The sequence below is a fragment of the Bemisia tabaci genome, chromosome 2, assembly GCF_918797505.1.
Source record: "Bemisia tabaci chromosome 2, PGI_BMITA_v3".
NCBI lineage: Eukaryota > Metazoa > Arthropoda > Insecta > Hemiptera > Aleyrodidae > Bemisia > Bemisia tabaci.
The window spans coordinates 18,795,064-18,920,537 of record NC_092794.1 but is presented as its reverse complement, the minus strand read 5'-3'; the positions used below and the strand labels follow the sequence as shown (position 1 = coordinate 18,920,537).

The 125,474-nt window shown below is 39.9% G+C and overlaps 4 protein-coding genes across 4 annotated transcripts; all 4 read right to left on the bottom strand.

Annotated features, from left to right (window-relative positions):
* Positions 1-50,618: 50,618 nt before the first annotated feature.
* Positions 50,619-53,079, bottom strand: LOC109036172 (uncharacterized). The gene has a single exon (XM_019050148.2). The coding sequence runs from the start codon at positions 52,740-52,742 to the stop codon at positions 51,837-51,839; it is 906 nt and encodes a 301-aa protein (XP_018905693.2). The 5' UTR covers positions 52,743-53,079; the 3' UTR covers positions 50,619-51,836.
* A 23,346-nt stretch (positions 53,080-76,425) lies between these two features.
* Positions 76,426-87,665, bottom strand: LOC109036170 (uncharacterized). Its single transcript, XM_072296049.1, is given in 3 exon segments — positions 76,426-78,818; positions 79,652-79,734; positions 85,781-87,665. Coding segments are annotated over 3 exon segments (2,034 nt in total). The 5' UTR covers positions 86,665-87,665; the 3' UTR covers positions 76,426-77,751.
* A 4,007-nt stretch (positions 87,666-91,672) lies between these two features.
* LOC109036171 (uncharacterized) lies at positions 91,673-93,956 on the bottom strand. Its single transcript, XM_019050147.2, is given in 2 exon segments — positions 91,673-93,423; positions 93,426-93,956. Coding segments are annotated over 2 exon segments (885 nt in total). The 5' UTR covers positions 93,787-93,956; the 3' UTR covers positions 91,673-92,899.
* Positions 93,957-98,720: 4,764 nt separating this feature from the next.
* LOC109036154 (uncharacterized) lies at positions 98,721-108,007 on the bottom strand. Its single transcript, XM_072296041.1, is given in 3 exon segments — positions 98,721-99,711; positions 99,713-100,040; positions 105,824-108,007. Coding segments are annotated over 3 exon segments (1,896 nt in total). The 5' UTR covers positions 106,699-108,007; the 3' UTR covers positions 98,721-99,018.
* Positions 108,008-125,474: the final 17,467 nt, after the last annotated feature.

Here is a 125,474-nt window from a genome sequence, read left to right as displayed (position 1 = left end):
TTAATGTAACTAGTATTTTATCAAATCTGTTTCGAAACCTCCGTGATTGTTTACTTTACCTTAAGATGTAAATTCACAATAAACCCCTAGAAAGTTTTGATCTCGTGGATTTTTGCTGGTGGTCAGTCTAAATGTAACAGTCCACGCATTTGTTTCTCCTTCAAACTGTCAGCATACGTCCTGTGCAGTGGCATGACATGCGGTAAGTCGCCGCGGTAAATGAAGGCGAAAATTCAAACACGCATATTCAACTATCTCAAACGTGAATAGAAAGACATTTTTGCTAGTGGATTTTATTTTTGTGTGATGTTAAAGACTCACTAATCTTTGACGCACCATTATCACTTGAGGGGAATATTTTTGCGTTTTTGTTTTTTCTCACAACCAAGCAATAAAATAGTCACATGAAAACAAAAGTTAAAGTAAAGTTACAAAAGAAATGGACTACGCAAAATTTAATTCACCCAAGTAGCAGTGATTGCGATAAATTGCGATTTGATTTGAAAATGTAACGCGATGTTGTGGACGTCGGTTTATTGCAATATTATATCGAACAAAAAATAGTGATAAATTGAGATAAAATTCCGATATTACAAAATAATATTGCAACAGGATCGAGGATAATCGCTCAGATGTTGATGATCCTAGCAATTTAATCGCCAAAAATCGTAAAAAAATCGCAACTAAATCTCAAAATATCGCGATTTTTCCGTTGAAAAATGCTTCTCGGGACAGCCGGTATTTTAGAGGTCAGTAGATTCTTTTTATTTAATATTGTGAATGGCATCTACGCAACGTCCATCTAAAATTTTCCGCGCTTCGATCCCAAATCTTTTCCGATCCCTCTCGGAAATATGATTGGCGCTCAGCGAGATCCCCTAAGCCGAGAATAAGGAGCTTTTGATGAAGTCCGCTACCCCCCTTGACCGCTAAAGTAGTCCCGGAGAAATTGTCCGGAAAATAATGAGTTCTAGCCGGGACGGTGATTGGAAAAAATGAGATAAAGCTGCATGAAAGGCGCCCCGATTTCCCGACGATTCGCACCGACTCCGTCAAAGAGGGAGTCTTCGTGGGAGCTCTTTCGAGGGAGAAGGCGGTTTTGTGTTCCCTCCAAAGTGGACCTCTCATTGCGTTTTGCTGATTAGCTCATAGATGGCAAGGGATGGGGATGGGGTACGTTGACAGATTGATTTTATTCTCTTCGGTTCTTGAAAGAGGTCATATGGGGAAAAATTATCGTGGCATATTCTGCCGTGCTAAGGAAGAACGCCATCAAATTGCCTTCGATAAAATGTTTATTTTTGCGGAAAGTTATGAATATTTTCCCTTGAGATTTTCAGGAACTTCTGGTAAAATTGCGAACAATATAATATCAGAACATTTCAGTACGTTATAAGAGAGCTCTGGAAAAAAAAATTGGATCTAGAGTCCAGACTCTTAAAAACATCGACAAGAAAAAATATTCTTGATTCAATCGGATTTTTGCTTAAATCAAGAACCAAGCCTCTTAATTTGAGCGGATTTCCTTTTGATTTAAGCTTAAATCTGATTCAGTCAAGAGTATTTTTTCTTGTCGATGTTTTCAATGGTCTGGACTCTAGATCCAATGTGTTTTTTTTCTAGTGATTCTCTCCGTTTGTTGCGAGAGGTCATATGGGGAAAAATTATCGTGGCATATTCTGCCGTGCTAAGGCAAAACGCCTTATGAACATCCGAGAGGTGCCAAATTGCCTTCGATAAAATGTTTATTTTTGCGGAAAGTTATGCATATTTTCCCTTGAAATTTTCAGGAACTTCTGGTAAAATTGCGAACAATATAATATCAGAACATTCCAGTACGTCATAAGAGAGCTTTATTAGCATACGGTATTCGGACTAATGGTGACTGCTTAATCACTGGGGGAAAAAAAACACATTGGATCTAGAGTCCAGACTCTTAAAAACATCCACAAGGAAAAGTACTCTTGATTCAATCAGAATTTAGCTTAAATTAAGAACCAAGCCTCTTAATTTAAGCGGATTCCGTTTTGATTTAAGCAAAAATCCGATTCAATCGAGAGTATTTTTCTTGTCCATGTTTTCAAGAGTCTGGACTCTAGATCCAATGTGTTTTTTTCCAGTGCATACTATGGGGAAAAATTATCGTGGCATATTCTGTCGTGTTAAGGAAGAACGCCGTATGAACATGCGAGAATTTCCAAATTGCCTTAGATAAAATGTTTATTTTTGCGGAAAGTTATGAATATTTTCCCTCGAGATTTTCAGGAACCTCTGGTAAAATTGCGAACAATATAATATCAGAACATTCCAGTACGTTATAAGAGAGCTTTATTAGCTTACGGTATTCGGTCTAATGGTGACTGCTCAATCATTCGACAAATGAACGTATTTATGCTGAAAGGACCTATGTGCATAGGGATTGCGTGCGACATAGTTCCTTTTGGTATAAAATACGTCCAAATGCACACTAACTCTATGTGCCATCTGATTCAACTTAAGTAGTGTCATCTATTAAGATGCAAACCCTAAACTTTACTAAACTGTAGTGACTTAAAACCCAATTGAACTCAAATTAAATGGAAAAGAAATAAATAGAAATATTTATCGTTTAATAAGCTATTAAATTCAGTACTTATCAATATATTCATATTGTGTTTTCTCCCAGCAATGCAAATCTAATTCTGACAATGATATACTTTAACTTACTCTTTTTGAATTTTTTATCGAAGTTAGACAACATGCATAAGTGTGACAAAGGGACGAGCCGTGGTCAAGACCGCATCCTCCCTTTCCGTCTGTTTAATGTTGACAAATCAACAACCCCTATTTTCCATCCCTTGTGCAAACCCTCGTTCCTATAATTGCCCAATTTCCTACGGGCGCGTGCCGCAATTGATACTGAGTGAGTATCAGTTCAAGTGACGTAGGGGCGAGGAACTTTCAATATTTGGGTATGGATTAAGGGTGATGCAGCCCCTCATTCAAGTAAGAAAATCGCGCATTTAATTTATCATAAATGTAAAATATTTTCTGCACAAGCGTCATCCACCTATATCAATATATGCGTTAGTTTTTTTGTTTGACGAAAAAGTGTCTAAACCGAAAAATCAGTAAAAACTTAATAGCATAAACTTTCTGATTTAAGCTGGTTTTCCCATACCTTCCTCCTTTTCTCCTATTGAATTCTTTCTAGATTTTCTCTCTCGAAATTTTGTGCCACCATATAATTCCTCCTCTTCTCATCCTCAGTTTGCCTCTTCTTCTTTTTTAATACGTGTCCAAAATTTTTAATATTTATTACTTTTTTTTCTAATGTAAACCTTGTAATCCGGAATACTTATTTAAAAGATGTTCTTATCAGAGATGTAAGTAGGAATAACAATAAGATAGGCACCTCTCGAAATAAAACGTACTGGAGAGAAAAAATTTCTCTCCTTAGCATTAACTAATTGCTCAGGAGAGAAAACATTTCTCTTCAAGCAATACTATGTTCCGGAGAAAATCTTCCGCATTATTGTTCCGGAGAGAAAACTTTTCTTCCCCTATCAGTAACTTTACGTTAAAATGAACTATTTTGCCATACCTACTTTTTAATAACAATAGTTTAATATCGGAAAATGCCGTTTTCAAGAACTGATTCGCCTGTTTCCTATGAATGGCTGAAATATTGTATTATTTTATCCTCCCGAACGTCTTGATGTCAACGCCCTTTTCCGTTCGGTGCAAAATGGTGTATGTGAGTGACACAGTTACATAGTTCCGAGTTCGCGAGGTGCGTAATCCAGCAGATGTAAGCGTTTATGCAACTAAGCTAAGGGTTTTAAGCGTGGCAAGACGTGTATGATCGAATATCGATATTTCCCCATTTGAAGCTGTGGTAAAGAATCGATTATTAAGGTGCTCCTCGCGAACATCTTGTTTATCGATCCTTCTTCATAGGTTTAAATGGTAGATAAATCGATGTATCGTGAAGCACGCCGCACCGCGCCACTGGTCTTGGGAGGAAGCCTTTCGTATCCTCCTGTATCATTTTTCATCTGGAGCGACAAGCTCAGGTCTCCAAACGTGGCGTGTTTTCTATGTCACAACGTAAATTTGCTTCTGAAGAGAGAAGAATATGTTCCTCGTATAAAAAGAAATGTTGCGTATGGAACATTTTTTTTAAATATGAAGCTCAACGGATTCTGTTTTATCAATGTACAAAGATCGCACAGACGACCTTCAAGTCTGTGTTTGACATTTTTAAAATATGGGTTTTGAACATAAGGCAATCATTTACATGCTTCATAAATACAGTTCATCGAACGTGTCATGTACAAGCGTAATGTAGAGCTTTACACACTGATAAAACATAATTGAAGCAGAAAAAAACTTTAACCAATCTCAAGGTAGCAGTAATTTTTTCCCAAAAGTATTTTCTGCACGTACTTGAAACATGAATGGTTTTATTTATATAATTTTGCACATGTGTAATACGGAACGAATATATTTTATGGTCTAGTTGACTGACTTTATCTTAAGAATAAGCTTCAGGAAAGATTTTGAATCTTAAATCGTGTTCAACCCGAATTGTTTATCAGCAGTTGGGTGGTTAAATCTCAATGGGAGAAAATATAAGAAGGAACAAAGTGGAATCATTATTTAATTTATGAAAAATTGCGCATATTTTTACGTTAGTTTTAGGCTTCCATGATGCTATCCAACTATGCCAACATATTTTCAACCTATTTCTTTTATTAATACGCAAAATTTTGAGCTTAGCATACGCTTGGTAAATTCTCCATGACCAGGACCACGGGTGAGGTCACAAAGTTTAAATTATATGTGTCTGAACAGCCGAATAAGAGAATCACCATCATAGATATAAATAGCATGTGAAATTATCGTTTGCAATATCTCATACGGCTCCTCGTTCAATTCGTCCCGCACATACCCAGGGCTGACGTGTATTGACCCTTTAAACAAAAAAAAAAAAAAAAAACAAAAAAAAACTATCCGTCGCGATGGTCGAGAAACAAATGAATTCAAATTGGACAGCGGCTATCTCGAAGAAAAAAATTACATGGTTCGAGTGTTTAATCCAAAGGTTCCTCGAGAGCAAGGAGGCCAATTTTGAAACAAATGTTTGTTTCGAAAGAGTTGGTCAACCTACAGCCTCATTTGGCGAATTTTGGTTCAGACCGCAAATCCCTATGAGAGCCAGTGGTCAAGACTAATTATTTCAGGTATATTCTTTGCCATATTTGCTAGAATTTCATAAATTTGTCTAAATATTGTTATTCGTGAAATATCGTTATTGCGTGTTACCTTGCATCAACATGACAGACGACGTTAAATACTTGAGCGATGATGTAATAGAACTTAGGAGTATAATACTTGTCCAGTGATAAGAAGAGCTAGAAGATTGTGAATATTGGTACTATACATGAGAGGAATCGTGTCACTCATAATAATGAACTCATTTTGATTCTTGATTTTTAAAGAATTGTCTATTGAAATCCTCACGAGATTTGGCAGCTGTGAGATGGATTGATGAAACGATTGGGATTTCAGAAGATTTAATACGTCTGTCATCGGATTAAACTGGCAGATGCCGAAAAAAGCTTAGGTCTGTTAGTTTCGCATTGTCAGATCAAGCACTAAAACATCAGATTTACCGTGATTTTTCTTTTTTTTCTTTCTCCCTCTTTTTTGATGTCTTTTAAGCGGCATTTTGGTCAATCTTATTTAAGCGTGTATCATTTGAAGTTTCTTAGCTTTAAATAAGTAAAGACACATTTGGAGCCGATAATCACTTGTCCTCAGAAAGGTAGGTGATTTAAACGGTTGAGCTCGATAGATAAAGATTCAAAATGGAGTTTTAGAAAAACGATTGACGTATTTTTGAAATACAGAATTGAAAATTAAGTGCAGGCTGAAAGTATGGTCTATCAAACAATTCATGGAAGTTACTAGTGGTATTTTATTGAATCCCTTTCCATTTTTTTAAAACAATTTTTTTATACAAGCGGATGAATTTTCTGCTTTTTTATTTGTACTCTAATTATATTTTTTTATTTATCAGAGAAAAAAAAAATGATTTGCAATTTCTATCAATGAAAAACACAAGTTAGTCATACTCATAACGATATGACTGCTGTTAGCGATGAATGATAATTTTCAGAGGTTGCTATTTTGAGAGGTGCTCTATAATGTTTGCCGAATCCACGAAGGGATTATAAATGATGTAGGAATAATTATGTGTCGTGAGTCGCTGTTTATTTCATAAGCCTCAACCGTGTTCCAGAAGATCTTTACAGGATTTCCTACCACTTAATCTGGTGGTGATACCGATTTTGCGTATCTGAAAAATGAAGGGGACTTGGCTCAGAGAGGTAAGAGGACGCCACGCGCACAAAGCGCTGCGCAGCAAGATAAGCAGTGGGCTGATTGTTGAAATTGATCGACAAAGCGATAGACAAAGGAGACATGGGGAGTATTGAGCGATCCTATTGGTTGTCTTGGTTGGTTCCTATTGACTAAGGGAGAAAATGATGGACTAACTTATAGGGTCTCTCGTGGGTTGCAGTTCTAACATATACCTCTTTTGTCCATTGCAACCTCCCGCTTCTGGCAATAGGATCCCTCCGTATCCCTTATGTCTTTTTGTCTATGGCTTTGTCTATCAATTTCAACAACCACCTCGCTGAGCGGAATGTTCAGGTATTAAGCAATTAGCCGATAATGAGCGTTTTTTATTTTAAACCTGCCTCTCAAATTCTAGTATACTATTGCCAGTGAGTTAAAAATGGCGCACCAGCTTTATACGAAGATGACGAAGAGGAGCCCAACATATTTCGAATAGATTAATCCGTGATACTTTTATTTAATGCTTCTGATGTCAAAGCATGGAGGACGATATTAATTTTTCTACAATTTATTTTTTTAGCGAGGCTAGTGGTATTGTAGTTTTCTCAAAATTGACAGTTGAAATTTTAATGAGAGAGTTCTTTCATAACAACGGTGCTCATCCTCTTCGAAGAACTTAAAAACGCATCTACATAGAAAGCAGCTCTAATACGTTTTAGAGCTTTCTCGCTTGTTTTCCCTCTAATTTCTCTTAGCTTTTGAAGGAGAGAGCTAGCTGGGCTTTTTCAAGGGTTAAAGGAAGGGACGATAGTCTCCTTTTCCTGTCCCCAAGGATGCAGTTGGAGGCCCCTTTACTGGAAGTCAACCATGCTGGAGAGGTGTATTTCAGGGAGCCCGCACCGCAGATTGCCCAAAACTCCCAAATTCAACTCTGAGAAACATCATTATGATGAAGAAGGTATATTTTTTAAATATCGTACAATTTGTGCCGAAGTTTGTTTTCAGAACCATTAAAAATGCCAATTTTGGAAGTGACCGATCCGCCTGCGACAGCGGTTGACTCCTGATTTCACAGTTTGCTGATAAACATTCACCTTACGTCACTTGTGCATGGCAGCACGTACGCACGGCAGTAAAACCACCAAACTTTCTAATCCGGCCAGCGTCATTTTGACCGGAAGTGGTCACACCAAACTTGCTCCATATATCTAAATGTCAAGTAACAATGTCTCTGTCCAATGCTAAGGTCGACGACAGGAAGTACAAGCGGTTCCATTTTTGGCCTCTTCTGCTCTGAGCGGATTCATGAATCTGCATCAAGACAGTGGCGTGGCGTGCTTTGCGATATATCGATTGTTCTGTCACTTAAACCTATAGAAAAGGATCGATAAACAGGGTGTTTGCAGCGAACACCTTAATAATCGATTCTTTACCATAGGTTTAAATGGCAGAACAAACGATACATCGCAATTCACGCCACGCCACTGATCAAGAAAGTATTTTTTGTCGCTTGGAAGGTACGGAGATGATTTACCAAGCGCAGATCTGCTGTGCTGAGGAGAAACGCCGTATGAGCATTCGAGAGTTGAAAAATTTCCCCGGAAAAAAACACCTGGTTTTGAGCAAAGTTATTAATATTTTCCCTTGCAATAATCAGATATTTTAGATACAATTTTGAAGAGACATATCTAAAAAATCTGAGGAAAAATATTTAAATTTTTTCAAGAAAATTCGTTTTTTATTGAAAGAAATATGGCAACGTCTGAAGTCTTATACCGAATCCTTAGCACGCCAGAGATGCCTCGTATCCATTTCCCTGCTTTCATTTTGCAAGTGACCTCATGATTCATGTCCTATGTATTGAAACAGAGAAGGAGTGAATTTTGTTCTAATTCAAATTAATTTTTTAAATTGCAAATTAAAATCATTTTAAATCGAAGATCAAGTTTTTTTTCAATTAAAACAAAAACTGTACCTACTCGGAAAAAAATTCTTTCACTGCGGATAAGGTTACATTTATTTGAATTAAATAAAAAATTATTTCATGTGGCAAACATGTCTTTTACATATGGATTAAGTCACATTTCTTTAAATAAAAATGAAATCATTTTACTTAGAGAAAATTCTTCTCAGTAACATAAATGTCTCTTTAAATACAGGAAAAGTATTTGTAGTATCCTGGTATATTAGTACCCCAGAGCCGCAAATGGTACCTAACTCACATTTTTGAAAAATTGAGTTAGTGTCGTTTTTGAAATCTCCAGACGTTCGTGTGTGAAAAATTTGACAGCCCGATCATACGCCGGTTAAGAGATACAGAATTTCAAAAATTGCAATTTACATTGGAATCAGTGGTGCCAATGCACGGATTTCGGTTTTCCCTGGGTTTCCCTTCAAGTACCTTTTGACCCGAGGGTACTGGCACCCCCGACCACCCGGGAGGCACGGGCACTGGGTGACTGGGGGGGGGGGGTATCTATTGGGCTCCGAAGCATCATTAAAACAATTTTGAGCCAAAAAACTAGTTTTTAAATTAGAAATAATATTTTAAGAAATTAAAAAATGTGTATTTAGTCAGGGTTCAGTATAAACTAAACATACTTATAAACAACAACTTGAACAACAATGGCAACGCGGACAGTTGACAACATAATGCGAATTGATTCCAGGCCAGCCGAGCAGAGGGGTGAACACAAGGGATCAAATTCCGTGACGGGACCTCGCGGGGGTGAAATTGGGTGTCAAGCAGGTTGCCAAATCTCCAACATAATCAACGAATCCTCTACACATAATCTGAAAATTCAGTGATATTTCGCAGCGAGGAGCGTCGCGCCATTACACAGCAGGGTGGAGCGGGGTGTAGAGCTAATTAACAGGGTAATGAGCTTCTGGAAACGAGGTTTTAAAACCTGCCTCGTGGAGCGATTCGATGTATCGAAAAGGGTTTACACATAGCTTCAGAATAGAATGGACTTCTCTGCTCAATTTCATTTATTCCAGCGACCCTCCAGCTCTGAGATGTTCTGCACTCTTCAGTGTCTGTCCTTTGGCTAGCTTTGATCCTTCGAATTCTTTTATTTGACAAAATGCAACGGTCTTTGCGTTCAAATCAAAAATGACATTAAAGTAAAGCTCATTGTGAATGTTTTTCCAGACTACTGTTTTCTTTTTAATTTTATTGGGTTTTTTAAATGAAATTTATATAATTTTAATGACACATTTGCCACTTAAGGGACAAAACACTATCCCAATTCATCAACCTCCTCTATATAATTGGATCACTTTCCAAATTTTTAAAATAAAAGTCATTAGGCAATATTATAATTTTTTGTATATTCAACGTTGTAGAATAAGGTTTTTTCTGCTAAAAGAAAATTGTCTAGGGTGAAATGGCACTAAAATTACGATTATTACATTAAAAAGTTTGAGATTGGCTTTATAGGGCGCAATCTGAGTAGTTGGGAACATGCTATTTATAATTCCCTTATCTGAGGGTTAGTTTCCAGTCACCGTATCTGGAAACTAGCAACAGCAAGTTGCGCTTAAAACGACAACTGGCAATTCTAAATATAATATTAATCAACAAAACCTGCAGATCGATGGAATACACTCTACAAACTCAAAGCATGGACCACTATCAAAGATCACGTTTCGATTGTAAACAAAACACATGTGCAATGCAAGCGAATCGGCAACTACCGGCATTTACAGGCAACCACCGAGAGGCCGCCTGAAGTTGCCGTTCGCCAGTTTTCGGTGACTAGAAAACTGCCTCCAGACGCGAGAAATTTGAAAAAACGTGTTCAAAACTACACGAATTGCGCATTAAGGAGTGGATTCCAGATTTTTTTGAAAAGTGATTATCGTGATTTTAGGGCCATTTTACCCTGATAATTTGATTCACACCGCTGAATCCCTTGCGTGCAACGAGACTCACTTCAAGGGATGAGAAGCAAGTTTCCGGTGACTAGGAAACCACCTCCAGATGCGGGAAATTTGAAAACCGTGTTCAAAACTACGCAAATTGCGCATTAAGGAATGGATTCCAGACTTTTTTTAAAGGTGATAATCGTGATTTTTGGACCATTTTACCCCTGAAAGTTGTATTCACACCGCTGAATCCCTTGCGTGCAACGGACCTATTTCGAGGGATGAGAGGCAAGTTTCCGGTGACCAGAAAACTGCCTTTAGACGCGGGACATTTGAAAAACCGTGTTCAAGACTACGCAAATTGCGCATTGAGGAGTGGATTCCAGATTTTTTTAAAAAGTGATCATCCTGATTTTCGGACCATTTCACCCTGAAAGTTGTATTCACACTGCTGAATCCCTTGCGTGGATCGGACCCACCTCGAGGGATGAGAATAAGACGATATCTAAATGTAAGCCGCGCGATCGAATTTCGATACATTGGGAGCAGACGTCTCCCGGCGAGGAGCCTGATTGACATTTTCCTCATTATTAAGTTTGTCATCATTAATCAGACGCGAACAATAAATTAAAACACAATGGCTCCGCGGAGAACCTTTCAATTATCCCAGTTTTGTTTGGCTCCGGGGAATCAATTTAAGCAGGAGCAGGAGCGTCGTCGCTCGTCGCGTCGCGTCGCGCCGCCCTGGCTAAATATGTCCCTCGGATGAAATTTTAAATGTTAAACGCTCCAGAACGATGAAGCAACCCCCGCTCCCCCTCACCCCCTCACCCCTTTTTTGTCGCTTTGTTAACGGAGCGCAAGTCGGGAGCGAGCGCCCGTCTCCAGAATCACGACTATTCTGCCGTCCCAAGGAAAAACGCCGTATAAACATTCGAAAGTTGCCAAATTTCCCTTGATAAAACATGTATTTTTGATGACATTCATACACGTTTTTCCTCTGAAATTTTCAGATATTTTAGATTAAATTGCATACAAAATTGTCTGAAAATTTGGAGGGAAAATATTCACAAATTCCCAGGAATTTTGGTTTATATCGAAGGAAACTTGGCAACGTTTGAAGGCTCATACGGCATTTTTCCCAGGCACGGCAGTATACCCTCAATTTCAGCTGAACAGCGAGACGCCGTAATGCCATCCTAAGGAAGAACGTCGCATGAGCCTTCAGACGTTGCCAAATTTCCTTCGACAAAATAAGAATTTCCAAGGAAACGTGTGTATATTTTGCTCTCATTTTTGCGGAGAATTTCATCCGCAATTTAATCCACAGTATCTGAAAATTTCAAGGAAAAAAGTTCATAAATTTCCTCATAAATAAATGTCTTTTAGGGGGAAATTTGGTAACCGTCGGATGTTCATACGGTGTTTTTCTTGTGCACTGCAGCAAAGCCCGGTAGGTTGAGATTTTACCAGTGTCAACCTATTTTAAAATGTGGTTCGTCCGAATAATTTACGAAGTTTACCGGTTTTACCTCATGAAACGCAAGGCGGGGAACGCCGTGAATAGACTAATTAAGTGGATACGTCATTCTTGCTATAATCGACGTATTGATAGCCAAGGTGTGGAACCACGTATTTCCCTAGCGTTGTTTCAAAATTTCCGCTCCTATTTCATTTTTTCCAATAGAAACAAGTCGACTCGCTCAGAAGTTGTATATAATATTCTGCTGATAACGAGGAAAAATCAAAGAAGTTTTCGAGAAATTATTTATCGATTTTGACTTGAATTAATCGACTTTTTGAAATGTATGATCCTTAAACTTTTACTTTTATGTAATGTAATTACTTCAAATGTACTTTTTGCAATAAAGGAAAGCCAATTTAACCACGGGGAGACGGGGGCATTGGCGTGGCGTGGCGTGGCGTGCTTTGCGATACATCGATTGTTATGCCATTTAAACCCATGGAAAAGGATCGATAAACAGGGTGATCGCAGCGAACACCTTAATAATCGTTTCTTTACCATAGGTTTAAATGGCAGAACAATCGATATATCGTAAAGCACGCCACGTCACTGGACGGGGGTGGTTAAATAAGCTTACCAGTCAGTCTTTGTAAAATTACCAATAATTGGTAAAAAAAGAGAGGTGGTAAAGGTACCAACGGACCTCGGTAAAAACGCCGAGAATTTTTTTTCAATGCACCCTTCGATACACTGATTTTAGTCGGAGCGTTTCAGCAGAGGCGTTCCACCGTCGAGTCGGCTAAACTGAAATCCCGGCAACGACAGGAACACGAACTGTGGAAAAAATCCCTGAAACAGGCGGAGCGGGAGAGCTTAAAAAATAACAGCGCTCATTTGGGAAGTTGGTTGGGCAGCGAAGCGTGTTGAAGACGCGCCGGGGGCGGGGGGAATGGGGAGGACGAAAAAAATTGCACCGATGCGAAAGACGCCGGGAACCTAGGCACGGCGGGGGCGGGGGGGGGGGAGCAAATCAAAATAGTCCTGGGAATAACCTAAGGTTTGAGAAATTGGGTTGTCACTTCTGCTTTGTTGCGATTGTTGCCTAATACTCGCGGCGCGCGGCGTTGTCAGAAGGAGACGGGATACAAATGGATGCGTCCGTACCCGCCCCTCCTCCCCCTGTCCTTGTTGCCCATCCCCGATTTTTTTTCCGGTCGGCAGTCCCGTTGCAACAATGTGAACGCACTTAACCTCCCTTCATTTATCTCCCGACTTCCTTCAACATCATTTTTCCCGCCGGCACACTTGCCATGTCCCCGCGATTTACTCCGGGAGTCACTTGCACATGTCTTAGAATCGTACTTTGATGGTTAAATTCCAAGAGCAAATGAAGCGAAAGTAATAATGTCTTTTAAAAGGGTAATCTTTGAGTCAGATCGTGCATCCGGAAACTTGAAATGAGGGGCTTGGAGGACAAGGCGCATAAGTGCAGTTTTTGAAAAAATTGAAATAAAAATGATTTCAAGTAAATATTGTCTTAATACATATTCTGTGAAAAATCCGCTCCCAAATTCCAATTTTTAAGCATCAAAAACTTTCTCTCCGCCACAAGGATCCATGAACTAGATCAATCAGTGATTCAAGAAATTTTCTCTGGACACTCTGACACTTTATTGAAGTTCATCATTATTCAAGGTATTGATCATTATTGAAATTGAAGTATTTATAGGGCCGTTCCACAAACAGAAAATTACCTCGTGCGTGGAACTCGAAGTTTAGGTCACATGGATCTCTGCAGTTTTCGGATTGCACATCCAAAAACTCGAGATCTATCTAGGGTGGTTTGGGTCCCATGCAAGAAGTTTTTCTCTCCGTTGAACGACTCCTATAATTAGTTCTATTTTCTTCAATGATGCATGAGAGTGACCAGCGGGCTTGATTATTGAAATTGTTAAACAATAGCTATAGACAAAAAAGATCAAAGGGTTGCAATGGACAAAGGAGGTAAATAATAGACTGACTGACGCCCCCCTCCCCTCCCTAGACCTTATTAGTCACACTGAAAAAACATATGCTTAACCAAGGATGTCCACAATGTGTCTCTTGTCCAAGCTTTGCCATTTACTAGCCCGCAGAGAACTTTTCATCATGTGATCAAATTCAAATGGAGGCAATCAGTAGCATGTCACCATACAAAGTCTTTCACAGCGCTAGCTCTAGACGCGATATTGCTATTCAGGACTCAATGCATTTGTCTCACCTTGTCGATTATAGGAACCACTCCGTTCAACCAATCGAATTGCTGCAACCGATGTTGTCTTCACTATTGCATGTGGCTACCAATTTCCATAATCAGCCCGCAGAGAATATTTCATCGAATCACTGATTGATCAAATTCAGTGAAAGTGGAAGAAACATGCACTACCATGTTAATTTCATTAAATTAATGTTGGCTTTCTGTGGAACGATAGATCATCGCGAATTCGGTCCATCAGCTACACCCGAGGGAGAAGGCGTCTGAATGGAGAATTTGCAGGTGTCTGAAATTTGATGAATTTTGTGTTTAAGTGAAAACTACTGAGCGAACTGAGCACGAGGATACCCTTGGTTCATGAATCGAACAATTATTGGAGAAGATATGACAAAATGATCTAATCTGCTAAAATACATGAGTTTAAATGGAAAATGCCGCCAGATGACGTCACTAGGCGGTGCATTTTCACACTTTTCAATCTATTTTTATACTATTTCCTATATCAGAAAAAAAATTATAAAAAATACTGTGAAATCAGCTCTTTGAGCACTTTTAGATGAAGTAATAGAAAAATTTCATGCAAATTCTCTATTGCGGCAGCAGAAAATTCTTCAATTTCTGTTGCATGAATTCATGCTTTCCTAACCTCGGAGGTAAAATAACAATTTCGCGGGAAATTTCGCAAGGGTGTGGCTGTCCGGAAACGGCTCGGCTCGGTGCGGCGGGTCCCGGGTCCCTTCTTTTTCTGCGTCTGCCGAGGCGCCCCTGCGCCCGGTTCCGGATTTCATTAATTATTTCGTCAACGTTTCGAGCCATCTGATTCCCGATTTATCAAACCGGGATTCGCCGCTGGACCGGAGCGGGTGGGAACTTGCCGTTGCACAGGGCTGCGCGCCCCCGCCCCCGCAATCGTCGTGGGGGGGGGGGTGAAAAGAGCGAATTAGATTATCTTATCACCTGCTAACCTGTGTGCAGATGCAAATCGCAAGGCAGCGTCATTCTCTCCTTCATTCCATCTCTTTTTTTTTCCACTTTTCCTCTTTAGAAGACCATATCGATGGCTCTGAAACAATACTGCCTATCTGTTATGTGATAATTTTGCAGGACGAAGAGAAAACTTCGGCATTTTTGTAATTTTAAGGGTAGATCTGCATTTTTTTCATGAATTACAGGTCATTGCAGCGCTCCCCTTCAGAATTGGAAAAAGACCAAAACTATCAGCTTGCGTATTTTATACTGTAGAATGAGACAGAGTCGCTACCTAATTCATTTTTGTCAAAATTGAATCGGTCAGTGACAAAAGGGCTCAAACGACCGATTTAAAAATACGAAAAAAAGAAAGAAAAAAAACAGAAGAAACTAAGTAGAATAGAACAAGTAGAAACTAACAGTAGAACCCAACCCGTTTTAAATTGCAGATTAAGTAATATAATGAAATTAATTAATTCATTGCTTTAATATTTTACAGCTCTGAGATTTATAAGGAGTCAATTAAAACAGTTATTACCATTTTTCTCGAATTCTCATTTTTGGCGCTTGAGCCATTTTGTAACTGACCGATTCAATTGTTAGTAAGGTGGTACTGTCTCTTGGCTCTCGATATCAATTCCGACGCTAATAGAGTGACAGTGAAATCTCAGTATCGAAAACGCATTATCATTTGAATGTTCGAATGGAAACACATTAACTCAGTTAAATTGAAAAACCCGATATACATTAAAAGATACCCAACTTGCATAAAGATCATCAAAGATGACACATCTATTTCAACTTGGGCCGTTCGAGTCTCTGTAAGATTATTCCTCGGCACCAAAATGGTTTGTCTTTGACTCACTGCTTCACCTATTGTGCTGTTTTTCGTGCCTCTTGAACATTTAAATTTTTCTGAGTTGGTGTGTTTCCATTCTCACTGATTCATCTCTTATTATCATCTCACTTATTTTACAGTATTAAACATGTTATGGACATCGACAGCGTGTGGAGGGGCATATTTAAATATTGAGGGGGAGGGGTATTTCTGTCTTGGAAAACATTTTCGGCCCAGAGGCGTCTTTTAGATTATTGCAGGGCTGGGTATAGTACAGTCCCTCAATTTAAACACGAAGGCAACAGAATTAGACGAGAGCGCATGTAAACCAAATAAAATGTATATTTGAGAAACCTCCGCTTCAGAGGCGTTGATAGGGCCTACAAATAAACGCGCGCAGATATGAACCTGTAGGTAGATATTGTCAATTTCAAGTTCGCCTTCAATTTTCCGCATAGGCAACATACCTACCGAGGAGCTCGAATATTTGCCTATTCGAAAAACACACAATTATTTCGTTCCGTGAGCTTTGATTGAACTGATAAAGGGTTAACGGCACGATCCCATGTTTTGTTTAAATCTCATATTTCAAGGCATTTTTTATGCTAAATTAGAATTTGCAAATTTTTATGTCACATTTTATGAGCGTACTCGCAGACTCCGGCACATGATTCCACAAAAATGTTTTTAACAGTGTATCACTTCTTGCCTGCTTTTACGAGGAATTAACACAAAGTGTTCCTTGGCTCTACTCTCGCCCATTTGCAGTCCGTTGCCTCATTGAAGTGCAAGTGATAAATGGCAGGTTATGACAAAAAGGGCTCAATATTTTCTGAAGCAATAGAACCTGGACACGATCCCTTATCGGCTCGTAATTCCTCAACAAAAAGAGCGAACCCCGGGAGGATATCTAAGGCAACGCTCGTAGATTTGAGCGGACCTGCGATCTGTGTGGTTATCATAGCGTGAAAACAATCCATTCATGATCAGTTTATGATCCATTCATAACTTCGCTGACCTGACGGAGTCCCAGTGGCCCCGTAGCGCCGTAGCCGGCGTGACGCCCCCCCCCCCCCCCCTTACCTCGCGCCGCACGATCCTCTATTTTCTCAGCTATTACGACGCATTGTTGTCCGCGTCAGCCAGAACATCAGCAAAGCTCGTGGATTCTGCATTGTCTGGGGTAAAACTACCCCTAGATTCCAGAAACAACCACCGAATTATGAATCTGTGGTCTGACCAGCGATAATTTGATTGGTTTTTAAAGCGGCAGATACACCTGCGACCTGCGATTTACAAGATATTGTTGAAAGTGAAACACCGATGGGCAAGGAGGATTTCGATAGCTCGGCGTCGAGCAATCGGAATCCTCCTTGCCTATTGGTGTTTCACTTTTACTTGTAACTGACAGAGTTATCTGGGCCTTAAAGGATGTTCGATGACCATGCTAGCAAAGATGGCTAAGCATAAGCAAAGGCTGACAATTTTTCTCAGCTTTTCTGCCGAGATATTTGGTCGTGAAAGAGGCTGCGCCCTCTGATCGCTTTGGTCCAACCCCCCCCCCCCCCTCCCCAAGCACTGCGTGCCTCTGGCGTATGCGTTATGAGTTACGCTTATGATTTCATATTATAGAGTAAGACATGAATTAATTTTTTTTCAGATTTTTTGTTTTTTTTTACTCGAAATTTTCAAAAAAGAGAATGAAGTCCAAAGTTTCAAAAAAGTTCGCGATTCGGTGAAAGAATCTCCACTCTGACAGACTGTGCGGTGGCTATGACGATGGCTATCACAGTCGCTATCGGTGATAATTGTTTTGTGACGTAAACTAATTACCGTATACAGGACTGGCGCTAGAGTTTGAACATCATGATTTACCGTACAACGGGCGCCGTCCGGCTAATCCCAGATGATTGGGGCCCACCTCACACCACCCCCCGCAGCCCCGCCTCTCGTCCTACGGGCCCGGTAATGAAAGGTCTGGGCTCTCAGCCGCCAACTAGCGAGGGCAGTGAAGAAGAAAGGGATAGTAATGCGAAATCTCAACGGCCGCGCTGCCTTGCTAAGGAAGAACGCCGTATGAACCTTCAGGCGTTGCCAAATTTCCTTTGATAAAACTCGAATTTCCTGGCAAACATATGAATATTTTTCTTCCAATTTTTCATATAATTTTATTCGCAATTTCACCTAAAGTTCCTGAAAATTTCAAGGAAAAATATTCTCAACATTCCTCAAAAATAAACATTTTATCGAGGGAAATTTGGCAACTATTGAATGTTCATACGGCGTTCTTCCTTAGCACGGCAGCACGGCACCGCCAGCCTTGCCGTGTTTAACAGACTTTTTGGGTATGCCAGCGATCAGTGCCCCAAAATCTTGTGTTATTTCAATCCAAATCCGCAATGGAAATGGGAAAGGCAAATCAATTTTCTTGCCAGTGGCATTACGCGTAGGAGTGCAGCCAACGAAATATTCTCCGTAATGTAGAAATCCGACATTGTGTTACGGGGGGTGTCCAACACCCCTCATCGCTAGCGCAATACGTACTTCATGATCTACCCCAAACCTGACCTGATAGCCAGTGACTAGGAAAAACTGCCTGCGGACGAGGTGAATTTGAAAAAGCGCGATTCAAACTACACATATTGTGCGTTAAGGAGTGGATTTTAGATACCTCGGATGGGCTCAACGTAATTTGTGTCGGATTTCTACATTACGGAGAATATTTCGTTGGCTGCACTCCTACGTGTAATGCCACTGGCACGAAAATTTTTTTGCCTTTCCCATTTCCATTGCGGATTTGGATGGAAAAAATTCGATCGATTAAAGGGTTCGCCGATGGACTCATAGTTTTCGATCGAATCACAGGGTTTTCGATTGATTCACAAGTTTGTCGGTCGATTATCGATTTTGTCGATCGATTCACTTGTTTATCGATCGATTCGCGGTTTTGTCGATCGATTGACGGCTGTCGATAGCACCGTTGTAGATCGAATCATATCTATGCACTGGAAAAAAAAAAAATTGGATCTGCAGTCTAGACTCTTAAAAACATCGACAAGAAAAAGGACTCTTGATTCAATCAGATTTAAGCTTAAATTAAGAACCAAGCCTCTTAATTTGAGCGGATTTCCTTTTGATTTAAGCTTAAATCTGATTGAATCAAGAGTCCTTCTTCTTGTCAATGTTTTCAAGAGTATAGACTAGATCCAATGTGTTTTTTTTCCAGTGTGGGTTCACGTTTTTATATTTTGATCGATCCATGTCGATGCCGCACAATTCTACCACTTCGAATTTAAACCGCGGCGAACAGTGACAGAGATTCGGCTGCACGGGAACCGGGAGCAGCGGCTCCGGAATGGTCGATCCTCGTCGGTCGGCGCGACGCACAAGGGGACGAGCGTATCAGAGAGTCGGACACGAAATTTTTGACCAAAACTACAAATTTTAATGCTAATTTTTTCATAATTTATATTATGAGGGGTGCTTTTTACAGGGAATTTTGCGTAAAAACCAACAAAACTACTTTTAAAACCTCTCCGTTCCGTATTAACATCGATACGAGCTTTCGAAGTTTCCACATTTTGTCCAACTTCTCCCGTCGAATCGTCCCACCGTGCGACGTCTCGGTTCGCCGTCCGTAGCGCGGTCTTCACTCTTGGTTCTTTGCGGCGGCGGTGGCGGTGCGGTTACAACATATCATGATAGCTGGGAATCGTGTGTGGTGAGTAGGTCATGGTGAAACTCCGTGACACGAGAAAATGACCAATTTTAAATGAGGGCCCCTTGCTCCCCCTCCCCCTCCCCCTGGCGCCCCTCCCCTCACCCCCGTGATCGGGAGGCGTCCCGTTTACCCGCCGTTGTCTCCCGTTTACCACCGCCGCTCTGCTCCAGTCGTGACGTCAGACGTCACTGTGCTGCCGTCCTGAGGAAAAACGCCGTAAGAACATTCGAATGTTGCCAAATTTGCACTGATAAAATATGTATTTTGGAGGAAACTTATGCACGTTTTTTCTTGAAATCTTCAGATACTTTAGTCTGAATTGCGAACACAATTATCTACAAAATTGGAAGACAAATATTTACAACTTTCTCAATAAATTCGTATTATCGAAGGATATTTGGCAACGCCTTAAGGTTCATACGGTGTTTTTACTCAGCACGGTGGTGTAGAGATCCTCCATTAAGCAGCTACATATCGCCTTCATTTTTGCATCCGTGCAAATAAGGGCATAAAGCTTGCGACGCTATTGTTAGTGAGCGAGTCTCCTTTATTTTTAGTCTCTCGCAATGCAAGGAGTCCTCTGAAAACTTGAAAAAATAACTTCTGCCGAAAATGTGTATAATTTTACTTTTATAAGAATGATACACACACATAATGTAACGGAACGTAGCGCAAGAAAATGGAATACCTAGGCTAAGAACAAACAGAATGCCTAGGATGTTTCGGGGTGGTTTCAACGCCTTCCTCGCCCAGAAAACAAAAATATAAAATGTAAAAATTAAAAAACCACCCCTGTTCATCGAGTGGGGGTTGAAACCATCACGGGACAGGCATTCTGTTTGTTTTCAACCTTAGTTTCCCATTTTCTTGTATACTGTTTCGTTGCTCTTTTGTACTTTTATCGCCACCGGAGCATCTGAACCAGAGGATTTATCTCGGTAAGGGCTCAGAATTTGGTCCCAACAAGATGAACCACGGATGAGTGATTGAGCTTGAACCGGACAGTGAAGAGAAATTACGCTCAAATGTTCGTAGGTATTTGTCGTGTTTTTTCCAATTTTTAAGACACGACACTTGGAAACGCGCTATCCGCTCCATAGACTGCGACTGAACAACTTCAAGCTCCCTTGCAATATTCCCCGAATATGACCTGGAGTCTGACATTTCGAGTTTTTTTTTTTTTTTTTTTCAAAGATACTCAGCGGGCTGATTGTTGAATTTGGTAGACAAAGTTATAGACAAAAAGGACAAAAGAGATATGGAGAGATCCTATTGGTGGAAGCGGCTGGTTGCAATGGACAAAGGAGGTAGATAATAGACTAACTAATGGCAGCCCACGAGAAACTGTATAGTTTTTCCATCATTTTCTCCCTTGGTCTTTAGGATGGGTAAAGTGCGAAACCACGTATCTCCGTTTGCGACGTGGTAGACCTCCATTCATACTTTATTTTTTCCTTGAAAAACTAGTCAATTTTATTTCTTGAAAACTCCCTGATTTTCCTCCTCTGCAAGCTGAATATTTCGTGGAAATTTCAAGCTATATGTATACTAGACATGTTTTGGAAAAAATAGAATAGGAGCAGAGATTCTAAAACGCCGCCATGGAGATACGTGGTTTCGCACTTTCGTCATCGATAATAGAAGGGGGAAAATCCATATTTTCCATCAAACTTCCTCCTCTTCGTCTGATCCTAAGATTTCTTCCACCCCACTCCCGAGGACAATGCGAACAATAACTTCTAGATTGCGCAAAATCGTTAAGCTGCAACTTTTACGGAAAGACTCAACCCTTCATTCGGTTTTGATGGACTCGGATCGGAGTAATGAGCATTGTATTCGAACACTTCAATATCACTGCTCCTTCGGTTGCGGGACAACTCAAATGGATGTGACTCACCCTCTCCACCCCCTCGAGGGGGTAGCTTTCTTGCGCACCCATCGCATCGCGTCGCTTCGCCACCGCATGACGTCACTTCCGTTGAGGGGCGCTTTGAAGCTCTCAACTTTGCTGACAGCACCCCACTGAATGATGAGGCAAACAATGATTCTCGAAACGGTAAAACACCGAATTGTCCCCATTGTTTTTCTCGGATATTGCCGAACATAATCAGAAAATACTGAAAATCTTGGTGAGTTCGTGACTATTGGAACGTATGAGTTTCTTAAGTAATTTGATAGAGAGAGTATGGTCATGACGCCATGACGCCCCTCCACTTTCTATTGAGCGTTGGGACACAAAAATGCTATATTTTGGCTTTGATTTGGTTTTTCAGGTGGAAAGGGAGTTATTGCCAACTTTTGACGGTTAGCACCAGCCACACTGCTATAATGATAAATGCCATTCATCCGACATCTTCCCTTTCCAACATCTCAAGTTAAGTTTCAGAATCAGAAGTAATTTTGCTGTCCGTTTTCATTTGCGGAGGTGTGTCACATGATAACGATTATTTTCAGTTCCACGGGGTGACTCATCGAATTATACATCTTCGCCGTAGTATATTTTTGAAGTGGAAAACCATAAAGTGCGCACATTTTTCACGCAGATTGTGAAGTCAAAGGTAAATTCCAGACCTTCCCGATGCGAATATCATGATTTATGAGTCATTTTCTGTAGGATTTCACCTCTCTTTTCATTTTAGCAAAAGTTCACAACATTCCCATTGAGGGGCTTGGAGGACAAGGCGCATAAAGGCAGTTTTTGAAAAAATTGAGATATTAATGACTCCAAGTGAAAGTAGTCTTAATGCATATTCTATAAAAAATTCGTCCGCAAATTCCAATTTTTAAGCATCAAAAAGTCACTTTAAACTTTCTTACCGCCATAGGGATCCATGTAATCTCGAAACTTCAAACACGTATTTCTCGAAATATCAAAAACTGCACTTATGCGCCTTGTCCTCCAAGCCCCCCCCCCCCCCCCCCCCATTCAAGAGAGTCATAGGATAGATCGATTGATTTCATAAATCATTTTTGATCGCAAAAAGTGAAAGAAAACCGAAAGGAAGAAAAAGAAAGAAAAGGAACAAGCAAAAACCGCGTATCGCTGATTCTGAAAAGTTCCTTAAAATTGGCATTTACGCATGTACGCACACTCCCCCTCCATACCGGAAAAGTCGAGCCCGAGACAAAAGCTCTATGAAAGGCGTTGCAACTTCCTATTCAGAGGCCTCATTGGTTGGATTTTGATTCCTCGACTTCTTGCGCCATCGAGACGCATTTAACTGTCAATTAGGATTTGGTTAATTGGCGGTGCGGGCGACCGTTCAAAAGGAAACCGCTTTGTCAATCCCCTTGTCCGAAGCTGAGATGTCTCGCGAGAGGGGAGGCTCATGGCTTACACATCAGTGGCGAGCACAAATGATCGATTATCGATATTTCCCCCATTTGAAGCTATGGTAAAGAATCGATTATTAAGGTGTTCGTTGTGAACACCCTATGTATCGATCCTTTTCCATAGGTTTAAATGACAGATCAGTCGATAAATCGCAAAGCACGCCACGCCACTGTTACACACCAGAGCTTTGTCTCTTGTTCAGCAGACTGGGGGAGGGGGTGGCAGGGAGCGAGGGTGGCATTGAGACTTATCGGTGATTTTCTATTGTTTTGCCGGAAAAATCCGGGCTTTGTGGGCTGTTGTGTCTCTGATTGGAGGGATCGGAATGAATTGAAAGCTGCCTGGTGTGAAGGCTATACAGGCGTAAAGAGTGGCATCTACCATTGGGGTTCGTGTTGGGGGGGGGGGGGGTTAAATCTGGTTGACGGGGGGGGGGGGCGCTGGGGGCGGAAAGGAAGCTAAAAGTTAAACTAGTGAAGTCGTTCTACTGCGGCGCCGATTCAATCCTGCGTGAGATTTTTCAAATACTTTGTTTCACTATTTGGCACCGCAAAAGTTGTCATTACATTCAGGGCCGGATTAAGGGGGTGGCCACATGGGCCGCGGCCCATGGCTGCAAATCTAAGGGGCGGCAAAAATTTGCAACTTTTTAAAGTGTAGGTATAAAAAAAAATCGGATTTATAAAAACAAAATTACAAACGAGAAAAGGCGACAAAATCTCTCATTTCCTGAGAGTATAGTAATTTCTAAATTTGTCGTCTCTTAGTGATACAAGAGACAGCACCTTCAATAAGTCGAGTTAAGAGAGAGACGAAACACGCAATTTGGCCTGGAACGGCGCGACTTAAAGAGAAATGATAACGAGGACTTGAGATGGAAAGGAGAAGCCCTCGACGCGGCGATCGGCATGTAACACATATTAGCGCCTACAAGACTGCACGAATACTTCACGCATTGCATCAAACACAGTGCGGTCATTGCGGTCAGCGTGAAACGGATAGCGCCTACAAGAATGCATGAATACTTTCACGCATTGCATCAAACACAGTGCGGTAATTGCGGTCAGCGTGAAACGGATAGCGCCTACAAGACTCCGTGAATACTTCACGCGTTGCGCCAAACACGGTGCGGTCTGCGCGGCGCGGTGGCGGAAGTTAAAATCATCGATCCACATTTATGTTTGTTCTTTCATAATTTTTTCGTTCATTTCTTACGAATGGAAGGCCTTGTCCACACAGAGATAGGTTTACGGAACGTAACTTTCGCACAAAGTTCCGTGAACTTTTGCTAGGAGTGTTGACAGGGCTTTCCCAAAAAATGTGTTCAACACGAGTAAATGCGTCTTATGCGCCCCTCCCCCGCTGACACGTTCATTTGATGGTTTTTATCGAGTTTCAAAACGAATGAGAAGGGGGCGGCAAAATACATGCGGCCCATGGGCGGCAAGTAGGTGAATCCGGCCATGATTACATTATTTCTTACACATTATTTTCATTTCTTCTACATTATTTAAATGCGGAGTTTCTCTCACAATCAATATACGCACGGTCAAAAATGATGTATTTTCCCACCAAAGCCGCTTTCGAACCATAATATACATATATAATAATAATAATGAAAAATGCACAAGTTTTACATTTTTTATTATCGTTAACTAATGTACAGGAATCGATTTCGTTTTTGAGACGAACCTGTAATTTTAATCGGGGCTCTTTATCCAACGTGAAATTGCTATTTCTGGCTTATTTTAGAAACAATGTACCTGCCATCACTTTCCCGTTGTACATAAGTTCTTTAATGAATGAGTCAGAAATACCCGTTTCTTATTGAAAAATGTAGTCCAGTTGTACCGTAATGAAAATCACCAAAATACGGAAATTTCACCGCAAATACTATTTGAGTGAAATCTATCAGAAAAGAGTAACCGTATGTTTTGGCAAAAATTTGCCTCGTCAAGTCATAAAATATCACTTTTATTCCTCTTAGAGGAACATTTGCTTTTCAAAATTTTAATTTTGATAAACTGCAAGCGCATTGTTTCTTTACTTCTGACCAAGAAACTGAAAAAGGATCAATTTTCTTTCGAGTTTTCAACAACTTGTTCCCCGTCTACTGAATGTAAGGAGCGACAAATCAATTCAGAGAAAGGAACCATCAAACCATTAATGTTTATGGAGTTCTTCCGAGCAGTTAAATTACAGACACCTTGGTTTCCGAAAAACTTCGTTCCTGTGTTGAATTCGATCCACTCACAAGGAGAATGCACAAGTTTTTCCACTTTCGGTGACGTCATCAGGTTCAAGGAAGAAATGGATTGCTGATTTAAGAATTAAATTGTCGAAAAATTTAAAGATGTCCGACATGTTTCAAATATACATTTTACAATTGTGGAAAGCTAATTTAACCATCGGGGTGGTTAAATTAGCATTTTTTATCGTAAAATCTACATTGAAACATATTGGACACTTTTTTCAGCTACAAGATTATTAAATCAGCAATTTCATTTTTTTCCGTGTTCGATGATTCACTCGTGTCAAGTTGAAAATTTGCCGGGATTTTCGAGGCGTCGTGTCGCGTCGGTGCTGGCGTTGCGCAACGGTGTTTAATTAGATAATTACGGATAATTAGGTGTGTGATATGGTCGAAGACGCGCAGAGGTGTTTCGCAGGCTCTCTATCTGATTTCATTCGAGTATATTCGGGGATGTTGCAACAGCCAGCGCCTCGTGCCCATGCCCCTGGGCAGCCGACCAGATCCATTTGGGTAACCGAAGCGTCGCGGTCAAGGCGTCTTCGAATTATTCCAAGACGTCCGCAGCGAGCCACACATCTTAATCTCTTCCAAACAAAATCCATCCTTTAAGTTCAAAAATACTAGCTCGGAATCGAATGGGCTGTCATCTGCAGTGGCGGATTCAGAGGGGGAGGGGGGCATGGTGGCATCCCCCCCCCCCCCTCGGGCCAGAAAAAAAGTGGAAATAGTGTAGACAGGACTTCAGATCCATCAAACCAAATTTACGAAATCTAAGGTTACTTAATGCCGCAGAAATAAATAGGCCATATACCAAAACACAATTACTCTAGAAGAGGTATTATTATTCAATTTTCAATTTTCAAATAATGCACAAATTGTACTCTATAACAGCTTAAAGTTCAATTTGGGAGAGACTATTTTTTTTTAAATTTTCCGGGAGAGACGCCCCACTCGCGACATCAGCATATGCCCTCCCCCCCCCCCTTCAACTAATTCACGGAAAGTTATGGTTTTTTTTTAAAAAAAATATAGACCCCCAGATCCCCCTGCCTCGGTTACACCACTGGTATGGTTCTACCTCTTTGTTCGATGGAAACGCTCCATCATCACTCCACCTCTCTGGGGACATCTGAGGACATTTTGAGAGAATAAACACGTTTATTTTGATAGGGACGAAGTGCCCAATGTTATCATAAGCCTTTTGTTTTCCATATCTTTTATGACGCGCGGAGATCATTAGCTCATGGTACTGGGCTCCATTCTAAAACTGTACAATCTCGTCCATTGAGGGGCTTCTGAGCCCCAGCTGAAAAAGTCGTCTTCATTTTCAGATATTCTGCTAATTTACGAGAAATTTGAAGTATGAATTGAGTCACCTCAAAATTCGTTTATTGCTTGTCCAACACGCAATCACGCACAAGAGAACTTGCTTACAGTCTTGCTTTACACAAGAGAAAAATGAGATGAGAAAAATGAGATATTTTAGATGGATTTAAGGCTACTGGCATAAGGCAAGCATGTCGATTATCATTCATTTGAACAATTTCTGAGTCCTTCGGATGACCATTGAAAATTTTGTGGAAAATCTGGGTAGGTCCCTCCCTGTTTGACTCCCTGAAGAGGGTCCATTTTTTCAAGAGCTTTATTTTTGCACCTAAAGCTCTCTAGTAGCGATTTTGCAAGTTTGCAATTCTGTTTTTCCTACATTCAAATGAATGTAAAATAATCGATTCTTGCTGCCTAACCTAAAATCGATATTTTTAGTGGATTTAAATGGAGAAAAATCGGTGTTGCCAACTTGCAAAATCGCCACTGAGCCTCCCCCCCCCCCGCGGTAAAACATCAGAACGTCGATAGCAATGTTTAGCACGTTGGATTCGACGTTTGCACGGACCTTGAGGAGAGTGTCGGGCCGTGCGGTTGAGAAGTACCGATGATTGTTGTCAGTAGCAGTGACTGCGGTTCGGTCCTGGCTGCTCCTTGAACCTAGGATGCAGCTAGTGATTATCTGTCCTCAAGTTGTCACGCATGGCAAAAAGCTTGGTTCTCATCGTGGACTAGGCAGGCGAAGAGGTGAATTTCCTCCGCGAAACCGACAACAGCGCAGTGCCCGTTCCCACTCTTGGTGCGCATGCGCCTGTTGCAACGGCCAAACAACAACAGCAACAATAACAAAGCTGTGGCCTAATATTTCGCCAGAGAGATCACGCGAACCCGAATGGGCCTGGGTTTCTCTCTGTTTTTGGTGTCGCCCTCCTTGGATTTATTATTTTTTAATCGCAGTTTTTCCCCGCCGCACGGTGCGTCCTCGTGGAGGAATCGTTGCGGCTGCTCGATTGTTGGATCTATATTGAACGACCATGATCGCTAGAAAACATTGCTAAGATAGGGATTTATCGGTCAGGATCATTCGATAAACGATTTATCAATCGACCCGTAGATGTTGGTCAGTTTTGTTTACCTAACCCTCAATTTTATCAATACACTGTCGTACTCGGGCGAATGAAAAAAAAAAAAAACAAATGAACAAACAAACAAATCGAAAATATTAATTTGACTGAATATGGATTGAATGTGTTCAAACTACTTGAGAACGTACTTCTGTGAAAACATCTGGACATAGCTTTTTTGATGATTGACTTAAATTTTAGAGTCACCTCGTAGGGTTCGGATTTTCAACTGCTTAGCGCCTCCTTTTTTTCTTGCTGTTTGTGGTAAATATTTAAAGAAGCTTTTAAATTCAGGAAAATAAGACATTTGGTTTTTACCACTCTCTCTTTCGGTATTAAAACTTAAGAGCAAATTTTGTGAGTTAGGAAAGAAAGTGTTCGCAACTGCAAGCTTTGTAAGTGCCATTGATTTTGCGGGAACCTGGCTACTCCTAGAACATTTCGTGTCTTTTTGAGAGCATTCCGTAGACGATTTTGTCAGTTTTGTTAATATTACTGTAACGTCTGCCATTTCTCACTAAAACTATGTAAAACCCAATGATATATGCAAAAGATCAGTTTATTTAAAACACTCAAGCATAATTTGAAATAAATTTGTAACATTTTAATAATTAGTTGCTACATGGTCAGTATTTGATGACTACATAAAATTCCCATCAAAGACCTAGCAAACCAGGAATTTTATGGTGAACGAGGAGTCCTTTTCTCAGGATTACGTTCAATTTAACCAAAGAACTTTCTCCCATGTTTAATAAAAATTAGTGTGCATCGCTCCAAAATTTTCGAAGTTGTAACTTTCCACAATCCATCACGACTCATTCTTCGTCCGAGCGGTTCCAAACTGAGCGAACTGTGCGGAGGTTGCTCACATTGCGTAGGAATTAAACTGCAGTTGGTAGGAGAATGCTGATGACTTTATTAGTCTTTAATAATTGATGTTTTCATCTATGTTCTTTCATGCCTCGTCTTGCAGGCACTGTTTTCATGGTATGAGGAGCAGTGATTAAAAACCCGCGACTTCGAACGCTTGTTTGCCTGGTCTCTCAATTAATGATTATAATTGAAGCGTTTTTCGGTAAAAGGGCGTATGAGACTTACAATGCTGCTAAGATTGTGCAACGCAGTTCTCTGCTTGTAAGTGACTTATTCAACAGTTCTGATATGAATGTTTCTCTGAATCTGCTCCGAAATTTTTCCCACTATTGCAGGGAAGTAAGTCGACTGTGAATGAATTTTATCTGCCGCAACCGCCATAAAAATTGCACAATCTTAGCAGCAATGCACATAAGCCTTTTTACCGAAGTAGTCCTCAATTAGATGTTCATTATGGAGTAATCTGAAATAAATCTCGAATTCTCTTACTAAGTCTTCTCCTACGGCAGCGTCAACATAAGCGGATCATTACTTATTTGGGGCATTTTGTCACGAATCATTGCGGGAGATAAACTTCTATTCTATTAGTTTCCAACCTGGTCTTCAGATTTTAACTGTTAATGCTGATCAAATTAGTCTTATGCAAAAACGACCGAATCCGACGTAGCTCTGGTTGCGTTGTGGTCCCAGTAGACACCTGCATCATATAATTTTCCTTCCTTTTCAGATGCAAAACAAATGAACCAGTTGAAAATGGGGATGAATTGGAGGATTATGCCATCCTGCTCCCGGCAAAACCTCAATTTCAGACCCAGCAAAGAGAACATGTTCAGGCACGCGGTGCATTTTGGCCCGTATTTTCGGCGGTTTCCCCACAAAAGAACGTACCTACATTTCATTGTTGCCAAATTTCCACTTGAAAATTGCAATTTTGGTTGTGTATTCTACGGCATTTCTGACTGAAAATGTCACTGATTTTTCATTCGATCTCATGCAAAAATCATTTTGGATAGGAAAAGTACAGGTACATTCTTATAAAAAATCGGATCGATTTAGTCAATTTTGCAACCTTGGAATGGAGTTACATTATGTGTCCAGGAAACTACGTACAGGGACGAGGCGTGAATGATCGATTATCGATATTTCCCCCTTTGAAGCTATGGTAAAAGATCGATTATTAAGGTGTTCGCTGCGAACACCCTGTCCATCGATCCTTTTCCATAGATTTAAATGGCAGATCAATCGATATATTGCAAAGCACGCCACGCCGCTGACTACGTATTTTGAGTACCTGAGCTCGAAAGTGTCCTGCAATTCGTCGCTTGGCTGACACAAAGGCGTAACTGCTCGGGGATGAGCCAGGGAAATCATAGAGTAGTGCGGATAACAGGGGTCATCGCCGAATGTAATTACGTCCTTATGCCGGAAAGGCGACGAATTATCTCTCCCATAAACCAGTCTCCCAGATAATCGATTTTTTTCTGGGAAACTCCCGTTTCTCAAGAGAATTTTGATTTTTCGGAAACCGGTTCGATTGACCCAAAATTCAGTAAGTTTTCATTTAAGAAATTCGGTGGACCATGCTGCACCCAGCACGTTCCGCCATGTTTCTTTAGTGCGGACCTACGGAACATAGGGTCAGTCGCGAAAACGGAAACGCAGAACCGCATATCGGCGGTTTTGCGCCAATAAACGAAAGTGCAGTCCTCTGGTTGACATGGAAATCCGAAAGAGTAACGTAGGACCGCTGTGTGGTACCTTTGCTGCACGCTTTACAAAGTTTCTTATAGTGCGGGACACAGAACATGGGGTCAACCGAAAACAGAAACGATGGGATAGGTCTCTAGATCCGAAAGTGTAACGTAGGACCGTTTCACAGCGGCACTGTCGATTTAAGTTAAAAATTTCCGTACGTTCTGACTCCGATGAAATAATTTCAAAATTTTGACATAAACCCTTACTTTTGAAGTACGGTCCCTCCTTTTACCCCCCAAGGAGCGCCAGGGGGGCTATGGGACCATGAAATTCGGATTCCTTGGGGTCGATTCCCTAATCATCCCCGCGATCCTGGACTTCATACGACCCAAATTCACCGAAAAAAAGGCCTGGTACGGTAGGTCTGGGCCACCCTGTATAGACATACCGTCCGCGTTCCGGGCTCAGAGGCCGAAGATACCGGGCGTAACACTCGGAGCAATCAAAGCTACAGTTCCAGCACCCAGAACTTCTGGCCTACGAGCCCGGAACGGACGGTATGTCTATATAGCCCGTGACTGTTTTTACATAGAGTACCTATATTGAGAGAGTATGGCCACTGGGCGCCACGGAGAGGCTTAGGACCCAAAAATGGCGGTGCTTTGTTTTGGTTTTTGTGGATGGGAGGGGGTCATTGCCAACTTTTGACCGTTATCACCAACCGTACTTGCTGCCAACCTTACCACATCTAAGATAATTTTTCTCAAAAATTGCACACGATTAGCCTTAAAAATATATGTAAAGAAGTCGCAATTGTGCATTTGGTGAATTTCTCGTTACGATAAGTAAAGAAAACTAAATTTTGAGTCATTTTGCATTACATTAATTTATGGCGTCCGCCATTTTTGGGTCCTAAGGGCTCCATTCAGCCTAAGATGGCTGAGCCAATCAGAGGTGGTAACCAGGCCCGCCACAAGGGGGGGGATACTGGGTCCCTGGTACCGGGGCCCGGGCCCTGGAGGGGCCCGTGACGCAGGTGGCAAACCACTACGAATTCATGTGTAACCCTTGTCTCGTAGGGAAAAGTGAAAAAATTACCCTACAAATTCCGCAAAAGGTGAATAAAGTTTCAAAAACACGCTAGGGCACTATAAAATTTTTCTTACTTTTTTAGAGATTTTCAAGATTTTGAGTATATGTAGAATGATATTTTTAGTAACTGTGTTTCATTTTCTTCCGTTGTCGGATGCTAAGAGGCTCCTTTCTGGGCATCCTCGACTTCAATGGCTTAACTCCCTTGCCATAGACGTACGAAAGGGGAGTCCAGGGGGGCCCGGCTCCCCATAGAATTGAAAATTATCATCTGCCCCCTCAAAAAAAAATTTATAGATGTTTTGAATGCAACAATTCGAAAGTTTTTGGTGCTGAAAGTAAACAAAAAGGCGTAATTATTCTGCAGAAATTGATGGAAAATCTCCATCATAAGAGCTTCATAATGCGTCCAAATAGATTTAAAATTTCAAAAATTTCCCGGGGGAGGCCCCCCAGACCCCCCCCCCCCTGTGCTAGGGGCCCGGGCCAGAAAATTGGTACCAGGGCCCGAGATGGGATATGGCGGGCCTGAATATAGGTACTCTATTTTTACAGTGCTACAAGGATTCCATGTCCAACTTCTCCAATCGTTTCACTGTGCGACGGTGCGAGCGAGGACCGGACATCAGTGTGGACGACGCGGAAACGGGAGTCGGCGCGCGCGGCGCGTCAAGTGAACTCGTCGGACGGTCCGATGACCGGTCTATTTAACTCGCAAAACAAACCCGCTCCCCCCGCGGGGCAACGCACTCCCCGCGACTCCCTCACCCCCCCCTCCCCCGTTCATTAATCATGTGAACCGCATTGCTCCGACAACTGCTCCAACTGCCCCAGCTCGGGAGCATTTCGCCGAGGCCGCCGCGATGATCGACCCGGGCGCCGGCTATGACCAACATCCACTACTTTCTTTCTCGTGCGTTCGAGTCTCTTCTGGAAGAATTCGTGGAAGACTAGAACGGGCCAGGGTGACCGGTTGGAACTCTGGATCATAGGCGTAGCCAGGTCATTTTGTTAGGGAGGCCTGGCCCTTCCACCACGGGGGGATCTGGGGAGGTATGGAGTACCCCCCAGTCCAGAGGGGGTCCGGGCGTTTTGAAATATCAAATCTATTTGGACGCATCTTGAGGCTTCCATGACGCAGAAAAATTACGGTTTTTTTTACTCTCAGTAAAAATTTTTTTCAAATTATTGCATTCAATTCATCTACATTTTTTCTGAAATTTTCACTCTATTTGGACGCATTTTGAGACTTCCGTGATGAAAATTTTAGAAAATACTGACTGAATGAATACGGTGTTTTCATTTAGGACTCTACATTGAGAGAAATTTGGTTTTTCGATTAAGGTTTTTTCCCACCTTCCAGACTTTCTGAGGGTGGAGGGCAGATGATACTATTTCAGATTCTAGGGGAGCCAAGACTCTGGACTCCCCTTCGTAAGCCCATGTCCTAGATGGATCTGAGAGGATAGTGTGGATTCTATTCTGCAGGAATTGGGACCGTTTATGAAGTAGCCAACATCCACTACTTACTTTCTCGTACGTTCGAGTCTCTTTCGGAAGTATTCGTGGAAGACTAGGACAGGGGAACCTATCAAAACTCCTAGATGGATCTTAAATAAAACAATGTAAAGAAGCAGAATAAAATGAAATAAATAAAATAACATAAAGCAAACCTCAACAAAATAAAATACGGCAACCGCGTCATAAAGGCATCTGCAATGAAGTGCCATGGCCTTTGGCGACAAAACATCACTCAATTCAACTTCCATGAGTGTGTGTCAATCGGCAGACCCGTTGACGGTTAAATTTCACCTGTGAGCTTCCGTCAATACAGCCTGTCACCAGGCGCCTATAAATTGTGCCTCGGAATCGTCGCTGTTTTTTCGCATCCCGCATAAGTTGCCCTAGTTTGATGGCTCACCATTACACCTCTGTGCTAAGGGAAAACGCTATATGAGCCTTCAGACGTTGCCAAGCTTCCTTCGATAAAAACTGAATTTACTGGAAAAATATCGAATATTATTTTCCAAAATTTTTAGACAATTTTGTACGCAATTTAATCGAAAATATCTGAAAATTTGAAGGAAAAATATGCATGAATGTCGTCAAAAATACATGCTTTATCAAGTGAAATTTTGGCAACTCTCGCATGTTCATACGACGTTCTTTCTTCGCACGACAGGATACCTGGCATAGTGCCGGCATCACAAGGAACATCCTCTTTGGCGTCCCGTGTACCTAATTTTTGTGGAAGGACCTAAACATTTCAGGATCAATGATACCCTGCAAAAGCCAAAGAAATCGTATTTTTGGAGGTATACATTCACACGGCAAATTGACACATCGATGGCTAAAGTGCGAAACCACCAATCTCCGTTTGCAACGTTGCATACTTCTTATCATGCTCCATTGCAATGGAGAAGAAAGAATCAAGAATCCATTGCAAGAATCATGCTTCTTTGAAAAGCTGTTCAAAGCAATTCCCTGAAAACTGCCTTGATTTTTCTCCCTTGCCAGCAGAATAATTCTTTATCAATTTTAATCATAAAATTGGTTCGTTCCTCTTCAAAATAATAAAATAGGAGCGGAAATTTTGAAACTTCGCAATGGAGATACGTTGTTTCGCACCTTGGCCATCGAAATTGTCAAGAATTTGGGACAGATAGGTAATCTGGGGAAAATCTAGTTATATGCACCGTCAATATGCCGAATACTTTATTTTTGTGTAAAAAGAAAGTATTGGTGGTCAGGTCTAAGTCTAAGGACGGTGAAGAATCAACAGATGCTCGGACTTTTTCATACGATAACTTTTTCTTTTTTTCGGACTTTTGTTTTGGACATTTCCTAAGCATTTCCCTAGCGGTAGCTTCAATTTTTACTTTGTATTTTTGATTTCTTGATTATTTCAAAATGTATACGTGTCTCCTGAAAAAGTCTATGTTTACCGCAATCCTCATTTTTACAAAAATGAGTCAAGCTAGGCGTCTCATGAATTTTGAACTTTGACATTTTTTAAAGCAACTGTAGATTATGAATTAATGTATCGTGCTTGCTTTTTTTTTTAGAAATGTAGCGTGACATTCTGACGAAAATTTGAAGCAACAGTTCCAATAATTTAGGTTAAGTTAGAAAATCCAGTCGATTCAAGGTGATTGTAAGATGAGAGGACCAAAACCTTTCGATGAAAAGGAGTGAAGAATTTGTGTAACTTTGACAATAAAACGATCTAAAGCTGTCAAACGCTTTAGTTAATGGATACATGTTTGCATTTGTTGCATAAGTTAAGTGCACAAAACCACACGTCTTCCTAGAATGATCGCGATACTCGTTGGAAACTGATGGACAGTCTCCTATCAACAAGCTCTTTTTGCGGCTTGAACAGGTCGTGTCGGTCATTCACCAAATCGATCCGCTCTCTTATTTGTGTCGAATGGTCATCCAAAAAAATCACCTTAAGTTCACTCTTAATGTCCTGTTAAAGTTACATAACGTCCTCTCTACATCTTCGAACCACGTAACTAAAAATAAACGCTCGCTACTTGAAATCCATTCCTTAGCCCGCGATCTGCGTAGTTTGTAACACTTTTTCAAGTTCCTCGCGTCTTTTGGCAGTTTTTCTCAGTCACCGCCGACCAAGTTTGCACTGGAAAAAAAAAGACATTGGATCTAGAGTCCATACTCTTAAAAACATCGACAAGAAAAAATACTCTTGATTCAATCAGATTTAAGCTTAAATCAAGAATCAAGCCTCTTAATTTGAGCGGATTTCCTTTTGATTTAAGCTTAAACCTGATTGAATCAAGAGTATTTTTTCTTGTCAATGTTTTCAAGAGTCTGGACTCTAGATCCAATGCGTTTTTTTCCAGTCTCCACATGCATAGGCAGAGGAATATGAAAAGCTAAACTCAGTCAAACTCTCACTAAAAACGGGAATGGTGGTGGTATCCCTGTTCGTGATTTTCAAAATTCTGATGAGAGCCCACATTTTGAAGGTAATTTCCCCTCCTCCCCTTCATTCGTTGAATACTTCAGGGAAACCGGAGGGGTGTATTGGGATTATGAAATCAGGATTTTTTCCGGGCCAAGTATCTAATAAGGTAAATCCTTTTCTGAGGATTTCACACACTGAAAAAAAATCCGGCCATGGAGGCCGTTCTTACGGGCTGTTCAGACATACCGTCCGCGTCCCGGGATCTGAAAGAGAGGCTGAAAGTTCCGGACGTAGCACCCGGAGCAACCGAAGATACGGCTCCAGCACCCGGAACTCTTTAGGGGTTTCAACCCTTTACTTCCAACTTCGCGCGACCAAAAATAACCAAAAGCAAAGCATGACTCGGGTGGTTTGGATCGTCCTGTATGTGAGCGTCTGCGAAAAAAAATTCTGGCGAATCGTTACAAAATATCTTGAGGCAATTTAAATCCATGTATTCCAGTTGCCAGATTAAGCTAAAATTGTCAGACTTCCGAGAGGCTCGACAATATTCATATAATATGTGTAAAACAAACATTTATTGGCATCGCGATGTGGCGACGCTGGGCAGTAAAGCGAGCCTTGGCGGGTTAAATAACCTCTCACGGCATGCAAAACCAGGGAATCGAAAGTGAATCCGTCTCATTTTCCCCGAGTGATGAGTCGATTGATCCGAACTGGATCAATTCCCACGTAGGTTCCCACAAAGTGACCTAATTGCGGAATGAAATAGTGAAGTTGCCATAGTCCCCCGGAATATTGTTCAAGCCTGCACTTTTCCTACCTAGGCAGTCGTGTTAAAACTAAGGAGATGAAATCGCCTTGAGATAAATTTTGATTTTATTAAATGAAGCACGCAAAAAAGTATACAGCCGCTCGCCCATCGCGATTGTCAACATACGGATTTTGGACATTTCGGACTCGCTCCGGAAAGGTTTAGGTTGCAATGTCACTTTTCTAGGACGACAGGCCTGAGGGCCGATTATTGAAATTGATAGACAAAACTACGTAGACATAGAATACGAAAGGGGTATGGAGAGATCCTATTGGAGGAAGCGGCTGGTTGCAATGGACAAATGGGGTAGGTAATAGACTAAGTAACGACAACCCACGCGATATCCTACTGTTAATCCATCATTTCTTCCCTCAGGATACAAGAACTACCCATCTCAACCATTAAGATCACTCCATACTACCTATGTCCCCTTTGACTATACGTTTGTCTATCAATCTCAATAATCAGCCGCAGGTAATCAACTTCGCTTTTCTAGAGATTGGGGCAGTTGGGGCACATTAGATATATGATCTTGAGAGCTCATCGTGGACCAAAGATCGTAAAAAGAACATTCAAGTAATAACACAGAATCACCTGGTTTTCCGCGCAAAGATCTTTCAAGTGTAAAGATGAATATGAGTATCCTAACTACGTAGAATTCATAATGAGAATTATTTATGGAAATTAAATGAGATAAAAAAAAGATTTTTGACAAATTTGGCAGCAGCTCCGGAGCAGTCGTGCATGACGGACCATCCCGCGCCACGCGCAGGAAGAAAACTGTAACAAGATTATTTAAACCATAATTCGCACCGACTCATTAGACTGTCGTGCTAAGGAAAAACGTCGTATGAACCTTTAGGCGTTGCCAAATTTCCTTTGGTTAATCACAAATTTCAGGGAAAATTTGTAAATGTTTTTCCTACAATTTTTTCGATAATTTCATTCGCAATTTCCCCTAAAGTTCCAAAAGTTTTCAAGCAGGGAAAACGTTCATAGCTTTCCTCAAAAATAAGCATTTTATCGAAGAAAATTTGGCAACTCTTGAATGTATATACGGTGTTCTTCCATAGCACAGCAATACAGGTCTCTGGCGGAGGTGGCTTGGGATTTTTCGACTCACCTTTGAAAATAAAATTGACAGCGTCACAATGTCACATGCATGCTGAGTCCATTTTTGGCCACGCAGTTCGGAGGAAATTAAAAAAAAACATGACCACGCTCTGACCGCCCCTTACAGTAAAAAACACCAGCGGCCAGGCGTGAACGATCGATTATCGATATATCCCCATTTGAAACTGTTGTAAAGAATCGATTGTTAAGGTGTTCGTCACGAACACCCAGTTTATCGATCCTTTTCCATAGGTTTAAATTGCAGACCAATCAATATATCGCGAAGCACGCCACGCCATTGAAAACGACTTGTTACAAAATGATCTTGAAAGAACTGATAAGCCGTTCAAGGGCCTGGTCACTTTCTGTTCCTTCGAAGAAAGTGTAAAGATGCAGAAGATTGTGGCCGTGCGAATTCATACGAGGAAAAGAATACTCACACACAAAATGTCATAAAAAGTGCCACTAAATCAAGTTCTTTATCGTCATGCATGATTCATTATGAAGTGACGACGAATGATTACCTACACTGCCGTATTAAGGAAAAGCACCGTATGTACATTCATGAATTGTCGAGTGTCTCCCTGTAAAATGTTAATTTTTGAGGAGAGATATTAATATTTTCCCTTGAAATTTTCAGATAGTCTTGATCCGATCGTCGAGAAAATTTTCTGAAAAATCCGAAGAAGAATATTCAAAAATTTCCCTGAGAATTCATATTTTATCAAAGGGAACTTTGCAACTTCTAAAGGTTCATACGGCGTTCCTCCTTAGCACTGTGGTGTTATACGATCAAAATGTGATACGCGAAAGGGGTACGAGTTAGTAGACTTCATTTCCCCGCGCGAGGAAAATAGAATTTTAAAAGTCCAGGAAATTCCCACGGGACTGATCCTCAGGGGTGAGGACGTCTAAATTCAACTTCATTCTGCGTAACCTACCCCCTCCCCCTCCCTCTACATTGTTGTCGCCTGCCTTAAGCATGTCGGTGTTGCCAAATAGTATTAAACTTACGGCTACAAAATCTGTATCCAACAAAGTACTATTTTACCACTAAAGTCAAATAATATGGAAGGGAAATTCTAAATATTTATTCTGGGAGGAGAATTTCATCCTAAAATAGATTCATTAAAAAGGAGCCCATGCAGTTACTTAGGAAGTAACTAACGAGCTTAAAATTTAGCGGTAAGACTCCATAACGAATACTTTCAGTTTAGTTCAAACATTATATTGATTATTATCAGAGATTTTAAGCGACTCTTATAATAATATAATTTAAGTATTCAATTTTATACATTATTCAGTTCCTGCTATTTTGGACTATGAAAACTGTTTTCACCCAGGTGTGTAAAATATATATGTTTTGTTGCGGTTGCTGTTTTGTAAATACTTCCTGATGTCCTATAATGATGCAATTTTGGCAAGAGGAGGGAGAAATTGAAGAACAGCAGGAACACATAATTGAAAATTATAAATATATTGACTATATATTGACGGTGAAACCACTAGAGTATCTATACCTACGGATCTCGTTTGCAGTTTTTAAAAATATCTGCTCTCATTCTATTTTTTTGTAAGAGAAAAAACCGATGTCATTCCTTGAAATTTTCACAGAGTTTTCTTCGCACAGAGAGGACAAATCAAGAAAGTTTTAAGGAATCGATGTTGAGTAGTCTTCCATTTGAAAAGTGAAGCATGATTAGAAGTCTCTAAAGTCGGAAACCGAGATACATGGTCTGATATATATATATAGTTTCACCATCGATATATGAATCAATTAAATACAGATTAATATTATGTTTAATCTTTCAACACGCCTCAATCCATTGCACGGATGTTAGTAGGTGTATAATACGGATGGTGGTACAGAATAGAAAAGAGGTCCAATTCTGAATACACCCGATCCTCTTTTCTACTCCATACCCACCATCCACATTATGTACGTTTTTTGTACGTTTTTTTGGATAAAGAATAAAAGTGTATAATGAGGATGGTGTGTATAGAATAGAAGAGAGGAGGAGGTAAATTCAGAATTGGTCCTCTTTTCTATTCTGTACCACCATCCGCATTATACACCTTCTGATATTGACGAATTTTAGAAATCACATTTTATTTTTATTGTCTGTTTTCTATTCGAAAATATGGTTTTTAATTAACTTTACTTTTTACTTCGATCAACGGTAGTGCTTCGATGTAGAGTTTGAGGTTCTCCATTTGCCAACTATGCGCTCGATTGAAAATTCCTCTCATGACGGTAGCGGTGGTATGGCGCGATGCGACGCATTCGTGGGGGGGAGGGGGGAGGAAGGGGAGACGGTATGCGAGCCTCAGCATCTGCCACTGATAAATATGAATATTCATAGATTGTCAAAACTTTACACTAAGTTCTGTAAAAAGCTCCGATTTGCAACTGATATAAACTTGTCATAAAAGTTTTGCGACCGGGTCCCTGGAGCCGGCAGATGAGCGCATGTCTCGCAATTTATAAACTCTAGGTAAGTACTGGAACTTTTTGAGCTGGGATTTTCAATCCGCGTTGCCTCGTTACGCTTAAAATTATATTTGACGGAATTTGCTATTTCATTGGGCATCTGACTCACATGGAACGAGCTACATAATGATCTAACATGGCAACCTAAATGTTTTATATACGTGGAAAATATGCTACCATAAGAACCATTCATTATAATCCTCTTAATTATTCAGAAAACGGCAATACGAGCCAATCCGGTCCAAACTGCCCCATTGCAAATTGATAGCAAAATGTAAAGAAATTAATATTTAAGTCTAAAAATAAAATTCTGATATTTGTGATACACATAGGTTTTTTTATTTACTCCTCAGAAATTACGCAAACGATGTAAATTGGACATTTTCAGGTGATACTTTCTGATCAAAGAAATGGCAATTCTTAATGCTGGCGAAACAGGGCATACTGTGCCATTTAAAATCAACTAAGTTTTTCCTTTAAAATGTCAATATTTTTCGGTCAAACTGAAATTTACTGAAATCGTATGTAGCATCCATAAGGTGCAAAGGAGTGCGTGGAGTAGAATTTCAATTTTATTTTTTAGTATTTGAGTCCGAATAAAATTTTCTTCGTGGGTACATCTTGAGTTTCAGAATTGATAGTGCAGTGAGGTTTTCATTTGTTTTTTCCAAAGCAATATTTCGTAAAAATACTCCCCGACTTTCAGTTTCATGAACGAGGGGATACGAGACATTTCGAGGCAGAGTACAGTTCCTTCAATTTATTGCAAGCGTTCGTTAAATAATTTTCCCGGATGAAGAATCGGTGAGGATGAAGCTATCAATTAAAAGTAAGTTCTTGTATTACGACAGTGCGATCGGACAACACTACATGGTTTGATTTTCCGCATTTCCTTTGCCAATTTTACAACACTGCTTGGAAGCTCCCTCTTTATAATCCCTCCCCACCTAGACCAGCTTATCAAACTTTTCACTTTTGCTCCCACAAAAATTATCGAAGCCATAGAGCGTCGCAATCTTCAGATGAAAAATTACCATTAACATGATGCATACAGGAGGTTTGGGTTGTCAGATTTCTTTATTTCCTTTTTTCTCTTAGTTTTTGCCGTAACATTTGGAGCAGCTTACAAACATGTTTTTGACGCGGCAAACGCAATGTTCATTTCGTAACAAAGTGAACGATGGTAGAAGAGAATAAAACAAATTATCTCGTTCCACGCTTTGATTGAACCAATGCAACGTGTTTGAACCTATTCTGGGATGTCGTCCACCTGTAGTTTTCCTTCAATTCACTCGGATAGGCAATAAACCTACTTGAAAGCGCGAATAGTTGCCTATCCAAAAAATACATTTTTATCCCATGTCCTGCCTCGATTCAACAGATAATCGATGACGTATGTTCGACGTATATTACTCTATATAATACTTACCATTTCCATTTGGTTACACCACATATTCTTTTCCCATTGAACATTTAAATTGAACAATAATTTACTACCTGAAAATTACGAACTTGTTTTCCTTATTAATAATTCATTTTATGTATTTCAATAACGTATTCTTTTTCATTTCTTTTGCAAAGGCTCTGAAGGCATTTTTCCCCTTTTTTTATTGGGATCTTCTCCAACACCGAAATTAGATGGTCCTATTAGGATTTGATATTTTTTCAATAAGTATAATTTTAAACTCAAATTTTGTTGGTGGCAAACTTAAATTTTTGAATGCATTAAGTTTACTGTTGTCATTTGGTGACTGATCAATCGCTTGCACCGTTGACGGTTAAATAATGGGTCTAGCTTGCTGAAAGAAGATTAATTTGCAGACAGTTTTTGCTCAAAATGTTATTTACGCGATTCTTAATTTAATTTTGACGTGAAATACGGCCAAGCGCAACCATTTAGATTTGGCCCAGAATTCTGGACGTTGTTCATCCAATTTTGCGATTCACTGGTTGACCTTAGCATTTCTCCACACGTGACTCGATGAAATTTGACAACAGTAACGTTTGCGCTGGACGAGATTACAAAACATCTTACAGTCTTACACGAAGGATGCGAAAAATTCGTCCGAAAGAAATACTTTCCTCGCACAACATCAATGAAATACGAGTTCAGGTGAGATTTTTTGGTCCGTTACAGTGGACGGCAAGTCACTCGGCGGAAACCAGTTTTAGATGAGCCATCAATCTCAGCTTAGCTGTCCGCTGTCACCTGTCACCATTTAAAGGCACGCTTCATGCGTTCTTCCAACTGTCAAGCGTAAACGCGCTCAAGAAGTCAACGTTTTGAACATTTTTGTTACCTATAATAACCTAAAAAGATGAAAATGAGAGTTTGCAATGAGAGTGACAATGAGAGTATGAGATGAGAGTATGAAATAAGAGCAAGAGAGTTTATTAAAATACGTTTAAACCTTAAATGTTCCAATCAGATCACACTGACATGTGGCAGTAAGACACACACTTTATTCAAAATGGAGAATTTGAAATCAATTTTTGTCACTTCATCTGGACCGCAATTAGCAGAAAGGAACCAAGCCGCATCAGCTATTGCCATGCTTTATTGTCATATTTAATTTTTTTACGTGAAAACGGTTATTTGGATTTTTGTGCAAATTTCAGTGAATTTTCTGCATAGTACGGAGAAAATTGCTTAACATTTTCAAAGAATTCTGCACAAACGTTCTCTTGTGAAAAATTAAATTTTTACTTTTTCTTACTGTGTACTGTACAGTTAGAAAGTCCCCGCGCCTACGCAATATCATCCTTTATAATCATAGAGTACATAGGGTCGTAATGTAAATGGAAGAGCTGGCGCCATGTTCTGCTCGACAAGTTCCGAGCCCGGTGTGCGCCGAGTTCGGGTCACTTTTTCGATACATGTTCGATCCAAAATGGCGGTGTGGAATACGTGGTTATTCCTATCTTTTTTTTACATCGGATGGACGGGTACTCGTGTATCGCAAACAATCGATTATGTATCGAAAAAGTGACCCGGTGTCACACAGGAGTCTCGGAATTCGGGACCTGGAAAATGCTCAAAAGTGGCGCCAGCTCACCCGGTTACATTACGACTCTATGTACTCTATGTTTATAATCCGTCGTAGATTGGCGTTATCCTCAATTTTTTGTGAATTTATTGCAACTGACCCATTCGAGGCCGCTCTTCGATGTCGGTGCAAAGGCAGGAAAGGCGGGACCGTAAAGAGGGACAGGTCAGGTTACGCGAGCCCGGCTGAGGGAGTGAGTGCCCTCAAATTGAAAAAGCCAATTAGAACTATAACGCATAATAACAACGAATTAGAGATATTAAGATAGCGGATCGTGATGCAATGCGCGCTGATTGTTTTAGTGGATTCGAGCCCCATGCACTGGAGCGTGTACTTTGGTTGCGGCGCGGCGCGGGTCGGAGGATCAGATACCGATCAGCCCGGATCAGATCCCGTGTGTAGCAATTAGCGGAGGAGTGCGCATGCGCTTGTGCCTGCCCCCCGACGCCTAGACTAGACCGACCGGTCTCCGACACGAAAATTGGGCAACGGGCAACAAATAAATGGAACGCTTCAGCTAGCGTAAGGACACTAAGTCTCATGGAGACCCTTAAGACCTAGACGAAAAGCGAATTTTATTTAAAGTTCCGAACCTCCTAGGGAAGTTCTGTCCCGGTTTATCTCTTCAGTCACCAATGGAGATGTTGCATGTGTGAGGGATTTGCGATTTGACCATTGACTCTTATGTAGAAGTTCACGAGAAACACGATGGTGCCACTGGTTTTCTCTGAAATCAACTCCCAAGCTCAAAAAAAGCTTTCAAGTTGAGGCCAAAATGGAGGGGATACCCCACCCTATCCTGAGAGTCCACCTCTACATAAAAAAAAAACTCTCCGTGCAAAGATAGGGAGCAAATACATTATCAGTGATGCCGTGTTTTCAGTTTTGGAGTCCCTAAATAAAGTGGCAACCCTGCTAATGTATTTGCTCCCTATCTTTGCATGGAGAGTTTGTTTTGATGTAGAGGTGGACTCTCAGGGTAGGGTGGGATATCCGCTCCATTTTAGCCTCAAATTGAGAGCTTTTTTTGAGCTTGGGAGATAATTTCAGAGAAAATCAGTGAAACCATCGTGTTCCTCGCAATCTTCTACATACGAATCAATGGTCAAATCGCAAATCCCCCACACATGCAACATCTCCATACCAGTGGTCACCGTTTTTAGGCAGGAATTTTTCCTCAAAATGTTCAGGAACTTTAAGTGTCCTGCGAACAAAATAATCTGAAACAATGGAAGAATAATAAAAAGTTTTCTGAAATTCGTAAGTAATTATAGCCGTATTTATTCGGAAGTAAAAATTCATGTTTTGTCAAAAGAAATTTGGCATCGCCTGAAAGTTCATGCGGTGTTGTTTCTTAGCACGGTAGTATAGAGTCTGTGTGAGAGGCACGCATGCAGTGTAGCGGTTAGCAGCTTTCAATAAACATTCCGAAATCAACGGAGTCTAGTAACTTTTTACAAACAAAGGTACAATGGGGAGGACTTAATGACTTGTGGGAAACTGCTCATGGAAGTAACGAACTGTGGATATGTAAAGTGCCTATGATCATCATTACAAGCATTAATTAATTACTCTCCGGACCTTTTTTCTCGGTAAAAATTACATTTCCTCCTCTATGACGTACAGTATGATCTATACGAAAATCCCTCTAACCGCTCAAATTTGTGTTACTCACGAAAAGGGGGAGTCAAATCCCCCCCCCCTTCGCTCCTGCTAGCCATGGTAAGGAAAAACGCCGTATGAACCTCCAGGCGTTGCCAAATTTCCCCTCGTAAATCGCGAATTTTCCGAAAAATTTGTAAATATTTTTCCTCCAATTTTTTAGATAATTTTATTCGTAGTTTCACCTAAAGTTCCTGAAAATTTCAAGGAATATTATTCATAACTTTTTTCAAAAATAAGCATTTTATAGAAGGAAAGTTGGCACCTCTCGAATGTTCATACGGCGTTTTTCCTTAGCACGGCCAGTGTATCCCTCAGCTCTTAGATACGCCGCATCATTCCCAGTCGGCAGTTTTGCGTCGTTACGCAAGGAATTTCCAGCAAATTAAGGATGATGTGCAACGCACGGTGCACGATTTTCGCAAGTATTCTCCGTGATTATACCCCGCGCATGCGCTCCGTCGGTGCATCTGAAATTGGCTGGATAAGCTACGTTGCCAAATCGCAGGATTTCTTGTTAACAATCAACCGAAGAAGATGAGCTTTCGTGAACCAACTGACAACGAAGACTTGCCCGAGTGCCCGGATGTAGCATGATTTAGGATGATTATTTAGAGGCATCTATTGCCGTAGGTCTTTTCCGAGGAGACTGTTAATTGAAGGAGTTATTCGCAAAGTGAGGAGGTGAAAAAAACCCAGAAAGGAAAAAAAATACCTTTTTCGTCGAATTACGAGAAGAATAATTGTCTAAATTCCAACTTCTAAAATAAGTTCTCAACAAACACTGGCGGATATTTTTGCCGAAAATCACACTTTTGTCAAGAATCCTTTTTTTTTGGGGGGGGGGGGGAGTTTTGTGGCTTCTATTCCTTTGTTCAAAAAGAACCCTTTGAAAGTCATAACATTGACGAGCCAATCAGAGAGTCGCACAGACATGAGATTACTCTCAAGTGTAGCGCAGAGAGTTGTAATAACGATCTTCACGTAGTATGCCATGGTTCTACACGAGAAATTTCGTAAGTTCCTGGCGGCGTCCACACTGCCATCAGAGGTGGACGTGAATGTTTTGTCAGAATGATAAATTCCTCCGCATATAATTGAAGCCTCGGTGAACTATCGAGTGTTGAAGTCAATTTACTAGGCGATAGAATTTCTAATCCTGGCGCCATTTGCATGTCAAGCGTACTGAGAGTGAGATATTTTGCTTCCGCAGGGAGACATGTCATGTTCATGAAGAAACCGGCGAGATGCAGCGCAACTTAGAATCATTGACTAGGATGACTTCCAGTGGCGTGGCGTCAATGATCGAGTATCGATATTTCCCCATTTGAAGCAGTGGTAAAGAATCGATTATAAAGGTGCTCGTTGCGAACACCCTGTTTATCGACCCTTTTCCACAGGTCTAAATGGCAGATCAATCGATACATCGTAAAGTACGCTACGCCACTGATGACTTCCGGCTTTTGGTCCTCACCCAACTTCACCGATCTGCGTCTATTCACAACGCACGTGAACCCAATGGCGATTTTGCAAGTTAAGAACCTTGTTTTTCCTTCATTTGAATCCGTTGAAAATATCGATTTTAGGTGAAGCTCCCTCGCAAGGAATCGATAGTTTTAAATACATTTAAATGGAAGGAAATTAGTGTCGCCAACTCTGGCTTTGTCACCAAATAACTTTTTCCCAGACTATCTTTTTAACTTTAGGAGCAGTGTCGTGTGTCTCTCAAACATTTTCATTTTTCCACGGCTGTATATTTTCATTCTCATTAATTCAATTATATTACTGAGAAAAATACACCCTGTTTCCTCTCAAGTAAACAAATCGCAAGAAAAGCAACCAAAATACCACACTCCAACTTGTGTCCTCCTTGCATGGGATATACTCGTAAAAATAATTCTCTTAAGCAGCAATCTAAAAACAGAATCCTGACAATGTAGCTTCCTCGTCTTGAAGCCCCTTAACTTGACGATAACGTAAGAACGAAATCAAGGTGAAAAAGTGTCAGAATCCCGGCACTTTGCTCTGAATAAATCGGTTTATGATGCAACGAATCCAACAGCATCATGAGCGCAGCTCTGTAATTTTTATGACGTATTCTGACGTAATTGTGTTTTGACCCACATAATGAGCCGATCTTGCGGATTCATGAGTGGCCCCCAGGCACGGAAGGGATTAAGATTCAATTAATCGAACGTATTTAAATCAAGAGGAACTATGTTCATTCTGACACGAGCCCTGAGATTCATTAGAATATATGCATGGCAGGGCTCATGTCACCATGTGTATAGTTCCTTTGGCTTTTAATTCGTCCAATTGAGCGTTAACGACCGTATTAAGCGCCACTGCGCATTGTTTCGTCACGGCGCGTGGAGAAGCATCACTTTTTAAGGTGAGCAATTAAGAATTTCGTATTTTACGTTTTTAGCACTACTGGTAGGTTCAAAAACCAGCGAAAAAGTCTAGGTTCATTCTGTCTATACCCAGGATTTTTTTTATAGAAAACGGATTATTTAGGGTGATCTGGGGCACCACTACCCTCTCATGTCTCATATATTTGCCTATTTTTCGTACAACTCGTCGTTTTTCCCGCGAAAAGGCGTAAGTACATTCCAAGTTGCCAAATTTCTCCTCGAATATTGCACTTTTACCTGGAGAGTCTTGGACATTTCTCACTGAAATTTCACAGATTTTTCCTCAGATCTCGTGTAAAAATCAGCAAAATTATGGACAACATTGCACAGGTGCATTCTCGTAAGAAATTGAATCGTTTGAGTAAATTTTGCAACCTTGGAATGGAGTTACGCTCCCTCGTCCGGGAACGATGAACCGTGAACAAAAGCAGGGATTTTTAGATCATATTTTTTCCACTCCTTGATCACACTTTTAAAGTTTCCGTGTTTTTTGTAACTTTGCGTTACTTTTCCCTCGGTTAGATCAACCAAAACGATTCGAGGTTTCAAGCAAAGTTTTGGTTAAATTCGACAAAGCGGTGGGTTAAATTAAACGAAACTAGGATTAGAATGCACCCTGCTAACCTAATGAACTCGTGTACCCCCCCCCCCCCTTCCTTCTCTGCTTGCGAATAGCTAGCGCATTGGCTTTTACCAAGTATCAAGTACCAACTGCTTTTGACGTGATCGGGTGGTTCAAGCTGATTTTACCTAATGCTGCTCTTTATAAGTTCGATTCTTAGAGCTCCTGATAATCGTTCGTTGGTTCTCGCCCATAGAGAGAAGAAACTAATCCATACCCCAAGGCTTGCTCTACATTCCTCTAGAATTGTGATGATGGCTCTCGATGGTTTCAAATGGTAACGAGATCTGTTTTAACTCCAAGTCTTCATGTACAATATTGATGGAGATATCGACCATCGAAATCGCGGAGTATGACGTCATCTACCGCGGTTGTGAATACCATGGTTTCCTCCAATTTGGTTTCAGCCGTGTTTTCTGTTGAGCAGCCATTCCGCACTAGGGTAAACGCCGTATGAACCTTCAGGCGTTGCCAAATTTCCTGCGACAAAACACGAAAATCCTGGTAAACTTGTGAATATCTTTCTTCCAAATTTTTCAGATAATTTTGTTGTCGATTTCACCTTATGTTCCTGAAAATTTCAGGGAAGAATGTTCATAACTTTCCTCAAAAATAAACATTTCATCGAAAGAAATTTGGCAACTCTCAAATGTTCATACGGCGTTCTTCCTTAGCATGGCAGCATTACTTTGTGTATCACTTATTGATGAAACTAAGGTAGAAGGAACCATGGTACTCACAACTGCGGTGAACGATGTCATACACCGTGATTTTTGATGAGTGATATCTCCTTTGGTACTTGACGAAAACCGTGGAAACTTGAGTCCAGGTATTTTTTTTTATTATTATTATTGCTAATCTGTAAGCTTAAACCATCGAAAAAAATATTCTGCGACTAGTAGAACTAACCAATTAGTCAATAACTACAAGCAGCCTCTTCAGGCTCCACTAAGTCTTTGCGGAAATAAAACTACAGAACTGGCACCCTTTACTCAGAAAACCTTCACGACAAGTTGGGTTAAATTAACCTAGAAAATATTGCCCGTCAAACGCTCTTATGTTATGACAAATTGACGAAATGATTGAATGGTGAAGCGCTTACGTACAAGCGAAAAAACCTCATGATCTTTAACGCCCATAAAATCAAGAGCCTTTTATTTTTCAAAGAATTGCATTATGATTTATTCCGTACCTTTTTACATTCTTTTTCCATGTCAAACACATATTTGTTTACGAGTACCGATTTTCTGATTTAGATTTCCATCTCTTCGTCTTCATTTACCCTTAATTTTGACAATTTTAATGGCAATGTCTTTCATAACGTTATGTGTAACAGCATCATACTGCCATGCTAAGGAAAAACGCCGTATGAACCTCCAGGCGTTGCCAAATTTCGATTGATAAAACACCAATTTTCTTAATGAACTTATGAATATTTTTCTTCCAATTTTTCAGATAATTTTGTTCACAATTTCACCTAAAGATTTTCAGAAGGGTAAAAGGAATATTATTCATAACTTTCCTCCAAAATGAACATTTTATCAAAGGAATTTTGGCAATTCTCGACTGGTCATATGATGTTCTTCCTTAGCAAGGCAGCATAATACTTCATCACATTTTTGGGCAGAAGTTCACGGTTTCATGGCAAATCCTGGTTTCCTCTCTTTTAAGTTTACTCTGGGTGAAAGGTCAGTTGTCCTTTTCCTGAATGAAATTTTAAGTACTCTGGATTCTACCTCGCCCTTTTACGAAAACATGTCTTTAGGGCATCAAAGTGGTCATGATTCATTCCGCATACTTCAGTTCTTCTCTCAATGTTTTCACAGATGCGGTCAAGTTCAAGTTAATTTAAAATTAAGTCGTGTGTTGCAAAGATACACCAGATTCGTGCTCTGCTCTCGTTTTCACATGAAGCTCATCACTACCTTAGATGTCAAATCATCCTGAAATCTCACATTTGCGTAGCTTATGCTTTTTTTTCGTGTAGGTTTGAAACTTATTTTTAAGGTGATGGATTCTTCCGGCTATTAAAAGAGTCAGTAGATTTTTTGCGATTTTAAAAAACACGAGGTTTAACTTTTGAATTTACTTTCTTAACCTCTAGAACTTTACTATCATATTACTAGTAATTATTTCTTAAGCTATGGATTGATTCATGAGAGTTGAAAAATAAGTTTCTGGATCAATGTTTCTTGGAAACTTGACATTCTAATGAATTTTAACATGATCTCTCTTTAAAAGATTTATGATATTTTATTTCAAAAATAGCACTTACCCTGTGTATGCGTCATTAACTTCGACTGAGTAAAAACTGCCTTAAATTAATCAATACGTTGAATTTGATGAATTTGAATTGAGACCTACGAGTATTTGGTTGATATAAACTTAGATTTGAAATTTGTGGTCTTTGACTTGCGGTATGCCGCAGGTTTGAAATCAGTTCCAAGAGAGAGATAACGGTAACATGCTTAAAATGAATTCACCTTCTCTTATGGTTTTCATTTGCGATTCCAAATAAAAAAGGCCCCCCTTTCATTTTTTTTAAAGGAAAAAAGAATGATTTTTTGCGAGATGTTTTTATGGATGAAAGTCGCTTATTTTATGAGAGAAGCAATATTACATTATATTTGAGGCATAAATCTGCATCAAATGTTCGGTGAAACTTTTTTTCAGTCACCCAGGAGTAACGTTCATTTGGCACTTCAATAAACTAACCCACTGAATTTTGACGTACTTAACTTAACGTTTGAAGTACTAAAGTGTAGGATATTCATTCTACAATGAAATTGGATAATTTGAGGCCTTTACACACAGAATAAGTTTATGTCAATGAGAAGTTAATATTTTTCTTTCAACAGGAGGAGTTGTGTTGATTTTCTGTGAGTGAAATTCAAGATTTATGACATAGTACGGCATCCAGAAAGGACATCATTGCGACAAAAATCTTTCTAAAATACTTTAACAGCCGCAATTATTTTTTTTAAAAAATAGAAATTTCGTTTAAAACTATAGATACAATCATTTCGGCGGGTCCTTCACAAAAAGTATATGTTCTTCGCGACTCCTGCTACTTCTACTAAAATGTACAATTTCTGTCACGAAGAGAAAGTTAAGGAAATTTATAATTCTTTTAAATAATTGGGATGGTTAAAGTATTTTAGTTTATCATTCTCTTTTTTATGGGAAATCCTCCCAATATCTCAAAAATCTTAATTTTAAAATTATCGGTAATTTCAATACTTTATCATTTTTCTGGTAATGGAAAATTGATTTTTATAGCATTAGAAATTCTTTCTCGCATTCTTACCACAGAAAAAAAATCAGGAGCTGGAAGGAAAAGTAGGTAGAAAACTATTAGAAATTGTTCTTCAAATAACGTTTTAATTCTCATTATTTTACACAAAAATACTCTATCATAAGTGGGTGTATGAATAATTGTTCAGATGCTAATGCAACATCATCATCAAAAATTCTGCATTTTGTAACTATGGACGGATGAAAAGAGGCGATAGTTCAGTTTAAACGTGAAAAACAAAATTTAAAAAAGGCAAAACATTTGAAGAGATAATTTTTATCTTGAATGATTTTATTTAGGTAGGTAACTTCAGTTTCCAATATGGTAACATAAGTATAAAATTTCAGGTACAACTGACGTCTGGAATCTTTGAAGAAAATCAGAAATATTAAAATCATTCAGGCAAGGATGATAAGGTGGACTTGGAACGCACCAAATAATATTTCCAAGTGGCATCAATTTTTTTACAGAAACGATGTTTTAGCCAATTTTCCGAACAACGAAAAAGTGAAATTCCTGGCAATCAGAAATCATGTCAAATATACGAAAAAGTTTGACAATTATCTTCTACATAATTTTTGATTACGAGGTAGCTTTACAGGATTCTATTTCTTTAAAATGCTTCCCATACTCGCAATTCGAAGTCTGAGTAAATGTAATTCATGCAAAAATGACTAGAGCGAGTTGAAATGATTTGACAGATATTAATCAAATCTCTGCAAAAATATGAGCAGCTATGTAGAATCCTTAGATTTAAATTTTGATCAAAATAAATGGAAGGGATTACCGAATATAGAACTGAGGAGAATCCTCATTGAGGAGTTCCTAAAATTTCCCCCCAAAATACCGTATACAGATTTAGGCAAAACGTTATCACTGATTGAAAGTGAAGTTAAATGTATCATCTTAGTCGTTACGTACACTTAAGAGTCTCAAAGGAGTTATTGCACAGTTGAGTGTGTTACTCGCGGGGTCGGATCGTAAAATTAGGGAATCACAATGGTAACTTACGGAGGAAACATATCACTGGTATTGTGATCGAGTTACTTTTATAAAACTCGTATTGCACTTTAAGTGAAACATGAATCGATGCAAAAAGGCGTGGTGCAGTCGACGCCTGCGATAGTTCGTTGACACAGGAAAAATCACACGTAATTAATGAGATCCTCACGCACCGCAAGAAAAGTCTCTGCCCTTGTTCGCCGGAATGTTGCAGGTCTCCCAGGACCCTTTGCGGGCGCTACGTGAAGGAAGGATACTTGACCGTTTTCAGACGCGGGCACCTCAGTAGTGATGTCCGTATCCACCTCCGTAGGTGCTGTAGCTGTAGCTGCTGCCGTAGCTCGGGTAATCATGTTCATCATGATGATGTTCTTCGTGGTGGTGCTCCTTGACCGGCACGTAGACGGGCTTCTCTACAGGAACATGGATTTCAACGGGTACCTTGACGGGCACCTTGACTGGGTAAGGCACAGGCTTCTCGACGGGGTAAGGCACTGGCTTCTCAACGTGGACTGGGTATGGTTTTGGCACATGGACTGGGTAAGGTCTGTCGACTGGGACCTTGACTGGGTAAGGCACAGGCTTCTCGACTGGGTAAGGCACTGGCTTTTCGACAGGGACATGGACTGGGTAGGGACGGTCAACTGGGACTTTGACTGGGTAAGGCACGTGTTTCTCCACTGGGTAAGGAACGTGCTTCTCGACGTAGACTGGGTAGGGTTTGGGTACGTGGACGGGGTATGGTCTGTCGACGGGGACTTTGACCGGGTACGGGATGTGCTTCTCGACCGGGTAGGGTGCAGGGACGGGAACTTTGACGGGCACTGGGACGTGTTTCTCTACAGTGACTGGGTAGGGTTTAGGCACGTGGACAGGGTAGGGTCTGTCGACGGGGACCTTGACGTGGACGGGGTAAGGCACATGCTTTTCAACATGGACCGGGTAAGGGACGGGTACCTCCTTGGTGATGGTGATGGACTTGACGTGTCCATGCCCGCCGAACTCGTGGCCGCCGAAGTCGCCGTAGTTTCCGTCGCCGCCCCAGAACCCGTGGCCGAAGCCGTAGAGCCCTCGCTTCTCCTGCTTCTTGTCCTCGACGGTGTTTTCACTCTCGGCACTCTTGTCCGACTTGGCGTCCTCGGCCAAGACCAAGGCGACACTTAACACTAGCACACCGAACACTCTCATCTTGCCCGCGTTGCGCTCACACCGAATCCAAAACTTGACTGATGGCTCTTGGCTCTGGCCCCTTGGTTTTGTAGTAGCGGCGACTAGGAAGTCCTCCCCCTCCCCGCCCTCTCCAGGCGCGGCCCGGGGAGGGGGCCCTGGACCGGGGGCCCGTTGAGCGCCGGCCGCCGCGCTGTGGGTCCCCGTGAGTATGTAGATATCTGGATCGGGGCCCCTCTCCTCTCTCTCACACACAAACACACAAACCTTCGGGAAAGTCACACACGCGAATCAGCGAACTGAGCACAGGATTATTACATCACGTTTGATGCAATACTTAGCAACGTTACTTTGTCCCACCTTTAATGCCTTTCTCTCTCTCACTCCGCTTGCGTCTTTCGTGGACATCGCCGCGCGCCGGCCGCTGCAGCGCTCTTCTCATCGTCCAGTGAGCTGGGTCTTCTCTCGCGTTGCCATATCACCCGCGAAACAAACGGGGTGCCCGGCATCTTGGCCCAAGTCAGGGTTACAGTGCTTTTGGTTTAATTTCTTATGTCCATTAATTTTTTCGTCCAAAGTATTTTCTTCGTGGTTTTTTTGGACCTAGGCTTTTGACTTTACTGTACAACAGAAATGTGGCCTGAAAACGCTGGACAAACAAGAGCGTAGAACTAAGTATTTAGGGGGACGAATTTCACTTGGACAAAATTTTGAGGGCGAAAATCCGTGGAAAAAATGAATTGGACCAAAGAGTTTATGGAAATAAAAAATTGGACCATAAGTCCTATGACCCAAGTCAGGACTTACAAACTTGAGCCGAAATAGGATTGAAAAGAAAATATAGTCAAATGAAAAAAAAACCTTCCCATACGTAGATAAGCTTCACGTCCAATATCTTTAACTTGAGGTGCAGTTAATTTTTCTAAACATCTCGACTTAGGTATTAGAATGCATGCTTGCTAAATTCTAAAATGGTTTTTGAGCGCTCGGCCGATGGGGAGCGCTTTATGATCAAACCTGCCTCGTGACTTCCACTATACTTTTAAAAACTAGTACTATATTCTAATATTTTATTCTACTTTACTCTAATACAGAGTTTAAAAAAAGTCTGAGAATAATGAACCCAAGAAATATGTCATCCGGAAATATCTGTTTAATCTCAGTTAAAAATGAAAACTTCAATCTAGTATGTACAAGCTGAAATTTTGAAGGAACGAGAGAGAAAAACAAGTGATCAGTTGAAAAAGACAAAATCAATAAGAAACGTAGAAAAAAGAGATCGGATTAAATGCATTAAATGCATCAGGGATATATATCTTGCGGAGTCTTCTTCAACAATCATTTCGTTGCCAATTAGAATGCATTTGGACGCGACCAAACTCTTACAGCCTATTTTTGCGAGATCAACCCCAACTACATTTTATTGAAAGTCACTGTCTGAATGGCCTCTTTTCGCTCTGTTATTGAATGCTGAGTTTTTGACGAGGAAGGTGCGGTTATTTTAATGGTATTTTCACTGAGGCCTAGAAGTTAAAGCTGGGTCAAATTGACCCGAGGCCGAGGGTTGTTACAAACCGTGCTCCGCGTGTTGTATGCATATGTTGTATGGTACCGGTGAAGACGAGCTTTAAATTTAGGTTTACAATTACATCCTGAAAAAAAATCGGACATCAACTTGAAAGAAAATGAGTATCAATACAGCGGAAGATAGGAGAGACGAATTCTAGCCTCGTTTTTTAACTTTCCTCCCAAATCTGAGCGACTCCTCATTGGCAGCATAAAACGGAGAATTGCAAGTTAACAACGCGCGCCATCGCGCCTTCAATTTTGCAGATGCATCACGTGCATCCATCAAGCACGAATAGTCGTATCTCTGCGCCGTGATCCACGCATGTTCTCCCCTCCTGTATTCTTATACTGTGTTTGTTTTCGTTTGTTTTATGTCGTCTTTTCCCACGAGAGGGAATGTAAATCCCTTCCAAGGCTGCGAAATTGATTCAAAGAATTTCCTTTTTTACGAGAATAAACCTGCATAATTTTCGTCGGAAAGTCTAATTTTTGCATTAGATTTAAAGAAAAATTGATGAAATTTTCAGTCAGAATTTGTTAAAATTCTCCCGGTAAAAATGCAATTTGCGTGATCAACACCGCCGGAGATACGAGAGACGTAATCGGGTCTCGTTTTTTAACTTTTCTCCCGAATCCGAGCGACACCTCATTGCCAGTACTGAGCAGGACTTTGCAAGTTCACGCCGATCACGCCTTCAATTTTGCAAATGCAACTTGCGGACACCCATCAAGCACAAATAGTTGTCTGTAGGGATCTATTACTACTCTCAGCTAAAATTGGCAACACTTTTTTTTTCAAACAGTGGCACCGGGGCGGTGTGCAGGTTAATCGCCTTTGCTCCAGTCTTTCATCCGCGGCAAACTTTCCAGTGTTGCCGCGTCAATGTTTTGAACTTCCACTTTCGAATGAAAATCAATTAAAAACAAGTAACATAAATGAAAAGTTTGGGTTAGAAGAACGCATAGCTATAAAATAAATGTTTCTAAACAGGTACTAGCCAAAATTAATTTGGGAAAAAGTAGAACTGCATAATTTTGGTGTTAACATCAGGCGAGGGTGCTTCCATACAATAATATCTTAATAATTTTGTTGCTTAACTTGACAACAAGAATGCTAAATCATTGAAAGTACATTCCCGTATGGTGAAGCAGATCGAACTACATAATAAAGGATACTCCGAATACGTAAATAGCACAATCTGTGAATATTTCTGACTTAAAATGCCGCTAAACGTAGAATAGTTAATCCATCGTCGTGATTCTACAAATCAATTTTCAGCATGTCCTACAAATATGAATGTAGTGGGTTCAAATCCCCTCTATGCAGGCACGCTTTTGATTGCATTCCTTTGTAAATCGTGCCGCCAGCCCTGTATTCTAAACTTTTCAATGATTAAGATTCCAACTGTGGAAGTGCAGAAGGGGGCGAGGATTTTTCCTCTCTTTTCATTGAAAACAAGTTGAGGTATTTTGAAGTAAAATTAGTATGTAAAAAATTAGCGATTCCGTTCTTTAGATTCCGTTTTTGAGCCCATTGTCGTACATTTTTTTGCAATGTTTTATGTCTACATTAACTGCTCTAATATAAAGGGAGTTTTCCCGTTCAAGTTGTTTTCACTTTAAGATGCCAACATAACGTTGCCTACAATGAAGTAGATGTGACGTATACTGAGTGAAACAATTTTAATCACATCCAGTTGTTCACATTTTTTGTTTTATCAGCCTGGATGATTTGTAGACAGCCACCTGAATCAAAAGAAGGTAAAAAGTGAATTAAACCAATAAAAAAAGCAAAGAAAAACGAGTAAATCTGCTTTTTAATTGGTAAAATTGAAGTGAACAGTTCCAAAAAGGTTCTGCATCAATTTCATCTCCGCAGATAAAAAAAGAGGATGTTGTGAAAAACGAGCCACAACTCCCAATTCAATATAATATCTCCAGGCTCTTATTCGCATGACATTTAACAAAAGTAAATTCTCTCCCTGAATCGATTATTTGAACACAATAAGAGCCGAAAATGCTGAATCGAACCGCGATTGCCTAACACCACTTATTTTGTAATCCACAGGTTACACATACAATTGACATTTTGTTCCAGTAAAATAAGTGAAGATAGGAGGCGAAAAAAAAGCTTCAAAAACTGAATGAAGTCGCAAAAACTCGGCGATGTGTGAATCGAGGTCTCCCGCTACACCTGACTCATCACTACTTCACTAAAAACCGCGCAAAAAAATTCAGTTTTTAGAGGATGCCGCACCCGACAACGTTGCGTGTGCAGCCAGATTTTTTTTGCGCTTCGTATTTCGAGGTGATTGCCGCCGTCGCCGCACAGTGGATCGAGGTCGGACAAAATTTGGAAACTTTAAAAGCTCCGTATACACAAAATTTTGAGGTCCTAAAAGTGGTTCCATTGGTTTCCTCGTGAAATTTCCTGCAAGGAGCAACTATTAAAATTTAAAATGTGATAAAATAAACATCAAAATTTGCAGTTTTAGCAAAAAAAATTCATGTCCAACCTCTCTAATTGACTCGATCCATTGTGCGCCGCTGCATCGCGCTCCTGCCCGCTCGAGTCAAATTTGGAGTGAAAACCGTCGATTCTAATCAAGAATTCCATGAAAATTCGAACGATACGGCAACGCCCGATCTGGAGTCCGAATGAGAATGAGCCGCTCACGTCCACTTCCGTTTAGTGGGTCACTGGGTTTTCAGTGGCTGCCGCTCGCTTGGAGCCGCACGTTCGGCTAATCTCTTGCCGCGCATTGAGCGGCTCGTTTGACCAATCGCGGCCCGAATTTCGGGAGTTTTCATGGATGATTCTGGTCTCGCCACCAATCAAAACCCTAGAGTCCCACATAGACAGAGTACGGCCATTCGCGTGCCGGTTTTTCATTGGTCGGGAAAAATAGACTGATACGGTGCGCTTACAGTATCAAGAAAACAAACAAGCAGGGAATTCCAACACCGCGTGTTGGAAGGGCGCACCGTGAGAATATATCTACAGGGTGTCCTAGGATTAAATACGAATGTTGAATAAGTCGATTCTTTGGGTAAGAAAAAAGACGTTTTTGAGGGATAAATTTTTTTCCAAAAACGCTTTTCCTAGGCGCCACGACTCCCCAAAACTGGAGGAAAAAAATCGTCTTTTTAACACTGCGGCAATGCTTATCAACCAAGATTAATGAAAATTGGTAACTGGGTAAAAAAATGCGGAAAAAGAAGGAAGAATAAATGATACATGGAATTTGCGGTACCCCCAGATCCCCCCTCACCCGGCCAAGCCCCCCTTCTCAAAACGAAATTCTAACTACGTGCCTGGGTCGGCTATGGGATCAATCGTGGCTAAGTAATCATTTCTCTGCCTCTAAATCAGAGCTCAGCTATTGAGCTACATTTCGTGTATAACCAGAAAAAGCGCGGTACCTTATCTGACACGACCCTAGCAATTACACAGTTGAAAATTTCTGTGTTTTTGGATACTTTGATTAATTTTCTGTCTGTTAGATGAACCAAAACGATTCGGGTGATCAACCAAAATTTTTTGTTAACCGTGGCGTTTGGTTAAATCTATCAAATCTTTAGGGTATACTTCGAGACACTTTTGGATTTGAAAGGTTTCACGTTTTTGATATTCGGTTGCGACTTGCAAGTGGTTCTAGCGCTTGGAATTACCTACATCATTGAGAGAAACATTAACACAAAAGTCTGATGAATATGGGAAATATAAAACAACTGAGGGCTTCGTGGTCAAGTGTCGAGTCATCTTCACAGTGTGGTGCGCCTTCAATCCAGCTAGCGGCGATGTGCCGATACCCGTAGTCCAGTAGTTACCGCAAATACCTTTCGCATTGCGTTTCGTGCAATGCGAGAAGTATTCATGCAGTCTTGTAGGCGCTAATGTGCGCTTGACGCCGATTGCACTGTTTGGCGCAATGCATGAAGTATTCCCGCAGTCTTGCAGGCGCTGATATGACTTTGACGTCGACTGCACCGTGTTTGGCGCAATGGAGATGTTGCATGTGTGAGGAATTTGCGATTTGACTTTCGATTCTTATGTAAAAGTTCGCGAGAAACACGATGGTGCTACTAATTTTCTCAATCATCTTCCAAGCTCAAAAACAGCTCTCAAGTTGAGGTCAAAATGGAGGGGATATCCCACGCTATCCTGAGAGTCCACTTCTACATCAAAACAAACTCTCCATGCAAAGATAGGGAGCAAATACATTAGCAGGGTTGCCGTGTTTTCAGTTGTGGAGTCCCCAAATAAAGTGGCAGCTCTGTCAATGTTTTACTCCCTATCTTTGCATGGAGGTTTTGATGTAGAGGTGGACTCTCAGAATAGCGTGGGATATCCCCTCCATTTTGGCCTCAACTTGAGAGATTTTTTTGAGCTTGGGAGTTGATTTCAGAGAAAACCAGTGCCCACATCGTGTTTCTCGCGAACTTTTACATAAGGATCAACAGTCAAATCGCAAATTCCTCACACAAGCAACATCTCCATTATGACCAAGTTTTTCTTCCTCTTGCAAAATCGTCAGATAGATCGTATTCGATAGTGGTTCGGTGTATCGTTCATTTCAAAACAATAGAACACAACCTCAAACAAAAATTTCAGGATTTCAGTCGGAAAAGCTGAAAATGAGAAAATTCCCAACTATTTAACCTTGGGATGCCATTTAGTACTCATAAGAATCAAAAGTCTATCAGAAATACCCCGTTTCCTCAGATTACTCAATTGACTTTTGACGCTATGTTTACATGTTGAACCAATCGATATTGATACAATCTCACCTATTTGATGTATCGAAAACGATCTATTGCAAACGGGCTGTATTGTTCATGAGTCATCGAGTTAAGGAGCTCACTGGAAAAAAAAAAACACATTGAGTCCAGACTCTTGAAAACATTGACAAGAAAAAATACTCTTGATTCAATCAGATTTAAGCTTAAATCAAGAACCAAGCCTCTTAATTTGCGTGGATTTCCTTTTGATTTAAGCTTAAATCCGATTGAATCAAGAGTACTTTTTCTTGTCGATGATTTTAAGAGTCTGGACTCTAGTGTATGCGTTTCCATAGTGACATCTATCCATTGTATTGCATCTACTTGTCCTGTCACGGTCGCTCCTACATATATTTGCCATTTACCCCCTTATTTCCCTGCTTTCCTTTCCTTTTTCCCTATATGATTATACGATCATATTATGGTGACCCCGACGTGATTAAGTGCGTTGAAATTCGGTACAATTTGGTGAATTTTAAGTGAAATTATCCAAAAAGTTTCCATTGAAGTTTCCATTATATGATTATACGATCATCTAGATCCAATGTGTTTTTTTCCAGTAAGTGAAAATAAATGTTACGGTGCTCCCAGTTTTCCTGAGCAACTTGGGCGATGCCACGGACGGAGACGGCGCTTTTCTTTGCGACACCGACGGGCAGGGCGGCTGGGGCGTCGGTGGCGTCGTGCCGTGCGAACGCGCGCCCGAGAGTGGCACAAGTTTGCGTAATTGCCCGCGTATTCGCAATATTATTTTAAGCTGTTTTTAAATCGATGAGCGCGGGAACCGAAAAGACGTCCACATTGGCAAAGCGCGCCCGCGACACGGGAGATGTTTCGTATCGCCCTCCTACTCCGCACATTGCCGCCGAACTTCGCAGCTAGTCAACTCGAACCCAAAAATATGAAGGGAGAGGGGAGGGGAGAGAGAGAGAAGAAAAAGAAACAGAATGATAATAATTAGGACGCGTTAAGCAGCAAGGAACCTAAGCCACATCAGCTATTGCCAAAAATCGGACAACTTAATTTTTTACGTGAAAACGATTCTGCAGATTTTTGTGCAAATTTCAGTGAATTCTCTGCCTAGTGCGTCGCAAATTCTACTCATAACTTCACGAGTTGCGTGGGAGATCTGCGCATGTTCCATAGAGAAAAAAGGGAGGTGTTTGCATCTTGAGGTTTGTTTACCCTGTGACGTAGGTCGGTACAACCTGGTCAGCGAAATCCGGAATTCGAAGTATGAAAAACGGACCATAGTGTCCGATTTTTTCTATAATCAACTCATGATATCATATCAAACACCTTATGTAGAATGCATTTGTTCCATACACTACACCATTTCCAAGAAAATCGATGATAAAAGTCGCGGTACCGACCTACGTCATCAAAAAAATTCCAAGATTCCCGAAATGCCCACTCCTCCTTTTTTTTCTCAATTCGCATGTTCCAACCCCTCGCTCTAAAAAGGATGCTACGGGTAAGACTTACAGTTGGTATCGATGAGTCAGTTTCAGAACTCCAATCGAAACTTAAGTGGCTGTCGTCATGTATCGCAGTTTTTTAATTAAAAACAGACGAGTGTGCAAGCGTCATTTATCCAATCTTTATTGATCAAAAGGAACAACTCCAATTTTCATTCTTTTTAATTTTGAATATTTAAAGAATAGTGTACTTTCCGAAAAAAAATACACGAAAAAATCACTCCTCTTCATGAATGTGTTGAAATTGATTTTTCAAGCCAAGAATGGCACGGTAACCGATTTTAGTCGGGCCGAAATGAGTAAATAGGACTGAAAAGGACGATCTGAAATTGTTCTTAATTTTTGAAAACCTGATGATTTTTGGTTCTTTAAACTTTTATCACCGATTCCTCTTTGCATTTGCGACGTACTATGCTCCACTCGAAAGCAATCTATCGACGAATATCACGATGACAGTTTTCATTGTGATTTTCCGGAAGTTGAAAAAATCGAAGATTTTGAATTGATCCTAACACCCCAACTTCTCTTTTTCTTCCCGCCAATTTTTTTTTAGCGACTCACTATGAGAATGAGCAACAGCGCGAGAGCGTGGTCAGCGTTGAGGTTGCCGCGCGCTGCTCCGCTGTCAGATGAAATCTCGCACTTTGACATACTTCGCAAGCGCCGGCGCTTGCTTTCAATTTTAAAACTCGGGCTTTTTTAACGAACTTGCAATCAATCGGAGGGGAAAAAATCACTCCTCTCGCGAATCGGCGCTGGTCGTGGCATAATTTCGCGCGAGGGGGGACAAGAACAAAAAGAAAATAAATTGATCCCGTTGTAATTAAATCGAAATAAACATTCGATTGGTTTCATTGATTTCGAAATCGGGTTTTAATTGATACTGCCGAGCGCACGTGAAACGGTTCCATGCATTTTGCAATCGGACCGGAGACCGTTTACAACTACCGCGGCCTTCAGAAACGTTTCGTTGTCAAAATGTCCGTGGTTGACGTCTGCGAGTGATGAGGATTTTCAACATCGATCTCGAGTCCTTGTTTTCGTATATTCTTGAAGACCTGTATTTTGGCAAGATTTTTTAACTGAAGTTCAATTCAAATTTCGAAACACTCCCCTGAGCTGAATGATGCAAATTTAATATCAGCGATTGTAAAATTGTGTTTATAAAAGGTCGCGCACTGTAAAAAAAAAAAAAAAAAAAAAACGTAACTAAAATTATGAGATATGACATGCTCCGCAGCCCGTGACAAGATATACAATGAAAAACAATTAAAAAAGCAGGTAACAAGGCTAAAATATTTTACACACAAGACTATAACGTTTCGGCTGAAAATTCAGCTATCCTCAGTTGTATAAATACAAATAAAAATGGTTAAAAATCTAAAATAGTACCTGACAGTAAGTGCCTTTCAATTGAGAATGTTGCTATCCAACTGAGGATGGCTGAATTTTCAGCCGAAACGTTTTGGTCTTGTGTTGAAAAAAATTGTTTGCCCTGTTACCCGCTTTTTTAGTTGTTTTTTATTGTAACTAAAATCATGTCTTATTAAGTATTACGCAAAATACCATCAGGATATTGTGAATTTCGTCGACAGCTGGCCGCCAAAATGGTTCTCCGCTGTCACCGGTAGTGTTTCTACAGGCCAGAAAGGAACGCTGACGTCGAATAATTTGTGAGAAAATGATCAATGGCCGGTCATTGACGTCAAAGGTCAATTGCCGTTGTTTTTCACCAGGTTTTGATTCCGGGTCCTCGTCCATCTGGCGGAAAGTGGGGCAACTACTGGAGTAAATATTTAAAGTTCTTCCAAGAAAGAAATGCATTACAGCAATCAATGTAAACATCTCGACAAGAAAAAAGGATTTGATCTAAGTTTTGAAACATTAATTTATTATGGAAGAAAAGAAAATAGTTTTTTTTTATAAAGTATTTTTTGTGCCTTGCTATGACTTTTCAGTAAAGTATTTTTATAATACTTAAGACTTAGTGACGTAAATTATTTTTCTAAAAACATATTCAAGATGAGCACCTGGATGAAGGTAGTTCCAATGTTGATTAATTTTCTCTTTACAATGACAATTTTTCAAAACATGTGAATCTTCCTTAAATTGAATAGAACATCATTGTGCATATTCAGTCCAATTATCGCAAAGTCAAAGCTATGCAAATTTGGAAAAATTAGTTATTAAGGCAAAAATGCAAGTTCTTGTCATTCCCCCTTGTTCTATCATACTATACTATAAATAAATGCAAATGAAAGACTGAATTTTTATTTAAGAAAACACTCATTTCAACAAGTTTAACAACATTAAAATACATCTACATTTTTCCAGAAATTAACCCAAAACGTTGACAGAAATCACATTTCCACATTCAGCAGCCATGTTTTGTGCAAAAATTGTACTTCTTCCAAAAATTATTGAGTCGAGTAAAGCCCTCGTTAAAATAGTTTGAAAACCTTTTTACAGTGACAGAAGATTGCAGTCCATAATTAGTAAATACAAGAATCAAGATTGTAAATCTTCTATCTCATCTCAAGAGTACTTTGACTTATTTGGCATGGACTCTAACAGAAATGCAGATGGTCGAGAAGGATAAAAAAAACTGAAAAAACATCACACAACTGACCGCTCTTTGAAGATTGACAAACAAACGGTATTGCGTCACTTTTAATGTATGTAAAGCAGAGCAAGCAACATTAAATGGAAAAAGTAAAAAAAAATTGGGACGTAAAAAAAATTTCGGAATACCTGAAGCACATGAAGATCGCGTGGGTCGGTGCAGCTGCCAGTGAGTCAATTAAAATTCTCTTCAATTTGGAGCATTCTTGAAACGGTCACTTGCTTCTGGTTGCACAAACCACTGTTGGTTACTGGTTTGACGATGCTCCTGACATGATCACCTGGTTGCCGGACTCAATGTTAATTTCACGATTACAGCCTTCGCTTTAATGACACGAAACTGCGTTTTATCGTGTGTTTGATCGAGGCTAAAAAGAAACGCATCCAGCAAAAAGGAGCCAACGTGATTACAATGTTTTCAAAATCGTGCAACTTCTTCTTTTCGTTTAAAAATACTTAATATGTGTACAGTATTTACATTTACATACTTATATTTCTTTAAAATCAACATTATTTTGGTGAGAGAAAAAACTAATTGCTATTCCGGGAGATTTTTTAGATACTTATGAAGAAGAAACATTTTTACATCACTGTAATTACACTGGTTCCTTTTTGCTGAATGCGACCCAAATAGTGTTAAGGGTATCCCCTAAAATTCGTAGCTCCTCTCAGAAGAGAACCTAACTACATTTCAATGTTGCCAACTTTCCACTTGCTATAGCATTTTTATCGGGGGAATCTTGCGCATTTATAATTGAAAATTTAACTTATTCCTCCTCTGATCTCATGCAAAAATCAGAAAAACTGCGACAAAAATTGCACACGTTTATTCTTGTAAAAAAATTCAATTATTGTTTGAGTCAATTTTGCGACCTTGAAATCGAGTTACACTTCGTCCGGGAGACGACGAATTGTGGTTCTACCCTAATTTGTTGGATGATATGGGCATTTACAAGTAATTGTGGCGTTACCGCAACTCATTTTGGGGTAGTGACGCAATATTCGGGTTAGTAACCTAATTTATTGGGGTTACTACCACAATTAATTGGAAATGCTCTCATCATCAAACAACCCCAACCTCTTTTTTTTCCATGCCATGTTACCATGATACGGTTGCTATAACACACAGAAATGGCATAAAACTGTAATAGCAAAGAAGCTAGTACAAATGTATTTCATTCCCTCCCAGAAACTAGGCTCACCAAAACCACCCGGGAAAAAATGACCAAAAAGGATAAAATCACGTCAGAACGTAAGGAAATATATTTTAAGGAAGAAAATATTAATGACTTCGACATTAACCTCCTTTCGTTTACAAAAAGAGGCTCCTCAGGCAAAGAGTATTCGTTCATGATTGTTTTTTAAATGGTTTAAAATTTGGCATTTAGGTAGACTTTAATTTGTAAATAAAAAACCAGCTAATTTTTTTCTTAAAATATCTACAATCCTACGTTTTCAAGTTATAGAACCACGAATTACGTAAAGTAGAAAGTATAAGGGAGAATACATATGAGACATTGACTTCGTATGCAAAATCAATCGCATTGTTTGAAGGAAATAACAAGGCTGACGCTTTGGACTAATGCAGAATGCATTTTATCAGGAGGGAATCGAGAGACTTAAACGCAAAGCTAAGAAAGTAGAGATCCTGTAAACCAGGTGGAAAACGACAGAGCTACAAGTACAAAATTTTCATCTTCTCTCCTAAAGTGTGCCAAGTGTCTCCTCCGAGTTAAGGTAAGGCATCTTTTCACGCGGCGAACGCTGCCGTCGTCGCTGTATATGAATTTAGGTTTCTATATTTGAATATTTTTATAAGGAACGCTCTAAGTGTGAACATTAAAGTAATTGAATCGACTATTCCCCAAATCACGTGAGTGCCAATCCCTATTTTGGTGGTACAGGAGTTGTTTCTTCTTCGTTTTCTCTGATCTAATCAATGTCTGATTTCAAAATAGGTTGCTAAAAAACATACAATTTTTGGAATCCGAAGTTTGTCATCAAAGCGAATCAAACGGTTTTCCTTGTTTTTCTCGCATTCGCAATTGAATCGGTCAGTTACAAAAGGGTTCAAGTTTCCGATATAAAAATACGAAAAAATAGTTGGAACTGTAAGAACAAACCCGTTTAAAATCGCAGATTCATTAAAAATGCGATTAATTAGTTCATCGCTTTGATATTTTAGAGCTCTGAGATTTATAAGGGTCGATTAAAAAAACGGTTACTACCATTTTTCTCGAAGTCTCATTTTTGGCGCTTGAGCCTTTTTGTAACTGACCGATTCAATCTTGGCGCATACGTGATTTGGAAAATAATCGGTTCAATTAAAAGAGCCCTGGTTTTGAAGTCAGATCCATGGAAGCGCAAAGTAATGTTGTTTCCTATGCATAACAGCTGACATTCACGCTCAAGTCAATTAAGATGATCGCGGCATGTGAGGCAGGTACCTAAATATTCTGACGGGTACCGCCTCTTTGGAATCAATCACGGTGAGCCAGCTTGGTGCCGGCGCCGCACACTGGATCCAGTCACTCAGAGAGACCGAACATGAAATTTTTTACTAAAATAGCAAATTTTGATGTTCATTTCGTCACATTTTAAGTTTCAATGGGTGCTTCAAGAAGAAAATTTCACGAGAAAACCAAAAGAACCACTTTTAGAACCTCAAAGTTTTATACAGGGTGGCCCAGACCTACCGTACCAGGCCTTTTTTTCGGTTAAAGAATCCGAATTTCATGGCACAGGGGTAAAACCTCCACACCGGTTAAATTTAAAAGTTCAGAGTCCCCCTGTGCCCCATCAGAAAAGTCTCTGAGGACAATGGGACCCTCAAATTTGGATTCCTTGGGGTCGATTACCCATAAATACACATTTTTTCCGAATCTCCACGTCAATTTAATGAACTTGAATTTTTTTGAGAGGGGGCTCTGTCCCCCACCTTTAGGGGTCGGTATTTTGAACACGAATGGGCCGATTTTGGATTTCTTGGTGTCGATTTAAGTTAAAAATTTCCGTGCGTTCTGATTCCGATAGCATAAACCCTGAATTTTGAAGTACGGACCCCCTTTTACCCCCCAAGGGACGCCACGGGGGAGGGGGCTTTGACACCATGAAATTCGGATTCCTTGGGGTCGATTCCCTATTCATCCCCGCGATCCTGGACTTCGTACGACCAAATTAACCGAAAAAAAGGCCAGGTACGGTAGGTCTGGGCCACTCTGTATAAACGGAGTTCTAAGGGTTTAAAGGTTCCAAATTTTGTCCGACCCTCCTATTGACTCGATCCACTGTGCGGCGCGGGTCTGATCGAGACACGCGTCACGGGCCGCCGAAGTTCGGGAGCCAACTCGCATCGATCAAAAATTCAATCTGCCACCATCCATCAATTCATCTCTATCCATCGGCGTAGGAACGTGGGAGGTGGGAGACGGGGGTCACGCGTCGCCGCGTCAATTAGACGCCGTGTTTATCATGATTTCACGGGCAGTTGCAGTGTTTTGCACCTCATGCAGGTGATGCTGCGTTGCCACGCATTCGAACCATATCGATGTCGCGGGCAAATAGTGAAATCAGGCATTTTGTCAAGTGCCTAGGCAGATAGTCAAATTTTAACAGTCTGCAAAATTTTGTGAATTTATGGCGAAGAGCTCACGATTTTTCACTATTTTTGGAAAAATAACTCATCAAACCTACGAACTCTTTTTGTCTCTTCCTCTTCGATTGATTCTCATGTTTTTAAATTTTGAAATTCCAAAAATTCTGTAGTTTGTGATATGCTGAAAATTTCAAGATCAGTGTCTGTTCAGGAGCTAAAAATCGTTTTAAATACTATTAAGTGGTGCAAATTTTTACTGAGAATTTTTTCTTGGAGGAGCAATGATTTATTTTATCTGAAATTAGGAGAAGAATCAGAATTTCATTAGAATATTTAACTATTTGCCTAGGCATTTGATAAAATGCCTGATTTGACTATTTGCTTGCGACATCGATACGTAGAGTCCAAAAACACATATCTCCATGCGTTTCAAAATTCCGCTCCCTTTTTTTTTTTCGAAGAGAATCAAGCGAAAAATTGTGCTTGAAGCTTGTACAGAATAATCTGCTGATGGAGATGACGGAAGGAATACCTGGGTAGAGGCTGCCGGTCGTCATCAAATAGAGATAATAAAATCATTTGTATGAAGTAAAATTATAGAATATATTGTAAATAGGTAGATCAAGCGACTTATACATAAAGAGAAAAAAAACCTGGAAGAATGTAAAATGAAACAAAAGTTTAATGAGGGAACTTTTGGATTTGCGGACATTCTGGGTTTGGATATTTTTACTTGTGGACATTTTTTTTTACATTTTGACCCAGCACGTTACTCATCAAAGGTGTTCGAAGTGTTCAAAATCTTAATTCCCTAAAAACTGTGGCATCGCCGAAGAGAGCGAGACACCCAAATTTACGAAATCCAGTTTTTTTTCAAAATTCGACCGGTCTAATTTAAATTAAATGAATGATTCATGTAAAGAGGAAGATTAGTCTTATTTTTCTAGAAACAAATATTTGTGAGAAAGCAGAAAATGCATAAAAATGTATGGAACTTTAGATAAAAGAGTAGTCAGTATTATTACGCAAAGGGGCTGTTTTACTGCTGTCTCAAGTAAAATTAGGTAATTTTCCCTAATTTCTAACCTTGCTGGTGTTGTTTTGTCCTAAACGTAATTACACAAATTTGCAGAGAATAGCACATTCTGCTGTCTTGCTTAAAATGCAACTAATTAGACTCCGTTTTATGGAGACAGCAGTAAAAAATTTCAAAGAGTTTTTAGGCGATTATTGAAAGCTCGACGAAGATAGATGGATTCGTTTAAGACAATTTTCCCAACGCGCTACTGAATCCATTTAGCTCAAACTTTTTTTACAGTCGTATCTCGTCATAACGTTAGAACGGAACGTTGTTTCCGGTGAAAGGTTATTTTGAAAAACACTACAACGGAAAATGACTGGTCAGGACTTGAAAGAATGAGCGTTAATTTGTTTCCGGAAAAAGATCCTTCGAGAAACGTTATAACGTGACACGACTCTATAACTTTTTTAAACATTATTAACATTTTTGCGAAAAAAACGAAAGAAACGAAGTGTGTTGTAATGAAATTAGTGCATCGCATATCTTACGAATAAACATGATTTTATACGTACAAGTTATATTGGTAAGCTTTTAATTTGTTTTGTTTGTTTTATCTTTTTGACCAATAAAACATTACCTCGTGAGAATGCTGGAGAAAATTAATAAATACGACGGCGAAAATATCTAAGTAGATTAATTATTAATAGATCGATACCCAATTATTCTTCGTGGATTGTTGGTGATCAACTCGGATGAGGCCCTTCATCACATAGGCGTCGAACAGAAATGTTTAACACAAATTTCGCCGTGCAAGGCATGCAATCAGCCTTGCTTGTACTCTCAACGCGATTCTGCCGATACCAGTCGGGTTAATGAGCTCTCTGGTTATTCGCAAGCCACAGCCTTCTGCTCTCATTGTGTGCGAGTGAGTTGGTTTGCATTATATCCAATTGAATCCGTGTCAAAATTTAACATTTACGTAAACCAAAAACACCGTTAGTTTTAAAACCTTTTTCAATATTTGAGAAAATGGACATTCGATGGCAGCTCGTGAGTTTGGTAGGGTGCAAAACTTATTTTGCATTTCTTAAACGAAGTGTCGAACCAATCACTTAATTTGAAACCACACGAAACTCAGCATATTTTCCCTTTTCAATAGTTTTTAATTTCCTGTTATATTACTCGCGAAAACCCCGTATTTACCGATTGAGTCCTGTAATGGCACACGGAGAAAAAACTCCGTGCGTGGGACCCGAAGTTGAGGTCATATGGATCTCTGAAGTTTTCGGATCACGTATCTAAAAACTTGAGGTCCAGCTGCCGAAGTTCGGGTCAGACATCTGAAGTATATACCGAAGGGTTCGGGTCACACATCTCAAGTACTCCGGTACATAAGTAAGTGCCTCGATGTCTAACCCGAAGTTCGGCAGCTCGACCTCAAGTTTTCGGATGCGTCATCAGAAAACTTCAGAGATCCATATGACCTCAACTTCGGGTCCCATGCACGAAGTTTTTTTCTCCGTGCATCACCTACGTTACAAGGCATGCGCCAGCTTTTGAGTCGCAGGACTAGATACTGATCGCGGTATGCTCAAATTCTCTGTGCTGCCATACGACTTGCGTTGCCGTGCTATGGAGGAACGCCGTATGAACCCTCAGGCGTTGTCATATTTCCTTCAATTTATAACGGATTTACTGGGAAAATTGTCAATGTTTTTCTTCAAATAATTCAGACGATTTCGTTCGCAATTTGGTCTAAAATATCTGAAAATTTCAAAGAAAAATATGCACATTTTTTCTCAAAAATGCATGTTCTATCTGAGGAAATTTGGCAACTCTCGAATATCCATACGGTGTTTTTCCTCATCACGGCAATACGGTTCGAGGTAGGATTGGTTTCCGGTAGACCTTTCTTTTCGTTTTGTTTTTCCCTTTAAAACGTCTCTAAGAAGGAGCTTTTGACCGAGAATAATACATTTTGATGAAGGGGTGCCCCTGAGAGTAATCTTAGCTGCTGATACTAGCAATTCGTATTTTTCATCTGATAAGAAAAAGTTTTAATACCTGAGAGTTAGGGCTCACATATTGAGTACATAATTATTTATAGTATCCTTTTTCTGCAATCCAGTAAAAGTCATCTCAACCAAGAAGCGTAGGAATATACATGAATAGACCTAACAATGAATAGACTAAAAATCTAAATTTTCGTATATTCTCCCATTTTCAAAATTATCTGCAAATACGTTAATAGCCTGAGACGCTGAATGTCTTAAAATTATACTAACTAACTAACTTCGTCAATGTATAAATTGACAAAAAGTAAGGTCTATTCATTGTTAAATTTTGTGAGGTGGACATAATGTTTTGTACATTGCGCTAAAATTGCGGAACTATGGACGCAAACTTAAAACTGGTTGGAAGCAAAACGAAATAAATGATACAGTTGTATTGACGTCTCAATGGCTCAAATTGCATAACCACTCTAATACAGTTGTACAGTCAGTTTGCACGCAGGTCACTTTGCGGACCTAAAAATAAACATATGCATTGCCTATAAATTAGGGACAGTCATTCACCTGAAGATTTTTTTTTCATGTAAATAAAAACTGGTTCGATCATTACTTGTTCTAAGGGCACACAATATTGATCCACTGAGTGACCCGTAAAAACTTACAGAACTGGAGATTAAAAGGGTATCACTCGCTACTGATAGCACAAAAAACATCCGCAAAAAATTGGCAAGATGAACGGTTCCATTGAAGTCTTCTTATCCCTGCTCTGATTCGGCAATAATGACAGCTGGCACAGGTGGGCTAACATATTCTGGATGGAATTCAGAAAACAAACTCAATCCAACGAGAAAGTCAAATCGTAAATTAAAGTAAGCTGATTTTTTCTTAAATTTCATCCATGACATCCAGGCATTGTATTGAGTCATCGAATTTTGTGGACTAATGTTATCTTCGTATTAAGCTAAAGGTTAAGCCTCAGTGCTCATTGAAATTGCCCCGAGAAACAACAGGACTCTTTTCTGGGGATGTTATGCTGATTTTTTCATTAGTTTCTGACTTAACTCAGCTACAATCTTCATTTATTGATTACTATGGCAATGTAGGGTAAGAATTAAAATACCACAAGACTTTTATCTTCATCAAAATTTCACAGAACAAGGAAAGCACCTCTGAGATCTCCAAAATTAATCCATTAGCCCGGGACTAGTTTTTATAGTGCACATTAGAGTTAATCTATTCAGATTTTCGGGTTGCATAAATTCAAATTATTAGAGCCCACTTCTACAGAATTTCTCCTTCTGCTTAGTTACGAATCATTTGTAAACTTGTGAATACAAAGTTGCGATGGGAACTGTCTTAACGAGAAAGCAAACTACGATTAGTTTGGTACTCAATATGATTTACTTGGCCTTCAATTTCGCTGAGTGAGAAATTTGGCTGCATACGCAGTGCACAAAATCCGTTGATTATTCTGTCGTTGTCAAAATTTGGTGTTTTAATCGTGATTTTTGTGTTTCATGTAGAATTTTTGCACAGCTTATACCTGCACATGGTGTCTAAAGTCTAACCATGTCTAGTGAGCCATCATAAAAAAAATTAAGTGTGTTTTGATTTTCAATAAATACAGTGGAATAATGATTGAAACTTTAATCCAACCAGTTCGCTGATTTAAAGTCAGTGTAGGTTCGAAAGATGAAAGATGAACTCACTAGTGGAACATGTTTAGTTATATTGGGTAATCTTTAGGTACATTTATTTACTGCAGAAACCTTATACTTTTTCACCAAGAAAAGCATTCTCTATCTCCGTCGAGTATTTCTCTGAACTTATTGGGATTTATCCAAAGGAATAATTAATACCAAGATTAAAATTGAATAAGTCTGGAAATATTTGGTTAAATATTATCAATCGATTAAGTATATTTCCAAAATTTTGATATCAATTGGAAGTTCTTGATCCTTTTTGCGAACGGCAGTTGTCTAAAAGGAACGTTGTCTAAAATAAAAAAATAAAAAAAAATAACATGGAACAGTGCGGAAGGGTAGTACAAACTTGAAATGAAAAGAAGCTGAGTACGACCCGGAGATCACGGTCTAAAATTTAGCTGCATATCAAATATTAAACAAGAAATCAGTGCGAGGTGTTTCGTGGTAAAAACCGTACAATGTAAAATTTTATCTCTGAATATGAGTTCCAATCACATATCTCTCACCTATTCACAGTTTATAATCATTTCCTCAATTTGTACTAAATTCCTCTACTTTTTCTCCAGAATGAAATCAGTAGGTTACTTTCAGAGAACTCGTCTTGTCGCGTAGACGTAACCAAAAAGTTGCCCTATTCAGGTCATGTAAATTATAGAAGGATCAAGGTATAAAAAAATGAATGAACTGCTCTGAAAAACCGGATTAAAACAAAACAAAGCATTGAAGTCGTTCACTTCTAATACTTAATACCGGTGGTCGACAATTAAAATTCTTCACACCTAAGTTAATGGTTTTAATGTGGCTCTCGTTGCGTTTACGGTTCATGCTCTCAACAACTGTGGTTTTTTTTTTTTTTTTTTTTACCATAAGCACCATTTAGCATTCCTTAGTGTTGCTCAGTTTGAGATCATTAAATATTTTTTTTGTTTCCTGCTCACTAAAGAAGGCTTGCAATGGGTCAGTCGTGATAATTACAGAATTACGTTTTAATTGTAAAATGCTACGTTAGCCAAGATTCTACTTTTAATGGATAGTGGGATAATGCTGCTTACTTCACTGAAAGAAACGAAATTTCAATGAGGTAGGAGTGAATAACATGTACCTCGGGAAATTTTCTGTAATTTTATTTCCAAACATGTATGATACATACATGTTTAAGTAAATCTTTATTAGTATTCTTCAGATGAGAACAATGAACTGAATTATTTTGTGTAGAACTCATCTGGTTTTAACATAGTGGAATTGCTCGATTGTTTTGCTACGTTCCGTATAGGATTTTGTTTTCCTCCACTTTAGTTCATTTCTTTTCGTTTTTACCCAGCTTCTTTAATCCTGGTTTTTCAGCTCTGGAAGACCCCAGAAGAATTACATTGTCGCTATGGGATGTTCCGGGAGGATACAGGCCTCATAGCATCGTGGAAAAAAAAAAGATTTGTAAGGATGTTCAGTAAAATTCAATAGCGAAGGTTTCGAAGCAGATCCTTTCAAGAGATTACAAAATTTTCCGTTTGTGGAGAATGAAGAAAAACCAACAAAACATTTTCTGATTTCGACAAACTTTAAGGTAGGCGCGGACCTATACATTAAATTTTGCAAAACCTGAAGTAATTTTTACTTTAGTATCATTAAGTTTTCACGAGGGTAAATCATTGTAATCACTTGCAAAGATCTCTGACCAAAGTTATACTGATGAATTTTAACGGAAATTCATGAGAAGTGTACTTTTTACATTGCCGCGTTGAAAGCCTCCTAGGTGAAAGCTCGCCAAGTCGAATTGTGTAGGGATCGACAAAAAAGTCGACTTAAGCAGCAATTATTTGTCTTAACCGATTATCAACTTCATTTGTGGACGTGTCTAGGGATCGAAAAAAAAAATCGACTTAATCGGCATTTTGTCTTAACCGTAGTTCGACTTAGCGAGCTTTTACTGAGTATCGTCCCATTTTTACAATGTAAAGCATATTATATGGGGTCTTCTCAAGAGAGGAGTTGTTCAAGGAAAGACGGTAAGCCTTTGATTGTAGCCCCATTTGAGGTTCAATTAATTTTAAATTAACCTAGGAAATCCCTTACAAGGTGAATCATTTCGCACCGCAAGTCGTCCAAAAATTGAGAAAAGCTCAAAGTCCAGGGATGCAGCTCACCAGATATTATTGCGTGGCTACGAGCGATGGATATCGACCGATACCGAAAACACCTGTTTACGATGATCATTACCTGCTCTGATGCAAACCAAGGGAGAGTGGTCGTACCTGTTTGGAAATCCTTGCTCAATCAGTCATCCTCTTTGAGTCTATCATTACTGACACGCATTCCTCAATTGCTAATCAAACGGTTCCAGTTTTTTTTCTCGGCTGTTTAGCTTGGCTACCGATCCAATTGAAATTCTAACGCATGCCCTCACGTAAAAAAAAAAGTGTATCAAAATAACTAGTGCTTGTTCCACCGTTATCATCGTGCATTGGTTAGGTTTAGCACAGAATGCTCGCTTCCATGGCACCTTTTATGTTTGATTTGTAATTTTTCCTACGTTTTTAAACTATTTACTGCATTTGACCAAAAACCCGTACAAAAAATTAAGTATCAAAAATAAAATAAGACAAACGAACTCATTTACGCGCTAATAGAATAAAATATTTTTATCAAATGCGTCTCGGGCTTTAGTAAGTCTCCAATGAAATTCACACCATAAAGCCCAAAACTCTATTTAATAAATAAAAATACTCTATTTTCGTGCAAATAAATTGGTTTTTATTACTCCCTTTTTGTGTTTTTTTTTCATGAGAATGAACCTCTCTAATTGTTATCCTCATTCAGATACTTATCAAAATTAAAAGTGACACTGCCGCTGATTCTTTTTCGAGCTATGTGAGTCTAAATTGCGGGTGCGTTATGATGGTCGAACACATATTACACAATCAGAAGTCTTATCGCACGTGCATGTAGGTATACGCGCTCTTTGACCCCTAAATTTTTATATTTCGCCATAGTTTGCTCCAGAGATTCTCATTATTTTTCTCACCATTGGCATAGGGAATAACCTCTTCTACATAAGCCCAATTTAAACATAAAACAGGCTCATTCCCCATAAAAAGTAAAATAGAACGTAAACTTTGCTAAGCCCTGAATTGGCGTTTTTGCAGTGAAAGTTACCTTAGTATCAATATCTCCTTGCGTTTTTTTTTTCTTTCTTTTTTCTTTTTTCTCCGGAAACTTTGCCCTGGAGATACAATCGCATTTAGTTGGGTGATGGCTGAATACAATCAGAGATCCATGTGGAATCATCACCGTGTAAAATATATGCCTGTGTAATGAGTAGCTGGTGGCTCATTACATTAAGTTTTTTCTCATCTGTTCGTCGAGAAGTTCCTTGTTCCTCTTGAAAAGAAGAAAAAAATTGTATGAAAATGGTGAAAATAAAAACTTTCACCCCGCATTAAGAGGCTATATCATGATGACTGTGCTCTACTACCATTTGATTACGACGCGAGAATCTAATTAAATTGGTGAAATTAGCATCTTCGTGATTGTGCGATTTCAGAGAGAGTTGATTGATTTTAAACATTCTGATCATATGTAAGGCAGCTGGAGATATAAGATGCCCCATAATGCTTCCTAGCAGTGTAGTCGCTTAAAATTGTCTATCCTCCGAAAATAAAAGTTGTACGAATAAATTAGATCCATGAACAGATAATTACATTGTTAAAAAAATTTCAATATTTTTTGTATCCATATAATTCCTCCACAACTTAGAACAGCATGTTTTTGCACAAACAGTTGTATAGTTGAAGTGCATAAGTGCGGGGGATCATAATCGCTAAAGTCATACATTTTTTCAAAACTAGAAAAACTATCCGAAGATCACAAATGGTAGTATTAAAATGATTTCCTACATCCTTGTGTCTCACAATTCTTATTGTTATTTCGACTTGTAGAAGTAAGTTTTGAAAATTTCAAAATTTTTACATGCTCGCTCATACTGATGAGTGCTCTTAGCCTTGAAACAATTTCAATTTCAAATATTTTATTTTTCGATCAAGGTCTTGGAACATTACAAATAGTTACTAGTAATTTACAACCAAATGAGAAAATCAGTTCTTTTTTATACTTAACGCAGATAGATTTTTTGATGGATCTGTATATTCATTTCTTCAAAGTGAAAGATGAGCACTGATAATGCGCACGGATAAGAAGAGGAGGAAGAGAGACGAACACACTTGACGGCATGACGTAACTAGATTTTTAAATGAAGATTTAAACATGTATCTCTCCTCAAAAGCGTGGTTTATTACACAGAAAACTTATGTTTTCAGGGCCTGAATATATGTCTCGTTTACTGGAAATTCTGTTCTTCTTTATTGTTAGGTGGGATTGTATTTGAGATATTTGAGACCAAATCAACTAATGACGTACTATATTATGACTGAATTCCTGCGACTAAAAGTTTGATTATCATTGATTATTATCGTCTTATAATTTATTCGTTCCCAATTCTTATCCAAGTTTTTGATTCACCCTTTTTTCTAAAGATGGGAACATTGGAAACGTAAAAAAAGGACGAACGTTCCCAATGGACTGAATTGAAACAATATCGGAAGTCTTAATAGATTAGAAACTGTGAATTAATTAGGTATCTAAATTTGAATAGAAGCCAAAACAGAATATCAACCGATATTATTTCAGTTCGAACAATTTAATTATAAACCGAATTTTGAAAGAGGACTTTACCGGGAACTTTAAAGTGCAATTGTGAATTTTGAATCTTAGCTATAGTTATTACGATTGAAAGCAGCATCAATTTAGATCAATCAAGATACTTTGGGTTGACTATTTCCTCTCTAGTGGGTCTCTAACTTTGTAGTATAATATTATGTTGATAATTTGGTGGAATTTACGGATTGGAAAAATTCAAAACAACATTTACAGGAAAAAAACTGACGAAATTTTAATTCTTATCAGTTTCTAACGGTAGGTACAAAGTTTATTTACAATTATCTTATTTTAAACATTTTATAAAAACAGGTATGATAAATCATTTTTTAAAAACATCTTAATGGTGCAAGAAATTGAATGGTAACTTCTAATGAGTATTCAAATGCTAAAAGCTTGGAGCAAGTATGCTCAGTATAATTTTTGATCAGTCTTTAAGACAATTTTTTAAATAATTTTAGAAATTACAGTCATTGGTGTGGATAAATTTTTGAATAGTACCGTAGAATTCATAAGTAATGCACTGCTGAAATATGAAGCCTATACTACGGTTTGTAAATTAACGAAAAAGCGGGCAAAACTGCCATCATTGTAAATTATTTTGTCATTCTGTCTGTTCTTTAATGCACCGATTAAAAATTATAAAATTGATTTCTTCCAAAAAATTTGTGATATGATAACTTAGAATTTGAATCCCTGTAGAGAAAATTACATACATAACAAATTCAAGGTAAAAAATGACAAATCAAGGAACATTTCATGAAGCTGTCCTGAATGGCAACTGATAAGGACATTTTGAAAAACAGCTCTGTTTTCTTTTCTTTTTTTAATTTTTTCGACTTACGATATGCATGTATACCTTCAATAAATGCGTTCAATGCGCATTAGAATTTGGAAATTCTGATTTAGAAAAAAGCGCAGTGTAATTGCTTCGCATTTCACAAAACTTGAGATCAGAAATTTTTTTGAAAATACCTTAAAACTTGATTCCACGCATTGCTAAATTATTTCGATGGTTAACCTAAATTTCTTTTGATTTAGCTCATTTTGAAATGTGTGATTTGATTGAAGGTATCCAATGTTGTACAAGTTTTGGTATTTGGATTTGCAAAATAAAAGAAAGCTAAAAATGCAAGAAAAAACCGTCGACAAAAAAGTTGTATAAATGCTACAGATCCACTCATTCCAAACAACACACTTTTATCACTTATCACTTTTAGCTTTGCATCAAATTTTGAACCCGTATATATTCAAGAAAAACACAGAACTTTGAAGACGTAAGGCAACTAAAAATGTCCCTCAAACATAGACACTCGCACTCAAAAAGTTAAGAAATTACTTGTATCGCTGGGATAAAGTATTCCAACTCGAGTCTCGAATATCCGCTCTTTAAATGTTTGTTATGACGAAGCAAATAAAAACCAGATGGCGAAATGTTTGGTTTCTGTAGAGGGTCTTCTTGCGATGATTTTGGTATTTCTGTCGTCTTCAACTTCTGGTCCTAAAGTGATACTTTTAGGATACTTTGAGCGTGTTTACCAGCCGTGTCCAGCAGCAACGGAGTTGTAGCTATAGCTGCTTCCGTAGTGGGCCAAATCGCCGTAGCCGTGAGCGGGTTCATGGGCCTTAACTGGGACGTAGACGGGCTTCTCAACCGGTACGTGAACGGGGTAAGGTTCCTTGACTGGCACCTTAACCGGGTAAGGCACCGGCCTTTCGACGGGGTATGGCACAGCCTTCTCAACAGCCACTGGGTATGGCTTGATGACTGGGTAAGGCACAGGTCGGTCAACAGCAACCTTCACAGGTACAGGAACTGGCTTCTCGACTGGGTAAGGCACGGGCTTCTCAACCGGCACGTGGACGGGGTACGGGCGGTCAACGGGCACCTTGACGGGCACAGCGATGTGCTTCTCGACCGGGTACGGCACTTGCTTCTCGATGTACACCGGGTAGGGCTTCACCACCGCGTAGGGCACCGGACGGTCCACAGGGACTTTAACGGGCACTGGAATGTGTTTCTCGACGGGGTAAGGGGCCGGCACGTGGACTTTCACAGGGACATGCACTTCTTTTTCGACGTGGACGGGGTAGGGTGCAGGGACGTGGACGGGGTAGGGGCGGTCGACGGGGACTTTGACGTGGACAGGGACCGGCACTTGTTTCTCGACGTGGACGGGGTACGGGACGGCGACCTCCTTGTTGATGGTGATGGTCTTGTCGATCACGTGGCCATATCCGTGGCCGTATCCGTGGCCGTATTCGAGGCCGTGGCCGAAACCGCCGTGGCCGAAACCTCCGTAGAGGCTCTCGCCGCCGCCGTAACCGTAGCCGAAGCCGCCGAAATCCCCGAAGCCGCTGCGCTTCTGCTTGTCGCCGCCCTCCTGCTTGGCGGCCTCGTCGGCGAGGACGAGCGCAACACTGAACACTAAGACACAGAAAACCCTCATTTTCGAAACGGAGGTGGCGCGTGGATGGAACGAGTGGAACTGATGGGGACGCCGCCCGGCCGGGGCTTTTCTATCGGGCGACGAGGAAGTCGCGCGCCCCTGCCAGTGCCCCCTCCACCGGCGCCACCGACCACGGGGCGCCAGCGCCAATTCTCAACCGATCAGATTCGGGAAACTAGATTCAGCCGCGTAAACAACGGCCAACGGCCCCGCGAGACTGACCGGCTGCTCCCTGCATTGCCAGATTTCTATGCTAATTTTTATCACTCCGTAAAAGGACGCACTTTTAAACATTTTACTTTAAACATGGCTCAAAGACAAAAAACTTACAAGGCATCACTTGCTTAAGCCGAAATGATGTCAATCGTTTGAGACATTTTTTGCGCTCGAGCCTTTTTTAAAATGGAGGGTTCGCATTCGGTATTCAGCATCCGTGTCAAAGCCACGGTCGGTTTTGGCTGTAAATTCCTCAAATGGAACAGTTGGTGTCAGCGGGTCAGCTCGTAATCTGGGGATTTAACGAATCAATTAAACGTTCAAGTTTGTGGAGATATTGAGATTCATAAGGGGGGGGGGGGAGTAATGGTAGTTGTTCCAGGCTAAATTCCGAATTTCCTCGAGATGGTACCCAAAAGATATTTTCTAAACGAAAAGTATTTTTATCAAATCATAAAGCTGGTTGGCATATACTTGAATGAAGATTAGTAGTGTTCGTTAAAAAAAAAAAAAAAAAAAAAAAAAAAAAAAAAAAAAAAAAAAAGGGTCTAAACGATCACATTTAACTTCAATCAGTCACGTCAAAATAAAAAGTTTGACAGTTTGGCTCAATTGAAAAGCTCGATCCCATGAATGCTCGAACCGAAATATAGCTTTGAGAAACCGAGTGGTTACACTAATATATACCGTAATATTAGCTCAGAGATCGAACTTTTTCTTTCAAAATGTAGAAGGATTAATCGATAAAGCTATCAAAGAATTTACGTACCATTCGAGGACCGTCTAGTGACTCCGGATTTGAACAGGCAGTGAACAACTCCTTTCGAGGATGCAGAATCATACAGGCGGATCCTCTCACACGGAAAAAAAGTGTTTAGGTTTATACCCTAAAATTGTGGTACTACCCCAATTTGTTGAATAACATGAACATTTCCAATTGATTTTGGTAGTACTACAATTCAAGTTGGGTTGGTACCGCAACATTTAAATTAGTAACCTAATGTCTTAGGGTACTGCCACAATTAATGGGAGCACCTTCACGATTAATCGGAAATTTTCAAGTTAGAACTTAAGCCCTATCTTCTTTCCGCGCAAAAGAAAGAAAATAGGAAAGCACGGAGGAAATCAAAAGGAAGGACGCTTTCATTTGGTAATTTTGTATGCCGAAATTGACGCAAACTGCCCATCGAGGGCTACGGAACAATACCGCCTAACTGACAATGTTGGCCAAAATAAGTTAGCGACTTTGCCGCATTTTACAGTTTAAAATACGCATAATTTGATAATTTGAGTTTTTTTTTTCAATTTTGTATAGGAGCGCTTTAATGAAGCTTTAATTGAATTAAAATTGCAAATCCACACGGAAAAAAATCTATGGGATAATAAACCTATTAGTGGTTCATATGGAGCACCACTAATAGTCGTAAATGAACTTATGATTCTTGGTCTTTGAACCATATTAAGATATCTCGTACCATACTAGGGTATATATGCCATTATTAAAGTTTATGTGCTATTATTATAAAAATTTAAGGTTTCCTGGTCCCCTACGTAAATATCCTGGTTGCTGATCGTTGTAAATTAAGTAACGAACTATTATATGTTGCCTTTACTTCTATTAGTTGTGTTCCATATGAATCTCTTATTGGTTTATACGCCATAGCTTTTTCTCAGTGTAATCCTAAAATTACAAAAATAGCTAAGTTTCCTATTCCTTCTACAAAATCGTCAGTTTGCAGATGGATAGTATTGTTCGTTAGCGATCGACATTAGACTCTTCGAAATTTGGAACATTTTCTGGAGGAAGCCCTCTGGACCTCTCCTGCCTCCTCCCCTCCCCCCGGTTCAAAGTGTCTGCATTCGTCTCTGTGCAGAATGAAGAATATCCCGAGGGATAGCGCCTTACGGATGTTGACCACATGGCACCTATGGAGTTTACCACTCTGCAGATGACAGAGGTTATGTCACCGACAAGTGTCCTGCCAATAACCGCTTTTTCTCATCACCTAAGGATGAATTGTCCGCGCTCCTGATAACGGTGCGCTAGGCGCGGGGAGGAGCGGGGCCGCGCGCCGCCGTGGACACTAATAATTACCCGATGAATGGAATGATTTCGTTAAGCATCTCATCTATGCACCTATGCCCGAGCGCCAGCGTGCCGCGATCTGTGCTAACTCTTTCATAAAGCTCAGTGGTTTCCAGCCGGGTTGCAACGAGCGGCGTCCTGACCCGGTCACCGCTCCGCCAACCGGGGAAAGTTCACCAGGAATACCGCAAACGGCCAAGATACATATTCACAGTTCTGAGAATACTCCCACTCTCGGTTCCAGCCTTTGCGGACAGGGTCCAGCCACGCCGGTCTTCATTCCTCGTCGAGAATCCACAGAACTGCGTCCAAGATTAGAGTACCTTTATAGGGAGAGTATGGACGACTCGATGTGTGTAGCTCCTAAGGCCTAGATACATGTCGCAGGCAAATGGTGAAATCAGGCTTTTGTCAAATGCCTAGGCAGATAGTCAAATTTTAACGGTCTACAAACTGTTGTAAATTAATAGCGAAGAGCACACGATTATTCACTATTTTTGGAAAAATAACTCATCAAACATGCGAACTCTTTTTGTCTCTTCCTCTTCAATTGCTTCTCATATTTTTAAATGTTGAAATTCCAAAAATTCTGTATTTTACGATATGCTGAAAATTTCAAGATCAGTGTAGCTTCAGGAGCTAAACATTGTTTAAAATGGTATTGTTTGTGCAAATTTTTACTGAGAATTTTTTCTTGCAGGAGCAATGAATTATTCTGTCTGAAATTAGGAAAAGAAACAGAATTTCAATCTAAGTTAGAATATTTGACTATTACAAAGGTATTTGACAAAATGTCTGATTTTACTATTTGCCTGCGACATACACACGGCGATTTAATCACCACGAGTGGAAGCCGGAAGTCAATGGAGAACCTTGATTTCGATATATCGACGTCAATGGATCAAAATTAAGGCTTCCCATTGGCTTTCGTCTTTCACTCGCGGCGATTAATCGCCGTGTGTATCTAGGCCTTTAGAGCCCAAAAGGGGGACAACGTGAAAAACAAAAATCACTAGAAATGTGCCGCTGCATTTGAAAGATCAATCAATAGGGTCGACAGCGCATTGTAAACAAGCGTTTTTAAGGATTAAGACTTGGAAACTAAAAAAAATGTATGCGAAATCAAAATTTTATACGTTCTTTTATAATTTTTGATCAGTGTGCCTGTGCTTACTCTCGGAGTTTGAATTAGTGCCCCTGGTTAATTCGAGTTCATAGGTTTGCTGCCTTTTTGGGCCCTAAGAGCTATATGTCATAAATTGTCAGGAAAGGGCGGCATTTTACCTAAAAGCTCTGCTTTTATTGGTTCTGGTTGGTCAGAGAATTGGCTCTCGGTGAAAGTGCAAGTTTTCTAAAAATTTTCTCTCTGATCATGTAATTATAATCATTTTTTGATAAAAAAAAGAAAAACGAAAAAAAAACACGCAAGAAATTGGACAAAATTTATAGTTGCTTAGATTCTTGGTTGGAGGGCATATACCAAAACGATGAATACAGCATCTAATTCCATATTTTCTTCGGATACAGGATGGTTCTCTGGCGCACCGTTCGTTAAAGTCTCCGAGTTATAGTGTCCTGAAGACGTCATCAGCACTGCAAGGCAGTGGCGATTTTGTAAGTTGGCAACGCTGCCTTTCCTTCATTTAAGTCCATTGAAAATATCGATTTTAGTTGAGGGAAGCTGCCTCACCAAGAATCGATTGTTTCACATCAATTAAATGGAGGAAAAACAGTGTTGCCAACTCACAAGAATCGCCACTGATACAAAATGTCCCCGGTTTAAGCGGCTAACCCTCTCAGCCAGATATTTCCCCAATCAAAGCTGAGGTTCTCTAAAATTAATTTTTTTAAATTAAATTTTCATATCATAGGATGAAAGTGTCAAATAGTCCCAACGTCGTGTGTGGTTTTATGTAACAGTGTAGATAACTCGGGCAGTTTTATGGTTTCAATCTTTTAGAGTGTCACAATCAAATCAGTGTCCAACTCATTTCGAGAGCAGTTTGCTAACGGCATGCTTTTATATTAGGCACGGAAGTTCTGAAAGGAGGAAAGTAAAAAAAAAAAAGAGGTCCATTGCCCTCTTTTTTCCTGGTTCCTTTTTTTCCCCATTCACTCCGAAGCCCGAAACACGCCTCCTATCTACGTTAATTAGGTAACGAATCTAGATAGCGGCTTGTCTTAACTCAACCGTACGCATTAATTTAAAATAAAAATGAAAATAAGACAAACTGAATTTGCTGTGCCTCTTTTAATGATATGAATGCAATTCAACCAACCATCGAGAATTTCGTTTTAATTTTGAAAACAATTTTTTGTTCTTTTTTTAAACCAGCTCTCTAGTGTGCACATAATTCAGTTTTCCAAATTACTGATTGCCTTTTATTTTCATATTTTTATTCCCGGTTGTTTAGCGTGATTTCCTCTTAGGTCAGACTTCTTCAAGAACCTGATTCAAAATTAGACACATGATTTGCTTTAAAAAAAGGGTAGGGAGAAGAAAAAGAAAAAAAATCGTTAGGTACCAGTCTGCGGAGAAGAACAAAAATGCATAGTTTTTAATCGAGTCGTCCGTATGAGAATGCATTTGTTTTTGTTGTACTTTGTTTTGTTTTTCTATCTTGTATACCATGGAGTTAATATTTTGTAAGTTTACTCTAAAAAAGGTTATGTGAGTTGCGAGGTAATGCAAATAAAATGATCTTTCAGAGAAAATAATCGCAAATGTGCTTAGTGTGTTTTGGGGAGTGAATGGAAGGAGCCACAGGAAAGTATGTTGTAATCGTGTTTCACCTACATTTTTCTAATTTTGAGTTAGCTGCCGTTATTAAATGAACAATCGTTGGATTGTTTGGCGCTATTGACAGTTAATATTAAACAAGAAGAAAGAAAAAAATCCGAGTTTTAGTGAGGCTCTTTATGATTTTTGAAGCCTTTCTCTTCTGACATTCATTCCATAATTTTTCATTCACATGGAAAAATAATTATTAATTTGTTTAACACACTAGAAAAATAGTTTTCACAAGTATTAAATGGAATTATTTTTGCAATCAAGAACCATTGTCATTTATTACTCATACCCATAAAAGTACTTGTTTACATAGAAAAACTAATTTTAAGTTATGTTGTTCCTAAAATGAGCGAGTAATGGTAGTTCCTTACTGTAGAGTGCAGTTCAATTTTTCTAAAAGCGGATACTTTAAGTGGTCTCTTTCAGAGGCGGATCCAGCACTTTGGCAACACCAAATTCCTTCCATTGAAACCTATGTTAAACAATCTATTCTTGTTGGGGCACCTGGCCCCTCCAAGAATCGATACATTTCCATAGGTTTAAATGGAGAAAAGCAATGTTGCCAATTTGCTAGATCCGCCGATGGTCTCTTTGCCGATAGTGAAGAATCCATATCCTTCAATCATGAATTCATTTTTGTAAAAACATCACTTAATACATTCCTATTTTCTCAGAGCTCACTGCTTGAGAAACAGACCACTAAGCGGTAAAGAAATAGAAAAAACATGAAAAAACAAAATCATTCAAATAGCTTTTGATTTTATACTTCGAAATTAGTACATCAAGAAGTTAAACTTGGACTTTTTAAAACGATGAATTCATACCAACAATACACTTAACTTTTCTTCTTTGTGAATTTATTTTATATAAAAAACTATAACTTTCCTTGCAATTTTGAAAATTTGAAATTCTCATATTTCGGAAGTACTTGTGAAAACATTTTTAGAATGAAATTTCAAAGCTGAAATATTGAGTTGAGATCTGAAACCTTCTAATTGCTGTCGCACATTGCTCAAAATATTTGTTAAACCATTTTTTCTGACACCGTTAATTTTGCAGGAAAATAGAAAAAAATGAAAGGAAAAACAAGCATATAATGGAACAAAAACAGACGAAATTTTTATTACACTTCAATTTTTAACGTTAGATATAAACTGTATTTACAAATATCACATTTTGAACGTTTATGAACAAATATTTATTCAATTGTTCTTAACAAATGTTCTGAATTATTGGTACTAAAAATGAATGATAACTGTGATGAGTATTCAAAATGTAAAATAATGTTGCTCTGCATAATTTTGGATCAGTCTTCGCAAAGAATTAAAAGGACAGTCAAAGCAATAGGACAAGGTAGTATCCAAAAACCAGTGAAAATGTATATAATATATTTTTGTTTGGAATCGCATTATAAAAAACTTCCTTTTTGCACTGAGAAAGGGACACGGTGTTTTTGTAACTTCCACTCCTAAGTAACAAAAATGTAACAAATTTAATAATTTCAATAAAACAGTGTTTCCTTTCATATTTTCGGAAATAACGATTTGACGCAACTTTCGTTACCTCTATCCCACGATTCTTGAATTCAATGGGATAAGTAAAATTGATTCGCAGAACAAGGAATTCAATGAGTAAAACCGGGATGAAAAAAAAATCCACTAATGCTAAATTTTATGAATGATCCACTCACTCCAGGCGCGAAACACTTTTTAAGATTTATCACTTATTTCGCGTCAAAAGAACCCCCATATACTTAAGAAACACCTGGTTTTGACTTTTACGACTGCAGAATAATACAATTTTTTTGAAGTTGGACAATTGCTCTCAGAAAAACATAAATACCTCATATGACCGAGAAAAGAAATTCTAGGATGCACTATGCATGGCTTAAACATTCACTTGTTCCGGTGTTTACTCCATGTTAAGGCTGTCCTATGGACACTGTCGGAAATACACGGGTCTGCCACTACTGTTATGATGAGGTGACACGCTGCGGAGATCATGGTCGTGTTTGCGTTTACCATCCGTGTCCCTATCCGTAGGAGGGTCCGTGGGACTTGACTGGGACGTAGACGGGCTTCTCAACCGGCACGTGAACGGGGTAGGGTTCCCTGACGGGCACCTTGACCGGGTAAGGCACCGGCCTTTCGACGGGGTATGGCACAGCCTTCTCAACGTGGACTGGGTACGGTTGTGGGACATGGACAGGGTACGGTCTGTCGACTGGGACCTTCACCGGGTACGGGACATGCTTCTCGACTGGGTAAGGCACTGGCTTCTCAACAGGAACATGGACCGGGTAGGGACGGTCGACGGGGACTTGGACAGGGACAGGGACGTGCTTCTCGACAGGGTAAGGGACTTTCTTTTCGACGTAGACTGGGTAGGGTTTGGGTACGTGGACGGGGTAAGGCCTGTCGACGGGGACTTGGACGGGGTAGGGGACGCGCTTCTCGACGGGGTAGGGTGCAGGGACGGGGACTTGGACAGGGACGTGGACTTGTTTCTCAACGTGGACGGGGTAGGGAGCGGGGACTTGGACGGGGTAGGGGCGGTCGACGGGGACTTTGACGTGGACGGGGACCGGGACTTGTTTCTCGACGTGGACGGGGTACGGGACGGGGACCTCCTTGTTGATGGTGATGGTCTTCTCGATGGAGTGGCCGTGTCCGTAGCCGTATCCTAGGCCCTGGCCGTATCCTAGGCCCTGGCCGAATCCGCCGTTGAGGCCCTGGCCGAATCCGCCGTTGAAGCCGTGGCCGCCGCCGAGGCCATAGCCGAATCCGCCGAAGTCACCGAAGCCGCTGCGCTTCTGCTTGTCGCCGCCCTCCTGCTTCTCCTGCTTGGCGGCTTCGTCGGCGAGGACGAGCGCAACACTGAACACTAAGACACAGAACACCCTCATTTTCGGAGGTGGTGGCGCGTGGATGGAGTGAGTGGAACTGATCGGGATGCTGCCGTGCTGGGGCTTTTCAATTCGGCGAGGAGGAAGTCGCGCGCCCAACTCCCTCCCCCGCCCGGTGCCGCCGACGATGGGTCGACCTTGCTCGCGCAAATTCACTCGAGCAGATTTGGGAGACTGGATCCAGCTGCAAAAAATAACGGTTCCTCTAGACTGCACTGACCAAATGCAACATTTGACACATTGCTCAATGATATGGAAAGAGGGGATGGAGAGAGCGGGAGAGAAAGAATGTGGGCGGATGCAATATTCACTGAACTTATGTTTTTAATGTGTGAACCACGTGATGGTCGATCCGATTGCATCTTTCCATCAACGGTGGTGCTCTTCAGTATTTTGCCTTGAGTAGCCGCGTTCGGAGTATCGTAGAACTCGCCGTACCGGACTCATTAAAATTTTCTGAACCTGGTCACAATCCACAGAGTTCAGGAAACGCATACTTTTTTTTATAGATACTGGTTCCCGTTCTATTTCTTGTTTTCCTTCCTTTGCAAGTGGCATTTTTCAACAGAAAAATTGCGATGATTTGAAATTAAGTTACGATTATCACGAGTTTTGGCAATAGAATCGCTAGAACCATCATAATCTTAGCGATTATCCTCAATCGTGTCATATTTTTATCTTCTTAAAATCGTGACCGACAAAATCAAAGTTACATCTCTTTTTAACACGTTTTTTTGTTCGAATATATTACGATGAATCGCCGTAAATAAAATTGCGATTGAAAAATGTCATGCGATGAAATCGCAATTCACCGCAATTTTTTATCTATTAATATTGCAATATATCGACGTCGACAAAATCACGGTACATTCTTCGATCAAAGCGCAACTTATCGCCATCGCTGCTACCTTAAGTAACTAAAACACAAAATTCTGACTCTACATAATAACTTAATTACGTAGAATTAGAGTTTTTTGTGCTTATTCTGTGTGCTGATAAGTGACTTCGGAGGTAAAAAAAGAAAAAAAGAAAAAAAAGAAAAAGAAAAAGAAAAAAAAAATAGACCTCCTAAGACAGTGACCCTCTGAAACAAACCAAACACTATTATCAGACCATTCGCACACTGAGCAAAATCAATTAAAAAAACTCAGTTAATACATTTTTTTGAAAAAGTTTCGTTTCGATATATTCCCTCTTTATCCACTTTAGTTTTGATATTCTCGGTCCATCCAGCCCCCTTATTTCCGTTATGAAAATAGGATGACTAGCGTCATTTTAAAAGTATATAGCGTGCCATTCGAGTCATTTAGCAATTTCAGTGACAATACGCCCGTTTTACACCATCTAAATTTAAAAAAGCTGGTCAAAAGACGGAAAATTTAAAAGGCGTCGGATTAAAAAAAAATCCGTTTTTTTGTAACGTCTTTGTCTGTTCTAACCGGCTCAAATTTAGGCATTCGGGAGCCATTCATAAATTACGTAAGGCATTTTCCCCCATTTTTAGACCCCCCATCCCCCCCTCGTAACGCATCCCTTACCCCCCTAAAAATTACTTAAGGCTCGACTGACCTCCCCCACACTTTTTCGATGGACCAGTTGCGCTGGTGACAGAATTGTGTTTTGATGCTTCATTCTCGCAGATCAACTAGAAATAATAAGATTGTCCAAACAGCAACTTTTTACGTTCAATATTAACCGAGATATCGCGCCTTGAAAAATTCGATTCATAACGTCATTCACTGTGGTGGAATAAATCAAGTTAGGCAATACCGCAATGGATGACGTCAAAAACCCGACTTTTCAAAGGACGATTTACTACCGGGTAATATTCAACGTAGAAAGTTGCTGTCTGGATAGATCTTATTTTCAGCTAATCTACAAGAATCAAGCTTTAAAACACGATTCTGTGACCAGCGCAACTGACCCATAATCGCAGATCTAAGCAATACGCTTTCCATTTTTTTTTGCCAAAATTTTTATTACTATAAATTTTTGAAGTAAGTTCATAGGAAATATCTCCGTGAGAGGAGGGTGGGGGAGACAAAGGTTCGCATAGTATACGACTGCAAAAGTTTAAGCTATAAAAAAGGTATATAATTTTATTCAAAATCGGATGGACGACTACACGCACACGATAAGGCCTGAGTATATAAGTACTCCTTGTCTCCTCATCAAAACTTCTTGTAGAGTGTGATGCAGACTTTGAATATTTCCAAAAATTCAAAGAAGAATTAATATTTTAACATCTTTGTAGTTTAATCGAGGGGCTTGGCGGACAAGTCTCATAACTGCAGTTTTTGAAAACATGTAGATATTAATGTTTTCGATTAGAACTAGTTTTAATGCATATGCTGTCAAAAATTCGCTCCCAAATTCCAATTTTTAAAGATCCAAAAGTCAGTTTGAACTTTCTTCCCGCCATAAGGATCCACGTAGTTTCGAAACTTCAAACATGTATTTCTCGGAATAGCGAAAACTGATCTTTTTTGACTTGTCCTCCCAAGCCCCTCAATTGAAACTTCTCACTCTCAATGATACCCAAGTATATCGACAGTGAAATTGCAAAAATACGTATCTTCGTTGCGGTGTTTCGAAATCTCTGCTTCTTTTTTTATTTTTCCAAAGGAGACTGAACCATCATCATGGCTTAAAATTGTCGCAGAATCCTTTTTCAAAGAGAATAAAAATCTCTGAAATTTTCAAAAAATGACTTTCAGTAGTTTTCCATGAAAACGAGTAGAAACGTTCCATGAAACAGTAGAAAATGAAGTATAACTAGGAGTCTACAACGTTGCAAATCGAGATACGCATTTCTGCAGTTGCACCATCGACATGGTTGAGTCTCATCGGTGAAATCAAACGGAACTTTATCCATTGTGACATGAACTCTGAGATCCATTAAAATACATGCATGACAGGGCTGAAGTCAAAATGGACATCGTCACTTTCCGGCCAAAGTATCACAAGCGCCATGCGACGTTTAAAAATTTCCGCCGCCATTTCATTTTTTCATGGAGAAATTGTTCAACGAAGCTGTCCAAAAATTTCACTACATTTTTTTGTGCTGCCGATAAAATTCAGTGAAATTTTTGGATAGATACATTTTCTCTGTAAAAAATAAAATAGCGGTGGAAATTTTTAAACGTCGCATGACGCTTGTGGAGCGGAAGGTGACGATATAGTGTTAAAGTACGTCCAATTCATATGTTCACTATCGAAATTTTACGGAGAGTTCGATGAACGCATTCAATCTTCCCACACTTAATTATTAAAAGAAAAAAAAGCGTTTTTTGTGTCCGCCAATGTACACTTTCCGCTTGCGAAAAACCAAAGTCCACCCGAGTCAAATTGTGCACTGAACTAATTTCAGTATTCTTCACTATGCGGAAAAATATTCCCGTGTGCTAATTTATTACTGATAAGATTAGAGACGCTATGCATCAGAAAAGGTAAGGATTTTATGTGCGACCATGCTTTAGATGTTCGCCTGATTCATAGGTTGTTTTGCAATAGCTGATTTGACCTCGTTGATGCTGGTTTTTTGACGGCTGAGAATTTATATTGAATTCACAATCTGCGGTATATACAAACTAAGGATGTTAATTTCCTCATTATGACCGGATTTTGGAAGTTTTTGATGTGATCAACTATTTCTGAGTGAAATTTTGATGAGGAAATATACTTGTAAGACATAATTCTTATTGTCTTGAGGCCCATTCTCTCCGCTGTGTCTAATAATGAGTTTCCTAGTCAAATGGTAAAATCCACCCATATACCCTCAGGTATAAGATTGATCTGTCAGCATTTCGTTTGAAAAAAAAAAAATACGAAATAACAAGGAAATTGTATTACTCCGGTGTTTGATGGAATTGCGCTTACTTAATTTTTCCTACTAAAGCCGATCGTAACTAAAGTTTTCTTTACATCGCCCTCCTTCTCCTCTGGAATTTGAAATTTCTAAAAAAATACTTTCAGGTGCCAATGGCGTCTTTTTGGGAAAATTGATTTTTCAGAGAACTGAGAAGTGATGGAAAAAACTTTAGGCTATTCTCAGCTTTAACTGCAAAAAGCAAGCGAAAGCAGGTCTATGTAACGCCTAGATGAAACACGTTTATTATTTTAGGAATAAAAAAGGCGGATCAGTTTTACATGGGGGGGGGGGGGTATATGGGTGAATCAAGTCACTCGACCGAAACAACCTCGGCTTAAGACGTTATGGGGAAATTAAGCCATGCCACACACAATTTTCTCACAATGTTGCTAGGATTCGTCTATCATGAACCAATTTTCCGGAGAAACGCATTTTCTTTGGAAAATCCTATTTTTCAAAGAAATTCTGTTTTCATTGAAAAACACGTAAGTATTGAGAAAAACTAAAGTCATTTTCGTATTGGGCGCTAGAAATTGCATAGAATGGAACTGACAAATTTCTTGTGTTTTGAAAAAAATGCTGAATTGTAGGAAAAGGAACAAAAATAAAACTTTTCAGGAAGCTTTTGATTTTATAGAGCAAGGAGTTGAACTTAAAACTTGTAAATCTTGTAATCTTGTAATCTTGTGGATCTTGGCTGGAGTGGAATTTTTGAAGAAAATTGGATCCATACCCAAATTTACACATTTCAAATGCTTCTTAGTGTATGTTTAGTGGAAATCTGAAGCTGAGCCTATATAGCCTCCAAAATTTGCAAATCACGTGTTTGGCATAATGTTCCCAAATTATGCCAGCTTTGACAATTTAATATTACGAAAAAAGAGTTAGGTCCTATATACTGCCTCCTTGAGGGATGCTTTTATTTTTAAAAAAATACTCATATTTTTTGAAAATTTTGGTTTGTTGGGTATTAATGGTGGATTACATGGAAATCAAAGAGAAAAAAATGAGGTAATGCATCAGAAATCGAAATGACTCAATTTTTATTTTACTCCAGTTTTTATTGACAGGAACATATCGTATTTACAATTATCTGATTTTGAACACGCATGGACACAAGTTTATTTAATCGTTCCCGACCAATTATTTCAATTAAAATGAAAAAACAGCAATGGTGACTTCTGATGAGTTCTGTGATGAAAAAATGCGAGGCAGTTTTGCTCAGCATTGTTTTTTTATCAGTCTTCGCAACAATATTTAATCACATTAAAAATGAAGATCTCTTGCATGGCACTACCCTCGATTTCTGCAACTCAGAATTTTTTTGACGGTAAAAGATTTACACCAGACACTATAATTGGTCTTAGCCGATTAATGAATTCCTCTCATGGCATACATTGAGATGAACATGTGGCTGAACGCCCAAACTTGCAATTTTGAATGGGTTTTTCGAGAGTAATGTCGTTTTTTGGCCAGAGCACTAGCAAGTATCAAGGATGCAGTCTCAATATATCACTTTTGCAATCCGTGAAAGATTATTCGTGGTTCAATCACCATGATGCTTCCTTGCAATATGTGTCACAAAATACTTCGTACTCGATAACATAAAAACGACAATTTTCGGTTACCAACTTCATGTTCACAACAATACGTCCCACCAGAGGGATTTGATGAATGGCTACAACGAATTATTTTCTTCACGCGCCGATATTCTACCGTCAAAAAAGATAGGGATGAAAATATTCAGGATAGGGCCAAATTTGAACCTAAAGAAGGCGATTTTGAAATTTTAATGACACTTCATGAAAAAATTGCTTATATATGATATATATCTAACGATAGTTGAACTCAATCTCCTTTGGTTAGATGGACTTTGAATTGCTTGCATTGATTAAGGTATCTAGAATTCTACTAATTAGAGTCATTTGATCAGCAAAAAATTCAGAAAATAAAAAAAATCAAGACTAATAGACTATATATATCCTACCGTTACACTCATTCCAGACAACACACTTATCACACAAATCACTTTTAACTTTGCGTCAACGTATGAGCTTAGAAAAATTGCAAAGAAACAGGACATTGCGACTAGAAAAAGAGCAATTTCATTCAAACTTGCACACTTGCACTGAAAAACATTAGGAATGACTTATATGGCCAAGATAAATTGTTCTAAGTTGAACGATTTTAGAGTCTTTAATATTCACTCGTTCAAATGATACTCGAAACGCAGCAAATAACACCAAAAACTAGACTGCTTGTAATCTGTTGAGGGTCTCTTGGGGACTGTGTCGGCAATTCTGGGATCATCACCTGCTGATGTGTTGAGGTGAGATGTTGCGGAGATCATGATCGTGTTTGCGATTACCAGCCGTGTCCCCATCCGTAGGAGGGTCCGTGGGACTTGACTGGGACGTAGACGGGCTTCTCAACCGGTACGTGAACGGGGTAGGGTTCCCTGACGGGCACCTTGACCGGGTAGGGCACCGGCCTTTCGACGGGGTATGGCACAGCCTTCTCAACGTGGACTGGGTACGGTTGTGGGACATGGACAGGGTACGGTCTGTCGACTGGGACCTTCACCGGGTACGGGACATGCTTCTCGACTGGGTAAGGCACTGGCTTCTCAACAGGAACATGGACCGGGTAGGGACGGTCGACGGGGACTTGGACAGGGACAGGGACGTGCTTCTCGACAGGGTAAGGGACTTTCTTTTCGACGTAGACTGGGTAGGGTTTGGGTACGTGGACGGGGTAAGGCCTGTCGACGGGGACTTGGACGGGGTAGGGGACGCGCTTCTCGACGGGGTAGGGTGCAGGGACGGGGACTTGGACAGGGACGTGGACTTGTTTCTCAACGTGGACGGGGTAGGGAGCGGGGACTTGGACGGGTAGGGGCGGTCGACGGGGACTTTGACGTGGACGGGGACCGGGACTTGTTTCTCGACGTGGACGGGGTACGGGACGGGGACCTCCTTGTTGATGGTGATGGTCTTCTCGATGGAGTGGCCGTGTCCGTAGCCGTATCCTAGGCCCTGGCCGTATCCTAGGCCCTGGCCGAATCCGCCGTTGAGGCCCTGGCCGAATCCGCCGTTGAAGCCGTGGCCGCCGCCGAGGCCATAGCCGAATCCGCCGAAATCCCCGAAGCCGCTGCGCTTCTGCTTGTCGCCGCCCTCCTGCTTCTCCTGCTTGGCGGTTTCCTCGGCGAGGACGAGCGCAACACTGAACACTAAGACACAGAACACCCTCATTTTCGGAGGTGGTGGCGCGTGGATGGAGTGAGTGGAACTGATCGGGATGCTGCCGTGCTGGGGCTTTTCAATTCGGCGAGGAGGAAGTCGCGCGCCCAACTCCCTCCCCCGCCCCGGTGCCGCCGACGATGGGTCGACCTTGCTCGTGCAAATTCACTCGAGCAGATTTGGGGAACTGGACCCGCAGTTGCAAAAGCAACGGTTCCTCTAGACTGCACTGACTTAATGCAGAGTTTAATTCACAATTTACTTGCACGAAAAAGGGAAGGTAGAGAGGGGCAGAGAAATAATGTGGGTTGATGCATTAATTACTGAATCGATGGTTTTTTCGTATGGGCGAGCCGATGCAATTTATGAATATGATTGCTTTGTGCATCAGCATTATTTATGTTCAATATCCTGTGTTCAATCGTCGCGTCCGCAGTATTTTAATGGCAGTTTGAAAAACAATTTTTATAGCTCCACCCAATTTTTCCATATTTCATCGAATAAAGGTTGCCCGTCGATGAAAGGCAGGCCCGCCACATCCTAACTCGGGTCCTGGTACCAGTTTTAAGGCCCGGGCCCCCAGCTCAGAGGGGGTCCGGGGGCCTCCCTTGGGAAATTTTTAAAATTTTAAATCTACTTGTATTCGACGCGTTTTGAAGCTCCCATGACAGAGATTTTCCATCAATTTCTGCACAATAATTACGCTTTTTTTTACTTTTAGCACAAAATACTTTCGGATTGTTGCATTCAAAACACCTGGAAATTTTTTTCATTCAGGAGGGGGGGGGGGCAGATGATACTACTTTCAATTCTAGGGTGGTCCAAGCCTCCCTGAACTCCTGTTTCGTACATCTATGGCAAGGAAGTTAAGCTATTGAACTCGCGGATGCCCAGACTGGAGACTCTTAGCATCCGACGATGGAAGAAAATGAAACGCAGTTACTAAAAATATCAATTTATACTAAAAATCTTGAAAATATATAGAAATCTTCAAAGCACTAAGAAAAATTCCACAGTGCCCCAGCATTTTTTGAAAATTTATTCACCTTTTGCGAAATTTTTAGGGTAAATTTTTCACTTTTCCTTACGAGACAAGGGTTACATCTGAATTCGTAGTGGTTTTTCACCAGTGGCACGGGCCCCGGAACCAGGGACCCAGTATCCCTCCCCCCTTGTGGCGGGCCTGATGAAAGGAGGAGTACTATTGACCTTTTCCACCCTCCCCTTCCCCCCCATAGATTTTGCTTATAGTTTCATGTTTTCAAATTACTAGTCCTAGATAGGCTCCACGCCAAGTGCATACCCGCATAGAGCCCGTAGGAAGGTGCAGTAATGCCTCGAATCCAAGATTTTCAGGCACCGCAAACGAGATTTGTGATTGCGGACTTACGCCGTCGATATGTTTTTTGCACACTCTCCATTGCTGGTTTTTAAAAAGGGCACTGCTGAATTTAAAGGGCTCTGGGAAGGAAAAACATCGATCGTACATGTATCGATCGACACAAATTCGATCGACAATTATTAAAAATCTGGTGTCAATTTGATCGACATAAACTGATCGAAAAACTAAAACATGAATCGATTAGTGTGAATCCATCGACATCGATTCGATCGACAGTTAATTTGAAAAAAACTGGTATCGATTCGATCGACATGAATCGATCATAAAACCAAAACGGGAACCGATCAACGTATGATTCGATTCACACCGAGTCGATCGACAACCATGAATCGATCGAAAAACCCGTGAATTTTTCGATAAACCTGTGAATCGATCGAATTTTGTCGATCGAATCGGTGTCGATGGAATCACGTTGATCGGTTCACACTTCCGTTTTTCGATCGATTCATGTCGATCGAATTCTTACTTTCCTAATCCACGTTTTTTGACGTAAAATCTCGGTTTTCTGAGGATCTATTGGAACTTTTTTGAATATTTGTTTGTTTGGCCAACATTAGTCCTAAAGTTTTTTCGCTCATCACTATACTCAGTGCTACATCAAAACGAAATCAAGAGAGGGCCTACATGTAAATATGTTAGGAACTCTAAAAAAAGGTCTTCATGCGTCAAGTAAGGCGCATTTGTCGTCGCGCCTTCTTTTCTGTTGCTGCGTTAAAGTCTCTGGATTCATTCCTGCATTATGCCGTCTCGGCGATCTCTCATGTGGTTCAGTATGATCACATGTTTAATTTAAGAAGAAATACTTCGAAGTTTATATTAATGATTTCATAGTTTTCTATCTCAAATTAGACCAACGATTTTAATCTTGATTTTGAAATGGAAATGTGAGTCAACCAATTTTAATGTTGTTTCCAAACGCTGATTTCGCTCATAGAAGCCAACTTTGAATGCTTCTGAACCCTTGAACGTGTTTTGTGTGAACTTGTTATTAGAAAACATACTTCTTGGTACTAATTCTTTCCTCATATTATAGCCTTGCTCTTTTACAAAATTGAATTTTCTCCTAAACTAAATTCGCACAATCTCAAAGCACGATTTACGTGAGAAATATCCTCGGATAATAGGATGTGCTAACTTTTCTAATTTTTGAACTTTCTGACGGTTTTTAAATGAACGCAGTTCACAACTGAAAGATGCCTCCGGTTAATTTTTGTTATTATAAAAAATAAAAATTATGTGCAGCGTTGTGGTAACGCTTCTTATGTTTCTTCTTTCAGACTGAGGCACAGTACACTGCCGTGGTAAGGAGGAACGCCGTATGAATATTCGAGAGTTGCCAAATTTCCTTCGATAAAATCTTCATTTTTAGGAAATTTATGAATATTTTCTCTTGAAATTTTCAGGACTTTTCGGTGAAATTGGGAGCAAATTTATCTTGTAATTTGGAAGAAAAATATCCATAAGTTTTCCAGGAAACTAGTGTTTCATCAAAAGCAATTTGGCAACACCTGAAGGTTTATACGGCGTTCTTCCTAGGGCAGTAAGGTAACCCTACAAACAAGTAATGTAAGTGTAGAGAAACGAGGGTTGAGGCTCACGTGGTCATGACAAACATGAAAGAAATAACAATACGACAATAACATGAATGAAAGAAACACGAAATTTTTTTGCCCAGTTGCCTGGAATGCCTTGACATTCTTAACCGTTAAAAAAAGAAAAGCTCATTTTTTCATGGTTAGTTTTTAAAGTAATAGATTTTTTTTTTGATTGTCGATGTTGCCTAAAATGCAAAATTCTACATCTTAAGTTTTTGAAATGATTTAGTTTAATTTCTCCTTATATTGTTACGGTCAATAATTCTGAATAACTAGGCAAAGGGTTCCGTGATACTTTCACTGTTATGTCGTTTTTCTGTTTCTTTGATTATTTTCTTATGCTTTCCTGCATAATTTTCAATTCAATTGGACGTCTTTCTATCGAACGGAACTATGTGCATTAAGACATGAGCCCTGAGACCCATAAGGATATGTGCATAACAGCGCTCACGTCATAATGCACAAAGTTCCGTTTGATAGAAATACGTCCAATTATCTTTAGTTCTCACTCATTTATTTACTTTATCAACGGATTAGGATTATAAGAATTATTTTGTTTCTTAGTTTTCAATTATTATTCCACACGCGGTTCCACCTGATGACCTTTTTACTGATTCAAGAAGCGATGTGATACAGAGCTTCTCCAATCATATTCATTAGATCAACAGTTGGACTACATTTTGCAATTAGGAACTATAAATTCCGGCTCGGTTTAAAAATAACGTATGTGCCATTATTTTTCCTACGCACATAAGCATTTTTTCAGATGCACCAGAATTTATAGCTCCAAATTGCAAAATGCAGTCCAGTTATTCCATTCCTAATCTACAAACATTGTCGGACTCAGAAATTTGGTAGCATTGTTTCCTCTCCATTAAAACCCATGGAAATGAATCGATTCTCGGAAGAGCTAGGTGCTCTGACAAGAATCGATTCATTTCCGTGGGTTTTAATGGAGAAATGTCATTTTTTCCGACCTGCTGGGTCCGTTCATATTTATAATGAAGCTCCTCTGAAAGACGTACGATCCCACATTAGAAAAGAGCATAAAATGTAAGCTACAATTTTATGGGACTTTTGATTTAATGATGAAATCATTTCAATTCAAATACTGAACTTCAGCTTTTTGAAAAAAAGGAGAAACAAATCTAAATGCCAATTTTGCTCAAAAAATTAACTTAATATTTTTCTAGAGTGTATGCATCTTATTTAAAACGATGTCCTGCTTACAGATACCAAAGTTTGCAATTCAAATAATTACCTATTTGTTGTCACAATAATTTAATGTTGAAGTTCAATAGATAAAAATATATATGCTGTAATATTTGTTGAGGATAGACTTTAATTTCTCTAAAATATTTTTCGTAAGATTTTCCTCCCAAAATTGATCAATCCTTTAATTACAAAGCTTGGAGGAAAATGAAAGAGTAAGAAAAAACAAGGAAAATAACATTTACAAAACAAAATTGACTGTATTTTTACTTTACTTCAGTGCTTAACGATAAGTACAACATTTATTTACAATTATCTTATTTTGAACGAAGTTTAAGGACACTTTTTTTCAATAATATTTCAGAAACTATTTGAATTAGTGGCGCAGATGATGTAACAGTAACCTTTAATGACGGTTCAAATCATGAAAAAAAAAATCGAAATTTTTTCGATATTATTTGTAATCATTCTCCGAATGACATTGTTGATACACTGAAAATCTCTAAATTTAACTAATTTGAATGTAATTGAAAGTTGAATAATCGGTATCTAAGGTTTAGAGGTACTTATTTGAAGGAAGTACTCCATTTGAAGGATTGGTGTGAATTAATTTGCAAAAAGGGAAGAACATTTAAAAAAAAAACAAGAATAAATAGATATCTCGTGCAACCTACCGTTCCACTCATTCCATACGACACACATTTATCACTCTTCACATAAGGAATTGCGTCAATTAATGAGCACTAAAAGATGAATACATTCATCCAAACTTGCACTTAAAAAGTTAAGGAATGATTAATTTGGCCAAGGTAAAGTATTCTACAAGGAACTACAAGATTCTTCAATATTCACTCGCTCGAATGTTGGTTTAAACGAAGTAAATAACTGAAAAATAGCCGCATAAAAAGAACTGTTTATATCCTGATGAGGGTATCCTGGGGACTGTGTCGGCATCATGGGCATCAGCAACTCTGGGATCATCACCTGCTGATGTGTTGAGGTGAGATGTTGCGGAGATCATGATCGTTTTTGCGATTACCAGCCGTGTCCCCATCCGTAGGAGGGTCCGTGGGACTTGACTGGGACGTAGACGGGCTTCTCAACCGGTACGTGAACGGGGTAGGGTTCCCTGACGGGCACCTTGACCGGGTAGGGCACCGGCCTTTCGACGGGGTATGGCACAGCCTTCTCAACGTGGACTGGGTACGGTTGTGGGACATGGACAGGGTACGGTCTGTCGACTGGGACCTTCACCGGGTACGGGACATGCTTCTCGACTGGGTAAGGCACTGGCTTCTCAACAGGAACATGGACCGGGTAGGGACGGTCGACGGGGACTTGGACAGGGACAGGGACGTGCTTCTCGACAGGGTAAGGGACTTTCTTTTCGACGTAGACTGGGTAGGGTTTGGGTACGTGGACGGGGTAAGGCCTGTCGACGGGGACTTGGACGGGGTAGGGGACGCGCTTCTCGACGGGGTAGGGTGCAGGGACGGGGACTTGGACAGGGACGTGGACTTGTTTCTCAACGTGGACGGGGTAGGGAGCGGGGACTTGGACGGGGTAGGGGCGGTCGACGGGGACTTTGACGTGGACGGGGACCGGGACTTGTTTCTCGACGTGGACGGGGTACGGGACGGGGACCTCCTTGTTGATGGTGATGGTCTTCTCGATGGAGTGGCCGTGTCCGTAGCCGTATCCTAGGCCCTGGCCGTAGCCTGGCCGTGAGGCCGTTGAGGCCCTGGCCGAATCCGCCGTTGAAGCCGTGGCCGCCGCCGAGGCCATAGCCGAATCCGCCGAAGTCACCGAAGCCGCTTCGCTTCTGCTTGTCGCCGCCCTCCTGCTTCTCCTGCTTGGCGGCTTCGTCGGCGAGGACGAGCGCAACACTGAACACTAAGACACAGAACACCCTCATTTTCGGAGGTGGTGGCGCGTGGATGGAGTGAGTGGAACTGATCGGGATGCTGCCGTGCTGGGGCTTTTCAATTCGGCGAGGAGGAAGTCGCGCGCCCAACTCCCTCCCCCGCCCCGGTGCCGCCGACGATGGGTCGACCTTGCTCGCGCAAATTCACTCGAGCAGATTTGGGAAACTGGACCCAGTTGCAAAAACAACGGTCTCGCCAGACTGTACTGACCTGATGCAACGTTCTGCACATTCTCAACTTGCAAAAGAAAGGAAAGAAAGTGAGAATGGAGTGAAGAAAAAAATGTGGCGTACGGGTGTTTATTGAGTACCGAACCGATGGTCGAGTATGTATCGACCGCGTTTTGAAATTTTGAAAACGGATATTTTGGTCCCATCAAAGTTGTTTGACCTTACAATGATCCTGCAACAGGCCGATAGTGACTCTGATCTATGTCTGTAGTGAAATGTTTTGAATTTTCCTATAGTGATAAAAATATTGGTTTTTTTGTGTTACTTTTGGTTCATATTGGATGTGAAACACAAACCAACACAAACTTTGTGTTGATTCTGCCATAGTTTTCGGTTAATTGCACATGAAACTTGGAAATATATTCCTCCGAGTTCGACGTTGGTTTCGTTTTTTTGTTAGGTTTCCTAAAGAAAATTAGCTGGCATTTTCTCTTGAAATAGTCAAACTAAAGGCTAGGGTTATTTTGTGTTTCGCTTTCCATTTCAACCAACCGTTATGTGTTGAAATTTGTCACTGTATAATCCTTTATCACCTCAATGCTTCATAATATAATGCGTTTTCGATCTTTGCTTGAAAGATTAACGTGATTAACTGGAAAGTACGAAATACGGGCCATGAAAAACCTCAAACAGCTCATCAAACAACCAAATCTGAACACATCCTCAAAATAAATGGGCTGACTCTCCTAACAACTTGCAACTCGATTCTTTTAACTTAAATGTTTTTTAATTCAGAATGTATCATTTAAATATTATATCAAACGTTTCCGATCGACAAGTCCATATTTGAACAATACAAATGCTATATCCGTCAATTATGAGGTTGTTAATAGCGATATAACAATCGATACGCTAGGAGACCTAAACGCAAAGATAGAAAAATAAACCATCAATTCTTTCACAAATACGTACAGGAAAAATAAGTTTGCTGCAGGTTACACATGGCTTGAGAAAAGAAATATCACCTCACCCTGATGTATTTCTAATATTCCCGATTCATTCTCATTCAATAGCATATATCCTTTTCTTTATCGATCGGGTCTAATTCATTGCCTCTCATCACTTTTTTTCGTCAATTTTCCACCATTTTCATGTCTTTTAATGTTATTTTTAAGCACCAAGTTATTTACATGAACAAACAATACACCTGAGTGCCATCCGAATATTCTCACAGATTCTTTTTTGGCCCTAACTACACATATAAACATGATTTATCCCTGATATTGACATTTATACGGACAATACTATTTGTTCTAAGCATAGATTCTCTTGATTATCCTGTTCCGTCCTAATTAATCGAATCAACCTTTCTTTGACCTGGTTTGACCCATCCATGCCTATATGTATTCTTATCTTCCAGTCAATCTAATTCATCAAATTTCAGTTACGGCCTCTGGGTTAGAATTGCCTTGCAGCGCTGCACAGTTTTGCGACCACAAATCGATTTATTTACTGAAGAACGATGATGATTATTTTACACAGCACTTTTTGTGGCATTTTTGTTGATTTGACGAGAACTTTCTGAAATTTTCGCCGCAAGGTATGCATTGATTGATAAAGTAAGAAATAATCTGTTAGGTGAAATATTGAAACACAATTATAATTGATCAAGTCCCAATGGCTCTCACCTCTTTTTTTTCATAGTACGCACCTCAGAAAAAGCGAAAAAATTGATTTAAAAAATATAAATAAGAAAAGGAACTTCTAAATTAATAGGTACATAGCGCACATACGATGCATTCACATGATAAAAAAATGAAGAATGAAACAAAATAATACCGATTCATCGACACTTACTATGCGATCACTCATGGAGCACCATTGTCAGCAAGGGCAAAAACTAACTGCATGGTCTCTCAAGAAGATTTTCATTTGCTACCTTAAAAACTCACAATTTCTTAATTTTCTATGAAAATTTAGGAAAGGTGAGTAAGCGCTTAGTATCATCAAGTTAAATCACGGCAAAATAAGCCGCAGCACCATTGCAATGCATAACTGGTAGCCCTTGTCGGCCCTGTACTCGTACAGTTTCGGCAGTAGTTTTTAGCAAGACCGGATTTTTTACACTCATGTAAGTATGTAGGCCTCGAAAATCCTCGTTTTTTTCTGCGGTTTCTCTGCTCGTCACGTTGATACACAAGATGCAGTGGCATGGCGTGTTTTGCGATATATCGATTGATCTGACATTTAAACCTATGGAAAAGGGTCGATAAACAATGTGTAAGCAACTAACACCTTAATACTCGATTCTTTAACACAACTTCAAATGAGGACGATAATCGATCATTCATGCCTCGCAAACTGACAAGATGCATCCATGCCTTGGCAGTGACAAGCTGTCGATGAGTAAATTGGCGGTCGAGTCTTTTGGAAATGAACGATGCAACTAACAGCAATATCCTTTTTGGATGAATGAATCATTCATGCCTTCTTTGAGGCAATTGCAAATATATCATTTGCATATTTAACTTACCGAGTGCCACCCTTTTCCTTTTTGCAGTAAAAGGTTGAATTATATGTCCGCCACAGATTATTTTTTGAAAAAAAAAAGAAAAAGATAAAATGGCTTATCTTCTTTTTACAGCACTTATGCCAGTTATATCGTTTCAGAGCTAACATGTAACTTACGCCCTCCTTGACAAGAATGATCATTACTTTTCATTAAAGAAAATAGCTAACTTGTTTTCACAAGTGACGTGTCACAACTTGATGAGTGGTTTGTATTACAGTGTAGGTCAATTTTTGTTTTTAATAGCCCCTTTAACCTAATTTTATTTTGGCTTATTTCTCGCGAGCAGAAATTACGCATCAACTAACTTTCATGTTGATTTCGCGCTCTAATTTTTCTCATGTAAGCTAATTTTAAGTGTAATTGATGCATTGAATGTGCTCAACGCAAAACAAGGAAACATTACACTGCACAACACATTTAGAGTGTTTGTTTACCTTCGAACCAAACCAATTTTGTTCGATTCCTTGGTGATATAGAAGGCCAAAAATGCCCACAATAACGTCAGGAAAATTGTCTGGTGCTCAGGGCGCCGCGCGCCGCCACTTTGAATTTTTCAAATTTGAAAAAACCCACAAGCAGTTTTTTGGAAATATCTCCTCAACGGATAATTTTACGTAAAAAATAAAACAAAAGAGCGGAAAGAGCATAAAATTTTCTATCGAAATCACTCTCTCTTTCCTTTCCTAGCTTAATTTTTGGATCCTAAAATTAACGTTTCCATCAATAATTAACTTAAAAAACGCGCATTTTTGTGAGGAGAAACTTTGGTTCATATCTCCAACCACGATTATCTGAGAGAAAAACTGTTAAGCTCATTGAAAAGACGGTAAAATTTACTTTTGTGACTATTTCGCCACCTTGTTACACAGTCTGGGTTACGTTTTTAGGGTATTTTTTCTCTTTTTTTCTTGATTGTAAGGTAAATGGTCTACAAAATGACATTTTTATAAGAGCGGATCTAATAAACTACTGTTTCGACGGATTAAGCCAAGCTTTGAAACTTTTGACATTATGTCTCCTAAAAGTCTTTTTTACGCTCTTTTCAATGAGCTTAACAGTTTTTCCTCAGATAATCGTGGGTGGAGATATGAAAAGAAGTTTCTCCAAAAATCAGCGAAAATGCGCCTTTTTTAAGCTAATTATTGGTGGAAAACGTTAATTTTAGGATCCAAAAATTAAGCTAGGAAAGGAAAGGGAGAGTGACTTCGGTAGGAAATTTTATGCTCTTTCCGCTGGTTTTTTTTTTTTTTTTTTTTTTTTTGAAGGAATCGAAAAAAATTGGTTTGGTTTGAAGGACAGAACCCACGTTGAGCGGTGTTCTTTCTTGTACTGAATTTTGACATCGCTCTAGGAATCTATTGTTAAATCGTTTCTTAACAAAGCTTCACTCGCTTGCTACATTAGATCCTTAATCATTTTATTGCGCCTTTATCATTTTTATTTATGTGGGTAAAATGAAGTCTGGTGAAATTTTATGCCGCAAATAATTATCCATGTTTGAGCTTCCTGCAGTTTTTTTTTTTTTTTTTTTTTTTTTTTTTTTTTTTTATGAACAATTAGTTCATTATGTGAAACCTTCTAGAGTTGATTGATTGCTTTATTTAAGGTAGGAGAGTAGTACTGGGCTCACACTGTTCTAAGGGGGGAGAAAAGGCCAAAAATGTCCAGAAATTTTCATTGGATTAAAAACTTTGAACTCTAACAAGTTTGTGTTCGTGCAAGACTTAAGGAGAGATGGTTCAACCCGGACACATATGAACTGCAGCACTAAGCTGAGATCATGCCTTCTCCCTCCTTATTCTTACACTACAAATGATTCTTAGAGCTCAAATTTTTTAATCTAATGAAAATTTATGGATTTTTTAGTCTTAATATCCCCGCCAAGTAGTGTAAACGCAGCAATATTCTGCCTTTTTGGTACTTAAAATATGAGCCAAATGTTTAGTCTTTTTTTCTTGCTTATTTATTTATCTTTTTTTTATTTATTGCAAGAAAAATGAAGCAAAAGCAAAAATTCTGTGCACCGTTTAAAAAACTCTTCAATCTTCCAAAATGCAGATTGAGAGGACATGGAAGCAAAAAGAGGACACTTCTCCGTTGCAATGTTTCAAAAGTATCATTGTCGCTTTTTTGTAAGGAAAATAATGAATTATTAAACGTGAGATTTGTGCTGAATATATTGTTAAACTATGAGGAATATATATTCACTTGAATATTAGTCCCTTCAAACATGTTTTTTTCTCTTAAGAGTAAAAATGTAAAAGAAACTTCTGAAACTTTGAATCTGAAAAGTGCCCTTTTCTCTAATGGGTCGATCATTTTTTATCCACATAGTGTGAAAAAATTTAAGAATAGAGAAGAAAAGAAGAAAATACCACATTTTCAGGACAAAAACTGACTAAATTTTTATTTTACTTCAGTTTTTAACAGCAGGTAGAAAAAAATTTAAAAATACCTAATTTTCAACATTTTAAAACACCAGTTGATTTAAACATTTTTAACAAATTTAATGAGTCAAAAGTAGGAAAATACACGGTAACACCTTGTGAGTATTTAAGTATTTAAATGTGAGATCCTTCTGCTCAAGATTATTTACTCATTCTTCGCAAAGCTTCTTGATTTAATAAAAAATGACGTTCTCTGCCTCAGAAAAAATTTTGATTGAAATCGCAGACTTAAAAACTTGTTTTAAATACTGATTTCAGGGCTGATCCTAGGTTTTTAATTTAAAAAAATGGCAGAAAATACAAAAAACTGAGTCTAAAAAATTGAATAAATGCTATATAGTTCCACTCATACCTGTCAACACACGTTCATCACTTGTCACATTTAATTTCTAGGAAACTTTTGAACCCGAAGGTATTCAAGAAAAATGCAGGACCTTTGGGACTAGAAAATTAAACATTTTATCCATTTAAAACACTTGCACCAAAAAGTTAACAAATTAATAATATGGCCACGATACAGTATTCGACTTTAAGCTTAAAGAGTTTTTAATATTCACTTCTTCGAATGAGAGTCGAAGCGAAGCAAGTAACACCAAAAAATGGACTGCTTGAATCCTGATGAGGGTCTCCTGGGGACTGTGTCACTGTGTCGGCAATTCTGGGATCAGCACCTGCTGACATGTTGAAGTGAGATGTTGCGGAGATCATGATCGTGTTTGCGTTTACCAGCCGTGTCCCCATCCGTAGGAGGGTCCGTGGGACTTGACTGGGACGTAGACGGGCTTCTCAACCGGCACGTGAACGGGGTAGGGTTCCCTGACGGGCACCTTGACCGGGTAAGGCACCGGCCTTTCGACGGGGTATGGCACAGCCTTCTCAACGTGGACTGGGTACGGTTGTGGGACATGGACAGGGTACGGTCTGTCGACTGGGACCTTCACCGGGTACGGGACATGCTTCTCGACTGGGTAAGGCACTGGCTTCTCAACAGGAACATGGACCGGGTAGGGACGGTCGACGGGGACTTGGACAGGGACAGGGACGTGCTTCTCGACAGGGTAAGGGACTTTCTTTTCGACGTAGACTGGGTAGGGTTTGGGTACGTGGACGGGGTAAGGCCTGTCGACGGGGACTTGGACGGGGTAGGGGACGCGCTTCTCGACGGGGTAGGGTGCAGGGACGGGGACTTGGACAGGGACGTGGACTTGTTTCTCAACGTGGACGGGGTAGGGAGCGGGGACTTGGACGGGGTAGGGGCGGTCGACGGGGACTTTGACGTGGACGGGGACCGGGACTTGTTTCTCGACGTGGACGGGGTACGGGACGGGGACCTCCTTGTTGATGGTGATGGTCTTCTCGATGGAGTGGCCGTGTCCGTAGCCGTATCCTAGGCCCTGGCCGTAGCCGCCGTTGAGGCCGTTGAGGCCCTGGCCGAATCCGCCGTTGAAGCCGTGGCCGCCGCCGAGGCCATAGCCGAATCCGCCGAAGTCACCGAAGCCGCTGCGCTTCTGCTTGTCGCCGCCCTCCTGCTTCTCCTGCTTGGCGGCTTCGTCGGCGAGGACGAGCGCAACACTGAACACTAAGACACAGAACACCCTCATTTTCGGAGGTGGTGGCGCGTGGATGGAGTGAGTGGAACTGATCGGGATGCTGCCGTGCTGGGGCTTTTCAATTCGGCGAGGAGGAAGTCGCGCGCCCAACTCCCTCCCCCCCCGGTGCCGCCGACGATGGGTCGACCTTGCTCGGGCAAATTCACTCGAGCAGATTTGGGAAACTGGATCCAGTCGCCAAAACAACGGTTTCGCCAGGCTGCGCTGACCTATCGCAACATTTGACGAATTCTTCACTTGCGAAAAAAAAAAGGAACGGAAAAAAATGTGTGGGCTGGTTCAGTGCGAACTGACGATGAGCCGATAGTTTCGACATATGGACCATACTTAATTCGATTTTTGTCTTTTTTACTTCGTTATTTTGATTGCATCAGTCATTGGTTATTATTGCCCCGGCTAGAGCATGTACTATTCTCTGACTCCTGTTTGAATGATTATAATTAGAATTTTAAGCAATGAGTAGAGTATAACACATTCTATTGTCTCGAGGAAAGAGCTTCACATTTTTTAGTTCAAGCGCCCATTCACTTAATCACGGCGGGCGCGAAGACTCTTTTTGACCTCATCTTCTTCCTTTTAAGGCAGATTTTTTTCTTCTCAAAAATAGCTAGTGTATCGAATTGGTTGATGAGATTTTGTGTTACACATTTCCAATTTCTAGCCTTAAAATTTTGGATGAGCAAATTCACTTTATCATTTGAAGTGAAAATTAATCTATTTATAAATATCTTGGTGTATCTCAAAAAACTCAAAGTTATTGCTTGCAATATTTTTTGATGTTCTCCAACGTTTTAAATGAACCATATTATAAACAAGCACTGGAGCGTATATAAATTTGAGTAACTCGCATGGTTATACAGCAAACATTCTAATTTTATTCTCGTTCTAGATTACCTATCCTCTGCATGTAACGTTCGCAATTTTCTTTCGGTTTCTAATAGGTCAATGATGTCCAAGATATAAACTCCCCTTCTTCAATAATAGGTAATCCCTTAATAGAGTGACTAGATATAATAAGTAGATATTTTTTTCTTCTATTCTACCTGATCGTGAGATAATCGTAGGTAAGCTTCAGTGTTTATACTCTCACTTTAAAGGTAGGTATTCTTGTAGTCCCGAGGCAGTTAAGATCAAGCGGTTTGAGACAGTGGCGTGGCGTGCTTTGTGACATATCGGTCGATCCGTCATTTAAACCTGTAGAAAAGGATCGATAAACAGGGTGCTCTCAACGGACACTTTAAAAATCGATAATTTACCACAACTTCAATTGAGGACGATAATCGACTATTCAAGCCTCGCTACTGGTTTGAGAACCATTTATCTAGTGCACTAGCTCCACGGATATTTTGCAGGTTACGACGAGTATATGCACCGACTGTCGCGCATATCGATATCATTTTCCTGGTTGTTTTACAACTCAGCGTAACATAGTTTGGCTCCACTCGTCGCTCCTGTGACGTAAGGGTGTATCTCAATGTCTACATGAGCCTTGTTGTCCATATAATGCCATTCTTCCTGGGGCTCATATGGAAATAGAGTTACTCCCTTACGTCAGAGGAGCGACGCTCTGAGGAACGGTCGACAACCGCTCTCTCTCCCCACATTGTGACTTGGTTCTTCCGTTGGATTTGCATTTGCAAGCAAAGGATAACAGGAGTAGCAACGATCTGTCTACTGCGCCTTCTCAGTACTCAATACTCTAGGATTAATGTCACCGCGTATGATGCCCACGAAACTCTCGGAAGTAAGCTCTGGTTTGCGTCGTTGCGTGTTGGCTATTATAAATTGCTATTTCCCCGTCATGGAAGTCATTTGATTAAACACTGGACAGACTCTTCATCTACAAGATCTTTTGTTTGGAGGTTGCTTGTTTTTCAATTGAGAGGCTTAGAGGACAACAAGGCGGATAAGTGCCGTTTTTGATTTTTCAAGAAATATGGGATTGAAGTTTCGAAATTGCATGGATCCTTATGGCTAGTAAGTATCCATAAGTAAGTGTTGGATATTTAAAATTGCTATTTCTCGGTCATGAAAGTAATTTGATTATACACTGGACAGACTCTTCTTCCACTAGATCTTTCGTTTGAATGTGCGCGTCCTTCAATTTATTGAGGGAAAATTCGGGTGTGTCGTTCTTGCTATTTCAAGAAATGCGTGTTTGAAGTTTCGAAATTGCATGGATCCATATGGCGGCAAAAAAGATCAACCTGATTTTTTGATGCATGAAAATTGGAACTTGGGAGCGAATTTTTTCAGAACATGCATTAAGACTAGCTTTACATGGAGTCATTAATATCTCGATTTTTCAAAAATTGCGCTGATGCGCTTTGTCAGCCATGCACCTCCATTTTGGTTGAAGAGTGATACTGCTATTTAATTAAATTAAGCTCGTTTCCATGGCAATGAATAGTGACGTCATCGACCGTTTGCCATAAAATTTATTTTCAACAAAAGTAACTATTATTTAAACTTCAAAGTTTTTGGACTATTCATCATTCTTTTAGTTGGTCTCATATCAAGAATGTCATCGAGAGGCTTATGGCTTCCACCAACAGTGTTCCTACATTAGAAGTATCCATCAGTCGACCTTTTGCCCTAACACTGAAGTTTCCTGAAGTTGTCGACTCTGTCTTCTCTTCATTCATACCTATGGTGAAGAATTTATTTTTAGAGGAGCCGATGCTGTACCAAAAATTAATTTAGGCGAATTTTCGCGACTGGGTTCGGTCGAGTTTTTCAACCAGATCGGCAGGATCGCAAGCCGAAGGAGAAGAGCGTTCTGCTAAAGTCGAGAACTAGACAGTGGCCTGATTATTGAAATTGATAGAGAAAGCTATAGACAAAGAAGACAGAAGAGGTATGGAGGGATCCTATTGGTGGAAGCGGGTGGTTGCAATGGACAAAGGAGGTAGGTGATAGACCAACCCACGAGAGACCCAATAGTTAGTTCATAATTTTCTCCCTTAGTCTATAGGAACCACCCATTTCAACCAATAGAATCGCTCCATACTCCCTATGTCGTCTTTGTCATAGCTTTGTCTATCAATTTCAAGAATCAGCCCGCTGAATTGAGTTATGACTTTTGGCCAACATTTGAAAAAAAAAAACATATTGGATCTAGAGTCCAGGCTCTTGAAAACATTGACAAGAAAAAGGACTCTTGATTCAATCAGATTTAAGTTTAAATCAAAAGGAAATCCGCTCAAATTAAGAGGCTTGGTTCATTAATTAAGCTTAAGTCTGATTGAATCGAGAGTATTTTTTCTTGTCGATGTTTTTAAGTGTCTGGACTCTAGATCCAATGTGTTTTTTTTCCGTAACGCCTGCAAGACTGAAGGAATACCTCACGCGTTGCGCCAAACAGTGCGGTCGGCGCACAGCCCACATCAGCGCCTACAGGACTGCATGAATACTTCTCGCATTGCGCCAAACGCACTGCAGTCGGTTGGTTGGCCTGAAACGCATATTTTAGCGCGTACACTGAAAAAAAAAACATTGGATTAGGGTCCAGACTTGAAACATGACAAGAAAGTACTCTTGATTCAATCAGTTAAGCTTAACAAAAGAACCTTTAGAGCTGGTCGAACTGTTGAAACGATTGGGACGAATGAAAGAGATACTCTTGATTCAATCAGATTTAAGCTTAATCAAAAGGAAATCCGCTCAAATTAAGAGGCTTGGTTCTTGATTTAAACTAGATTCTGATTGAATCAAGAGTATTTTTTTTTGCCGATGTTTTTAAGAGTCTGGACTCTAGATCTAATGTGTGTTTTTTTTTCCAGTGAACGTTTAATTGCATCCATCCATCCCCTTTTTGATTGTTGCACCTCCCAAAAACCCGGGAGTTTTGAACTGAGGGTGACGCTTGGGCAAGGAGATCAAAATCCAGCATCCCGCAGCCGAAGAAACCCGTTGGCCCGGCGGTTCAGTAAACTGGCGCGCGGGGGCCTTCACCTTGATCATGAGCCTCCTCGTGGCGCGGCGTCGCAACGCAACGCGCGGTGTTGAGGCGGCCTCGCCGCGGCGTGGCGCGGACCCATCGCGTCATAAGCCGCCGAATGTAGGTACCGTTGAGCGGCGCTTCTCACTCGAGATGGCGATCGTGAGAGGAAAAGTGACCGTTGCCGCTTGCGTCACACCGGAGTCCACTTTCCTTTTTCGTCGGCGGCCCCGGCCCCCGACCGGGTGCACCCGCCGTCCAAAAGTCAAGGCCGCGCCTCCGCCACAGACCCGCCAATTTTTGCCGAGATCTCGCGACTTCCGAGCTCTGGTTATGGCGAGGATTTTCAAGATGCGCGGGAAATCCCAGCTGCCGGCTCATTATTGAAATCGATAGACGAAGCAATAGACAAAGAAGACGTAGGGATGGTGCGATCCTATGGGTTGGAATGGGTGTATCCTATAGACTGAGGGAGAAAATGATGGACTTGCTGTAGGGTCTCTCGTGGGTTACCGATAGTTAGTCTTTTACCTACCTCCTTTGTCCATTGCAACCACACTGGACAAAAAAAAACACATTGGATTTAGAGTCCAGACTCTTGAGAACATTGACAGAATACTCCTGATCAACAGATTTGCTAAATCAAAATGGTCCGCTGCTGGCTCATTATTGAGATCGATAGACAAAACGATGGACAAAGATAAAAAATGGAGCTATCCTATCGTTGGAACCGGGTGATTGCAATGGACAAAGACAATAAGTAATAGACCAACGAACGGCATAGCCGTCAAGTGACCTCATTGTTAGTCCATCATTTCCCCCTTGGTATATAATTACCAAACTTTTCAACCAATCGGCTCGCTGCTCATTCCTTTTGATGCCTGTCGCATTGTACAATGAGTACCTTTATGGGAACGAGTATGATCATTGCAGCTACCACACCTACTTGGCTCGGCCATCTTAGGCTAAACGGGGTCTTCTAGGGCCTAGAAATGGCGTACGCTGTAAGTAAATGTAACGAAGTCAAAAGTATAATGAGACATTATTCTAAAATGTTCCAAATTATGTTAAAGCAAACGTTGATGAAAATTGTTGTATTTGATCATGGTTTAGACGAACTTTTAACCTTTACGGAGGCTCGTAATGGGAAAACTCAGTTGTTTAAGAAAAAAAATTAACCTCCGTAAAAAATTTACAGGATGGAGGGATATGGAAACATGTTTAAACTCAGCAGCAAAAATTACATAGAACTAGCCAATTAGGAAGAAAATACATTGAGTAGCATACATGTTGCATTTTCTAAATCCCGATTAGTTCTTACTAAGCTCTTCAAATTTGTTTCCAAATTTTTCTTGTGCAGTTTTGTTGTTAGGAAAAACGTGTCTCCGGATCTGGGTGTTTCCTTGGAAATTTTAAAACCACCTGGTGCGACACACAAAATTAGTGTCGCTGCTTGTTTCGTAATCTCTGCCGGCTTTCAAAGCGGAGAATCCGGCACCGCAGCAAAATTGTTCAACACCGTTTATTATTACATAATTTGGAACGTTTTGGCGAGGTGTCTCGTTAATATTGAAATTCATAATTTTAATTTATTGAAAGAAGCCGCACCCTAGTATCTGACCTTCCCGGTCTGCGAAAATGGGCCCGAACAATCATCCGCGGTAAGGCGGTGAATCTGAGATCTCACAAGGCCCGGATTTGCAATTTCAGAACACAATAACACGCACGGGCGAAGACCTTGACTTTTGGCGATGATGGCGGCAGAATGGATACTTCTCGATTCGCGAGGGTGTGACTCTGGCGGATCCGAACCCGGGCTCCGCTATGTGCATCGCTCGGGAATTTACGACCACCAAATTTGCAGAGATGCAAGAATGCATTAGCTGCGAGGTAATATCCTCCGAGATATGACATTGGTCTCAATCAAACTACCTGGTCATAATTTATTGGTGTTCCTGGGCGCGGCGTGCAAAAAAATAATAGTATGCGGATGGGTTGATGCAGATTTGAATCTGCGAAAATTCCCAGCTAAGCTTATTGTTGCACTCGTTTTAGAGAAGTATTTTGATTTTATTTTCGCCGAATTTTGCCTTCATTTTGAGCCTACCTCCCTTGCCCTTTGAGACGGACCATCTTACCGGTCCAATTTTAAACTTCCTTCGTTAGTTCACTGAAAGACTTGAACACTGACACAAGACTGACAAAGACTGATTGACACAGAAGGTTGGAAGATAAAGTCCGAGCTATGCGATCAAACGTACATTACATTTCAATGCGGACTGGTGCTCTTTAAATATGAGTGACATATCAATTTTTCTTGAGGACTGCATGGTGTTATTATAATGTCACTATTCAAAATGTGTGCTCCTTAGGAGCATTTTTGGCGAAATTGCAAGAAAACAATTTGACGGAAAAGGACAACAACATTATAAAGGTTAAAATTCTCATTTTTCTGTTACTTCAATAATGATGTTTCAGAGAACGTCGCACTTTGAGTTGCTAAGCACTGAACTCAGCTAAAATGTGAGTAGATATATTCAAGATGAAAATTTGCTTATCAGAAATGCTACAATTTTCTAGTTCTGAAAAGTTAGTGTTCGCTTTTGGATGAATTTTCACCTGATAATTATTTTCAGCTAAGCGGACATCGTTTGAATTGTTAATTGCTTTATTTTATTTTCCTATTTCTCAAGAATCTATAAATATATACAAAGCTGACTGCGCGAATGAAGTTTTGACCATACTTCAGAAGATGTATTTACCACTAGCTGTCAAAACAAATATTTTGAATATAAAACCCGACCTTTTCCGGTAACTGGCTTCAAAATTCTAAATAATCGCTAATTTAATAGGAATCTAATGATTTATTTGAAAAGGAGAATGTAAGTTGAAAGGTATATTTTCGACAAAATTTACATACATGATCTTATGGAGGAACTATGCAAATTGAAGAGATTCTCGTCAATTAGTCAGCGTCTGCAAGGATGTACATTTAAGGCATATTTTATATCTGAAATTTCAAGGATAGAAATGAAACCAAGTATTTACCAAAGACAATTTGAAAAGATGAATCAAAAGAAGAAATTAACATTTCATTCAAAATATTAGTTACGATAACAACACCACATTCTCTCTTAATTTTCTCATTTCGATATTGTCAATATAATTTTACACACGGACTGAAATATGACGCTTGAATTTGATTTTAGTGGACTTTACATTTTTGGACTTAAGTTAGTGGACGTTTAAGTAATGGACTTAACAATAGTGTGGGTTTTAGAACTGTGGACGTAAAAATTGTTGACGAAAAGTCTGTGGACGTAAAAAAATTGGACATAAAGTCCGTGTATCATAGAGTCACGCATTGAAAAAGATGCATAATAGTGGTAGGTTTGCTTTTCAATTTTCTTTTCCCGTCTTGTTCCAATATTGAACTGTTTATTAGTACCGAAGTTTATTAGCGGACATGAGTAAAATTAGAGAGAGGAGAATGAGGTGTTGTTATCGTAACTCATATTTTAAATGAAATGTTAATTTCTTCTTTTGATTCATCTTTTCAAATTGTCTTTGGTAAATACTTGGTTTCATTTCTATCCTTGAAATTTCCGATATAAAATATGCCTTAAATGTACATTCTTTTTTTTAAATGAAATTGATTACTTCATTTTAAAAACATTTACATTTTTAAAACGTGGTAAATATTTGTAAAACCTTTTCCAAGCAATGGCATCGATATGAATCTCAATGAGCCGTAGTTGTGATGAAAGAAACTATACAAAAATTAATAAAAGAGGAAAAAAACTAAGAAGCACGCAATTTTTTGTTTTTAACTTATTTGTACATCGACCTCCTTGAGTCAAATACGTCCAATTTTGAGCGTTTAGTTGCGCTTACACCACGCTGCAGCACAGTAAAAGCCCAAAACATAAAAATAAATTTGAATGCTTTGGAAATCATTAAATTTGATACGGAACCACTATTATATTTACAAAAAACACATTATATTTTCCAGTAGTACATATTTCTTTTTCATCAATTTAAAAGGAATAATCAATGCAGAGAGTGCAAACATTTCAAAATCATGAGTTGAAAAACGCTGACTCCGCGAGTTTAAATATTAGAGCCTAACACAGAGCGGAGCGGCGTGTTAGCAGCGCAGAACGCGCACTGGCGCCTACAAACCTAACGGGATACTTCACGCATTGCGCAACGCGTGAAGTATCCCGTTAGGTTTGTAGGCGCCTATGCGCGTGTCACGCTGGTTGCCTGCCGCGCCGCAACGCTTTAAGCAACTATTTCGCGTCAGAGGCGTTGCACAGTATCCTACAAGATTGAAGACGCACGAAATAACTAGTTAAAGAGGACTTTCAATTTTGACTGCATCTGTTACTGAAAAATGTTTAATTTGGCATTGGAGCGTTTCCTAGGCTCCCGCTTTGGTTTTCATCTTATCATATCCGTACAGTGTACACATGAACATATGTTTTTATCTGCTCTTAGAGTCTGTTCTTCTTTCATGACTTGATTCATGAATGAAATGTTTTTAAGAATGAAGGTAGTAGTAGTATGCATTTATTTTTGAGGTGGTTCCTGTCATTTAAATGAGAAGAAAAAAATGTGGACATAACATATCCACAATTTGGACAATTTTGGACATATTCATGGTTGGACATTAAATCATGTGGACTTAATAAAGACTGGACTTAACGTTTAGTGGACATGAATAGCGGTGGACATTTATTTAATGGACGAAAGGTAGGTGGACGTTAAGTCCTGGAAGCGACTCGATTTTACACGCTCAACTGATGTGATACTTTCATTTCGAACCCGCTTTTGCCGATCTTACGATTTGAAGGCTAAACGCCGCCTTAACCCACTCTTAACTTAGCTATAACTATTGCCACTGTGGAACTAAGCAGGAACTGTCCGACTGATTTTTACGGTTTAATAACCCTAATGAGTGCTTCTTTATTTCCATGAAGAAGAGCATAATTTTACAAATCCGTCCATTTACATGTATTTCTTCAATGGCCATTAAGTAGGGTTTCCAAATAAGACATATAGCGCGGTAAATGGGTTTCAATACATTCCCGGTGATTTTTTGTGCGTTTTCCTCCCAAATTGAGCAAATATTTTTTTCTTTATTTTGGATGAAACCAATCTAATTCTACATTATAGGAGCGTATGCCCATGCGTAATGCCCATGCTCGCATTAACAGATTCACTGAATGAGGAAGAAGAATATAAATTCAGAGGAATGCGAGTAGACAGGTGAGTACAATCACAGTATAAAATGTGGGGCGTTTGAGTCTGATTGCATCCAAATGAGTGGGATTAGATTAACGATTAGACTGGGCTCACGAGGCATGTTTTCAACGCGGCTTTTTAGGATAAAGTTGTTTCGAGCGAGATTCAGCAATGCTCACGATTGCAGCGGTGACCAGTTTAAGGCACGTAAATTATCAGGAGAGGTCTGCCGACGGGATTGGAACAACAAAATATGATCCAAATTCCGATCTCTAAGCACTAGCTTGACAGATCGTTGACTTAGGAGGTCGTCACAATTACGAAATGAAACCTGCTCTCTCTAATCCATGGGTGAAGATCACTCTGCATTGACGCGCTTAAGTAAAGGACTTAAAATTAATTAGTTGGTGTGAGGAAATCATCAAAATGAGACTGAAGTCGGCCACATACGTGGTACCTGTGTTGCAATCAAAACTACGTATTTTTTAAGCCCCCTCGATGATTTTGGCTGCTCGCGCAGCCAAATTTTCAAGTGATTATTCTCACATACAGTCAAAACCCGAATATCCGTCGTAGTATTATCTGACCTGATTTTTGGGGGGTTTCCAAGGTTTTCGAGGGAAATTGATACCAGTTACACACGGTGCGTGATTTGACGTCGAAAAAACACGCGGAATCCCAGGAACAGCTGCATGCTTGAAGAATTTAAGTCTATAGTTTGATAAGTAAGTTTTTATGTACAAAATTATAATATATATAATGATTTTCGTAACGTTGGTGCTGACCCCACCCCCTCCCCTTGTAACGCAAGCTCATATCCTCTCCACCCCACCCGAAGGTAAGGTAGGTAAGGTAAGGTTATAGGTAATTTCTGAATGCTCTCTTATGTGGCAAAATGTGACACTGTCTTTAAAATAAAAATTAACGAAAGAATACTTCTATTTATGAAACTTAATTTGAAAGGATGGACATAGGGATGTTGCGTGATTGTCGTTTCTTACGTTATTTGTTTTTATTGAAAAACTGCGACACATGCTGGCGGTCATTTTCATTTTCACGTGGAGTTGTTAAACCGCGCCGACGGATCTACATCAAATTTACGTAGAATACTTTCTGAGGCAGAAAATCCAAAAATACACAAATTTTCAACGCGGATTTCAAGATGACGGGATCGAATTTCAGATTCTTTTGATGCGCTCATCTTGATTTTTGAGCCGCTTCTCTTAAAATGAACACCCCATTTTTTGCTCTCGCGCGGAAAAAAAGTGTTAGAGGTTATCCTCCAAAGTGGCACTACCCGAATTTGTGGGATGATATGGGCATTTTCAATTAATTGTGGTATTACCGCAACTCAAGTTGGGGAAGTACCGCAACATTTGGGTTAGTAACCTAAAATATTGGGCACTAACACAATTAAATAGAAAATCCCATAACATCCTTAACAGCCCCTACCTCTTTTTTTCCATGCTAGCAAAAGTTTGCATCAGACCTATTACTTAGGAGAATAGACGTTACCGGTAACTAACACGGAGATTTCTCTTCTCTTTGAAACAAAAAATAAGGGGAAAAAATAGTAGCCCTTCCGGGTGACGGTCCCGTTTAATTAAGATGTGTTGCGATGTATCGATTAATCTACTATTGAAACCTATGAAAAAGGATCGATAAACAGGGTGCTAGCAATGAACACCTGAATAATCGATTCTTTACCGTAACTTCAAGTGGGAAATATCGTCTTTTTCGCCGAGCTTTCGATGGTAACGATGGTTGTGAGAAGCGAAGCGTGGTGAGTTGACGTACTGCCTCGTGTGTCTCGCTTTTGGTTATGACACACCTGCTCGAGTACTGCCGTGCTAAGGAAAATCGCAGTATGAACCTTCAGGCGTTGCCAAATTTCACTCGATAAAACACGAATTTCCTGGTGAACTTATGCATATTTTGTATCACATTTTTTAGCTAATTATCTTCGCAATTTCACCTAATGTTCCTGAAAATTTTAAGAAAAAATATTCATAAACTTCCACAGAAATTAGTATTTTATAGAAGGAGATTTGGCAACTCTCGACTGTTCATACGGCGTTCTTCCTTAGCATGGCAGAGTACCTGTCTCGAGTACGAGTATTCTATCCATCCTCCGTAAGTTCGGATTCACTTCAGACTCCCTCTTAAAACGCCCCAATCTTGGGGTCTAACACCGATTTGCGTTTTGGTAGATGGAGCTCTTTGGTAATCCTCTCGCGTAAGCGTATTTGATTCTACCGGCTTTGAGTAGCAGTGGCGTGGCGTGCTTTGCGATGCAGCGATCGATCTGCTATTTTCGGCTATGGAAAAGGATCGATAAATAGGGTGTTCGCCACGAAATAATCGATTCTTTACCATGCATAGCTTCAAATGGGGAAATATCGATAATCGACCATTTACGCCTCGCCACTGTTGAGCAGAATCTAAGTTATGTTTCATACCTAAACTTTTCATCGTTGAATGTTCTAAGAGCAAATCGTCGCTCCTCAGACGTAAAGGCTCTCAATTTTTTTATGAGCCCAGAAAGCATGGGTTTATATGTAAAATAGGGTTCATGTGAAAATTGAAGTACTCCCTTACGTCGAAGGGGCGACGAAATGGGGGTGTTAGCAAATATGATAAGGTGAATTGTATAATTTTCATTCAATCTGAATTGCGCTTAATGCACCCCGATATTCTTTATGTTAAAAGGGTCTAAAGGGTTTTAATTTAAAATCATCGGAAAATTTTGGTGCAAAAATTCGTCCTGTAGAATGTAGGGAACATTTTAGAATTTAGAAATTAAAATTGCGATCGATAAAATTACCCTTTTTTCGAAATACGCGTTATTATTGAATAGATTTTTGCTAAACGAAACTATGTTTCACCTTATGGTCCTCATGCACATAACTCCTTTTAGCATTAATATGACTGACAAGAAAATCTACGGAATATACATTGCGATGTACTTAATTGTATTTATGGGTTTCAAATAACGCAGAGAAGGAAACAAAAGTAGATTGCATGCCAAGGCTGTCGACCCGGCAAAAAAACATCAAAAACTGAATGACTGCTTTCTCACATGCAGTAAACAACTGTAGAATTTAATTCGGTCAATTATTGCACTTAAAACAAAACAATGAGAATCTGTAACAGGATCAAGTCGAACGGGTCGTTCGGTCGCATTTTTGAAATAGCAAGTCAATTTTTTGTCTGAAGTATTTGCGCTTATCCGATAATGCCTTACGTATTCTTATTTGCACTCACTTAAATTAAAAAAAAAAAAAAAAAACAAGGAGCTTCAATGCGGCATTCTCTAGCTCCAAGCGCTAATACCCATTCACTTGTTGTGTCTTATTAAACTGTGTGAAACGTTAAATTTATATGCTTTTAGTTTTCGATTTGTTTTTGACATGAAAAGTTCCTGTATTATTATGCCTAAATGCTGTGTGTGGTGCATTTATTCTTCAACTTTATTTGGGAGTGTCAGTTCTTGGTGTACCTTGAAAAAGAAGACAAAAAAAAGAAAGAAGAAAAAAGAAAGAAAAAAAACGAATATCTATTCCTTACTGATGTTTACGCTAGCTATATTGAGTTCCTATTTATTTCCTTGGTTTCATCCTCAATTGGACGTATTTCTGTCAAACGGAACTAAGCGCCAAATTGAGTTCCTTTTGAAGATTTTAGAATCCCGGATGGCGCGTTCTGTCAAACGGACCTAAGCGCCACGGAAAAGCATTGCGAGTAAAGGAGGAGCGAGCATCGCGTTCCGCAACACCCGCTAATCCAACCCCCCTATCCTTGCCTCCCCCTATGGCGCTTAGGTTCGTTTGATAGAAATACGTCCAATTCTTGAACATCAACTTCTCAACCTTAGATGCCGACGCCAAATTTTCATAATGCAACTTGATTCCAACATATTGACGGTGAAACTTCCAAACCACATATCTCGGTCTACGACGTTGTAGATTTCCTGTCAAATATTATTTTTTTAACGGAAAATTTACTCTACGTCAATTTTTGAAAAAAATTGTGTTTTTTCCTCTCCACGCGCAGAAAACTCGGTAAATATTTCGAAAAATGATATTCATTTCCTATTCTTCAAATAAAGAAAATGGGAGAGGGAATTTTAAAACACCGCAAACGAGATACGTGGTTTAGTAGTGTGACCGTTGATATGTCATATCCAAATAATTAGTGGAGCGGACAAAGGTATTTCTTGTGCTGGAACCGTAATGAGTTCTGCATATATCTTTGTGATTCGGACAGCAAATACTGCAAAGGGCAAGCTAGAAGTGTGGGGTGTCAGCAGAGTGGAGCGAAAGAGGAGATACTTCGTCTGAGCACGCAACTTTAAGTGCTCAGGGACGAAATTTTTGGGCGGATACAAAGTTGGCTGGTCAGGTCACGAGGAAAACAGGGTTGCTAGATCGAGGAATTTGTATTGGTTATCGAGTCGTAAGTTTAGTTGAGAGGGTGGGAGGGTGAGGCGCATAATTGGAGTTTTTGAGAAAATTGAGATATTAATGCTTTCAGGTAAACCCAGTCTTAATGCATATTCTGTGGAAAATTCGTTTTAAATTCCAATTTTTAAGCATCAAAAAGTCAGTTCAAACAGTCTTTCCGCCATAAGGATCCATGTAATTTCGAAACTTCAAACACGTATTTCTCGGAATAGTAAAAACTGCATTTATGCGCCTTGTCCTCCAAGCCTCTCATTTGTAATATTCAGGGTGTATTCTACCAGCGAGATTTCAGGAGACAATTTTACTGGTTCAAAAATAAGTTTGTATCCTATAATCATGGATCCTAAAGTTAAATCCTCGGCGTTTATTCAAGGTTGTATGATTATTCTTTTTACGATCTAACTTGCCGGCAAAATTTCACACGTAACTGTTTGTGGGATTAGTCTAATCCATAAAAATTGACATGGAAGTTGCACATGCAAGTCCTTAAGTCTGCATTCGCCAATCCATAAATTATTATTCAGGAAGGGAGGGGCTACTCTTCACGGCCACCGTTTTTCAGAACGATCCTCTCAAATTTTTACAAACTTTCTTTTCATTTTTTACAAACAACTCTCAATTTTTTCTCCCAAATTTTAAGATTTTTGTTGATTTGACTTGATTTTACTTTTATGTAAAACGAGTCCTTTTCACTTTGTCGCTCCCTCTGCGGACGGTAAGGTATCGCCATCTCAAAAGACCGGAAAAAAAGAAAGAAATATTAATGCTAGAGATTTAACCTTTGCCCGCGATTTGAGGATTCTCAAAAAAATGCACATTCAAAAAGAAACCCTGAAAATGTCTATACGTGGGCATCTAACTTTTTGTGCGCATCAAAATATGCTTTCTCCTGGGGATGAAGTTTAGTGTTATCACGATAGGAACTTAGTGTAAAGGAATGATTCTCTCTTCCCAGAGCCGTGTTTATAGTTTGTCGCTAAGTCCAGAATTTGAATTACCGGTTTTAAGTAATCGCACTGAGGTTCTTACTCAATGCTTGGATGGAATGAGGCTGATACAATCGTTTAAAATCAAATGGACGAATTTTGCAATACGGAACTACAATATTTGCCTCATTTTACGAACAACTTATGTTCTGTTAGTTTCACTGTGTGGTTGAGTGATTCTACGGCCTTGTCTCCACGGGCCGTTTCACGGGATTTGTCCCAGGGAAAAATCCCACTCACGAAGTTGGGAAAAATATTGAGTTAATCAATATTTTTCCCAGTACCAAGTTTGGTCCTTGTACCCCTAGGACCCACTGAGAGAGGAAGAAGAAGTGAAAACGCATTGTGCGATATTTTGTTGATTACTCCATTGTTCGTGTTTGTTTCGTTAAAATAATGTGTTTAATTGTCAATTGAGTGCAATTATTATTTTAATCCCGGTTAAATACTCGACTTTAACTAATTTATCTTCCCGCGCAAACTAGTCGCAGGACCGTATGAGCCCCGTCCCGTGGAGACGGTAACTGGGAAAAATCCCAGAAGTTTCATTCCTGCGATTCGAACTTGGGACAAATCCCATGAAAACGTCCCGTGGAGACAAGGCCTTAGGATGAGCCAGAAATAGAAGTTCCAAATTGCAAATTTTTCTTCCACGAGAAATAAGTCTTTTCAAAATAAAATTCCGACTGTCCGAGATTTGGCAGCTACGCGATGAGCAGAAACGAAAGAGCTAATGGGAGAGAGCTTCCGAATCCGGGAAAGCTCTAAGAATCGGATGAAACATTTATCAATAGATTTTAAACTTATCGCTGCGAGGAGCGCAATGCAGGTGGGACGCCGAATAAAAGCCAGCGAGTCGGCGGGATCGTTTTGCGAAAGGGACGGAACCCACAAAACCCGCCGGTCGAAACTTTTGAACACCGCGCACTCTCATGAAAGTTCGGAAGTTTTATCTGCGTTTGTCGTCGCTTGATCGCGAATCGTCCGCTCGGATCGAGGACCAAAGTTTGCTTTGCTTTGCGCACAATGCAAGGCTTCAGAGCAATGGATTGAGAGTTCAAAGCGATTGCAGTTTTATCATTATCAAATTGAAGAGAAAATGCGAGACCACATTAGTCTACCTACTCTTGGGACATTTTTCATAACAAGCATTGATGCAAGACACACACTGGAAAAAAACACATTGGATCTAGAGTCCAGACTCTTAAAAACATCGACAAGAAAAAATGCATTTCCTTTTGATTTAAGCTTAAATCTGATTGAATCAAGAGTATTTTTTCTTGTCAATTTTTTCAAGAGTCTGGACTCTAGAGCCAATGTGTTTTTTTTTTTCCAGTGTATGAACACATGGACCGACACCATGTACATTCTCGTTTTTCACACGTTCATAATGAAACTTTTCTCTTAATTTTTGGAAAATGGATCCCTTAAAGCACCACGGTAAAAATAAGACAGAACGGAACCAACACACCATGGCAATTGAATAGGGGAGAGGAAACACGTGATGACTGCGCAGAGATACAACTATTTGTACTTGATGGATGTCCGTGTTGCGTCTGCAAAATTGAAGGCGCGATGGCGCGAAACGTAAACTCTCAATGCTCCGCTGTATGCTTCAATGACGTGTCGCTCAGATTAGGAAGGAAAGTTAAAGAACGAAGCTGGATTACTCTGTTATTTTACATTTGACACAATGCATGGACAGAATTTTAACGTGCTTGTCTATCAGAACATTTTGGCTGTGGGTAAAGTCAGTGCCCTGCCAACGAAATAATGACGCTGAATTCGTAGGAAAACGTTAATGGGCTGGCTCTTGAATATATTTCACCATGATGATAGACTTGCCTTTACTTTTAAAATATGGTCAATTTTATCAATTGCAGAGAATCAATATAAAGTGGTACTCGTATACTGTTAGTAATCTACGAGTGAAATTCGATGCGGGAGTCTATAAAGCGCCTAAAAAGCCCGAGTGATTTGAGTGCGAAGTGAAATCAGCACCATGAAAGCATACGACACTCTGCTAAAAGAGTAGCGTCCGCTCCGTAATAGTGTAAGTCACCTCGTAAGGAGAATAATTACCGCTCTGCATTTATATCATACGGTTTCAGGACATTTTGTCAACGATTTTTTGTCCGCGCACCTTTTTTCTCCAATAGTTTACGAACACACGTAAAATAAGCAACGGTGACTTGATCCAAGCGTTATATTTTAGCCGGTATGTAAAATTATATTGACAATATAGAAATGAGAAATTGAAATCATCAAAATGTAAAAGAAAAAATTAAAGTGCTTTGGAAATTATTAAATTTGACACGGAACCACCAATATTTAAAAACACACATTATATTATTATTCTCCTTTGATAAATTGATACATATTTTTTTCCCATCAATTTAAATGAGAATAATCAATGCAGAGTGTGCAAACATTTCAAAATCATGAGTTAAAAAAAGCTGATTAAGCGAGTATAAATATAAAGCCTAACAGAGCGGAGCGGCGTGCTGCCAGCGCGAGAGGCTCACTGGCGCCTACAAACCTAAGTGGATACTTCACGCATTGCACAATGCTTGAAGTATCCACTTAGGTTTGTAGGCGCCAATGCGCGTTTCGCGCTGGCCGCCCGTCCTCCGTGTGGCGGCGCCTGAAGCAACTTTTTCACAACAGAGGTGTTGCACAGTATTATACGAAATTGAACGTATTAAGAATGAAAGGCATCCTTTAAAAGTACAGATCTTTCCTCGCAAAATAAATCAAAATACTTATCGCACACTGGAAAAATCTAAGAGCCTTTAGCTGAGGCAAATATAGAAGTTTATCCGGTTCAGGTATAACAAGGTGGGAAAATCTTGAAAGATTATGAGGATTATGAGGATTAGTCCTGTTACACCAAAGAGGTGTAGAGAGTCTTAGTGAATTTTGTCTCATGGAACAGACGCTCCCCCATTTTTACCAAAACTCTCAACTATATAATATTCTCCGTTGGACCATTCAGACAAAACAAAAAAAAAACAAGCAAACCCTCATATTTACATGTGGGCCAATTAACTTCGGTCTCAACTGGTACGTGGACTAAAACTCCCGTGCCGAAAAAACGCGTGGACGTAAATTACTGGAAAGAACAGGTGCGCGGACAAAAAATCGTTGACGAAATGTCCTATAACCTATCATACGGGGATTTCGGGAGCTATATAGACTCGGGCACAGAATTTCACTCCAAAATTTTTGACGGTGTAATTTTTTATTTTCTCGGGGAAAGGTATGATCACAAGCGCAACCACACTTTTTTCTACACTTTTCGTCTTCCGAAACACATTAAAGCTTAGCTCACAATTAACCGGAAGGAGCGAGAAGCAATCAGTAATATTTTCGAAGCTAATACTTTGAAGTCAAGGTCGAAATACAGACTAGAAGATATTTACTGACCTCAATATGCTAGGCCTTAAACATTTCTCGTGGAGAGGAGAGCAGGGGGCCTATTGTTCAAGCCACTCAGGTGATAAGATTGTAAAAATATAAATGAAGGAACATGTAACAGAAATTACTACCCAAACTCCGGCTGTTAAGCTGTTAGCAACTTCGTTACACAGTCTGTGTTTGTTGCGGTAAGTTATTATTTCGTGTTTATTTTCTTCTCCTTATATTTCTGTAAAATTTACTTCTACAGGTTATCCGCCCTGCTCTACTTTACCATGTTTCCATCATGCGAGCCACGGGGTTAAATAGAGTTTTACAGAATACCAAATCGGCCAAGCATTTTTAGATAAAAAAGGTAAAGTGAGCCTTAGGTTTTAACTGAAATGGTGTTTGCCAACTTTGTGTCTGAAACCTACCGCTATGTTATCAAGAAACCTATAGATCCTCTGCAGTGGTCGAAGCAGCTCTTTCATGTCCGATCTATCCTCTGTTAGCTTTCGAAATTGTATTTTTGTGATGAAGAACAACTGTCCATCTACCCATGTTCTGGTTCCGTTATTCTGCTCGGAGCTTTAGGACGGGATGGTAGTTTCTCTGCCTTGCTTGTGCTATAAAATTGAAAATTTTCCTCAGAGGCAGAGGATATAATTTTTATTCTGCAAGTGAGGGAGTCTATTTCAGCCGCTGTCTATTGATTTATTTGATTTCAGGAAA

Coding starts and splice junctions, on each gene's coding strand:
- LOC109036172 (XM_019050148.2), bottom strand. CDS start 52,742: ATGAGAGTGTTCGGTGTGCTAGTGTTAAGTGTCGCCTTGGTCTTGGCC.